The following is a 144179-nucleotide window of genomic DNA, read 5'->3' on the forward strand; positions in this document are numbered from 1 at the left end:
GAACGCACATGTCACCTCAACCTTCGACGGGTGAGGCGACGTGATGCTCGGAATCCGGGCAGTGAGGCTACAGTATGGGCTCCACGTGGGGGGCGCGCGCGGGCGCACCAGCGTGGGTCCGCGTCCGAGAGGGCCGCGAAGGTCCTGCGTTTTAAGTGAAGGTGTGTTATTTGCAATTCATTGGATACACATACATAAAGAAATAGATAAATACAAAAATAAAAACAAAAATAAGGATCAATGGTCTGAGAGAGAAATCCAGAGGAAGAAACTCACAGAAAGTCACAGCAGCGACGCATTGACTCAGTGCGTGTGCGCGTACGCTCGGCTTCCCACTCGTTTCGCTCGCACGCACTCACAGCAGCCTCGCCGGCCTCTCCGCCGTGGCCCCCCGCTGAGCAGCCCCGCCGCTTCGGCCGGACGTGCCTTGCTCAAGGGGCATCTGTTGGCAGGGCAGAGGAGGGCCGGGGCGGGCGCGTTACACAGCACGGCCGTCGGCTGACACCGTCGCTCGTGTTGGCGTCGACACAGGTACGGGAGCTCGTGGGGCGGGAGAAAAAGCCAAAACGCTCGAGCGGGGCGTTTGGCCTACAACTCCTTCAGCCATAGCACCGAGCGGCCGGGTGTTCCCCCAGATATGACCGGAACTACTGTATATGAAGGAGAAAGTTGTTGGATCCGATATTTCCTGGAAAAAAACAAAGGTGAGAAGAAAAAAAATGTGCTGGGTTTAGTGTGGTGGTCACAGAGCAGAAAATCTGCCGCATTTAGGGTCAGATTAGAGGAAAAAACAGTCCTGACCTTTTATCCACCATCACGCTGCAACACCTGCTGCGGGCATCTGGGCGACGGTGGTTTCATCGTGACACTGTGCGCGCACCCCTCGTGTCCCTGCTAAACGGCTGATGTGGGTACGGTGCTCGCATGCGTGTTGCGTGCGTGCGGTTCCTCCATTTGGATGTTTAGTGCGCGCGCCTCGCTGAGGGGGGGGGGGGTGGGGGTGCTTTCCACGCCGACCGGCCCGCTCACCAATGTCACCTTCATGGGTGGCTCCACGGCAGGAGCATCCTTCGGAATGTAACAGATTAGCTTTGCAGGCGGGGATGTTGATGAGGTCATCACTTCCCAAGGTCGCACCTGCACACATCTAGGCCCTCTGGCATTAAAGCTCCCCACCTTTCAGATGCTACGGAGGCTCAATTCTGCCTCCCGCCTGCGTGCAGATCTAAATAAGGCCGAATAAGCCATATCCAAGGAGGATAAGCCCTATTGTAATACGCAGTGACTGTACAGGCTGCTTCGGCCCCTTCAGGCTCCCTTCAACCTGCGAACAGACTTGGAAAAGACTGGATATCTCCCCCTGTTACAAAATACTGTATGTCACCGGCAGCTCTTACAGACTTTTTAATACCCACACGCGCATTTCAGCAGGCTGCGCGGACTCGGGCTCTGCTCTGCAATGATTGATGATCAGTTCATCTCTGTCAGATTCCGTCTCTTCCCCGTGTTCATACATTCGAATATGACCAGCGGGACATAAACTCCGCATAAAACTTCAAGAAATAAAGTGTCCTCAGCTTCTACAGCACCGTCAAGTCCAAGGCCCAATTTTTGCCCTCCCCCAGTCTGTTTTCGTAACTGTACATCCCCATGCACCGAATTAGTGACTCTGTTCGCATCATAAAGTCACTATTTACCAGTCATTATTTTGAGTTTGCGGCCCAACCAAGAATTTTAGAAGGAATTGTTATCCCAGTTCTTCTTGATGGCAGCAGCTTCTCAGATGCCGGAGCTTTTTCTTGCTCTCGGCAGAAGATCCTCTCCTGCGACGGTTCCCCTTGGGAACTGCCGGAGCATTAGTTTAGCAAGTATGCAAAAGATGGACTTGTACATTAGCTACATCTGTATGTGCACTAATTTTCCTCCGCTGATTCTCTATGGAGGGCACTTCTCCCCGTTGTAAAGTGCGACGTCTCTTTCTGTATTCCTCTACCCTCATGAGACAATGAACACATTGACGCAAATCTGTTTGTCACAGCATGTGAAGAGGAGACAGCCAGCTTTGTTTTGCGCGAGTGTGCACATACACATATGCGTGCGTGTTTGTGTGCGCGACGGATAGAGAACAAATGTGTTTGTGTACGGACACACGCGGATTTGTGTAGCCATGTGCAAATGTGAGTGAGATGCCTGCGTCATGCGTTCGCCATGTGAGTCACTTGCTCTTTTGTGGCGCTGTAAGTAGTGAGTAAGAGTCCTCTACTCCCTCGCCCGTCTCCGCTCTCACTCTCTGGGGCCCCCCAACACACAAACGGAGCTTCCTCCTCTGCCTTCGCTTCATCTCCGCTCATCGGCCAACAGGTTGCTTGGTCAGTAATGTACGCTCACAATGCACTGGATGTCCAGGAGTTTGAAATCTGAGATAGATTCAGAGGGAGACAAAGGTGCGGCCACAGTCACCTGCTTCTCTATTATTCCAGAGTAATAAAACAAACATGAACATTTATTCTCTTGCGCTGGTGTCTCTTCTCTGTCAGAAAACTCAACATGATGAGATGACTGAAGCCATATTTGAATAATAGCTCCGTCCAAATTTGTCCTCTTTGGCGGCTGGCTAGGATAATTGCAGGTGAGCCATGGAGGAGATAGAGAACAGCAGTGCAGAGAGAGATAAGTAAACACACAAGTGACGTCTGCGGTTGATGACTAACGCGGTAGTGAGTCCAGTACCCTCTGCCTTTCTTCAGGACTGCTGAAAGGCTGCTGTGAGAACTCTGCTGGTTGGCTGTAATTATTCTCACTGAGCCATAAAACATGGACAAATATTCTTTATCCAAACAGGATATCACTGCTCATATTGTGCACAATCCATATTTAGATTATTTTGGGAATGTGTCATGGTTTGTCAAGATGTAAACAGATGTAGAGCCCTTATTCTTTGGCTGTGTTATTTTTAAGCTGTCACTGTCAAGGGAGTTCTTTGACATGGCAAACCAAAAAAACAGTCAAACCATTTTTGTAGCAGTGAGCAGCTGTTTTTGGACTTATTCCACCATCTAGTGGTCGTGCAACCGTTGTTACATACCAGATACACACACTTTGTGGATGCATCCAAATGAGTGAGATCACAAGAGGTCAGTAAAACACGTTTGTCTTTACTATCAAACCAACATCAGTGCATATGAGAAAATGTGAATTACAAAACTGGGCCAATGGAAATGAGAAATGAGATATTTAGCATTTACACATTTGATTAACTTCATTTTCAGAAACAGAAAAACAAAATATAACAAATGAAAAAAAAAAAAAAAAAATCAATAACAGTTTTTAAAATGTCAGTTTTGGGTGAAACCTCACTGGCACAAAATGAAGAAAAGTGGTCATTTGGACAGAGACACAGATGGAGGTAGAAAATGTATAACACAGAGAGGAATCAGAAATTAGGACACTGAAGGCCATTGAAAGGTCACTTTGTAAATGAAACTGAAAATGAACACTAAAGAGATTAAAAACAGCAAAGGAATAACAATATTCAATTAAATAGTACTATCATTTGAGATCAGACCCGTAGCACTTTATTATTGTGGGGTCACTGTCATGCTACCAGTTTTTCCTGTATCACTCGTTCCCCAGCAGATGTGGAGACACAGTTCCTCCTCAAGGTTTCCATTCAAACTATACCAGCAGTACCCCCACGGTGCAATACAAGTGGGATCCGTGTTTTTATTTAATGCACTTGAAAAGCAGCACCACTCGGAACCGAATTCAACACTTGAGACGTCAACAGACTTCGTCCTCATCCTATGTGGCTCCGTCCTCGTCCTCCTCTTGTTCTGGCAGGCTGCCAGGACAGGGCTCCATGGTAACAGAGACGCCCATGCCACTGCGTCCCAAAGGCATCTCGGTGATGCACGTCCATTCATTTCTTTCTGGACAGTAACACTCGATGCTGGACAGGAAGCCGTGCTGGTTAAAACCTCCTGAAAGGAAACACACACAACGTGTTTAATGAAGCTGTTAATAAAGCAATTAGGCAACTGTTCAACAGTTGTGTCAATGAATAATTAAATTCAATTATTTTACAATTTATTTTTCAGTATATAGATGGATTAGTGAAATTATTTTTTAAAAAGGCTAATTTTACTTCTTGATTTTCCATTTATTTAATTTAGTCATTTGGCTTGTTATTACTCCCTGATCTGACATTTCACTTTGCCTGCTTCATGTCTGTTTACTTTTAACAGTTGAGCCATACTTTCCTCTATTTAATTAAACAACACATTAGAAATTAAAACAGTGCAGCCCACACCGTAGTGACGGAGGAGCTCACTGGTCACTTCCTAACCTGACTGTCTATTAATGAATTATTCAGTTTCTTAACAAGTCTGTATTTTTTTTTCCTTGGGCTCACTAGCAACAGAGTTGCAAATCTCTTGATATAAACTACTGATATTTAAGTATTTTCTAGTATAGACTCATTACAGAATCAAACTTCTTCTAAATCATAAAAATAAAACACAGGTGTCAGTGGTAGTGACTGCCACACCCAGCCCAGAAAAACATATAAAAATAAATGATCACGGACGTTTTATTAAAACTGATAACAGCAGCATGTTTCACTCAGCTGCTTCATCATCAGGCTCATGAAAAGGTCTACTGGGCCTAAATACGCGGAACTGGTCACGCACGAATTGGTGATGGCACGTACAACAGGCTTGACTTTAGACCAACAATAGTAACCAATACAAGGGTCAATACAAGCATCATCCAAAACACATACAAGACAACAATTGGGGAAAAAAGATTAAATAGTTACATAAAAATAATAAAATAAAGTAATAAAATCAAATCTAATAAGAAGAAAATTTAAAATTATTCAAAATAAAATTATAGTAAAACATGTTGCTCTGAATAATGCTAACAAAAGATCATTTCTTTCTTTTTTTTCCCCCATTTAACTCATGTAACTCACCGAGGACAAAGATGCATCTGTGGTGGACCGTCACTCCGTGTGCACTGCGACAGTACTGCATGGAGGCCCTGGGCTCCCAAACATTCCTGGCTATATTGTAACGCTCCACAGAGGACAGCTGGCTCCTCCCATCATACCCTCCTATAGCGTACAGGTAAGAGTTCACACACACCAACCCTGCAAAAACGGACGCAGAGGGAACAGAAAGGAATAGTTTTCTCATTTTGGGGAAAATACTGTAGTCTTATTTGCTTTCATGCTGAGAGTTGGATGGGAAGACTGGTATCACATTTATATTTGTACAGTAAATATTTAGCTGTAACCAGGAGCCAGGTAGCATAGCTTAGCATAAAAACTGAAAATGGAGAGACACCTAGCATGGCCCTGCCTGAAGGTAACATGATCTTCCTACCAGCACCTCTAAAGCTCACTATTTCACCTGTAATGTCTGATTTGTTTCATCTGTAAAAAAAATCAGAACTGTGAAAACGACAAGTTGCGGTTTTGCTGGGGGAATATTTCTTGGCTGGGTGCAGTGGAGAATCCAAGGATAATGGTGTTAATTTGTGAGCTTTAAAAGGTGCTGGTAGGTTGGATTTTTTTTTTTTTTTTAACCTTCGGAGAGTGAAAGAGTAGCCATTTCCCCCCGTTTCCTGTATTTATGCTAAGCTAAGCTAACTAGCCGCTGGCGATGGCTTTATATTGAGAGTTGTATCAATGTTCTCATCCGACTCTAACACCATAGCGTTCTCATTCTGTTTATTTAAATCTCTGACAGGAGGTGCGCACAAACTCACCCAGTCCACTGCGTATAGTGCTCATGGGAGCCAGCTGGTGCCAGGTGTTTGTGTCAGGCTGGTATTTTTCAGCAGTGTTCCAGCGGTTCTCTCCATCATATCCCCCCACCACGTACAAAGCCCCCCCACACGCCGCCACACCGGCCCCAAGACGAGCCACCGACATGGGGCACACAAAGGACCAGCGATTAGACTCTGGATCCCACCTGCAATTCAAAACAGCAGTTGCACAGAGCTTGTAGTCAGCGTACCAACAATCTGTTGACAATTCCTGATGGCATTACCTATTAGTCAATTAAAATAATTAATTAAAACAAGTGTCAGTGCTGCAAAACCTTATTTGATTCAGACGGGGGAGCAGCTTTGAGCAGCAAGCTTCTCAATCTACACGAGCCAGTCAACTTTAAGTGGATTAGGTTAAGCTGGCAACCATGTTTGGCAACTGACGAGCTTTATTTGAAGCCAAAGAGGTTGCAACACCACCATGGGCAGACCGAGACAAGAAAGTTTTTCGCTCATGTGCCCATGGTGTTTTTGAAAAAAGTGGATTTAAAGGTCTAAGGTCAAATTAGTCTCATCATACTGGAAGATACAGGACTTGTTTGACATATTTTTTAAACAAACGGCTTGTCATTTTTTCCAAATGCGCGTATTCGCTTTCTTGCTGAGTATTGAGATTAAACAAACTATAATGTGTTGATTCATGGGGTTTTAAAGGCGCTGACTTTTTGGACAGAGCTAGACTACCTGTTTTGCGCCTCTTTCCGGCGTTTATGCTAAGCTAAGTCAGCCACCTGCTGGCTCCAGCATTGTATTTAATGAACAGATATGAGAGTTGTATTGATCTTCTCATCTAACTCGCAGCATGAAATCAAATACGCGTGTGGCCCAAACGGTCCAACTATTCCTTTAATACTGGAATCTCTGTGAAGGCGAGTAACGCCAGGTATAACAACGACAACAAAGGACTGAATCATGATAAGGCCGGTTGGAATGCACGTTTTCCCGCTGGTTAATGATTAGAAGGGTGTTGGCTAAGTCGTTGGCACTGGGTATATTCCAGCGGTGAACTGCGGAGAGGAGGGTGGCTGATAATTTATCAAACGGCATACAAACATAGGTGAAGTGCCCTTGAGAAAAGGCACTAAAAGCAAATCATATCCTGGGTCAATGTGGTCACAGTGACACATGTGCTCTTAACCCTGAAGTTATTGCATATGCATCTGCTACAAGGCCCCCCCCCCTTGCAGGAAGGTATTACTCCCTGTTGAGTCTCTCGCATGTTGCTTGGAATCCCTTGCTTCGGGAAGCGTCCTCAAGAGCAGAGCCTTTTCTGCCAACTACTGTTACTATAAATGCTCTAATCTCCTTTGATGTGTTTCACATTGAATTTTCATTTCAACAGTTTTAACAGCTTTCATTATATTTAGCAGCTTCTCATGCTTCTCATGAGACGCCTTCCAAGTGGCGTCTGATGAGTTCTAATAATTCTCCAGAGACTGGCATCTTTTAGAAATGTATACCCTTCAATATAAAAAGGTATTAAGGTTACATTTGAGGCACAGTTATTAAGACATGGAAAGGAAAGCTCATAGTATCACTCTCAGACTTGACAGTATTTTTGTTAGTAATTGATTGAAAGTGATTTATTGACAGCATTGGAACTCCTCCCTGCTCGGCGATGGATGTAAAGCATTCCTGATCAGACTGACATTCCTGGGAGGTGTGTCTCAACATGTTTTGAAAGAGCATGTCTTGTTGTCTAATTAGGCTAAGGGGGACACCTGAGAACTTCGTGACTGCTCTTTAGGTTGAATGGCAGCTTTTCATTAGAGCTCTCTCATGCCATACTTACACTGAGGTAGCCGCACTTAATCCGAGAATGTGTGCGTTCAAGGAAGGAAATCCGTGCTCATTACGTGCATCCTACTAAATATGATGTGATTAAAATCAAATTACTCCTTGGGTGCCTTGTTAAATAAATCCTCTCACACACACACACACACACACACACACACACACACACACACACACACACACACACACACACACACACACACACACACACACAGTACAACCCCTGAAAGATGTCTAACCTCTCCACCGTGTTGTGATGGGTCGAGCCCTGGGAACCTCCAACAGCGTAGATGCAGCCGTCCACCACGCCCACCCCGACTCTGTTCCTGGGGATGTTGAGGGAGGCTCGCTGGCTCCACTGGTTGGTCATCGGGTTATAGCAGCACAGGGTGCTGGACTCGGTGTTGTTTTGAAGCGACAAGTTCCTGCCCCCAACCTGGAATTCATGAAAAGAGGGGTTAGAACACAGGTTCTCAGACTTCTCAAAACAAACGTCGGTGCTTTTAGGACAGAGAGGCAGAAGCAGAAAAGTGAGAAAATAGAAGATTATTAGAGTATGAAATATCAAACGTACACAGGAATGAGCCAGTACAGTTTGGTGTGTTTCCCACTTTTGTAAATCTCATATCGTATATAAATGCGTTGTAGTGTCATTTAGAGATTGAAACTCTCTGCAGTGACAATCCATTGCTGGTATGACATAACTGGTGCAACGTACAGTGTAGAGCAGTCCAAACAGCGCGCAGGCTCCCAGACCGCTGCATGGAGTGCCCATGTCAGCCAGCTTTAGCCAGACATTCCTCCTGGGATCATAAGCCTCCATGGAGGCCAGTGAATGCTGCCGGTATCTGGATCAGAGAAAAGCGTGGGTAGTTATTCAGACGAATGCCCAGTGTAAAAGAAGAGTTTTTACTGGCTACATGCCATATGATTCAGAACTTAACTAAGATAATCTCTTGCTTTTAGATGCATTCTGTAAAAAGCATGTGTACTTTTATCATAGTTAGGGAGAAGGGGCCAGTGACTTAAAGTGCTAACACATGGATGCATACATGCCCAAAATTTTGTTTCACACAGTTGTTCATGTGAAAGTAAAAATCAGGGAAATGAAAAAAAGAAAAGAAAAAAAGAAAAAAACACATGACAGACAAAAATTCTGTCTGAGGAAGACGATTAGTGTTGTCATATCCATGTAGAACTAAAGAATAACTATGAACAAGACAGCAGTGTGGGGGGACCTTTTTTGTTTTGTTACACAAAAATAGGTAATTTGCAGAATGCCACTATAAATAAAGGGCTCAAAAAACAGGAGGATTTATACGTGCACCCGGAGAGCACGGCTCCTCTGTAGGGGAGACAGAGTGGATTACATGCTTACAGCCACTGGGTGGCAGCATGAGACACTTTCTGGATCCATGAGGTGTTTTGCACCTAACCAACAAAACACTGCGACCTGCTACTGCCAATTTGTCGAGTGACTTTCAGAAAAACAAGCACACACAAGTTGTGCGTTGTAAATGAGCATCTGATAGTGGTCAAAGTGTTGTCTCATAATCAGATTATCCAGATCAGAAATGGGTTCCAAAATGTTTGTTGTAGCCCACACGGCGTCCTACAGTCGGTTCGCAGCTTTTGCGCATTGCAGAACAAAACAATGCTGCAGAGGAAACTATACGAGTTAACTACCCGCCAGCCACATAGATGAGCTGAGTTCCACGGTTAGGTGCAGGAGGCAGCTTCCTCAACGTCATATCCTGGAAGATTTTAGAAAGGAAATCCTTACAGGAGTTGGCCTGGAGTAAAAGGACAGATAAGAAAAACTTGTAAAGAGTTTCTGACTGAATAATTAATGACTTATGTGATACTATAGCTTATACTATATGGAATTTTTTTTCCACATAAATATGTAATTTGAAAGAATGCAGAAGTACTTATAATGTAACTTTTTTTTAGCTCCTTTGTTTTTGTATATCTATTAGTGGAAGGTGCATGGTTTGTAAAACAGCGGTTACTTCTAATCCACAGACACAGAAATAAAAAATATAACTATAAAGCTAACTACTGAACAAATCGTTTTTTTTGTTTACCTTACTGAGGATGGGACAGGACAGGAGCTGGTTCTTCAGGAACTTGGGAGGCAGAGCGTAGATATGAACTGCATTCAGGAGGGCATGTAGGTACTGGGCCCTACCCTCCATATCCCAGCCGACCCAGTCTGTACAGGCCCTATACACCTGACAAGGACGTATTAAGACATATTGATATGTGGTTTGTTATTTACATCTAGATACACTCTTGTCAGAACTTGAGCTAACATCAGTCATGCTATGTGAATGCACGATTTGAACGCCAATTACTGTAAGTCACGTTTCTGTGACTTTTAGTGTTTTTTATGGGATTGTGGTAAATCGTGTCCATCTGGTGCTTCAAGAAGGTCTGAATTATTGGTCTGGCTGTTGGTCACGCCAGGAGACTTGCACAGTTAAAACATCTTACAACAGACAGCACCGTTCTTTCTGTTTAAACCAATTCATGCTTGCATTTTACTGATACAATCCAACAAACAAAACAAAAAAAAATGATTTAAAAAAAACAAACAAAACAACAACATGCAATACATGCCTGTTGGTCAGATTTTAAGTTGTTCTTGTAATGCTACACACCTCAGATTCACAGAGCACCTTGAGACTCTCCTGACTGATGAGCTCCAGCAGTTGGCAGTGAGAGAGGCTGAAGAACTCGTCTTCTTTAGTCACCTGGGACATGGGGACACAACAGGTCACAAGTGCATAGTCAGATGAGGGGAAACTGACAACTGAATACACACATTCTAGTCCTTTTTCACATGTAATTTTCTTGTTCTGATTACGTTTCCAGGTGAAGTATAATACAGTGATTAATGTGAGTAACGTTACTCAGGTGGGCAGGTGTTACAGTCAGAAATTATAGATGAGACACAGATATAGGGAGTGCAATCACACACTTACAAAAGGTAGTTTCCATCACTTCAAAAAAAGTGACAGGGAAAGAGAGAATACATGCAATGTACTGGCAAGATGTAAATAGAAAGTACTGGTACTGTTATACGACCAAAGTGTCATGTGTGCCCTCAACACAGATCAGTGGTCTTTGATTTTAGGTAACCATCGAATACTGCAGCTACACTGTTCCACAGCTATCATAACAAAGCGCTACAGCTTTGCTGCCGACCATGTGCCTGCCAGGGGCCTTGGTTCGGGCAGGGACGGCCTCGCAGTCTGAGCTCAGTGTCGAGCTCAGGAGAACTCAGTTAAAGATCTAAAAGCGGAGCTGGATGTAACCAAGACTGAGTTACTTCAGTACAAAGAGAAGGCAGAGGAGCTGGCGAACAAAAACAAAACAACTGGGAGGTAGGAACAGGAAATAATATGAAATTACACACTAACAAAAATATTTATGATTTGGTGGAAGAAGAGATGGGTCACTAGCAAATGACCTAAATTAATTTTAGTCTTGAATAAACAAACATTTTTTTCTTATGGGGTCATAAAGTTGCAGGTGATTCTCCTTTGTTTCAGTCAGATCAAACGATCCAGGTGTTGGCCATGACTATGGCCGCTGTGAGCCAGGCGATAAACAAAGAAATTTGTGCAGCAGAAGGTTTGCAGTAGCGAGTTGCCATATGTGATTTTCTCCGACATGGACCCGGAGTGGCCTCCTCCCTGACTTTGACTGGAGCAGAGGTGCCCTTCAATGGTTGAAACTACACTGATCCACCCAAAAATCATCACTAACATCAGCCACTCTTACAGTGTCTACACAGATATGTGTTTGTGTGAATGTGCATTATTTAACACATGCTTAAAAGGTATGACATAAAGGAGAGATTATTATGATAACTATAAAATTTCAAGAACCTCTCTGTCTGTCTCTTTATACTAAAATGCAGGTTTCTTCAAAAGCCCCTGTCGGAGGCATCTGCTTCTTCAGGTTTAATGTCATGGATTACCAGAAAAGGCCACTATATGGGTGCAGCATTGTACAACACTGAACAAACAAAGAGTTCTTCTAATCAATGCCTGGAATCACTGGGACGACCACGAGAATGTTTCCAATGTCGTAGCCCCGGAGCGCTATCGGGGCGGTGTAGTTTACATGCGTCTTCCTGCGTGGTACAGATTTATTGACTCAACTCGTTTTTCAGCGGTTTCCTCCTTTTTTCCCCCATTTGACAATAACATGACAGCAATATTGACTTGACGTATTAAAGGAAAACTAGCAATTGCATGTGTACGTCAGCATGTGTGCCTGTGCTTCCTATATTTGCATCTCACCTCATTGAAGTGTGTATTAATATACTCTCGGCTTCTTTGGTGCAGCTCCGTGCAGCCAATCTCCTCGGCAAAGCGGGCGATGCCTATGACATTAGCTGGCTCCAGGTGCTTAGTCAGGAAATCACAGCATGCCTTGGCCACATCCTCCATCTGATACCTTGTAGAAAATAACACAAAACAAGGGCAAAAAAAACATTATTGCCTATATACTTTCCACCTGTAAGTATAATTTCATTCTTTTTTTAAAATTCATTTAACATGTAAATCCTGAAAGGGTGGTAGAATACAGATACCTAAGTCTGTGTCTGTTTTGAGATTTCAGCTGTTTTCAATGACTCAATTGTCTTTCCAAGACAATGTGCCGGTTTTTAATGTATGTTTACCTCATAGCAGCCAAAAGAACGTGCAACACACATTTCTCTCCCACTGTGATGTGCGAGGTGTAGGCAAAGTCAATGAGCCTTCCCACCACCTGGGGGCAAACATCACGCAAGGTGATCTCCGAGGCGTGGCACTCTTTGAAGCTGCTGGTGAACATGGCTCTGAAGTAGGGGCTACATGAGGCCAGTACCAGCCTGTGCACCTGCGAAGAAAAAAAAAAACAAAAAAACTACAACACTGCATTCACCATATGCGTGTCAATGAATGAAACAGCCCTCTTCTATGAAGGCCCAGAACTGACAAAATGTAGGCTAGGGGAAGGTTATCAGACAAGTCAAACATATAACTGAATATATCATGAATAATTTTGTTAGTAAAATAATTAAAATTGAGATTAAAAATGTATATAAAGCTTAAAACGTTTCCTTTGAACTCCAATTAGTTTGTAAAAAAAAAAAAAAAAAAAAAGCTTTGCAGTTTTTAATTTACCACTCTTCAGTTGATAAAATAAAACCTTTTTCACTGGTTCATTTGATTTTTCAGCTCTTTCCTTTTTTTTTGGACACAAATGTAATCATTGATCTATTCACTATTTTCCCCAAGATGCATTTGAAAATGCCTGACCAAGATCTCCATTAGAATGTAATGTAAATTACAGCTTAAAACTGTAACTGAATTTAAACATAAATACATTTAAATTTAATGCAATTATTATAAATACATGTTTTTAAAACTGATCATTAAATTAACTCACTATCAGTACAGTGTGCAGATCTTTTGTCTTACTTCTCCAATACAACATTTCCCATTTTTCTAATGACATAATATGATGGGCGTGTCCTAGTACGTCCACTGCAACGATTGGTCCAGGGCTTGTGTCTGTGTGTGCAAGTGTGCACAACTTCTGTGGAGTGTGTGGCTTGCCGGCTTAGCTGAAAACACATTTAGCTTAACACACTGACCACCAGATTTTTTTTAGCCTCATCTATTTAGCTGAAGCTGACTTTTAATCATAAAACAGCACCAGCCAGTTCATAAATTTACCACACATATACTGTACTGTACACCGCTGTAGCATGCTGTATTGCTAGGGCTGCAAATGACAATTATTTTCATTATAGATTAATCCCAGGGTGACATCTTTATGTGTCTTGTTTTGTCAGAAGTCTCAAAATCCAAAATATTCCGTACATTATTGCTTAAAAAAATAGGTTTAACGATTAATCAGTTATCAACAAAAGTTGCTGATTAATGTATTGTTGACCGACTAATCATTTTACCTCTACTTTTAAAGTGATTAAAGCATTTTAGCTGGAGAGTCAACATTAACAAAGTTGGGTAGTTAACTCTACTTAACTTTTGAGTTTCAAAGGCACCATGCTTCTACCTTCACAACTTATCTTCATCTCTAAGTGCGTGTCTCATGTCTTGAACTTCCGGGTGCGTAAAGGAAAAGTATAAACCTTTACATTCATTTTTAAACTCATTTTAAACATTTAACAACACAAATATCAAATGTGTGTAACACTTTGGATTACAGTCCGCTGTTTACAGAGTAATGCTTTCCAATTTGCAGTGTGAAGTACAAAGGAACATGATGTGAAGTTGGGAAATAAGGGGTATAATAAGGATTTATACTGTGACTTTTCTAATAGCCGTTTACTGCTTTTAGTCAGTTTCAGGCCTCCACACTGTGCTAGTACTTTGAAACTTGACCCAAAATGTCACAAACTGCTTTTTGATCGTTTCATTTGGAGCACATCTCACCTTGAAGTCCACAGTTTTTTCCTTGTACGTGACATGTAGCACCAGGTCACACAACATCTCCTGCCGTCTGAACTCGTCCATGGCCCTCAGGGACCTGGAGGCGTGTGTCTCGACCGCGTAGTCAAGATACCCAGACCCGTGCATAGAGGGAACTACAATAGCTGAGAAATCAGAATCACGCGTGGGACGTTTCTTCCTCATAGGGCAATGCATTATGGGAGAGAGGAAGATGGGTACTGCAGACTTATTTGAGTTATTGACTCTTCAGTCTTAAAAGTCTTCAACAGTTTAAAGTTCTTATCCCATTGGGGTCAGACTTTCAAGAGAGGTACTTCTTTTGGTCTTTAATTCATCAATGTAAAGTCTCCAGTGAGCAGATGTCTTTAGTTTCTCCATTTTTCTGAAAATTTAACACACAAAATCTGTTCAGTGAGTAGACATTTCCCCAGAAATTAGGGACGTGAATAGTGTAACGGTACTATCCATTGGTGATCCCAGCAACAGCCAGCGGCCGGAGCAAGCAGTTCACAGGAAAAGACGGTTTCTGCGTAAAATAAGTTGAGGTCATACATTTCTCTGCACAAATATGACGGGTAAAGAAACTTGTAGACTGATGCTGAACCACATAATACTCCCTCATCCACAGATCCTGGCTCCAACATGACTGACAGCATTTGTGTAAGGATCTAACGGTTCCCAAAGCACGAGTCAAACCATAATAATTACATTGCTGTTGGTCCAGATTTTCCACGTTTCAGGATTTTAAAAGTAATTCACTCTGGCATTTCAGAGAGTCCTCTGCAATTTGCTTCCAGAGGAGAAGGAGAAGAGGTTGGCAAATGTGTGTAACTGCACAATCAGTTGTATCCTGGCAGGGACCCCATCTGCGATGCTTATCCTGCAAAGAAGAAGGAAAAAAACAAACAAATTCAGTTAAGAAAGATTTGAGACTTTTAGGGGTTTGAAAAGAAGCTAATGAAATCAAAATCTGATTTGAATGTCGCTTTATCCTCGCATATGTGTGGGGAGTGTAAGTCACACACAGAGTTTCACTTCCTTGCAGCTGAAACAGAAATACTTATTCTGTTTAACTGCTTTACGCCACAGGTATTTACTAACGGAAAGGAAATGTTCCCTGTATTTTTAATTCAGGGAAAGGATTTTCCTAAAAAACTTTTACAAAAGTTAAAAAGTCATTTTTTTTATTTTGGTCTGGGGGTCTCAATAAGGAAACAAGATTAAGAGTTTACCCTTACAATATAGGCTGAATTCTGGCAAAATGATAACCTCTTAAGGGTATTTTTAAACCTCAAAATGTAGTGTGACAATCAAAACAGTCATTTGGACACTGTGTGCATTTATGGCATTTTTCTCTGATGTACCAGAAACTTGGGCTGGAACTAACAAATGACTAAGCTGCCTTTTTACAATTGTTTAGTCTAAATGTGAAAACGAAATAGTGAAAAAATGGCATTTACCATTTCTCGGAAGCCACAGTATCGTTTGTTTGTCTGCACGACAGTTGAAAACCTGATATTCAATTTATTGTCATATATGGCGAAGAAAAGAAAGCAAAACCTCACGTTGAGAAGCTGGAACCACAGAATGTCTTGCATGACTGAAATGATTAACTGATGATAAAAATAGCCGCTGACTGTTGCTCAAGTAATTGATTAATCTACTAATCACTGAAGCTCTACGAGAATCCTTTTACCAACGCAAGATCACAGCGACCTCATAGAGGTGGTTCATCCCCTCAAAAGCTTGATAATTTGTCCTTTTAAAGCCCCCCCCCCTTCTCCTCACTTAAAAACTGCTCAGCCAGTTCCTAAGTATTCTCTGGGTATGTAGTAAAATCCCTCCCTACTATCAGAACAGGTTGGTGTCATCCTCGAGCTCATCTCTGTACCGAGTGGAACCTGTTTGACAGTTAACGCACACTAATAACAAATATATCTGCCTCTGACATAAAAAGAGAGAGCGCTGACTGACATGAACAGTTTCATCGAAAGATCTTCAGTCCAGGCAGGTACTGGTGGAAGACTTGCTGTAGGCACTGTATGTCGCTGTAACATAATTGTACGTCTGTATCTGGTTTACCTGTCTCTAATAAAGCTCTAATTAAGAGCCTCATTAGTTATAAACCCTGGTTAGCACAGAGGCAAATGTCAGCTAATGACTAGAGCCTGACTACTTCTGAGGCCGTTACAAATACATATATATATACTACAAAAAAAAAAAAAAAAAAAAAAAAAAAGACGATATCAGCTGCCATTCGCTTTTTAAAAAGGAATAGGTCAATACATCAGGAAATATGTTTCTTTGCTTTCAGAGTTCAATGAGAAGATTTAACCGAAGACTGTAAGCAGGGGGAAGCAGCTACAGCTGGAATTACACTTTTCCAAAGATGCACACAAACTCCTCTGCGAACCTACGGAATGAAGGTTGTTACGGGTAACTGTAGGTTGCAGGGCAGCTGATGCAGAAACCTCCCAAATCTCAGCGACATGTCATGCAGATCACACAAGTTCATTGCTTGGTCTGCGTGTGGTCTCTTTTCACATTAAAAAAAAAAAAAGAGAACTTCTACTGCGACTATTTTGAACGACTCCTGTGCGTGTTTGCCTACGTGTCGCCTCGAAAAGCATAATGCCAGCATATCTTGTCTCTGTACAAGGATACAACAACAACAGTAGGTCAAGACCTTGTATTTGGCCGGACCGCCCTTTATCTGTTTGCTACTCTCCTACTGTCTGTGCTCACATAAACAGTCATTTAATGCAGCCGAATTCCCAAAAAAGCTGTTCTCATTTTTCGTGTTTTTCAATTTCTGTTGTCAGACAATGGAACAAGTATGAAATAGCGACTGAAAGGCGGCCCATTAAAACATGTTAACCAGCAGTCACTTCCAAGCCAACTCCAAGCAGCTGCTCTGCTAAAATCCTGATTTTATAACTGCGACGTAGTCTGACAAAAATCACCACACACAGAAGTTAAAGACAACGGCTGTGCTGCAATTTCGGCTATATTTACTTTTAAAATGTTCACTCAGAGAGAGAGAGTTGGAAGCTTATTCACATCTATGTCAGCTGCCGTGCCGTCCGTTGAATGAGACGCACAGAGAGGTGTGCCTGCTAAAAGGGTGTGAAAAGTCTACAAATCTAACGACAGAGGCCCTAAGTTGGCAAAACTTTCTGTAATCGCCCCGCTGTTGACATGATAGAAAGTGTTTACGCCAACTCATTCCCAAAGAGCAGTGGCCAATGGAGAAACTCCACCACCTGGCCGGCCGACCAATGGTGTAACCTCACCACTTAGTCGTGTGGCATTCAGCTGACCGATGGTGTATCTTCATTACTCAGTCAGTCAGTCAACGACAGACATTTCCCTTTTTAGGGCTCGCCCTGCTGTTGGGGTCCAGCCAGAACCTGAGTGGGGCAGTTTACTATGACTGACTGGATTCAACAGACAGCGGACACACTGATTTTTATGACGGCACTCACACAGAAACAGCGTTTAATGTGGACCGGTCATATCATGACCAATACCCGATCCACTTAATAAAGCCAATAGCACAGCACAGATACCAATCTGGTGTATTGGATTCGTGCAATCAGAGTTGTGAGAGAAAAATACAGTAGGTTTCGCTCACAGATTCCTGATTAGAGTGATGAAAATTTAGAGGCCACTCCCAATAAAACATTACAAACATTCCTCAATTCACTTATAAGCCTATGTACCTAATTCTGATATATATTCACTCTAAGATTAGAGCACTTATGATGGGCTTGCGATACTTGAGAATCATCTTCAAAACGCTAAAATACACGGCGTTGAAATGCTTTTAGTGTCTCTTTACACAACACAGAAAACCCAGAGCAACTGCATATCCAGCGAACATGAAGTCTCCGCATTCCACAGAGTGTCACTTGCTGCCACAGCTTGAAGCAGAACAAATCAGCTCTTGAGTTGGCGAGCAAGAATAAGACTTCTGCTATGCTGCCCGTTAGTTACAGTGCATTCATCTGTGTAAAGACCCTTAGAATCAACAGCAGCGGATCCATTTTTAGCGTGAAAGGGACAAAAACCGATCCTGCAAGAAGCAAAACCACGGTGACTCTCTTGAGAATGAAAGGAATACTTACAGCACCTGCAGTTCGGTGTGAATTTTATAACCACAGTTTGTTTTTCTGTCCCACCAGAATTGATCAGATACTGTTTTTACCCATTTTCTTTGCAAATTGTAATGAGCAAAGCACATAGGAGGTTATTGCCGGTTTGGTCTACAGGGGCCCAGCTTTGCAGTGTTGCACAATCAAATCTGTTCAGCCTCCAGCTCCCTCACCTCTCACCCTACAGTTAGTCAGCCTGTTTTGCTGGTCATATGACCAAAAGTGTGAGACGGGAAGGGAAGAGAGCAATCCAAAGAAAGAGAGAGAGAGAGAGAGAGAGAGAGAGAGAGATTTTGAGGGCAACATACAGCAAGCAAGGGAGAGAGAATGAAAAAGTGGGAGAGGAGAGAGAAGGCAGGAGTAGAAGGACCCTGGATTTAGCGGAAAGAAGACATACGAAGGAGGAATCAGTTCAAGGAGGAAGTACAAGAGGGGAAGTTAGAGACATTAATACAGCGGGCTCCTAAGTTTTCCATAAAGGGTCGTTGTGCTTGGATATAGTGTGCAAAGCTTGTCTACTATATAAAGCATTGCTCAAGCCTGCAGCAGGCTGTGAGAACTGTGAGAACACTGTGACACCAGTTCTGACCAGTTTATTTATTTCAGTGGGGTTTCGTAATCCCTGTTTGACCAACATCCTGACCTGTAACACTGCAGGTGGTGGTACTGTTTGGTTTTGTCAAATTTATTTCTCACATGGCTGTTTGCAAGTGGGGAGAGGAGCATGCAGACTACTGGGTCTTCATTCACAAAGAATGCCTTTGGACTCAGTCTTTGATTCATTTGTTGAACGATTTCAAAGAGGTGGCCCTGGGGTATTTATCAGAAGAAATTTGTGCTTTTAGACACGAAGAAAGAATCGATGTAAGTCACTGACTTTGGGCATCAAGACACTTTTTTTTTTTTTTTAATATACAGATCACAGGTCTAGCTTAGTGCAGAACCAAGAGAGGCAGAGAGAAGGAGTGTTAACCATTTACAGACTGTTACTGATGTTCCCAGATGACAGATAGAGCAGCACAGGAGTCTACGGACTCTGGCTTGTATAATCAACTTTGACCTACACATGTAAGATACTGCAGGACTTCTGATAAGGAACGACGACACTCTTGCTAAACCTTTGAAAATGTGTCGTCCAAATCTGCTGAGCTGTAATGACCACGTTTTCTGAAACGTTTTGTGTAAGCAATGACACAAGCCCTTTTGCCATGTCATCTTTCATCTGCCCTTACAGCTGCCTGGGGGTCAAAGGTTGCCGGTGACTAAAGAGCTTTTTCTTTTGCCCTGAAATGACTCCCTAAGAAGAGGAATAGAGCGTCATAGAAGCACTGCATTATTTATGAATCACAACAGCACACAACCAAACACCTTTTTATGTAATAAAAGTCTGACGTTGTACAGATGCATGAACTAAAACTAAAAGTTATAATATTTTTACAGTGCTACTTTGGGGGCTGCAGTGAGTTTTGCTCAGTGGTGCGTTCATTCTAGGGCTGCCACTGTGAATGATTATTTTCATTATGACTGAATCTGCATCTTATCTTTTCAATTAATCAATTGTGTCACTGTTCTGGCTAATTTCCCAAACCCAGCAACATTTAATGTACTATCGCAGAAAAAGCTGGAACCAATGACTTACTTAAAAGCTATTTAGCCCTCTTCCTGAATGATGAATGATGTTGTATTTTCCAGCAGGGATTCACTGGGTGACTCCTTGGTATCTGAAGCTTAAAATATTAAAATATTATTCAATGAGTTGACTGTCAGGAACTTGATCTGCAGGTGCATTGACAATCATCTAATCAATCAAGTCATTTTTAAAGCAAAAAGGCCAAGTACGTGATGTGATTCCAGCTTCTCAAATGTGAGAGTCTGCTGCATTGGGTTCTCGACTGCTGATGAGACACAACAAGATATTTTAAGAGGTCACCTTGGGTCCCAGGAAATTGTGACGGGCTTTTTCACTATTTTTGGATGTTTTTATAGACTAAACGATTAATCAACCAGCCAGGAAAACCATCGGAAGATGAATCAATATGGAAAATAATCAATTTTTTACAGCTTTGGTTCCAGCTTTTCAAATGTGCAAGGACTTGCTCCTTTTCTCTGTTTTTTTAAATCTCCAAATATCTCTGGGTTTTGGACTGTCTGCTTGACAAATAAGCAATTCAAAGATGTCACTTTGGCTGTGGGAAATTGTCTTTGGCCCCTTTCACTGTATCCTGGCATTTTGCAGACCAAACATCAATTCATTAATTAAGATAATAAACAACAGATTAATCGATAATGAAATTATCTTTGGCTGCATCCTTAGAAGGCTGAAACTAACGACTGTTTTCACTCTCGATTAATTTAACTTTTTTATTTTATTTTAGATTTTTCGATTAACGTTTAGTCTACGAAAATCCAGAAAACAGTGAAAAATACCTTCTACAAGATCCCAAAAACCCAATGTAACGTCTTTGAATTGCTTGTCTTGTCGCCAACTTACATTTAAAAATCCCAAGGTATCTGATTTACGATGACAACCAGAAGGCAGAGGCAGCAAATGCTCACATTGGAGAAGCAGGAGCCAGAGAATGGATGGCTTTTTTTTTGCTTGAAAAGAGTAACTGAACGATTCACTATTAAAATGGTTGAAGATTCATTTTCTGTGACTAACTGATTAATTGACTACTTGTTTCAGCTCTTCATCCAATCATAACAAATGAGCCAACAAAAAAAAACAAACAAAAAAAAGCCTCGAATTGCCAAACAAACACACAGTAGCTCAATTTGTCTCTCGGCCAAAGTTTCAATTCCCTTTTGGGAGTCTGCGCAAAACCGAGGAAACAAACTGAAAGGTCGACGATAAAATCGGCGGCTGGTTCGGTCCACACCGACAATGTTAGTGTAGCGATTTTGTAACAAGTAGTGTCACGAGTGCTGCTGTAAGGTCACATAGGCGCATTGAATGTTACACTGATTTTACAGAAGGGCGCGTCCGCTCAGCGTGTGAACCACTTTTCCACGCTCGAAACAGCTGCCGATTCGCTCACCTGAAGCCACTGGCTCAGCCGCAGCCGCCCAGCTCCATGTCACGCTCGAGAGTCGCCAGACCCCGGGAGGTCCTCGCCGGGTCTCGGTCCCGCCAGGGGAAACCGGCGGATCGGTCGTCCTCGGCGCTAAGGGGGGAACTGTGCGAGGCTGTGCGCGCCGCTGCCGGCGGACGTTCTGAGGCTGTGGAGGAGGAGGAGGAGGAGGAGGTGGAGGTGGAGGGGAGGACTTTCTGCACCAACATGACTCTGCAACTCTCCAGTACACTGCAAAACGCTGTGCGGGTACTACGCATGTACGGAGACCGGCATGGTAGCGAGTCAAGAGCGGCGTCCCCCAAACTGAAACCGAAGTTCGGGAAAGCCCCGGGGATCGGGCTGTGAAACAATTACAGAGCTGGGTAAAAAAATAAATAAATAAATAAATTAAAAAAAGGCCACCGAGGTTAGTCACCGTTCCTGCGAAGTCTGACTAATGAAACACGGGGTACAACGAGCGCTGGATCTGCCCGTTTCATTTCCGTGTGCAAGCCTCTGTGAATCATCTGGGATCGGGGCGAGTCTGGCTCTCGACAAACCGCAGACCCCAGAGTAACACAGCTCGTTTAGAGGACCGCGGTGCGTGAGGGACACCGGAGCCCATCGGCCCCGTGTGAATGTTGTGAAATCACAGGCCGCGGAGGAAAATTACAGCGACACAAAAGACGACACCTTCGAGTTTGACACACGTTTCAGTGCCACTTTTTGGAGTGTATAACCTGTTCCATCCCCTTTTCTCCTTTTATTAACTAATGCAAACACCATAAAGTGACACGTGCAACACGATACAGCAAATTATTAGTGACTGGGCAGATAATAAAAACAAACAGTCATTCTTGGCACATAAAAGTAGCTTATACAGATAAAATAAGACAAATAAACGGAACGAGGGAGACTTAGATTGCCTTATGTCCCGCCATTACCTAAATGGCAAAAGAGCATGGACGCATGTCCAGAGTGCTAGTGATTTAAAGTTTAAAAAGTGAAAAAATAAACAAACAAAAAAAAAATATATATATATCATCAACATGCAGATTTATGCAGCAGGCACACTAAAATGTAATCAGATAGTACCTCTATATGGGGTACCGGTGGTGTAAATATGAAGTTTATACTATGTATGGTTCTTGAGTTATCGTTTTCACAGGAATGCGTCTACAGAGAGACTGAGTCACAGAGTCACAGAGTAACATGGCCAGACATGAGCGCAGTGACATAATGTCACCATGTGTCGTGGTGGCAGGACATAAAAAATACAACTAAGATTCAACGTAAATGCAGCAAAAATGGAGGAGCATATTATCACTATAAAAACTATATTTTTTCCCCGATTATGTTTCTTTGTTTAACAAAAAAAAAAAAAGAACAGAGAGCAAGAGACGGGAGAGACCAAGCTTCATAGAAATTTCCTTTAGGATTTATTTACCTCCTACGATCAGAGCTTTAACTGTTGAGCAAAATCAGGCTTTGTCTGATTCTTCCAATGGCACAGAACAGTTGTAGAAGTACCAATAAAGCCTGCAATTGCAATCCACATTGTTTGGTTATACGTTTTAGGAGAGACATGTTTCCTAATAAAAAAAGCAAGGGAGATTCTGGCAGTGGTTCATGCAAACACTCTCCAATACTTTTGATTACTCTTTTCCAAAAAGGAGAAACAAACATTTTGCAGTTTGAAATTTGTCCACTGCATTTCTAAAAAATAAGAATCAAAATGTCGACAGATCAGTCACAAGACATTCGTCATTTTTAACCAACTTGTCCTGGTCACTGTCCCGGAAGATACTGAACAGCTCCTCCTGCAAGGGGGATCTCCAGGTGTTACAAGACCTGCTCGGAGACATAATCCCTCCAGCGAGTCTCTTCAGGGTCTCCTCCCGCCCGGTCTTGTCCAGAAATCCTCCACAGGGAGGCAGCCAAGATGGGCAGGCTAGATGGAAAAAAACCTCCACTGGCACCCCTTCAAAGCCTTACCTAAAACTTGTGACCATTGGCGAGGTTTGGATTAAAGACTTGTGAATTGTTTGGAAAAAAAAAAAAAAAAAAAAGTGGCTTGCAGGTATGGTGCCGGGACAGGTTGCATCATATTGTGACAGCTAGCCCGTTACTTGGCCATAATAATCTGCAGATTCCTTTTGTTTCTCATTACAGACACAACAACAAATCCATAATGATGTGAGAGACTGTGGTAGTCATGATGGGGAGGATCAACAGCGTACTATCATGAATTAAGATGATAGTCTTCTGGATAATTGCAGAGCGTTGGAATCTTTTTTTATATATATATATATTTGTCTCCTATTATGGCTTTTTCATATTTATTATTTTTTGGAGTCTGGGTTTTCTAGGTAGGTTACATGCAGTGGGTCTTTGTCTTGAATTCTCATTCCCTTGGCTTTGTTGTGTGATCTGCAAAATACTCTTAAAACTAAATCTTTTCCAGGGAAATAAAGGTATACGTTTCTAATCTTATCTCAAATTACTGACAATAGACGCATTCTGATTAACAATAGGATGCCTTTGTTGCCTATAAACACATTATGGAGTGTGATTCACATCTGATGAGTCATTTTGTGACACATCCTAAGCAATTAAAGGTTTGGTAAGTACATGTACAGAAATTCCTGTGTGTGCATTATCGCTCTAGATATTTAACCTTTTTTTTCCTGTCCTGTATGAACTTGAATGGTAAACAAACAGAATACAGAGAGAATACAAAGAATACAGGGCTGTAGTCGTAAAAATACTTGCTCACATCAACACGCAGAGACAATAAATCCACGATTGCTTTAATGTGAACCTGGCATTGCAAGAAGAAACTGACAGTGGTGGTGGAAGTACTCAGATCCTTTACAGAAGTAGAGTTCTGCATTGAAAATGATTCTTGTGCAAACGTGCGGAAATTAAATACACTTAAAGTATAAAAGAATAAAAGTACTCAATGCAAAAAGAAAAAAAACCAAACGTGCGTGTTATGCCATTGTTGATTTTATTAGACCAGTATTGTTGATGCATTAAAGGCCCTGAAAACGTACTTTCTCAATCAGCTTCTTACTAAGAGCGATGGGGTCCTAACATGAACTCAACATTTTCTGCCAAAGTTAAAACAGTTTGGGTTATTTCAGGATGAATGGCTCCTTTTGCACTGTCACACTGTTTTTTACATTGTCATTTGATGAATTATTATCATAAAAATATCACTTATAGCTGCTTAACGTTAGAGACAGATACTTTTGGATTTGAAGCCAAGTTTTTTTCAGGGGCTCTAATGTAGAGGTTCAGGTTCAGGTTTACTTTCATTTTTTGGCATATGCTTAAGGGCAAAAGTGAGCACTCCTACAGTAGCAGCAGCAACTTGGATGTAAACAGCCATGCTTCAGTGAACACAAACATGCAGTAGGTTGTTCATTTCATGCTCAGCAGCCCATTGTCCTCTCCCTACCAATCTCCAGAAGATCCTGGTGTTACGCTGCATAAAAGGTGCTTCTTTTTTTTTTTTTACAGTTGAACACAATGAAAGCACTGAAATTTGTGGTCCGTCAGAGGCCGCTGCGTCCGCACGTACCGCCATGACAACCAAACACAGGCACTGTATCATTTTACGTTTCTAACAATTTTATAGTGTTGGTAACTTCGTGTATGACAGTGCATCATATTTTATGAGCCGATCATATGTTTTGTATCCAAAATCTTATTGTATAAAAACACCTGGAAAGTCTAGCTTTCAAGTAAATGTGGTGGAGTAGAAAGTGCAATATTTCCCTCCGAACTGTAGTAGACGTAGATGTATACAGTGGCATGATATGGGAAGACTAAAGGAAAGTGCAAGTACCAAATTTGCCCTTAGACACAGTGCTTGAGAAAATGTACCTGCTTACATTCCACCACTGGACACCCACTGCAACCACCGATCACTCAGCAAAACAGAGAGACGCAGACAAAAAGCCTCCACAGTCCGGAAAAGAGTAGCGATGTTTTTTATAGGAGTGATGCTCGGATTGACACTAACGATTTTGACTTTGATTTGCGTTTTGAGACGTCACACAAATACTTTCATTTTGCTAGATATTATTTGTCTTTCCCATGTCAAGACGGTGTCTGCTGCCCAGTCATGCTGCTCAAGCCAATTTGCTGCCACAAGGAAGTAATAAAACAAAGTATAATGGCACGATGACACAGCACAATGCCGGCCACATTTCTGTTTTGCCAGTGACTGCGTCTCTTCTTTCCTCTTTTCTATCTACCTCTGTGCAATCTCCTTTCCTCCGTTGCATCCTCTACTGCATCTAACCCGTCCTCCTTTTCTAAAAGTCTTTATTGCTCTTCACACATTTCTGAATCTCTGCTGATTTCTTTCTCCCTCTCCCCTCCTCTCCTCCTGCCAGTACAGGAGTAGTAATGAGAGCGAACCGTAGCTTAGATAATTCCTGGCATCCTATTTTACTTTTCCACATTAAACAACCCATGCATGTCTAACTCTAACAAAAAGACCTTGTTTTTTTTTCTTTTTCTTGTGAATACACATTTTGATTTTAGAGGTGACGTGAAAACGCTGCTGGGTTCTTATCAAGGCTGGTTGTGTTTAGTGGGAGAAAAGCAGGATTTTATTGGCCATTGTATTGTGACAATGAGCAGGGAGGACTCTTGACATCATGCACCGTGAACGTGTTGCCCTCTGCTGTTTGAACTCAGAATCACAAGCAAATGTGAAAACCGTGCAGGACACAGGCCTTTCTGTCGTGATGGGGCACTCCACCGACTTAACAAGTGGAGTTCAGTTCGCTCGTGACGAGAGGTACTACTCAGCCTCTGAAAACTGTTTTATAATGTCCTCGGTGGTTTTTCCAAAGTTTGAAAAAATAAACTTAATCATCAGGGTTATCTAAGCTTGGATCAGAAACTCGTTGAGTTTTTTTTTTTGCAGAAAGCTTGTGTTGCTGGCAGTCTGGAGATGTGGGGTTTGAAAGATATTCTTATTCAGGAGGCAGAGAAGATCTAATGAAAGGTGCTATTTAGTTGCATTATGGGAAATGTAGGATCGAACATTTTAAAAAGCTTGACCCCTACTAAGGGCGTAAAAGTTAAGGTATCTCGGCGTCTGCCGCTTCCGTTTTGGCCATTCTTTTAAAAATCTGTCTCTTGTGAGTCCCCAAACTTTATGGAAATGCAATAATAAATCGCCGGGGCACTCGCTCAAGTTATTTAACCCCACAGTACATGATGGAGAGACAGACTAATCACACCTGAAGAAATGGATTTCAAACTCTGGCTAAGATCCAGAGATTTAAAGATATCAAATATGTCACACCGAATTGCATCAACATGTGATGCAGAAAAATGTTCCGTTTAATTTGAGGTTGCAGACATTAAAAATAGACTGAAATATTAAACTTATTACAAGTGAAAATAAAACAAGCAGCAATAATATATACTGTATGCAATGTTATCATGAGCACTGAGTATCATTTTAAATGTTTCAATACTAATGGAGATAAAATACCTGGGTTTCATTACTGACCGGATTTTATAGATGCTATACTTCAAGGAATATTTATTATTATTATTGCTCTAACAAAACCCCTTTTTTTCATTTTACAAAGAAGTTACATTTCTTAATTGTTAAACATCAGCAGCCATGAAAAACAAAACCACCATTCTCAGTGCCAGGACCGTAAAACTATTGAGGTTCAATTCCCTGCCCTTGTTATCACACAATGCACAAAACTCTTTATTCTAGCATTTTTGTTACTTCAGGGGCATTTATGGGGGAAACATCTGAGCTTAAACCAAATACACACTGCATTTAGGGCTGTAACTGCCTTATATTTTACAGGTCCTTAATCAGCTGAGGAAACGTAGTGATAATTTAGCGATAGTTTGGGAGTTAAAGGTTTACCTATAGTCTAATCAAATGATCAAAGTACTCTGTCAAATATTACACTGCGAGTCCATGTTTCTATTTGCTACTTCGCTACTAAGCCACTTAGTTGTGTCAATACATACACAACGATTATATATACACTGTATATACCTGACCGAAATAACTAATCCTATAAATTTCCACCGGAAATGCATACACGCCAATTTTTGAACCACTGCCGAACAGTTGGGGTAATGACACAAAAACTCAATTTTCTGAAGAAGTGGACTGGAAAAGAAAAAAACAAAACAAAAGATTTTTGAGGAAAAGCATTAAACTCATTTTGCCTCTGTCAAATAAAACTGGCCTTTTCTGTCACCATGGACAATCCAGAGGGGAGCTGACATCGACACCGTGCCACGCCAGCATTCATTATGCCCATCACCAATGACACGGGAGGCGGCAGAGGAAGGAGAGCATAGAGAGGGAGAAACAGAGAGAGAGAGAGAGAGAGAGCGCAGTTGATGTACATCTGTCATGCATTATTGCGGTGAATGCCAGTGCTGTTATCCTGGCTTTAGAAACTATGTGAGGAGGGGGTTGGTGGGTCCTTTTTAAATCACAATCTGATTCCTCCTCCTCCTCTCCGCTGCTCCTTTTTAGTGTCTGTATTAACACAAAAACACACGCTGGCAATCACACTGTCTCTCCTTCACCCACACACACACACACACAAATAAAACATTGTCTCTTTCTCCGACATCAGTACTCTCTCTTTCTGTCTTTTCCAAACACAGACACACACATGCACTGACACACCATGCACTATCCCCCTATGAATTCCTCAGGAAGGAGTCAGCCCTCTTCATTCCTCTGGACACAACTTTTCCTTAACAAGGTACTGATGGTCTTGACCTCCTCTTCAAACAAACCCTTCCCTCCAATCAGCGAGGATTGTGGGGCTGGGGCTCAGCCGGGGCCTGTGGGTATTACAGAGGAAATGTCCTGATTCTCCTTGATTACTCCCTCTCTCTCTCTCCCTCTTTCTGTGTCTATCTGTCTCTCTCTTTATTCGCCCTCTCTCTGCCCCCGCTCTCTTTCTCCAAATATCTCGGTCTCAGTGACTGCTGGCTCTCCGGTTGTCTCTAACCCAGTCTCCAACTTTTCTTTCCCGTGTCTGTCTGTCTCCTCACAGGATATTCTTCCTCGTCTCATCTGTACCCATCCCTCTGATTATTCCCTGGTTTTCCTATTCACAGTTTTCCAGCCTCTTGATGATGAGCTGTTTAACCACTGTGTAAGCAGAACGTTTTTTTTAAACTGGGGATCTCTACACTAACTATAAAAGTATTTGTTTAAATTCTGCACAGTAAAGCACAAGCAAATAATTTATATTCTTTTCAAGACACCATGGGCTATTTGAGTATGTACCATATGATGCAGCAATGTCACATGACATTATAAATAGTTACAAGCAAAAAGAACCAAAAGAAAAAGTAAAGAATATCAGAATTTTTCAAGATTTTACTTATTTTTCAAATCAAAAAACAAAGTGCAATCCCATGATTACTGTCAAGCAACTTGAAATAAGACTCAAGTCTCACAACCTTTGGTTAGAAATAATTTTTTTTGTGTAATTGCTTTAATTTTTGTTACTGTATTTTCTTTTGCTGCCTTAACTATTTTAAGAAACCTTGGAGGAAATCGGAATGAATTCTATGATGCTGTCCTCTTAATTTGAAATATTGAGAAGTGAAAGAAAATGCTTTAAATCAATTCATTTCAACATACACTTTAATAATACATTGCTTACGGGACCGTATTTAAGACTTTCACCTGAAAGACCCCCTTATCAGTTGCTCGGCCACAAGTTTAACAATGTAAATAATGTTGTGACTACAAAATACAGAAGAATCCCAACGTGAGAGAAAAGCAACAGCCCATATACTGTACATATAAGTTTTTGGCCCAAACTGTAAAAATGCATTATTAAAACTCACATTCACAAAAACATTATTGTTTAGACGTCTTTTATGAAATGACCAGAATGATACCTGTTGACAACTTTAACCGCTCATCTCAACTCTCCTTGTCTTTCCCATCTAAAAGACAGAGTGAAAAAACACCCAAAGGACTAGAGACCATCTTGCGACGGCAAACTGGGATACAGTGATTTGTGACTTAAAACGGATGTGGGTCAGTGGGGTAAAGTGGGGGGGGGGCCATTGGCTCCCTCCCTACTCCCAACCCCCCTACTTCCAGCACCCTTTGGTCAGACCACACCCATCTTCGAACGCAGCCTTCATCTTGATCTCAGCTACACACCTGTGATGTTTCCTGACTGTATCTTGCACGGTTGGGATGCCTGTCCACAGACAGACAGACAGACATAAACATGTGCCAAAGTAATCAAGACCTCCTGGGTGTCTCCAGGACCCCCTTTTGAACGCGCGCACACACACACACACACACACACACACACACACACACACACACACACACACACACACACACACACACACACACACACACACACACACACTTGGCAGATTTCCAAACTAGTTGTGAGCTCACCGAATCCTGCTCGTACGTACATACTGTATCTTTAACTCTAGATTTAAGGTGAGCACCAGGAAACATCTCCCCATCAGCAGGTGAAAGTGAAACCAGTCTTCTAGTGTCAAACTTACACTGACACACACATCATTCTGCACCGTGAGGCTCAAACATCCAAGTCAAGTGAGAAAAAGCAAAATACATTTTTCAGTGGAGAGGGACTTTGACATGAGGGGGTAACATTTGAGCTGGAGTCTCGTGAGGTCTCCACACAGAACCATCCGGTCAGACATGGGCCATTGCTTTACACTGGCCCTGTGTTCTCAGTTTGTGGTTCTTGCCATAAATGTAAAGAGAGATATATAAAGATATGTAAAGCCTATAGTTCTCACATGACTGGCATTTTTAAAGAGCAGCCTTTTTCATCTAATTTCAGATTTTCATATAAGGCAATTGCACTGCCTTATATGCTCTCTTGATCTTTCTGACTCTCACTGTCTCACTCTCTGTCACCATCTCTACTCTGCTTCACTGCATCTCAACACCTTGTCTTCTGCTCTCTGTCTGCGGTGTTTTGGATTAAGGACTGTCTGGTTGGAAGTTGTGGTATTTAAATGGCGCTCTGTGTGTGTTTAACTGTATGGCAAGCATTTGTGCAAGTCTATACAAGTATTTGCCTTTGTATGCATGTGTGAGGGGTAGTATGTGTGCGCAAACAAGTGTGAGAGAGAAGAAAGAGAGCTTATGGACATGTGTGTAAATGTGAGAGGTATGTGTGTTGGGGGCATTAAAATGGAAGACAACGGAAGCACAAAACACACGAGCTGAGACAGTGACACAACATTTTCACTGACAGGGGAAGACGATGACAACTGCCCGTCATATATCAACTATTCTAACTATGACACTGTGAATAGGCGTCGGAGCACAATGACCGGAAAGCGACACAACAGACACGACAGTGTCATGAAATTCTTTTTCACACTTCCTGGACGGTAACCGCAGGGCACAAGCGGGAACTGCCCCTCGAACAACAGTGTCCTCTGAGCGAGGAGACAGGGGAACATTGTGGGCCGGGACCCGAAGGTCATCATGGCTGTTAAGCTTGAGCTGTGCCTGGACTCCTACTGACTCACCGCCACCATGGACCAACTTGTGCATGTCTTAGGCCACCATTAGTCAAACATTAATCACATTTAGACGATGACCATGAAGAGAGTTTCTGTTTCTCCACACACCCACTCGAGGGCCCAAACGCAGATTTCTTAATCCCAGCATGACTTGATGTGAATTCCTCTCCCTGCTTATCTCCAGCGTCTGTTAGGTGGCAGACTCGGAGGTCTCCCACTGAGATCCCGACCGGCTAATCCGCTCATCTGATACCAAAACTGTGCGAGAGGGCAACGCTTCCTCTGTGGAAAATAAAGGGGCTCTTCTTTTCTTCTTCTTCTGGAGAATCTTATCTTAAGCTTCATTGAATGCTCGGTGTTGATTGGCTGACACTTTCTCTGATCCTTGTTATTTCTGTGAAAAAAGGGTGTTTTTTTTTCACATGTATTCAATATCATTCCTCAGACAAGAAGTCCTGGCTCTTTTCTTGATTTTTGACCAATCAATCAGTTGGCTAGAAGCAAAGAGGACCTATTTACTCGTAAACCTTTGGTTTAAAACATGAAAGGTTCTGAAAACTTATTCCATGGATGATAAAAAATACATGCATTCATTTAATGATAAATGTTAAAAAATGGTATCTCTGTCATTATTTTCCTGATATTGTCTGATCTTGTTCTTTGACTTTTGGACAGTGTGGCATTGTTAACTAGAACGACACATTATTTGTATCTTGAAATAAGATTCCTATTTAAGATGAATATCGGCATTTTGCTCTCACTTACCCTTTCTCTCTTTCAAAGCTTTTGACAATTTGATGTTTTCAAAATCCTTTAAAGAAAACGTGCCTTTTCACCCAGATCACCTTGACAATTGTTTGGTAGTTTTCTTTAAAATGTTTCATCCTCCGGTAGGAAACTTCTCACAGTAGGAAAAGAACAGGTATGAATAATAAAATTCATCGTGGCTGAATTCCATTTAGCTGCTTCAGTTTCAGGGTCCTAGTATTGCGCATATTGCCTCACTGTCACACTTACATGGCTCACTGGGACACTTGAATAGCACTGAGCCCGTGTTATTGTTATTAGTAACAATTGCGTTAGGCCAGTCTTAATTTTTCTCTTTGATTAGATTTTTACAAAAATAAAGCCTGGCTTATTTCAAGCCCAAAAACCAAGAGCCATGTTTCCACGGTAACAACCAGTGACATCTGCTGACCGGTGGCACCAAATGACGGAAAAGGGAAAACATGGCTCATAAACTGTGGTTTTCAAACAATGTTGTGGAGCGAGTAATGAGAAGGGCAAGATTTTTTGAGACCACAGTATCCTGTTTGTTTTCGTTTGCCCAGTGAAACTACCCGGAGTCTGACTGACCAGTTGGCAGAGGCAACGAGCCCTGCTACGTCAGAGAAGCCATAAAATCTCTGCTCTGCTACAGGTCTGCACTGCATTGAGATTTCATGCTACTAAAATGTTTCCGTATTGTCACAGTCTTGGCTTAATGTTCCCAGCAAAACATCCTCTTAACTGTGAAATTCTTTCAGAAGAAGAAACATTTTTGCTACTGCGTTGAAGGGAGCGGAGCAGCTGGATGCGGTTGCTCGGTCAACCGTGTTTTTTAGTTTGAAAAAAAAAAACAAAAACAAATGAATTTACCCAGAATTCATGGCAAATTTGTCCTACTTATGACCGTCAACTAAACAGCTTCGAACAACAGATTAATTAGTCAGACCTAAGCCAAAGTCAGAGTCTATCTTTGTAAAACCAGCTCCATAAATAAAAAAAATACAACATAATGCTAAAACGTATATTTTAGAAGAAGAAGACAAGTGTCGTGAAATCAGCAAAGTGACTCACTAAAGTCAGTTTGCTGGCCTTGGCTCACGTTTCCCACCATAAGCTACTGGTCACACCAGACCCAGTCAGGCTGTAGCAGCAGAATACCTGAGTGTCCTGAACGGAGCAAGAATGTGGTTTATTGCTTATGTATTCACCTTCCCTTTGTAAGAGGAGCAGTGTGTTATTTAATCTTTTAAAAGTTTCATCGTCTCGCTTTAACATTTGTAAATCATCCCATGGTTGACTGAATCCAAAGTAAACTCGGGTGAATTGTAAAACTCGGAGAAGAGGTCAGAGAAGATATGAGGAAGCACTGTTGTGACTCGTTTTGGAATCACGGATCATTTAATTTGTTGAATCTTCACAGTTATCTGAGGAGAAAAGTGGCATCCATTGCCAACAGAGGGCCATCAGATTCTTTAAATTTCAACATACAATTATTGGACAACGAGAGGTCTTTGGATAATATTTCAGAATAATAGGATATTGGGGTTACAGTATAAGACACGTAATTGAACACATGATAACTTGAATAAGGAGTCAAAACTGAGAAAAAAAATCGTAATTCAAGTGGGTAAAAAGAGGTTTTCTTTACGTGAAAAGAGAAGGTATGTGTCACACTCCTCGCAGACAAAGAGATAAAATAGAGAAAAGGAAAAGGACACTTCAGGATTTGGCAGCCTTTCCTGTAACACTGAGACTCGACAGCCTCCTATGGTGAAAAATTTTAAAGCAGAGACCTGGGGCATGGAAAGTAACAGAGACAGAGTGATTCAGTGAAAGTGAATGGCTCTGACTCTCCTACCCATCACTGAAGGGGGGAGAGGTTGGGGGGGGGGGAAAAAGAGCAGGGAAAGGACGGAAAGGGGGGGAAATGACTGGCGACTGTGTGGGAAGAGAGAGAGAGAGAGAGAGAGAGAGAGGAGGGGCTTAAAAAGTATGAACTTGTGTATGATTTAGCTGCAGGAAGCATTAAGAGGGGAAAAGACTGCAAACAGGACGTGGTTTACTCACTCTTCTAGGCTTTACTGAGGACGAGTCGCCTCATGGCTTCTCAGAGTGTGACTTTTTCCACTGGGTCACACTTTTTCTAGTGCGCTCCTTCACTCCTCATACTGGTCCTGTTAATAAAAAAAATCCGGAGCATTCAGCTTGAACCCGTGCTGTTTTTTTTGTTTTGTTTTGTTTGCTTTTTTTTTTTGCTTTTTTTTTTTTCTGTGCGTAATTTCTATCCAGGGTCGAAAAAAAGGCGACACCACAACAACACGCGGACGAGGAATCAGGACTGAAATCAAACGAACCGGGGGAAAATGAAAGCCGTCCTGGATCTCTGCTTGATTTTCCTCATGCTGCACACTCCCGGCGTGCTGTCCTTGTCCACACGTAAGTTGCACACAGATGTCCACCGATGCGCAGAGTCGTGGTCTTGCTGGGGAAGGGTTTTGGTTTGGGTAGGCTGGGGTTTTTTTTGTTTTGTTTTGTTTTGTTTTGGGTTTTTTTTTGGTCCACTCAGATCAGTTTAATCCATGTGTCACCCAAAGATCTTAGTGTAAACAGAGCCGTGTGACACTGTCCTGTTCGGGCAGGCATGAGTTCAAAGATAAAAAACCTGTGCAAAACTGGATTTCGACAGTAGTGCTACACATTTTGGAAGGTTTTTAGTCTATGCAAACATTACAGAAAAAAACTACAAGCCTTGATAAGGATATTCCAGGAAGATATATCAGTGATCTGTGATATCCTATGGGACAAAAAATAAATAAATACTATTTCATAATGCAAGCATGAATATGGCAGAATATGAAAGGAAAATTGTAGTGATATTAAATGGGATAAAAATGCTAAAGGATCATTTTAACTGCTCTGGAGAGGAACACAGATATAGGGTTTCCATAGGGGGATAAAACTGACAGAAGATTCTGTAAATCCCATCCAGGGACATACATGAATCACGGATATCATTCATTGGGTAATTCTGTATTTATAATATATTTCCAGTCTAAAATAATTTAACAGATTATTTTCTAAACTGGCTTAATTAATAAGGGAACACTTGCTCAGGACATACTGGATCCACTCAGGTTGATTTCTCGACACAGTAAAAAGGACAAATGCCACTTGGTTCAGCTGAAAGCTCCTGTTATTGATGTGCTCCTGCTGAAGTATATTGGTTGTATCCCTGCAGAGAGAACTTATCTCCCAGGAGGCCGAATTTCAACAAGTCAGGCCATAATTCGTTTAACACATGGAGAGCATGGGGGCTTTACGAACCGCAACAAAACAGTGACATCATTTGCTCGGGTTTTGGAGAATGTTAACTGGCAGCTTAATGCACAGTAACATAAATAAATCAAAGTTATGTCCGCTTCCCCTATTAAGTGGCTGGATTAGTTTTTATGGTGAGCCCAATGGCATAGAACAGCTCCTCACAGAGGATCTCCTGTTGTTCATCCTGTTTGAAAGGTGCTAATAAAAGAAAGTATAGTCACACGGGCTTAAAAGAGACAACGAGCCTTGATCGTAAACTGCTCTGCTGTTTATTATAGACCCTAATTGGTCTTTACTGTTTTATTCACTGTAATAATGGATGGTGCTTCCCCTTCCCTCAGTGTGCTGTGGTTTACAGATGCTATTGAAATAAAACAGCTTAAATGTGGAACTTTCTTACTACGGATAATTAGTTTATAGTGCAGCTCGTGATCCCATAAAGTCCAAATTTATATGTCCTGTTAGCATATAACAGGACTCCAAAATACATAAAAGCCCATAAACCTGAAACCAACTTCTCATATCCACATTTCCCATTTCTCCTGCCTGTGCTTCCCCTACTTGACGTCAGACCCGATAAACTCTCCTCTCTCCAGATAAGCGCATCAGTTAAATCCCTAAAATGTAAATCTATAAAAACAAAACGAAAAAAAACATCCGCCGCTTTCCCCTCGATCTCCTTTCAGATGGCATCGCACAGCTCACTGTGACCTAATGTTGCGTGACTTCTTCCACTTGGCTCATCTGCACTTGCCCCTCAAAATGTTCCACATGTACGTCTATTGTACAGCAGACAAAGTATAGACTGTCTCTCAACTGTTGCATGGATGACTGGGGAATAAATAGTTCTTTAGAAACAGGAGGGGATGTCATGTACCTTTGAAGACTGACAGCTTAAACAAGGGGGTGTTCTCAGTCCATCACAGACATTCATGTGAGGCCTCCTGCTCATGCTGAAACAAAGATTAAACCCCTGTCCTTGCTCTCAGTTGAACTCGGCCAGTAACTCCGTCTTCCACTGTCATAGGGTTAAACTTACTCCCTGCCCTGCTCAGCGCTGTGCTGTGCTTCGAGCAGCCTCGGCCTCTCCCAACAAATACAAAATTTTACAAGCCATTTCCTCCAGTGAGCATGTTGAACAGAGACAATAAACAGCAGTAATTGTGCCTATCCCCGTAACGTTTGAACTGCGAAGGCAGGGTTGTGAGAGGGCTTCACACCCCGCTCCAGGGAGATGCCCTGTCCTCAATGCCCGGAACACATAAACACTGATTGTTATTCAGCTGGATCAGCATATTATTGGCTAATCACGTCCCCCTTTGGTCCGCCGTATCTGGTGACAAAGACAACCAGCCTCTTTGCTCGTGTTTGTTTGCATTCCTGTGTGTGCACAAATGTGTGGCAGTGTTGTGTCAAAGCTGGAGATAGGCTTACGATATTAATACCGCTTTGTAGTTACAGTCGAATTAACTTGTTCAAAGGCGGCTCCTCCATGAAGGACCGCGCAGTGTCTGTCAGCGTAAGGTGGCCGGCAGCTGGATAGATGTGGCCCTGGGCGCAGATTGGTGGTGGTCTGACAAAGTCTAGACGTTCTCACTCACTGCTCAGTCATTTCTGCATTGACATCATCTTACATACATGTTTTTCGTGGTTCTGTTTACTTGGGTTGGCAACATTTTTAAACAAACCTGTGATCTGAAGAAAATAAACCTCTTCTTTTCTCTTCTCTCCCTTCTCTTCTTGTCTCGTCTCCTATGTGTTGCTGTATTCATTCCTGCTCATTTTTTGTTTCCTTCTGGCGCTTTGTTCACCTGCAGTGAGAGCAAAAGCTTCTCCGCTGTTTGCTTGTCAGCTTTGTTACGCTTTATTAATTGTTTTGTATTGATTGTGATCCAGATGTTTCCAGAGGCCTGAAAACAAATTACATATAAAACATCTCAGCAAGACAATTCAGCCACACAAAGCTGCCGTCATACACAGACGCAGTAACAGAAACATTCACTAATATCATAAAAAAATAAGTAAAGTAGAAGCCCCCACAGAAATGAATATCTTCAACTAAAATCTGTTTTGCAGTTTGCGACTTGTGTGGTTGCCATGTTTTACTCGATTAAAAACCGAAAACCACAGGAAAATCAGCGCAGAGCCATAAAGAATTACAGTACGACAAGTGAGAGGAACAAATTCAGACAAGAACTGATGAAAAAAAGTGAGGGAAATGAAAAATGGCAAACAAAACTATAAAAATGAAATCGCCAAAATTAAAACCAAAACTTTTAACGGTTAGTCTTTAACAAAGAAGTTTATGTATGTTTTATCCCCAAATAGTGCTTGTTTTACATCTTTGACAACCATGTCATGCCTTTTCTACGGCATGTCGCACATTTCTCAGTTGATTTTGAGCCTTTCTGCACGTTACTTTAGTTCAGCATGAAAATCAACCTGCAGAAACTCTAGGTGATCCACTCTACTGAACATTTCACATCAACTTTACTTTTTGTCAAAAGTGATATTATCATGAAGCAGGAAGTGTTTTGAAACTCTTGCCGGTGCATTCGAGGTCACTCCACCGTCTGAGATTTCAGAGTTACCTTCATGATTCTACAAATGACTAAATTCACATCATCTTTGTCATGACATCCGTGTAAACTTTGTCCTTGCTGTTTGCCTCCTGAATTTGATGACACATTTTAGCTCACGAATGCAGTAGTTTAGATGCCAAATCTTGAATGTGACAGCGAATTCATCCTCCTCAGCTTGGTTTTTCCAAAGTCTAGAGTCTCTGAAAGGGTTACTCCAGTGATTTACTGTTTTATGTCACGTCCATAGAGTGGGGGGAAAAGACTAGATTAAAAAAAGAATTTCCTCACTTCACCTCCTAGTAGGGGTAAAGCTCCAAAAATAACTAGATTCCATGATGCAACGCAGTAGTGTCTTTCATCAGACCCGTGCCTGGTAAATACTTGCATCTTTCCAACGCCACATCTCCAGTTTGTAAAGGCTTTCTGTCCAATATTTCCAAATTATCTGTCCAATAAATGTGAAGCCAAACTGAAGATAACCTGATGATATCACTATGACATCCTCAGTAGACAGCATCTACTCTGCACCAATCGCCATGTGAAGATATTTTTTGTCATTAAGCGTCGCCCTCTATTATCCATCTCCTTCTGCGCTCCTCCAGATGTAGCAATCATCTACCCTCAGGACCCGGTCCTTCGCATGGGGTCTAACCTGACCGCCAGCTGCTGGGTCCACCCCGACCTCGGCGTCCACGCCAGCTCTCTGTTCTGGACGCTGAACGGTCAACAGCTGCCCAGCTCCCTCTACAGAGTGCTGAGCCCGACCAACCTCAGTGTGGCGCTGGCCGGACTCAACGCCTCCAGGCAAACATCTGGAGACAACCTGGTTTGTCACAACCACAAGGGACACATCTTGGCTGGCTCCTGCCTCTACGTTGGGAGTAAGCTGACGTTCATCAGTGGTTGCAGTGCTGTACATGATTTAAAGTCATGTAGAAATGTGTTATTTCCCAAGTATTTTGCTTAGGTGTCCAAGATACCTTTTAACTGTTTTTTTTTTTTTCATTTGCCTCTCTACTTCACTGTGAGGAGGTGTTGAAGTAGCTTATTAACATTTAAAACAAAGTGCAGGAGAGGACTGAAAAGGAAATGGAAATAAAGTGAAACAACAAGGAATTAGTGGGTAGATTTTTAAGTGTCCCTACACAATCGTGGCCATATTTTATGTTTAATATTCCTTCCTTCAGGCCCAGTGAGAGGCCTCCATGAGTGCGCCACTGTGAGACACTCTGACCACCTGTGTGGTCCATTACTTGCACTATCACTCATTGGGCGTGGGTCTGACATTTTACACAGACACACACACACACAGACACACACAGACACACACGCGCGCACACACACGTACGTTTGCACTTCTATACTTATGAGGGCCAGTATTTACAAAATGCATTGCCTGCCCCTGAGGTTTTTTTTTTAATTATTATTTTTACAGGGAACTTTATTGGGTAATCTTGTTCATGTGGTAACTTTATTTTCTTGAGGTGGAATCCTTACCTTGAAGAAATAGCTTGCCATTTGAGGAAATAGGCTAATTTGTTTTCGTGCTGACAGTTAGATGAAAAGATTAATACCCCTCTCATGTCTTATAAGATAAATATAAAGTTATGGCCAGCAGTTGGTTAGCTTAGCTTAGCATAAAGACTAAAAAACTTCCAAGAGTCTTATTTTCACTGTTGGTTTGCCACAGTCCAGCACACATCCCCAGTAAAACCACAACTAGTCATTGTTACACCTTTTTTGTACAGAATAAACAAACAAGATATAATGTGTTACTTGGTGAACTTTGGCGGTGCTGGCAGGCAGATTTTGTTAGCCTTGGACAGAGCCAGGCTAGCTGCTTACTCCTGTTTCCAGTCTTTATGCTAAGCTAAGCTAACGAAGCTTACTGCACAGACATGAAAGTGGTATCATTCTTTATATCTTAAGAAAACAAGAAAACAAATGTGTATATTTTTCAAAATGACAAACTATAAACCTAATAGTGCCCAGAAAGTTAAAACCAAGCCTAAAAAGATAATTGTAGTTGTTTTTTTTTTTTTTTAAATCATATGTTTGTGGTTTTTGACAGCATTTCTATCAGTTATGACACGATTGTACTCACCAAAGTCAATCCTGCAGTCTGGGAACCCAGCATCATTGCTATTACAAAGTCCGACTATCCGGGCAAGAAACACAAGCAATCAGATGATCAGACAGGTTGTAGACAAGATTATCTAAACCTTTTTTTTGGTAAAACCCAAAGTGAGCGCACTGAGTATCTTGGTAACAATCCCTCATTGCACAGGAAAACTCAACTACTGCTACTACGACAAGTACGTTGGGTCAACGTTGAACCAGAAAGTTGTAAAGGTCTGTAAACTGTGATGGGTGCTCACAGAAGACATTTTGGGTAATAATTTTACCATTTGCCCATTTGCTGTTTTCTCATCAAAATAAGTTTGTTTAAAACCTGTTGTCGTGTGAATGCTCGTGTTTCTTGCCCCATCCAACTTTTTTTTGTAATGTCTCCATGTTACCAAATTTCAGCAATTAACTGGATGAATACCATCTTATTATTACCAATAGGAATGATGACTGAAGCTACTCAAATAAGACCCAAGGTAGGATAAACTGGAATTATCCTTTAACCGTCAAACAGCCCTTTGGAGAAATGAGGACCACATAACTCTCCACAACCCACTCTCAAGATCTAAAATTAAAAATGGTCATTACAAAGTAGAAGCGCGCACACACACACACACACGCACACAAACGCGCACAAGCACACACAGACACACACACGCACTGTGTGCTACCTTTGTTCCTCCTTTTCTTGCAGTTCTTACACACAGAAAAATACATGACATTATGTAAGACCCTGAGATGTGAAGAGATGAAAAATGACTTTTGAGGAATCGAAAAAACGTAACCAGAATCACGTTCACAGACACACACCCACGAACACACACACACACACACACACACACACACACACACACACACACACACACACAAGGAGCTGCAGTCGGGATCTTAATCTCTGCGACACTGGTGTTGAGCACCCTGTGTTCTGAGAGAGGAGGAATGTTGGCAGGGATCCCGAGTCTGACCAAATCAGACGGTACACACACACATACACACGCAACCACACACACACAGACACACACAGACACAGACACAGGCACAGGCACACACACACACACACACACACACAGACACACAGACACAGACACAAGCACACACACACAGACCAATTAAGAAAGAAACACCAATTTCTGAGGAACATCACTAGTGGGTGAATTACACTCGAGAGGAAGGGGCTGAAGTAATGGCTGGAGGTAACTTTGTACCCTCACTGACCCTATGTCTCTCCTCCACCTTCTCTGTCTCCCTTCTTCCTTTCTCTTCCTCCTGTTGTTATCTAACTTCTCTTTCTCTCGGTCCTCCTCTCATCCTTCCTCACCCATTTCTCTTCTTACCCCTCTCTCCCTCTCCTTCCATCTCTCCCTCTTTCTGTTCCAGTGCCTCCCGAGAAGCCGGTCAATCTGACCTGCTGGTCCAGGAACACCAAAGACCTGACTTGCAGCTGGGCTCCAGGAGGAAGAGGAGAGACCAACATTAGCACCCGGTACACACTCAAGTACAAACTCAGGTATGTACACACTCTCCAGCTACACTAAGAAAAAATCTTGGCAAGTCATTTAATCCATAATGGAATTTGAAAATCAGCCTTTTTTATAATAAAGTTATAATGCTTAGGATTTCAGGCCTGGTTGATTTTACAACACTCATGGTTACTGATGGTCAAGCAAGTATGATTTAATACTACAGCAAACATTTCTTGAGCGGCTACATCATCAGAAATGCAACAAAAATCACCTGGCGTATCTGTTTACAGTGCAGTAAAACGTCTTTGAATGGAGTTGGCTCAGTCAGTCTATTAACTGCAGTTTTCCATGCAAAGCAGAGCACTTTAAAAGGAGCGTCACCTGAAACTCTAAATCTAATTGTTCACTGTGGCTGCTCCTTCTTTTTTCATTACTCCCTTGCAAAAATTAAAAATGATCCACTGACGAAAAATGCCAAAAATGTCTGTTGTCCCGCTTTGTAACTTTAGACACTTTTCATTGCAGTTGTGCTCAGCACTAACTTCACCGACAATACAATGTGTTTCTTGTGATGGCTTCAAATTAAAATCCCTGGGTTTTGCCACTTAATACAGTTCAGACACAGCGTCAGGAGAGTGAACAGTTAACAGTGGGGCTGAAATCAATGAGATAAAAATTAAAAACAGTAACACTGGATTACATGCATGCATCGTTTTTGGTGAAAACCTTGTGCGCTGAATCTTAATCTTAATAACAATAAAGACTAATATATAGTAACAGAATGTAAATACATTGGATATAAAAAGAAAGCTAACCAGCAACCATCAATTTTTATCAGCTAGAACAATGATTATTGCTAGCAGATTGGAATCAGTGGGATCTAGCTAGCTAATTAAGCTAAAGTTAGCTTCATGAGTTGGCTGAAAAAACTTTGTTTGGCCGACTGAAAAATATAAGATCTCACTGTTCTTTTGTTGTAAACATAACCCTGTTTGGCTGCTTAGCTTACATACCTGTTCTTATTTTCAAACAGTATGTTTTTACTCATAACATTACAAGAAAAAAGACTAACCGATGTGTTTGGCACATGTAACGCTATCTCTGGTAACATGTGTGGCTGGAGTTGCCGGAGTATAAACGTCCTCCAATCCAAAAAAGAGCAGCAGCTGCCATTACCCTGAACTCTGTTAAAGTAGCTTCCACGAAATCCTTCTGCACAGTTGGGGAATATTACACATTGGATGCGCTCGCTGTAAATGAGGATTTCTTTCTGCCACCTGTATCCCACAAAATAATTTGGTTAATGATGTGCTCCTTACGTGGAAGTAATGCTTGGTTACGACTGTGAGTAGTTAGCCATATAGCCGGGCATGCTAACGACTGCAACAGAGCAGATAACCGCACTGTTGAATTAATTTCTTACAATTTTGAACTTGTGTTTAGGCTTTAAGAAGACACCACCCTCCAAACTCTTCAGTATATTTTACTACAGCCCCATGACCACTCCTTCAACATGTGGAGAAATCTTAAGGTTGTGAAGCTGGCCATGCCTAGTTAGGGTTGCTAGGCTAATTGGACAATTGGAGAGAAAGGGTTTAGCAAACGGTCAATTGATAGCATTTCTGAGTAGCCTAACTTATTCCGAAAAGTACAACATGTAAAGACATGTAGTGACTATGCCATAGGCCTGTAAATGAAGGGAGTGAAAACCAAGAAAAAACAACATCCTTGTGTCCAAATGGTTAAACTTCCAACCTGGTGAGTTTCCACAAAAGCAGCATTCAAGAATTTTTTTTAATGATACTGACATGCCTCAAAAAAGCCCCAGAAACAAGTTAGAGTAGAGCTGGAAAAAAGACAAAATACTGTATCTCTTTGACAGACCTCATTTTAAGAAAAATAACATCAGTGTAAGCCAGAGGGTGAGAGCCTTTCATCAGTAAAAACTCAAATTTCATGAGAATTAGGGTTTTCATCTGGGAAAGATACATTTTCGAAAAATGAGCTTCAGATGGGATGTAAGAGATCTGTTTACATTTTTTTTTAAAAAGATAATTAAATCAACAATTTAAAAACACAAAAAAGGAAATGACTGACCAGCAGTGCCCACAGGCATGCCAACTGCAAGGCAATCTCTTACTGGAGTCGAGATGAGTGTAAATAAGGACTTAATAAAACCACTATTGCCAGATAAGCTCTTAACTAGTAAAACATCATCCCAGAAGTTTTGCGTCACATTTGTTATTCAAGGATATTGAATACTGTCCAAAGCTATTTCGGTATTTTCTGTTTTCCTCCCAGGTGGTATGGTAAGGAGAAGGAGTGTGAGGATTACACTCATACGCAGCCTTACTCCTGCAGCATCACCCGGGATCTGCACCTCTTCACACCCTATGAGATCTGGGTGGAGGCCTCCAACCAGCTGGGACAGGCTACTTCTGATGTCATCACCCTTGACATCCTAGACGTGGGTGAGTGTGAGAAGAAGTGAACCTTGACCCTGTTTCTTTTTAGACCTTAGATCCCAGTGTCAATGAGCCCCCAGGCTGTAATCTAGAACAGCGGATACCGACCTTTTAGGCTTGTGAGCCTTAAAAGTGGAGAAATATCTCCCTGCAACCCTGTCATCGCAGATTCTTACAGCTTGTGAGAAATTAATCCAGTGAGGGATTTTGTGGTTTTCCCTTCTCTTTATTTGACTCGCCATTAGCTTTTTTTAAAGTGGTTGCTAGTCTTCCTGGGGTTTGCTTAAAATAATACAAATAAACAGCAGCCTAAAATCAGTATCCAAGGAAAGGCACTGATACACCAAACAGAGCATAAACATCAGAAATTAAAGGATAAACCATATAAATTATACAATTATGACAAAAAACTATAAACACTTAAAAAAAGTAACCAAACCAAAACAAAATCTATTTCAAATTCATCAGTTTTGCTCCTGTATAAATCTAATGTCTGTAGAGAGAAGTGTCCCATTTGTCAACTTTGGCTAAACTAATCCAGACTAACATGATGTTAGGCGGTTAAAATGATCATGTTGATTCTCATCGAGCTAACTGGGCTCTTGGAATGCAGTTGAAGGATTGATTTGTTTATCTTAGTAGTAGTTCATTTAAAGGAATAGTTATACATTTTGGGAAATACACTTATTCACTTTCTTGCAGAGAGTTAGATGAGAAAATCAATACCAATGTCATGTCTCTGTATTAACTTTGGAGCTAAAGCAGGGAGGGATTTAGCTTAACATTAAAACTATAAGCAGGAGTAACTGGCTGGACGGAACATAAAAAGATGTCTTCCAGGACCTCTACATCTTAGTAATTAACAAGTTATAGCTTGTTTTTTTAATCTCTACAAAAACTTTGGTTGTTACATCACTAATTAGTGGTTTTACAGGGGGTTATGTGCCAGATTTTGTCGTGGTAGCAGCAGTGACTTCAAGTTTGCACAGATATGCATTGGTATCAATCTTCTAAACTAACTCCACAGAAATAAAAATGTCAGTTTCTGGTTTCAAGGGATTAACATGCTGCAACCTGCCTGGTGAGCAGCTTTCGTAGGAACGAATGGAGTGCCGTCTTGAAACATTGTATCCCGTTTCTTAATAAACCCATGCAGCTGGGCGCAATGACATCCAGCAGTCGTCACTGTAAAGTTAACAGGCAAACAGCAGAAAGTTTAGATTGCTTGAACGGATAAAACAAAAAAAAATAAAAGAAAATAAAAAGTAAGAAAAGAAAAAAAAGAATCATTTCGTAAAGCTGATTCACTTTTTCTCAACCCTTTAAACCACGTGATGTGAAACATAAAATAAAACCATGGAACTTTATTTTAAATTATAGTGGAAATCCCAATGTTGCACAGGACATCTAAAATATTTACTTCCGATAAATGGTGCCACGCTAAAAAATACACAGTTGAGTCGTTCTTTTGCACATTTCTCCCAGTATAAACATCCTATAGATTTAACAAAGAGCTGGAATAAGCTGATACAGAATATATATGTTGAATAAAATTATTTAATAACAGTAAAACTAATTAAAGGGGAGACGAGGGGGAACACTGTATGTTAAGCAGGTCATTATTACACCTATTTCTCATCTCATGATCCCTCAGATTTATCTTGTGACCCACAGGTTGGGAACCATGAGTGACTTCAGCTTTAGCCCCAAACGGGTATCTTTAAAATGTTGTAGCAGAAGAATATCACTTGGCTTTACAACTTCATCTCTTTTATTCCTACAGACAGGACATTGGCTTGAGTTCTGTGGCTTCTGGCTTTTGGAGAAAGTTCACAAGCTCTCATCCAGCCTCACACTGATGGGAACTGAGCAGTGTTCCCTTTTAAAGCTTTGTTATGTGGTCTGTTGCGTAGCTTAGCTTAGTGCGGTTTAAGCAAACGGAGCATGCAGCGAGACAAAATTCTTCTCTTCTCTCATTATCCCCCAAAAACACACACACTCATACACACATAAATGCCCACACCTTGACAGGCATAGGTGTGTGACGCATGGAAACACCCTCTCTTTTGATGAGCTCGTTTTCTCTTTACTTACGCACACTGGACACACAGACCGAAACACACTCACACTCACACACACACACACACACACACACTCTCACTCACACACACACACACACACACACACACACAGAAAACACTTGCTAACCCCCTTTTATGAAGTGTTGGAATGTTCCACACTGATCCTCGAACCTAATCCCGTCTCCGAGCTGGCTGCAGACCCCAGACGCCTGAGGAGTTTGGGCTTTCAGGCTTTAAGACTTGGACCTGACATAGCACAATCTGATTAGCTTGGAACTCTTCACCTGTCCACTCCTAACATGCTCCTGACAGTGTCGTGGAAATGTAGACGAGTCTAAACCCTATAAATTTCAGCGGTCAACACGTCACTGTCGAGGAAACAAGTGTCCACCAAACTATAGTCCCTTTCCATTCCCTAATGTATGCACGCACGCACACACGCACGCACCTGTTTACACACCCTGAGGGCAGGGCAGGGCAGGGCCTGCTAACAGTATAGAAACCGAGAGGCAGGCAGAGTCTTGGCAGTTTCTGGACTTGTGTGTGCGTTTTTTTACCTCTTAGGTTGCCCTTGTCATTCCTTTCCGTCAAGTCATTTCCACAACAGCAGAAGGACGTCGTAAAACACACCTGCGTGCTCGAGCCGCCGTGAGTCACTGACAACAATGGTCATGTGCAATCAGTTATGAAGGCGAGGCAGAAACACCTACAGTTTTCTCTGCATTCTTAAGTCACGGGGAGCCCGCTGAACCAAGGGACTAGAGGTAACGTGTATTGGTGTCTCACTCTGGAGATGAGGATGTGTTGAGGAATGACGACATATGTTAACAATGATTTATCTGTAATTAGTCATGTCTCATTGACTTTTATTGCTAAATACATATAACATACAGGATTAAAACATTTGCTGTCATCACAATCTTTATTACAAATACCATTTAAAACCATCCCACGGAAGTCAAGAGCAGCTGTGGTTGCAAATGATCTTATATTTAAATTAATTATCTCATTATTGTAGGATATCTTTAGTTTTCTTGTCAACAGGATTATTATCATGAAAAAACAAGAAGGACATGGAAGATCTTGTCATCTCAAAATAAGATTGAAACTGAACACATTATTATGAAACCTGTAGTCTGGCTTTCCCAATTAAATGTAGTCAAATTTAGAAAATGCTATATATGCTGTGAGACCTCATACTTTAAGTTAGTTAAGTTACATAGGTAAAGTAACGTATATGCAGCTTTTCTACAAAAAGCACTGACCTTTAGCGCCTTATCTCAGAGTTCAGATAAAAGACACAAAATCACTACAAAGAAATGCTAAACAAGAGGCAAAACGACCAACAAGATATGCAGAACTATCACAAAGAGATGCAAAATGACCAAAACGGGATGGAAAACCACCACTAACGGTTGTGTCATTTGAAGTTGTTTCGTGTCTCTATCAGTTTGGGGGGGTCCTATACAGATGGCGTGGGGGGCCGTTTTTTTCATAATCTGTCCATGATCTCCACTGTGCTGAGATTTTTTACCAGAGCTTTAAACTGTGATTTTCTCATTTTCTCTCCACTTTTGTGTTAAAAATAACTTTTTAAATCACCCACAAGTACTGTCTAAATTAACACATTATGTGTTATTTTAGAAAGAGTCACTGGTTCCATTTCGTGTCAACTCGCACTTTTTCCCTCCACTGAATCTTTCCCATCTTCTTCTCTCCCCTGGGTCGTCTTGTGTGTTTACTGGTAAGTGATGACATTATGAAAAGGAACAGAGGGTGATACTGAAATGAGCTCAAAAGCCCAAAACAAAATGCGAAGAAAATTAAAATAACTGTCAACACGTTTGTTTGTTGAAAAGATAATCGTTGTCAGATGAAAAAGACTCTTCCAGCTCACACAAGTCAAGTTTTCAGAAACATGACGGCACTCGGAGACCCCAAACCTCCTTCAACGTGCTCTTACACATAAAGATATCAATCCTACCACTTAAAATTTGAATTGAATGGATTTCTTAACCTTGCAAACATAACCTCCAGATGTAGAAAGTAGCATCTAAGCTATGGATTTTTGCAGCCGTGGCTAGAAAATGACAAACTGGGCCACCTGTCCACCAGAAGTTTATCATTACGTTCATAGGATAGAAATAAACTTTTCAATAGATGTATGTTAAATTAAAAATACCCCAGTTTGTGCCTCTCATGAAATCACTGTACATTTGAGATTTTGCGCTAATGATTACATTACATTAGATACAAGCTACTTTTTTTTTTTCTTTGATTTTTTTAAAAATAGATAGAAATACAACAGATTTCCGGGAAGCACTTAATCTTTTTTGAATTGAATGTAATCACGCGACTCTACAGTTCCCCCTAGCTCTGGGAGCTTTTTAGCGTCTTTCAGCTAATTTCGCAGATTTTTGATTTTACAACTTTGCTGTTTTGGTTCACTCTCGCCGCTCTCATCATCCTTGCTCCCAACTGAAGAAGGCAGCCGTTTTCAGCGAGAAAGCTCTGATGAACCGACCATAAGCTATTCTGCCCGGCATCAAAGTACATACAGCCAAAGCTAGCGACTAACTAGTCAACAAAGTGGAGCATTTAGTAGCTAAAGAGGAAGCTATTTCCTTCGGGAGAAACGCAACTCCACTAACTTTTATCTGACCAACTCTGGAAAACCCAAAGATTTTTATTTTAATCTTATAGAAAACAGCAAATACTCACATTCGAAGTAGTTGGTTTGATGTTTTTTTTTTTTTTCCCCCAAGAGTCCTGCTCTTGATGAGATCTTCTTACTTAATTACCCGCTCCATCTCCTCTTCCCCCAGTGACCACGGACCCTCCGTCAGGTGTGACCGTGAGCCGTGTCGGGCAGTTGGAAGACCAGCTGAGTGTTCGATGGGAGGCCCCGCCCGCTCTCAAAGACTTCCTGTTTCAGGCCAAATACCAGATCCGCTACAGACTGGAGGACAGCCAAGACTGGAAGGTAAAGGACAAGGACACACGGTTAAAAGGACAAGTTATAGGGATATATCTGTTCTCTTTGTCTCTCGCGCTCAAACAGATGTACATCACTGTCCCAGCTGTTTCTCATCCTCATGCTGTAATCACCTCTAATCTAGTCTGATTGAAGCCTCCTCTGCCAGATGAGTTAATAGTTGAGCCGGTCAAAAATGTTCATAAGTCATAAATCTAGCAGTCGGGTTCTGATCGGGAGAATAACACAGGCCAGGACCACTGTGTAGACCTCTATTTAAGCTTTTAATGAATGAAAAACACAGTGTATAACCTTCAGCCATGCAGACGGTGCTTTCCAGAAATGACTTGCGTCCTCTGGGTAAGAGTGAAGATTCTCCAGTAATTAAGGGGGAATTACACAGATGTAACATAAGCAAGTCTTTGCTCGCAAAGTGGAAAAAGAAAAGAAGGGGAGTGGAGAGGCAGCGGAGGGATGAGTCCGTTTCGAAGGAGGAGAGAGGAGACTTAAATCCAAGTGGCTTTTAGGGTTTGGTGGTGAAGACAAAATGCAGAACCGGCCTTAATCATGAGGTCATGCTGGGGAATGGAAGGATACATCTCAGCTGTTAATGTCTTCAATATGGCTGTAAAAATGCGCAGCCGTAACTTCCCCACGTCACATCATTAGCCCTCTGATGCCTGAGATATCCATGTTCTGTTTTCTGTTTGGAGTCGCTCTTAACAAGTGTTTACAGACTGACTGCCAGAGAAAGTAGGGACTATTAGACAAGATTATTAACGGCAGTGTATGTGCATGTTTCGTTCCCTGTGTCTGTTTGCCTGCTTTTATTTTTGCTTTCTGTATGTTTGTATGAGTACCTATGCTCCTGTGTGTGTGTGTGTGTGTGTGTGTGTGTGTGTGTGTGTGTGTGTGTGTGTGTGTGTGTGTGTGTGTTCAAGTATATCTGGCTCTGTAAAAAGTGATAGAGAGCAGATTTTACCCTGCAAGCATAATTCCATTAAAATGTACAATGTGGTGTGCATGCATGTTTAGTTGTGTATGTGGTTGTTTTTGTTTTAGTTTATGCCCATTGGTTTTTAATACTGTGGTTAGACCTCCAGTCCTCAACTTTTCTTTGTTTGTGACTTGTTTTGGGTTTTTTTTTTTTTTCGTTTAGGTGATGGATGATGTCGGGAACCAGACTTCATGTAGACTGGCTGGACTGAGACCTGGAACCGTGTATTTTGTTCAGGTATGGTCTAATTGAGCGCATGGATACGTGTGTCCAAGTGTATGATAATGTTCTCCTGAGTTGGCCTGTCTTTCAGAGTTTAAAATGTTTTATTTTCTCCAGGTCCGCTGCAACCCTGTGGGCATTTATGGCTCTCGCAGGGCTGGAATCTGGAGCGAGTGGAGCCATCCCACTGCTGCATCCACGCCCCACAGCGGTGAGCGCACGCACACGCACACACACACACACACAAACACATGCACACACACAGTGCGTGTACGAAATTCATCTCAGTTCTCCGTTTTTTGTTTTTTTTTTGTACAGCCTTTTGGTCCATTTTAAGAAGCAATTTATATCACTAAAATTTGTTTCATATCATATCACCACATATCCCACAGTTCTTTCCCCACTGCTGGAAACTGGCAACCTCACAGAAGAAGAAGAAGCTGGTGCTGTTTTACCCTTCTTGTTCAATCTTGAAGCCTGTTTTGTATAATATCATTTGGAGCAAATACGTGGTCAAATAAAGTCAAATCAAACTAAATCAAAAATTATTGTCCAACCAGACATTTCAAAATAAAACCAGACTTTGATTATGTAATGTTCTAGTTGCACTGGGTGTATACAAAGGGCTTCACAAAAGAATGATGAAAAGACCTATAAAGGAGAGTGAACAAAATTTGATCCGTTGAAAGCCCATTGATTGTCTGACCCACTTGTGCTGTTTGCCCTACTGGATGTTGTAAAGTTGTGGCTGCTCAGACCTTAGCAATGGAACTATTGAGTAAATGTTATCATAACTGATAGGAATTACGGCCACAATAATGAAAACACAGTTTTGAAAAATACACTTGAATTTTCCTTCAAGGGTTTCCCAGATCTTTCCATGAAAGTCAAGAATATTGGCTAAAGTACCAGACCGGATCAGGGTTTGCATCATTCAGCGCCTGAACATTTCCAGGTGGAATGTAACTAGAGTACTGTACTTCAGCATATTTTTAGGTACTTTATTTGAGTACTTCAATACTTAATCCTACTCCTTCGTTACATTTCGGGGGGAAAAATGTTGTTCTCATGACTCCATAAAATGTATCTAACGGCGATAGTTACCAGCTACTTTTTCTTCTGCAGAACAATTACTTTTCATTTTTGTATATCTGACTTAAATTCTGCTGATAATTTTTCTGTACTTTTACTCGAGACCAATGTTCTCACTCAGTCTCGCTCTTTGTCTCCCTCCCTCCCTTCTCTTCTCTTCCTGCAGAGCGGCTGATGTCGGGCTCCTGCGACTCCAAGTCCAGCGGCGACTCCAACTCCACCCTGCGCAGGGAGCTGAAGCAGTTCTTCGGCTGGGTGCGGAAACACGCCTACGGCTGCAGCAGCATGTCCATGAAGCTGTACGACCAGTGGAGAGTGCTGATGCAGAAATCCCACAAAGCTCGCAACCAGGTAGGTAAGCATCGCTAATGCAGGGATGACGCACATGCAGGCACACATACATATTCAAATCTAAACCACAGACACGCACACAGACATGTGCTGCACACACCAAGTAAAAAGAGTCTGTTCTATAAAAGCTGATTTGTAACAGATTTTGTCTTCTAATGTAGGTTCTCCAAGGGGATAAATCCTAGCACATGCTGCTTTTACAAGCAGAAAACAAGTCAAGAAAAGAACTTAGTGAGTGTGATCTGTGCTTTTATCTGTGTGTGTATGAGAAATGAGAAAGAGATTGTATTCGTATATGGGAATTGTAAAGACAATTTGTTGCGGACATTTTGTGCGGATACCAGCGATGGATGTGAGAGGACATCCAAAGGAAAACGACGGGATTTTCTTCCTTCATACATATTTTCCAGTCGCAATGAGCACTGTTTTTGCCTGAAAAGCTGCAGTTGGGAAGGGCTGAGAAGGTGGACTCGTCGCGGACATCCTGGTGTCATGTGGTCTACTCTGCTTTCACCATGGACATTGTAGCATGAATAACTCGGACATCAGTAAAGGTGTTTGACATGTACCTGCTCTAAACGGGCACGGAGGTTGTCAAAGCAGATCCAAACAAAACAGCAATGTTGACGAAGCATCTACAGGTCTTCTGTGACGTTTTTGGGGTTTCTCCTGTGGATTCAAGGCACCACCTAGTGGCTGTTCACCATTTGTAGATACTCCAATCAGAGCTTTCACTGTGCTCCTGATGTAAAAAGAAAATAATAACAAATGATCATTCAGTATTTCTAATCCATTCTTTGTTATATAAGTTGATAATGTACCAAACTGGTTCACCCAGGATTCCTCTGTTTCTGACATGATGGTGTTTGTGTACGGAAACGTTTCACTGCCTTTATTTTTGTACTGAATTGTACCAGCATATTTAAAACTGTGTAAAGTTATGTTTTGTTTCTTAAGTTATGTTTAGTTAGTAAAGAAATATCAGTGACTGAAGTTGTTATCGACCTCTAATTAAAGAGAGAGTTGGGAAATGACTTGTATGCAGTCTGAGCAGCAATTTCTGTGGCTGAATGGATAATATGAATACAAAATAGCATTTTCTCTTCACCCCCCCCGAAATTTGCCGAACGCATGAGAGAACATGTGAAATCTAGACTAATAGTATATGATGGAAAGTCTAGTCAGTATTTTTGCTGTATTCAGATTTCTGTATTAAGTCTTTACTTAGTGTAGTAAGAGTAGTAAAAGATAATACATTTATATTATTTTCCATATTTTGTAGGGAAAGATGTCCTCCCTGAAAAGAGCAGAAACTTCTCATTTTAACCTTTTACATTAGACCTCTTTTTAGGACCACGTGGGTGCCTACAAACTGCGCTGCACTGACATCTCCCTCACGAATGTATTGGTTTTTGTCACCTGTCAAGGGTGGGACAGTTTACACCCTTTATCATTTTTATTAGTTAACTGATTTTGGAGACATCATGTTATTCTCAAAATAGCTCCACTCAACATAAACCTGAGCAGATGTTTGATTAGTAACTGAAAACCCTGCATGGGTGTGCAGGGCCTTTAAAAGTAAATGAGAAGGCACTCTGCTCAGGCCAAAGCCATTTTAGATTACTCTATTTTTTTTGTTTGTTTGTTTGTTTTATTGATCAAAAGCCTGGTAACTTTTTAATCTGCAAATGGATCCAGAACAACGTCAAAATACACACAGTGGTGTCGGGCAATCATGCTCATTGTGCACGCTTGCTGAATTCTGGGGATTGTAGCGTTTAGGGGTAAATTCATCAGATCTTGCACGTGATCGTGCGCATGTCATCTAAGTTTGATTGCAATTACCAAATCCCAAGCCCACAACATTTTAACAACCGTATAAAAATATGGATCTCCATATGGAATGTGAGATTATCCAAAATGTCTAGGTGTGGCAAAAAAGAGCTCAGTAAAAAAAAAACGCTTTCAATGGTGAAGGTTTATGTGCACAAACAGACATAAGATGCCACGTGCCAGCCTTGTGGCGGCGCTATAAATCGCACGTCCTACCTTTCCACTCCTGCTAACAAACTGAAAAACAATCAGGAGTGAGGGCAATAAAAAAGGTGAAATCTCTGAGAAATACTTTCCCCCATGAATCCACGTCGAACACCGCTTCCTGGATTGTCTCACAGTTTATCAGGGAAACTTAAGACACTGGTTGTGTATCTTGTCAGTGCCTGGCCGTGCAGCGAGTTCCTCTCCTGCGGGTGACACGGCAGGAGTCTTGTTACCGAGCCTGCGACCACTCAGAGTCACTGGTGCTTAATATTTAACCAGTGTGAGTTCTTTTTTTCTTGGTCATGGCTCTGCACTAAAGGCTTTAGTTACCTCTGTGCTCAGGGATAAAATTAGGAGAATGAGAGAGCAGGAGGGTGAATGTGTCCCCGAGTTTCTCACACTGGAAAGTAAACAGTGTTGTCTCTGCCAAAAGTTAATCCTCTTCAGGGCTTTTCCGCCACACTTGACACTTTTCAGATGCCATCTGGGAGTTTTCTGGCAGCGAACCCATTATTGAGGTCCCAGAATTTTCACAATCACAGACAAATGAGTGTTTTGAAAATGGGATGAAAACCTTGAGTGTTTTTATCCTATTTTCATGAACACTGACACAACATTTTCAGGCATTAAATAAAATATAGATCTCAAACATATTTATCTTTCCTTATTCACATATATATCAAACAATACTAGTTTATCATCCTTACAAATCTCCTGTCGCCCTGTCTGCTTTCAGGCGTGTGTCTAAAAAGGGGGCCACGCGGTGGCAATGCCCCCCCTTGAAAATTAGGTCGGCCCACCCCTGTCCCCACGCCAAGGCCACCGGGCCACTTTTCATGTAAACCAGTATTAGGGCACAGGGCTCTGCACAGGATCCTGAAAATTGTGCCCAATGTTTTCTAAGCCTGTATTTATTTTTGATAGAATTTTTTGATTTCCCATGTTGTGGATAGGAACCATGAAGTAGCATGGAGAAAAAACAAATACAAAAGTACAAAAAAAAAAGTACCTCATAATTGTGCTTAAGTACAGTACTCGAGTAAATGTACTTACAGCTGTTACTGTCCGCCACTGAGTGCTGTAAATTTGGGCTTTTAACTCTGATGGTTTGACCAGCCAGTAGAAAAAGAAAAATCAGAAAGATCCCTGGAGATTTTAGTGGCAGTATTTAGAGGCTTGGGTTTTTGTTTGCCAAGCATACCTTCCTGGAAGAGGACATTTGGCGTGCTGTCACATCATCTTACTACATTTACCAGCTACTGTGGCAGGTACTGAATCATTTAGAGATCTCACACTGATATAAAAAATATATTTAAGGAAAAGGCTGGTCACACTTAATACTCACCAGTCTGTGGTTTTCACTACAGCGACGTCCACCTGCAACAGAAGATCAGTGTAAGCCCTTTCCTTTTTAACAGCATGTATGCCAAGATGCTGTTAGTTACGGTATACATAGCGCAGTTGAGAGGTTCACCACACATACTGCTAATCATTTGTACTATAGTGACCCAATGCCTTGGCATAGGATGACAAATGAACTACATTACATCTTACTGACATGATTAATGATGCAGTGCTTTAAGGCTTTACTTCAACAGAGCACTTTCCCTCTGAATCCGTGTGTTCAATGCATGGTCAGCTGTATAGAAGCAGCTCCTTTTCTTTCATTTTCAACTTTGAAAGACATCTCTAAGACGTCCCGGTTCCCGACAAACAACGGTTCTCCGCTTTTTAGCCTTGACAGAGTTGACTTTTTGGCCACCGATGTGGAACCCCTTTTGTCCTGAGGGGACCTTAGGGAAAAGGAGGTGGAGAGCCGGTTGGGGTGTACCCAGAGCCTCGGACAATATAGGGTTTCTTCACTTCGTGGTCATGTATAATTCAGCCTGGGAGGCCGCTGATCACCTGGAGAGAGCCACACAAGAAAAGAACGTGTCTAACGTTACTGAGGCCCCAAAGCGGAAGAGAAGAGGACAAAGAAGAAAGAAGAGGTGGGCAGAGCATGGAGGAGGTGATGAAGAAACGGCCGGTAATCTCTGCTAGAGAAAGAGGTCAGTTTAAGAAATCTCTATGCCTGTGTGTGTTCGTGTGTGTGGGTGGGTATACTGTACATGCACATGGACCTTATTATAGCTGAACAGGTTTTGGTCTAAAATCTCTCACAGCATTATGCAGTCATTGCTCCATACTTGTTTCAGATTTCTACTTTGTTTAGAATCCATTCTCAAACAAGCAGATGAAGGACGTTAAAATGCATAACCATAGAAAGGGAAGTCAAAGAGCTCCATATGGAAATCATCAGAGACAACACAGCCTGAGCCAAAGAGTGGTGGGTGTGCTATACTGCTGCTTGGGAGCTGGATCTGTTGCATCATTTTCACCACTGTCCTCCTCCTCCTCCTCCTCCTCTTTCTCATTGTCAGGCCCGGGACCTGGACGCTACGCTCTGCCCCCTACAGTTGGTTACATCAACCATGACTTCACAAAACCCAGCAGCCCCGCATACTCCCTCCATGGCCGCATGAGCTGTGAGTTTTCATGTGTTACACTGGTCCGCAGTGGCCCAGTTTTCAGTCACAGGGATCCCTAATGTTTCATTTAAACCTTTTTCAATGCTAAATACCTGTCTGGAATTCCTCTTTATAAGGTCAAAGGATGTCTTTGGACGATTGTTTGTAATTGTGTGTCCTGTAGTCGTCTCTGTGGATTCCAGCCCAGGACCGAGGTACCACATTGATGCCAAGGTTACCCGGTTTGGCCGGATGGAGACGCCATCCTACTCTATTTTGGGCAGAGGAAGGTGCAGAGGGAGTAAAGGTGATAAAATCTTGCCTATTGCTGGTGTATTTATTAATGATGTTCCGGGCTGCTTGATCTTCATCGGGTATATATGGTCAAGCATCACAACAGCTACATGTATATAGATTCTGGGTAAAACATCCAATCAGAGGACAGCAGAAATGAAACGCCTTTAGCAAACACACACAGTGCCATCAGGGTAATAACGTAAAGAAGGCTAATAACATCCCACTATCAAAAGATAAGAGGCACTATGGACAAAAGTACCTGTATGCATCATAAATCAAACCATTTTATTAAACGGAGAGATAGGTAGGGGCAGAGCACCACTTTGGTAATTCACTGGGTTGATTTACTCACTCTTTGCGGTGGCTGCCTACACACTTAATAAAGGTCAAGCTGACAGAAATGTCAGAAGAAAAAAAAACACCAGCAGTAAGCGAGTAGGCATGCTTTTATCAATTTAATAAAGGTCGTAAAGAAAAGAAAAGAAAAGAAAAGAAGACTTCCTTCACCAGTTTCTGTGTATATGTTCATAGGTGAGCCGTTCAATACTCCCGGACCAGGGGCCTACAGCCAAGAAAAGGCTCCACCTCTCAATGCTCACTGCAGACCTCCATCCTACACCATCGGCACCCGCACCAGATACCGCTCTGTGGATGCTGTACCAGCACCCAACAGGTGACGACTGGAAGACGGGATTACTTTTACAGATTATTTTCCTTATTTTGAACAAATCCAGTGAACAGACCGAAGCCAACAATGAATTGTTCCTACTAACAAGTGTGCTCTGTGTGGCGAAAGCCTGATATATCTCAATTCTCTGTGTCACAGAGCTCCATTGTTCAAAAACTATTAATGATGATAATGATGACACGTTCCTTCATTAGGATGAACATTTGTCACTGTGGTTAAACTTAATGAATCTCATATGCATCCTACTCCCAAAATACTCACTAGCAAACGTGTATTCATCTGCAGCTGAAAATAGTCCCCCGCAGCGCTACTTACTACTGCTTGAGTAACGCTTGCTAAAAACCGCAGTGCCCAGCTGTTTTGGGATCTAACTTGGTTCTTATACAGATGTAAAGAGAGAGAGAGACAATATGTTTGTGAACTGTTTTTAAAAATGTACATCTTCAGTAGGAATGACTGGAGAGTGAAGGACAAGCTGGGAATTTTGGAAAGTATTGAGAAACCAGCTAATACATAAACTATCACCAGGCTTATCCTCTAAATCAGAGAAAGTGTTTCTGAAGCTTGAAAAACTGACATGAAAAGCCGCTGAAGCTCAACCTGAGTATTGCTTTCTTCACGCCACCAGCTACAGTCTTCCCAATCTGCTGGGCTGCCAGGTTCCAAACAAACCCTCCAGTGCCAGCTACAGCTTCTCGGGCCGGAGGAAGGTCGGAGCTCCCTCTGAAGATCTCTCCATGAGCCCTGGACCGGGAAAATACAACAGTACCAACCCAGACGTTTACCGGCAGCGCCAGCCCTCCTTCTCCATGCAGAGCCGGACTAAGAGGCCCATTTATTCTTCCGCTATTCCTGGCCCAGGCACATACAGCCCAGAGAAATTTCACGTGCATCTTCCCAAACCCCCGTCCTTCACTCTGGGTGTCAGACACTCTGAGTTTGTCACCCCACTTGTGGTGGATGTAGTTGACTGACCACTGTGGATTTATTTCAAATGCCTTATTTTATTCAATTTTTCTCACAATGATACTTTAATATCAGTTTCCTCAAAGAAACCATCACAAACCAACAGCATTACAACAAACACTCAAATAATTAAATTTCCAATGGAACTGTATTCCTTTATAAATAAAACAAAATATCAACAGCCCTTGCTTGCATTGTATGTGCGGTTAAAACAATCTTTCTGCAATTCTTCAGTTTGAGGTCACTGGTAGGTAAGAGGTAAATAAGACAGGGTGTGAGAAACGAGTGTCTACGGCTTTGTCCTTGGTATGGTGACATTCACAGGTGAACTCCAGTTGCTGCACTTGCCCAGACCCAGCAGCTCCTTGGCGCACACCTGGAAGATGTATGCCCTCCCTGGGGTCAGCCCCTTCAGTTCCACCCTGGTGCTCTCAAACGGACCCAGCTGGAGGAGAAAATGTATAATATATTCTTCAAAAAAATCATCCGTATCAATTTAACATAAACAGGTTTAAAAATAAACACAACGGGTAAGGTTTGTATATGTTGATTTAAATCAGCTCTACGAGAGGACAAACTGGTTTCCAATTAGCATTTATCAGCGTGGAATACATGTGCTCACAGTTTATAAGGATTTATAAGTTGTAACTAAAGGTTTTATTAATGTTAAATATTTCAATCACAATGCTTTATAGCTCAGATATAAGCTATTAATAAGAGCAACTTTTCGGTTGCCCGGTTTTGGAAAATCCCTTTACCCTTTAATTAGTCACAACCTATAAATCCTTTTTAAGGGTGACTTATTAGAAAATGGTATGATAATTTGACACTTCCAAACAATTTGATTTGGTGTTTTTGAGGCCAATATTTACAATTAGTAGCAAACAGAAAAGTTAATGCCCCACAATTAAATACTTTAATAACTGTAATAAAATATTAGATCAAAAATTTAAAAGGAGACATACAAGAGAGATATAAAAGGAAGAGTTTAGAGATGACGGGACTTTCTGAAACTTCCAACTTGAAAACATTTTAAGGGTGAAAAGTTTAGGTAATTTTGAGCGTCAACGTGTGGTATCGGAGTATGTGTCAAATGTAGAGTTTTTACATCCCACTGCTGTTGTTACCGCCCTTTCACCCGGCAGGTTCTGATGAAAATACTTACAAATTTTTGGGTGCCCCTGTTTTCCCACCGGTACATTATGTGGTACTTAAGGGGGAAGATGTCTAGGTCGGCCCAGGTGGAGGGAGGAGACCATTCCACCAACAAGTTTCTGATATTATGAGGGGAAACCCGGACGTCTACAGGGGGATCTGGTTTCACTGCACAACAAAAGAGAGAGACAGGGAAAGAAAAATGTGTTCTACATTATCATATCAAGCTAAGATGTAAAGCTGTGTTTCTATCAATTCACACCATATATTCATCACTTTCTCTGTAACTTTACATTGGATTATGCATAATTTCAGTTCTCACCAATTTCCTCCAGCATAAAACTTGCTAGATGGGAACTGCTTGCACCAGAATAAACAGCTGTGACATTGATGATGTAGTCGGTAAAAAGCTTCAGGTTGGGCAGTTGACAGTGCCAGAGCTAAAAACAGATAACAGATAATATGTGATGCCAGGTAATATACATATCATTTGTAGTTTGTTATACAGTAAATACTGTATTTTATATATCTTATGTATATTTCATCAAAAAATATTCAGTAAATGAAAATAATTTGCTAATTTCTGCAAACTGTCAGTTTTTTTTTTCCATTTAATAGAATGAAGTATAGATCTACACACGACAGGATGAATGCTGTGTGTGTGTGTGTGGGTGGGGGGATGGTGAATGAATAATTGCTAGAAACCAAGCACAATGCTAAATATTTCTCTGATCTTACTGGCCTACTGTCTGTGGTCTATTACAGCTATAACAAGAAACGTGAGGGGGTTTTCCAGAACTCAGCCAGTACACCCTGATCAGTTTTGTTTGGAAATGGAGTTTTTGGACTAAACTTTGCAGTATAAAACCCTCCCAAATCCAATCATTTTCGGCACAACATTCCCTATAAATGAGTAATGTGTACTTGGTTTCATTTTGGCTAAAAATCGGACTGTGTGCATCCTGGAAAATCCCTCTTCAGCCGGAGATGGTCTATCTGCAGATCACTTCTGCAAAGGTAAATGAACTGGCACCTGTTCAGATGGGGGTGATGACGATGAGGACGAGTTTAGAGCAGAGGATGAAGCGCTGGGTGGGATGAGCTGGCACTGCTTGGTGGCTGGCTGGCTGTGTCTCTCACTGACAAACACACAAGCAAAAATTACACACATAACAAAATGACCTCCTAAGTGACACTCGACAACTGGAGTCTGTTTTACTAAAAAGGGGTCAGCGGTTTGGATTGGCACACAGGAGGAGGGCAGTTGTTTTCCTTGTCAGATTTACCTGTAGGTGGCAATGTAGTGCGTCGGTGGGGAGTGGGACAGCTCAGGCCAGGAGCAAAGAGCCACTTCTGGATAGCTGGAACACCAGCAATGCACTAAAGGAGTTGAGGGAGGATCTGGTGGAAGAAATCACATTTAATCAAATAATGTGCAACATGAGCAGAGCATAAAATACAGAAAATATGGATGAAATGTTAAATGAATATTTCAAAAGAGGAAAAAAATAAAATAATGGGGAAATGCTGACAAAATCCCCAAAGTACAGCTACAGAGGTGTGAATTTCCATGTTTCTGATATAGGGTTATTTTCAAGCGAGACACAAAAGGTCCTTTCCAAAGACAGGAGGATAAACAAAATGCCAGGACATGAGGGGCCTTATAAACAGCAGCCTGATATAAATCAAACATAATAGAAAAAAATAAATGTACAATAAAATAATAATCCTGTCCTCCGTTTTTAGATCCTGGTTAAAACTCATGCACGTTGAAAGCATACACACATACCACAAGCTAGAAACTGTGAGCATATTTTCACAGACTGGTACTCACTCCCTGATGCTGCAGTTGCTCTCAGCAGGTCCAGTGCCTGGCCTCCGAGAACACACACGAGGAGAGTCACAGTGACACACACACTGCCAAACATCGGTGCCATCAGTCTTTGAGAAGAAGTAGTTTGTCTAAATAGTTCTATAAAAACTGTAGTCAGCCCTCACTTGAGCAAATTAAAAGACAAATCCCTTCTATTGAACCTTTGTTCTATGCTCTGTTTCTTTCTATTTACGACCTAGTTCATTACTCGTGCCAAAGTTCAGAGATAACAAACAGCACGGGCTGACAACTCTTCTCTATGTGTGTGAGCAGCAGCTGATCAGCTCTTTAAGAGCAGACGTGGTCAAAATGAAAGAGGAACAGCGAGTTTGGTGTATCACTGGAAAACATCCGTGAGAAAGAACCAGAAAGTCTCTGTTGATGCGTCAAGTTTTCTTACGTCATTAACAAAAACTTAGTGTCATAGTTGCTTTATTATTGTATTGATCACAAATTAAATAATTATATACAGAAAGGCTCACATGGCACGTGGATTAGTTTTACACGTATAGAAAGAACCTCATTGGTGAATGCAGTTCTTGGAAAGCAATGAGGACACATGAGGGTGCTTGTCTGGCAGCACCTTTACGTGCTCTCAGGTACTCTCCTCTGCTCATTTTGCGCTCTAGACTGCCCTCTAGGGCACAAAATGAAGAACAGCAACTATAGTATGGAATACATAGTGTACATAACAGTGTGAATTAATACAGCTCGCACTTAAAGTGGCTTGATCAGTCTATAATGTCCAGTTTTTAGCTGAAACGCCTTCACAGTCCAAGCACATCGCACATTTTCTCAAATGCCTCTTTGAAGCTACGACAGTTTGTTAATGCTCCATGCAGACAGGGAGCAGCTGTGCAGGTTCCAACCCAGTGCTGGAGCCCCATCCCGGGGTATGCTAAATCTATGAAGTCCCCCCGCTGGATGTCCGCAGGGAGGTAAAGGCCTTGCTGATCCAGCTGTTCTTTGTTTCGTGCAGATTGTTGGCCAGGAGTCCCCTCTGGTGCTCCAGCTCCTGTAAGAGGATAAGAAGCGTGTATGTAAGAAATGTAGCTGTAAAAATTTGAACTTTATTCTATAACAAGTTAATTTCAGTCCATATTTGTGCAAATGTATTGTTTATGTTCTTTTATTCCTCTGAAAATCCTTGTAATATTGTAGTAAAAGATATTTTTGAAAGTATAAGAAAAATGAATTTCATAAGGAAGTCCTATAAACACATTTACTAACAGTATAAGAAAATCCACTTTATTGTACTTGAAATTAAACTGAAACAAATGATTACAAAAACCATCAAAAGAGAGGACGTTTTTTCAGTTTGTCACTTTCCCAACTTTTCTTATTTAGGATAAGGGTTGGATTTAGGGGTTCGGGATAAAACTAGGATTCGGATAGATCAGGAACAAAGCTTTGGCAAAAGTTCAATAAAGAAAATCTTTTCTTTCACGTTTTGACTTTGCTTCCTTATAAATGAATTTCTGCTATTTCTTCCCGCTTCCTGCTTCCGTCACTTCTGCTCACCAGTGCTGTCAAATGTTTTACTCCACCCCCACCAGCTTTTAGGCTTTGGGGGACCCTGTCCTATCTTATGCTTTCAAGGGTTTATGCTTAGTAAAAACGCTTTACATCAGTGGGGTCTAATAGCTCTAAATTAAAGGTGGCCAGGTAGTTGAGACAATTTGTTTCTTGAGTTTTATCAAAGGCAACAAATATATGCCCCAGAAAGTGCCAACAAGTACAAGTACAGTTTCATATACATTCTTGTAGTTGTGGTTGTATTAAAGTGACAAGGAATGATTAGCTGCTGTGATTTGACCAGAATACATAATGTACCCAGATGTGTGAGTGTAATGTATGTACCAACATTTACCTGGATTTTGCACTTAGCCTCCACCATCTGGAGCTTGGTCTGGGCCAACTCTTTTTCCAGTTCCCTTATCTGAGCCTTGAGGGACTCCTTCTCCTGGTCTGCCTTTTCAGGACCTTCGCTGTCCCCATCCTGGCCTGGTTTGGTCATCCCGTGGGCTTCTGTCAGAGCTGCTGTTGGAGAGGTTGATGGTTCATCTGTTTCTACAAAGTGCTGACAGCGAGAGCAGGCTTCCACTGCACTCTGCAGACATGGAGGGTGAGAGTAACAGGTACAATGAAGCCTTTTCCGCCCCAAATATGACATCCAGCGATTGAAAACCAGTGACATCTGCTGTAATAATGGATCTTCAATGAGAAAATTAAACCACTGAGGTGTTAACAAATTTTTGAAAGGGCTCAAAAATGATTCCTATGACATGGTGTTCAAGATGAGGAGAAAAAGATTAAAGGAGAGATGAAAGTCTATATTCTCACCTTGAGTGAGTCTAACTCTTCTCTGTGGGCGGCCTGCTGCCTCTCCAGACGGTTTGTCATCTGAGAGCAGATCTGAGAGAAAGAGCATCTGATATTAACATCATTAAGCAAAACATAACTGAATTCTTTATTAATATATCATTTTTGAGGCATAGTTTTCCTTTTTCAGATTCCCACCACATTGAGTCAGATTCTCTGTACCTGTTTGTAATCTGCGATGATGCCAGACGACCTTCTGACTTCCTGCTCAGCTTTCGCCAGCTCTCTTCTGAACACATCCTTGAGCTGTAACAGAAATAACTCCTGCATGCCAACAATCACATTATATGATGTGCTATTAAATCATCAGACACATGAAAATCGTTGTTCTTACCACTGAAGCTTCCTCTTCCTTCCCTCTCTTCACCTCCTCTGTGACCTGCAGTCGATGTCTGGTATGCAAAAGGTCTTTGGTGAGTTCGTCCACTCTGTCCTCCACCTGTCGGCAGAGCACAAAGAGCTCAAGACATTACTCTACTCGGCATTGTGTTCAACAAAAGAGGTCAGTTAAAAATACACATTTTATTTAGTTTTTACCAATTTGTCACCACAGTCAGCTGTGCCCAGTCCGCATGGGGTTACAAGACACCAGAAGTTAATGTAAACCAGATCCGGAGAGCTACATGATTGCCTTGTGATTGGAGTTTTTAAGAGAAGTTCAGGCAGAGACTAGTGGGCATTTTGAGTTCCCGTGTTGAAATGTTAAAGTGGTTTCTCAATAATGACCTTCGGCAGGTGATTCCGCATTTTTAAATCAAACTCTTTCTATCCATTTTGTGAAGGGCTGTAGCCCTGATCGTACCTTGTCCAGAGCATTCCTCAAGGCGACCTTGCTGCTGATCAGTCTATGGGCCAGGTTGTCGTTTTCCTGCTCCAGACGGAGGCTGGCCTGCAGAAGCCGACGGTTTTCTTTCTGAAAAATATAGAAAAATCTATCAGGGTCCGTAGCACACAGCAGAATACAAACTCCAGCATTCAGAAAGCTGAGGAGTGGAAATCAGGTCATTTCAGAAAAAGAAGAAGAGAATGTAGCTTTAATTTCTGCTGATGTGGAAAAGTATTGCGTGTAGAGGCTGAGTTTTAAAGACTGTTTTTATTAGTGGAAGGACATAATTGCATTTATTTCTGGAGAAAGTCAAAGATTTCTGACCAGGTATTTGCCCAAAGGGTCTTCTTCTTCTTCTTCATCATCCATTATTTGAAGTCGGCTTTCCCTCAGTTTAGCTTTCTTTGTCGGAACCTTGATGGAAGAGAGTCAAGTCTAAGTACAGTAATATGGAAAAACTGTCATATTTGACTGAACTGAAGAAAGCCATCTCCTCCAAACAGATCTGGTGCCAGATGTAGTATGAGTGCAACAAATAAAGAACAGGCCCCAAGAAGAGATCCAGATAAAGAGAAGTCTGAGATAAGATAGAGCTGAGCACACGAGGGAATGATAATTTAGAATGTATGAAGGAATAATAGTAGAGTGGAGGATTTTTTAAAAGCCTGTAATGACAATTTCCATATCTCGAATATCTCAAATAAACAATCATAATTTCTTTCTATCTCAAATCTGTCAAGCAGAGGAATGTGTTTTATGTTGCAGTGTGCCGTCTGCTCATGCTTGTAGCTAGCTAGTCAGTAAAGGAAGTATACTGAGGGCACCAAGTTCCATATTATTTAACACTCACGTTTTGTATATGCAACTTTTGGGCGCATTGCATTGATTCTAACGTGAAAATTAGCCAACTTTAGTCTATTCAACCAAATCCACGGTTGCTTCTTAGAAAAAGTAGTAACCTTTTAGTACCCTTACAAATACCTGAATCATGCCATGGTTTTGGTTGGTTAATGTTGTGATCATAGTTTAGTTGCTGATGTCAGTTGCAGTGCTCGAAGCGCATAGTCAAATCTTGTATAATTGAATTAATCCATGCAACTTACTGTGAATTGAGGTCCTGTTTCAGCCACCAGACAGGCCAATATCTCCTCCTCGGTCATCTGTTCCATAACATGGGCATCGTACGCCATCATCATGGACACCTCCTCCATCATCTTGCCCAAATATGCAGCCCCCCGCTAGCTGCTACCCCCTCACAGAGGCACAATGTAAAGCCTCCAATAACAGAAATTGACAAAAATCCACCAGCAGTGGTGTGAGACGTAAAGCGAGTTCAGAAAGATGGAGTCATCTTGTTTTTACTCGCAGTGATGCAGGCGAGCGGTCAATCCAGCATGAGAGTCCAAGTCCAAGTCGTCCCGACGAAACTCAGCCTACTGTCCAAAGGTGAAGAACAGAAAGAGAAACTCCGACAGGTGAAGTGCAGCTACACTTACACACACTATCAGCTAACAAGCAGTCGTCAGAACCACTTACACACAGCTTCGTCTGCTGAAGGTGTTTGTGTTACAGGTGTATTATGGGCAGTAACAGGTTCAACAACGTTTATATGAGACCTGAGAGAGTGTGTGAAAGAGCGAAAGCTTTAGACACACCCACTAAAGTGCTCACCTTTCTTACCACATTGCGTCTTCTCCCTCCCTCTCTCACACACACACACACACACACACACACACACACACACACACACACACACACACACACACACACACACACACACACACACACACACACACACACACACACACACACACACAAGCACTTGATTCTGATTTTTTTGGCTAATCATGATTTTGTTTTGTCACACACTTTACTTTCATCTGTTTTCCTCTATTCCTTCAGTTCACACTCTTAGAGTGTAGAGCTGGTAAAGATGCTGTGGGAACCTGCCAAACTGCTAACTAAACACCGCTGATGAACCTAGGACTGAGTAAATGATGTGGTATTTGTGATATTTCACCCTGGGGTGTTGGTGCGACACAGGCCTGTCGCCCTATTATTGTCATGGGCTGAGCAACCTGGCGGGAGAGCAAACAGGTCCAGCAGGTAAAGTGATAGGATACCAAAGAATGATTGCAGAATAACAAAGAGAATTCAGCATCTCCACCCACTTGCCCCACCCCATATTCACATTTTCAGTTCCACATCATGATGCTGTTTCTCCAAGTTTCTCCCCCCAAATCTCTCATTTAATTTCTCGTCTTCTTTTTCAAGATGATGTATCAGTTTCATTTCTCTTCCAAGTTTCACTTCCCTTTCTTTGAGCTTCTATGTGCAGCTACTTTTGCATCTCTATCTTTGATTTTACTTTTTATTCGTGTCCTTCTGTAGTTTTTCCAGCACTTCCCGCCATATGTCGGCGCTTTTTTTTTTTTTTTTTAACCAGAAACTGTTATTTCCTCATGTTTTAACTACCATCTGAGTCATCGTAAGTGAAGTCAAACCAAAAAAGTCCAGGCAGATGTATAAACATTTATTCCTCCTCAAAAAAAGGAACATTTTGTGAAACATTGTGGATTTTTCTTACTGCATCAGGGTATACCAAAGCTTATTCTAGTTTTGTACAGAAAAATCTGAAAAATACAATTTTTTAACACTCGGAACAAAAAAAAAATGAACCTTAAAATTGAAAGGCGCACAGGTCAGTTCTAGTACAGCTATGGTGCTACACAAACTATGGGGACCATATGTGTTGAGTGAATATATCGGCCAAGTGGTGGTGAACATCATTGCGTAGTGGACATCTAAATTAATAAAAAGTAATTTTACACATATAATTTAGCACATACTTACAAACAACAATGGAATGTGAGGAGAGGAAAGTTAGGAGATGTGATAATTAGGCTCACAGCTCAGTGGAAACATTGCGATGTGAGAATATACTGAATAAATATCTTTAATATGTCTTTTAACTGATAATCTTTAATCTGTTACTCTATGAAGTAAATTTACAGTTCCAAATGTAAATTTCCATTCTCTTTCCATTGTGTTCCTCTGTTGTATTAAAACTGGCAGCAACACACAGGAACACAAATTAAGATGAGGATGGAATAATAATTGAAGAGCATGGAAGAACTCACATTTGGTACAAACTCACTAAAACACACCTAAACCCTGACATCCTTCACAAAAACTACAATACGCCTTAAAAATATATAGATTCAGGCATATGCTGTGGAATACCATTGCATCTTGCTACTGTACTATATAGCAGATATAATGGCTTACAGATAGAAAAACTTCAGCTTCAGGATCAACAAAACATGGTACACGATCCTTAGTGTCTTGTCGCAGCCTAAAACATCTCTAAAATCTTTTCATCCGTCTCAATCTTTTAACTGTGATTAATACATCAATTTAAGGAAGACACTGCAGGGCCAACCTCCTTTTAGTCACCTAGCTCCACTGCTATTAAACAGAAATGAAAACAGAAGCCTTAAAAAAAAAAAAAAAAAAAAAAAATCACTTTTTTTTTTAGTGGACTTTTTTTTTTTTTTTTTTTCTTCTGGCAGACTTAAACTAGCCTCCATTAGATAAGCGCAAGATGCACAAAAAAAAAAAAGGCTTAAAAACCGTAAAATTCTTACTGGCTCTTCACGTCTTTCCGCTGGACAAAAATTCCATTAGTAGTTTCTATAGTTGGCAAACAAGTACACCTAATAGAAAAACTGTTAGCCCTCATGTACAGTGAGCTGGAGAGGGTGGGGGGTTGGGGGATGGGGGGCGGTTTCTAAGGCATTTCAGCCTTTCAGTTAACACTAGCAGGGGGGAGGGAGGGGGGCAAAGCAGGAGGGAATAATAGAAACTAAAGTAGTGGGGGTTGTCCAGGTCCTAGACTCTGTATTCTGTAACCAGATATATTCACAGAGTGAAGATCAAGCTAACACTTTCCGTCACAATGTGTTTCAGGTACGTCTCCTCGCGATCAGGATTCACCCCACAGCTCTCACATAAAGCCCCTTGAGGCAAATTTGTGCCTTGTGATATTGGGCTACAGAACTCAGATTTGGGTCAATTTGACATTTGAGCGTGCAGGAAACTATGACTGGTGCTAAAGAGAAAAAAAACACAGATAGGTCCATACAGTAAGGAAAGGGGATTTCCGTGGCTATTCACAACCTGCCTTGGGTTTGAGACTCCAAAATCTAATCTAAGGTGTCTGACAAATACCAATCAACTTATTCAACTGTGATTTGAAAGTTTGTCACACTAAAACCACTAGTAATTAAACAACGGTTGAGACATTAGCCTGTTGTCAGGAGAACCTGGCAGCCTATTGTATTTTTTGTAGGCTTCAGCCTTTTGACAGACAATGGGCAGACTTTTGTTTTTAAGTGCCTTGCATGTCCAATCTAATCTAACTGAGGTCCTGTAAACTGTGTAGAATTAATGTTTGTTAACTTTTTAAGTTTGTTAGTTTCATTTGTGAACAACGAATTTGTGGAGCAAAGGCACAAAGTTTGCCTTATTTTATGGCTGCGTAAATTTCCAAATAATCTCCTAATACTTTCCCACAAAGTTTCCTAAAAGATCTATGTAATTTGGTGCTAAGTATATTGAAAAGAGACACTGTGTTCAATTAATTTCTAATTAATTGCTAGGATATCCCAGAAAGTTATTTAGTCAGTGCTAGCAGATTAGCTGAAGCAGCAGACAACATGAACAGGAAAGCATACAATTCAACATACTGTAAATCAATAAATATTTACTTGGGTTTAAACACCTTTTATTCTTTAATTTTTTTCTTTCTAAGGAAATTCCTATTTTTCCTATAATTAGTACTAAAATACATTGTTACATCCAGAAAACCTCCTAGGAAATTATTTGGAAATGATCTAGATAATATGAACTCATAACATAAAGCATAACCAAAAAACTTAAGGGGAACTTAAGTTATTTTGTTTTATTTAATTATGACTCAGACAATTTTTTTATACCTCAAGTGTCTAATTCCTTTGGATTTGGTGTAAAAACAGTGCTCATCATTCATGGGAAAAAATATGCCGTTTTTGTATTTTATAATTTATCTGTAGTTGATCATTAACATGGCTTATGAGAATTGCTTGAGATTTGCATCCCTAGCACCTAAACAAGAAAATTGACTTTGCCGTCTTTGAGTATGCACGGGGACTCTTTTGTGTTCAGACTATACAGTGCATGCATGGTCACATGAGTCCCTGACCACCTTCAAATGCGTCTTGAATGTGTGTTCACACATTCAATTTAGACTGGATCACACTTGTGATCCAACTACCAAAGACACATTTTAGTCCGTGTGATTTGGCCCAGTTTGAAACAAACCGAGGCTGTACTAGAGTTATGTACCACATCCCCGCTGATCTAACACTGTTTTACGCTGCTGTCTGCTCCACAAGGGCTGGTCCATGGATTTGTTGCCCACACAGAGGCTTTGTTCAGTTTATGGGTCACTCCCATGAATGAGTGAACGAGTCTGGATAAATCTGTGGCTGGAGTGAGCATGTGCAGTAATGTGGCTATGTGAGTGCGACTGTGCTGTATTGTAATCCATCACCTGAATTTAGTCCCAAACAAAAGGGCATGTGCTAGACGTGTAAATGTCAGGCGAGTGTAAATAAAGTCATCAATATGTTTTTGTGTGTCGTCGTGGTGCAGCAGAGGTCAGACCTGGGTGCTGTAGGGGCGCGGCGGGGGAGGAAACATGTCCGTGGGACTGTAGTAACTCAGAGGGGAGGAGCCCTGCCGGTTGGCAGACAGGGGAAGAGAGACAGACGGGTTCTCGTAGTAGGTATGGAAGCCCAGCCGCTCCCCTCCGTTACGCATGTCGTCTGTGAGTCCAGAACGGAGGGGGAAAGGCGAACAGGTGGGGCAGTGGTTGTGGTGGGAACCCTTGTCCAGCTGATCCAGAGAGACCGGGGTGATGGCTGCGCCGTCCATGGCGAGAGCGTTGCAGGCGTTGCAGGGAAAGTGAGAGAGAGGGTCCGCTTCCACCACGGAGCCCATGTCCACCTCAGAATCATTCTTCTTACAGCAGTAATACTGCAGAGGGAGGACAAGGAAGAGACGAGGGTGAAAGAGTTTGAGCGAGAGGAGTTAGCGCTGACTGTATCTTTAAACATACTGTATAGTGAGCACTGAACAGTAGAGCTTGTGCATAAGCTTTTACAGGTGTACCTAATAAAGTTGCCTCTGAGTGTAAGCTAAATTACATCATAAAAAGAAGTGTAGTGTTACTACGCTTAAACAAAACTAAGGTTGGACTGAAACTGAGATACATACTGAAAACAAACAAGGAAAGATTAAAAAAAAAAAAAGCTTTGCTACATAACAGGATTAGGACCTGCTCAATTTTTTTACTCTCATCTGCATTTCACTCGTTTCAAACTTCTCTTGATATTCACAGATCACTGTGGTCAATTATCTTTTTTTTTTAATAAGTCATCTATCTTAAACAAAAAAAAAAAGAAAAAGAAAAAATTAATGCATACACAGTGACACAGTGATACCTGGAGTCTACAGTAACAGAGCACTGCTACAATGCACAGCAGTATCACTCCGGCGAGAATTCCTCCGGTTATAACAATAGTTCCCGCTGACATTCGACCAGCTCTCCATCAAACCCTTCAGCTTGAGACAGAGAGAGATGAAAAGCAAAAAGAGAGAAGGAAAGATGGAGACCGCCAGAGAAATTTGAAGAAAAAGAAGAAGAGGGAGAAAATAGAAACTCTGAATGAGCTGATTAGACATCTGGATTTTAGTATTGCTAAAAGCTGCTGCAGAATATTCTGCACACTTACGTCCAACAAAGGTTGCTATAACGCCTGCAATGATAACCAGTGTAGGCTAAATTAGTATATTCATGTACCATCATGATGTAACTGCAACTGATGAAACATGCTGTAACCAGCATCATGCAGCTGTTATCAGACAGCTGGGGTTCAGGCCTCACAGATATAGATGGGTGATGAATTAAAAAAACCAACATTAAGTGTGTCAAGGTGCCGGGCCCCACGGGCCTACAGGACAGCTTCAATGGTCCTCGGCATAAATTCTACAAGTCTCTGAGTCTCTGAATCCCACTCATCCACAAATTGGTGTTTTGATGATATGATAGGATTTATTTAGAGATTACACACATAAAAAAACATGTTCACCTGAAAACACTCATTTCCAAAATGATTCCAAGATGTTAAAAGACCCAACACAAGACAATCCAAAATTGGTGGAGAGAGCTGTTTAACACATTGCTCCAAATTCGCCCCAAGGTATTCAGCTGGATTCACATTACTTACATTCTCATCCAACTGTTGAGCCCTCATGCCCTGTGCACTTGTTTTGTTTCTCCACCTATTCACTTTCTTTCTGAGAGTGAGATGAGATGAGATTACTGATACCACTCTTTTGTATGTACACTAATACCACACCATATTGTTCAGACCAAGCAACAGAGACGGAAAACCTGTCGGCTGTCGTTATCTCACACTTTGTAAAAAAAAATAAAAATAAAAAAAAATACAGAAGTGAGAACATACTGTTTTCAACATAATGTTTGCAAAGCCACCATAGCTGGCACTTATATCTACACTAAATAAAGTCCAGTATGAACACCAATATAAAGAACTTAGCTAAATTAAAATTGTGTTCGTATCCGGTTCGACTTGTTAACAACCCAGTTAAAATACGGTATTTAATACAGTTTTTAAAACAAGTTTTTTAAACAGTTTAAAACCACAAATTGGCATTTTTACATTTCGGTTTGTTTACAGATTAAACAAATGTGATACATTGTGTTCATTAATAAGTTTCAGGGGTGCAAGTGGGTTGTATTTTTTAAACTTTGGACAGAGCAAGGCTAGGTGTTTCCCCTTGCTTCCAGTCTTAATGCTAAGCTAAGATAATCGCCTACCAGTTGAACTACATACTTAAAGGTGCTATTTGTAAGTTTTCTCTGCCACTGGACGTGGTTTCTCGCTGGGAGGGGGAAATGGTGATGGTCGCTTGCTAAGAGCTTCAGCCATCATTGCGTTTACAAGAAAAGAGGTTATAATACGCCTTATGAGCAGCGCAACCTCTTCGGGGCAGCCTGGACGTTACAGTGAGTTGCTGTCTGAAAGTGACGATCCTGGCTGGCTGGGCTGGAGCTAGCTTGTTAGCATGTTAACTTCAGTAGAAAAAAAAAAAAGAAATGATAGAAGTAGAAGTAAAACAAGAGTTAACATTGGTGTTGCTTTCCAAGGCTGGAGACAGCTCTTGGCGAGGAAAGAAATGAAGTTTGATGCTGAACTTGCGATGTTTCTTCTGGACTGGTAAGTAAACAGCTGTTAATGATAATGTTGGCTATGTGGCGATAGCAAAAAAGTACATATAGTCCATTTAATGTACGAGAGTGGTATCGATCTTCTCATCTAACTACTGGAAAGAACGAATAAGCCCAGTAAGCGCAGTAACATCTGATAGAGGAGATGGACACCTACATTAGAAGACAGCGGGAGATGCAGAGATGGAGGAGTGCGAGAACGTAGGAAACCATGACAGGCCTGTGGAGTATCACTCTCAAAATGTCCTCTCACTGGAACTCCTGCAGGAAGAGAGATGGTTAGCTGGAGAGAGATACAGGGCTGTAGCTAATGATTATTTCCATTGGTGATTAATCTGCTCTTTTATTAATCAAATAATCGTTTAGCCTATAAAATGTCGAAAATAATGACTGGTGACGGTTAGAAGTCACCAGGGCCTTAAGTGATGTACTTCAAACTACTTATTTAGTTTAAGCAACAGTCCAAAAACCCCAAAGTATTCAATTCACAATGATATGAAACAGAGACAGGTACCAAGTCCTCACATTTCAGAAACTGGAACCATTTAACATGTGGGATTATGACTAAATAAATGACTTAAAACTATTAACTGATATTAATTTGTCTTAGAATCTGATCTTGCAATAAAATCCATAAACATAGGGCCAAAATATATGCAAGAATTATATATAATAAGACTTCCATTAGAATTCCAACAGGACTTCTTTGGATGTGAAAATGACACTCACGATGAAGCTGAATTAGAATGCTGAATGCACCACCACCTACTGTGCACAGTAGCCATATGGCCAGGATGTTGTATGCATATGTGCAGTGTAGTTTCAGCACGCTAAACCTGATGCGTACGTGCACCTCCTGTCATTTTAGTTTTTTTGTGACGGATTCAAAAAGCACCTCTTCAAGTTGCATGGAATATTGTCATCGTGTGGACATTATTCGCTGCATATTGATAGTCATTAAGACACATGAGCACACATGCATTTACCACACCATTCAAAAAACACATGACATTTAACGCCCCGCTGAGAGCATGTAAGACTTGTAAGATATCTGACAGACATACTTTAGTCAAGAAAGTACATATGTACATTCATACACAAACACTCAATGTCAAATTAAAGTCAAGCATTGGGATTTCTAAATTCCTACAGCCTTTTAAATAATCTTTAACAAATAGCTCTGATTCACACAGGTGCAAACATTTTGTAAACGAAAAGGAATCAAAATGTCTGTGCACATAATTATCTCCAATGCACACAGTAAATGTACTGTCTAGTCTCGAACAGACCTTCTTTTAACAGGTCAGTCGGACAGAAAGCAATAAATTAGTTGTGTGGAATAGACATAAAATAAACACGCAATCCAAATATTAACGAACTCAAAGAGAATGACCTATTATATCAGTACGTAAAATGCATGATTTTGACATTAATTTAGACTAATTTAAATGGCTGAGCTCAGGCAGAATTAATCATTTAATGCTGCCATTATAGTAATTACAACACCAGGCGACTTTGTTTATCTACTGTTCAAGCTGATTAACTAAAACATCCAGATATTTCTCAGCGGAAGGACAACATTTAATTATCCCAATTAAACTGATAGAAAAACTCAAGTTTCTTTCTCATTACTGGTGTATTAATGTAATTTTCTAAAAGCTGTGAGCCTCCCAAGGCTGTAATCTGGAGTGAATTTTAGTCTTGTATCCTAATGAAACGGTTTAAATGTTCTGGCACTTGTTGTGATGTCATAACTGGCGAAACTTAGCCAGAACATTAAAACAAATGTTAGTTTAGGGTTGGGTAATTTGGTCTGCTGCCTGGCTGTGAAGCCACATGTTCCCCAGCTCGCCTACGGTCAAATCCATCCAGAGGTTTCTTCCCTGCGTGTCTCTTTTTGCTGCCTGACTGGAAACAAAAATGCGAGGCGACTGGGGTGTACCCCTTAAAAAACTGTGATAAGATAGGGCTAGGATGATAAATCTTATCAGTATCTCTGACAAATTTAACACAATCACAGAGAGGTGTGTATGTGTGTGTGTGTGTGTGTTGAAATGAGCATGTGGGCCCACTCGGTGCAGTATCTTCCATTGCGTCATCGTACTAAATTATATACACCACGGGCCACGGTAATGTTGTTAAAAGCGATGTCAAGTCTCTCTTGCTCCCCATTTCTCCGTCTCTTCCCTCTCTAGCTCACTATCTGTCTCCTCGGTCCTCCTTATGTTTCTCGTTTCTTCCTTACACTCTTTGTTTCCCATTCACTCTTAAACCCCATCCTCCTCTTTCACCACACTGTACATCATTCCCCTCCTGGTCTATAGTATCAATTCAAATTTAAGAGCTGTGTTAGTCCGCTGAAGCTGCTGTAGCTGACTGCATGCAGAAATGACGGCCTTCTCTGACGTATATTAACACAGACAAAGTAATGGAATCTTTCTAGAACCAAAAATAAGTGATTTTGACTAACATGCAACCAAATTATGCTAGAAAGGGAGCGTTGAGGTAAAGCCTCAGATTAGAGAGTTTCCAACAGACTGGAGAGACAAAGACGCCAAGTGACAGAGGTTGGGAGACTCAACTCTAACGCTGTCAGAGTATCTTAACCAACGCAGTTCACGTATGACTCTCCGTGGGTTCAGAGCTGTCAAATGGGAAACACGCAAACACAAATCCAAAGCAAAGGAACACACATAACCATCCTTAGATTTAGAAATGTGGCGTAAAAGCAGTTAGAGGATCTGGCAAAAATCCTGTCAGGTACTGACTTGACAAGTGACAGGGATGATGGGGGATGAGAAAGATCCAGAGGAGCCAACAGGCATCTGATTTCCAGTGCACGAAACCTCCCCTAAGTCATTCAATTTACGAGTCCCTGGTGACCAGTAGACTCCAGTTATACTCTGTGTATCTGTCAAATGGGCTTCAGTGACAGTAACTAAAGGCTCCACTTCCTCGCTGTACAAGAGAAGGGATGAAGAGAAAGTGTATCCCTGAGATTTTCAGGGATTTTGAAGATAGCCAAAAGACAATGGGAAGTGGTTTGTTTGTGAATGTGTATAAGTATATGTGTGTGTGTGTGTGTGTGTGTGTGTGTGTGTGTGTGTGTGTGTGAGTGAGAGAGAGAGTCAGAAACACTGTCACTCAACTCACAACACTGAATGTCCAGCAAGGCCATAATTTAAAATTATTATTTTTTTAAACTGCACGGCAGTGGTATGAGCATATTGTATTATAATGTTTGACAAATCTGTAGTCTTAAATAATGATTTAATGCAAAAAGTTACTGAGCCCTGAGCCTTGTCCAAGGGGTCGACGGTCCATGCCATCTCACTGCTACGTCCCCAGTTTGACTCCTGATGGGGACGGGACTCAGTTCATTTTCTGCACGGATAATGTTAGGTGACTTCCACTTGGAGCATTTCCAAGGCTTTATTGGATGGAAATGAAATAGCCCGTCTTAATTATCAGTACAAAAGATGTCTGCTTCCCTTAGAAAATGCCTGGTTCTTCGATAAAAAAAAAAAAAAAGTTAATGGTGCAAGCTTGTGGACATAAAAACATGAGCAGAGAAGTCAATGTTAGCTTCCAAGCAGGATTTTTTTTTAGGAAATATCCAATCACAGGGCTTGAAACTTGTTCACCAGTGACAGCAAGCTAAAGCTAAAGAGTACATTTTGTTGAAACTGGAAAAAACATGCAGCAGCTGGAATCATTTCACTTTTTCGCATTCTGGGTTAATATTAGATAAATTCAACAGCTACGGATCACTGTTTTGTTCACAAGCAATTTGAATATGCTGCAGCCCTTATTCGAGCCTCTGTCTGGATTCCTCTCCATAGGAATGACAAAAAAATTGGACAAGTCAAAATAACTAAAACTGATACCCATAACTAAATCTGCAGCGGCGTTGACTTATCCAGGAGAGTCTGGTGTTCCAGTGTTGAGGAACACCGAGGACAGTGTTAAAATAACCATTCAAATGAGAAGAAGCTAAAAAGTAGAGAGAAAAGTTTGACGTGTAAAACAGTTTTGTCTGATGTAATGGTGTAATGCATAACATTGGAATGCAGTTCATTGCATTGACTGTTTAATGTGACTTTTCCCTGCCATGATATTTGTCGCTATCAGAATATAGTCTTATTAATATTAATTAGGATATTGTTTTCAACCATATCCCCCTGCTATAATACACAAATCAATATTTCTTTTTCTTGCTCTTCCTCTCTGCTCTGTCTCTCTCTATAACACACAAAAAATACTTATAAACACAACTGTGGAGACGATTAAGCCTTTGTTCAAGCTACCATAGCATCACCTATATACGACCGTCATAATGTCAGATATGTTGAGAGAAGTGGAGAGGTTTCTCACCCCACTCGCAGAACTATATTTAGCAGTTTGCTCATCTCTTGACACATTGAAAAGCAGGAGAGAGGCAGCTGAGAGAGGTGTCATATTTTAATTTGTTTTCTCTGTGGGAAACGAAACAATCCTAGCAGTCAGCTAAATGCGAACCCACAGAAACACACGGTTTTCGCGTGTGCGCGCACACACACACACACACACACACACACGCATGCACGCACGCACTCGGTACACACACACATACACCACCCAACAATCCATCCCTTATCCCTGATCGAAACCCGGAGAAGTAAAAAAAAATCTGCTTCCCTCGGAAGTTTCAAGGGGGATGATGTGGTGATAATTTGTGTTTCGAAATTAAGAGCTTTTTCTCCCATGTGATGTCTGACTGTACCACAAAAACTAGAGAAGCTTTGAAAGGAAATTTAATTAGAAAAACCCAATTTATATACAAGTTAAAATAATAACTTGACATTTGGGGAAATACGCTTATTTGCGTTCTTACTGATAACTAGATGATAACTGTCTATATGAAGCTGGAACCAGTAGCCGATTAGCCCAGCTTAGCAATCAAACTGGAAACAGGGAGGCAGTGTCGTCTGAAACAAAATCTTCCTACCAGCACCTCTAAAGCTTAACATGTCTTGTTTCTTGATTCCTTACAAAAATTCCAAGTTTAAAAACGTGAGGTTGTGGTTTCACAGTTGTTATGTGCCAAACCATTTCTTGGCCGGGATCAGCAATTCCTGGACTCTTATTTTCATACGGCTGCCTGGCAATCGGCAGAGATTCCAGGAAGTTACTGCTCCCAGCCAAGAAATAGTCTGGCACATAAACCCCCTTATAAACCCCAGATTTTCTGAACTTTGAACAGAGCCAACTCACTGTTTCCCATTGTTTCCAGTCTTTATGCTTACCGTCTAAAGCAAAGTTTTTAAGCCATCTCCTGACCGCAGCTATGAAAATGTCTGAAGATAATGAAAAATGCCCATCACAAGTTCCCCAAGCCCAAATTGATGTCTTCAGATAACTTGTCTTGTCTGACCAACAGTTTAAAAGCTTTTCAGTTTACAATGATATAAAGCAGCAAATCTTCATATTTTGAGAACTGGGAACCTGCAAATTGTTGCAGATAAATAGGATGAAACTATGTAACAGAGGCAGTATGTTATTTGTACTTAAAATATCATTTTGAAAGCTTTGAAAGCGTTTCATTTCAAGCTCCCATTCAAGAAGGTTAGATAAAAGATATCGATAAAATAAGTTTTAACTTCTTTTCAAAAGAGGAAATAGAGAAGCTGAGAGATGATTTTACAACAGGAGATAGATGGGAAACAGAGACCTTACACAAAAAGCGAGGGAGAGAGATGGAGCGAGAGGGTGGCAGTCCCTGAGTGGCTCTTTGATATATCCATTCTTAAATAATGATATGAATATTTCGTTGAGGTGGCCTCCAACTTTGCACTGGAAATCACAGCGAGTCCCTGCAATTTTAAAGCCCCGGGGCTTCAATTATTCAAGTATCATTCCTTTAACAATATTTTTCCATCACAGGGCAATTTAGCCAGGTAGTAAAATCGGGACTTTTCTGCCTCGTCCACCTCTGAAAGCACTCATCTCGGCGTGTGAGGAGAGGAACACATTCACATCTAGGACAGAGACATCCACCGCCAGAGCAGGAGGGAACAAGTGCAGCAAAGGAGTGGAGGAAAAAAAAAAAGGTGGGAGCAAAAGTGGATGATTTCATTTTCAAAGAGTCTAAACGGAATTCAGTCATCCGTTTTTTCCATATGACTGACAACGCGTACACTCGCTCTGGTCTCTTTCTGTGTTTGGAGTGGCTAACAGGAGTCCTAATTACCTCAGTGTTATTTATTTTGGATCACTGATGGTTGAATGAGCAAGAATTGGATTGGTGGACTGAGCAGGGCTTAAATTCTGTGCAGAAAATGCCAAATTATAAGATAAGAGCTGAAACACCAGTGACAACAGTTCACCCAGAGCGAGATCGGAGCGGATCAGAGACACCACATTAACAACCTTGCAGCAAAAGGTTTATAGCTGGCTCCCTTTTGACCTGTTGGAAAAAAAAAAATGTGTTTGTGTGGGGGGCATGTCGGAGATATATTGTTCATAAGCGCGCTCCAACACACACCTTACCTGTCGAAGTCACAATCTGGGGGATAGCATCCTCGATAGTGCTGCAAAGCCCCCTGGGAAAGCGAAGAGAAAAAAAAAAAAGAAAAAAAAAAAAAAAGAGACACAACATGAGTAATAACCATGATGTCAAGAGACGCCTCGGGCCCCAGCGGTGATGTGGTCAGCATTGCAGCTACGGCGAATGAGCCTGTTTGTTCAGGGGGGGGCAGAAAGTCAGTCAGATGGATGTCTTTTTTCAAATAATAAATCCATTCATTCATCACTCCTGCATTTATCCACCACCTCTCGTATACATTTACTCTGTCACTGCTCATATTGCCCCGTAAGAAATGTCTTAGTTTGGTATGAAATCTTAAATATACAAACCATATATCATGTTGAAAGAAATCTTTATGAAAGTGGTCATAGTCATGCAAAATTAAATACAGATTTATGTACATTTTTTTTTGCCCACAAATTCTATAAATTAAATGTTGAATGGGATTCTTCTTCTTCTTGGTCTAATGCAAACAGCCTACTGTATATTCAGTTATTATAAGGAGGAACTGGATGGAGGGTAGAATCGATTTCTCAGCTTACTGTCCGGTAGGGCTGTTGTTATTTATTAGGGATCCACATCATTGCAAGTAATGCCAAACTACAGTGTACACGACTTCTTTTAAAGGACAGAAACGTAGATTAATACCTTCCTGAAACAAACAGAGCCGATGTTTAACTGAGGTGGTGTCTGGAGGTCAATTTACCAGCTCCTACATCCCTGATTGGCCTCATTTTTACCCAATTAAGCGGATAAATTGATGCGCAGAGCCGTAAAGTGGCGCACGGATGGTTGTAAATGCATGATTCCTTACCTTTCAGAAATATCAGCAACCTGTTTGAAAGACCGTTTCTTTTCTTCTAACTGCGGTCGGTCCAGTGTCGTACGTGGCTCCACACACACACACACACACACACAGTAGTCCGGTGATTTCCTCCCCAGCACCGGTCGTTAAAGACGCCAAGAGCCCCCCTTTGCTCGCACTACAAGCGGAACCATCACGTCATTATCCGCCGTCGGTTATTGCCTCTCTTCCCCCCGGTTCACTCACAGCCAGGTGCCGTTGAGGGCCTGAGGGAAATCTCACGGCATCTTCCTCCTCTGCGAAGCGCTGGAGACGGATGAGACGAGGCGGCGGTCCGGCGGAGGAGTGTCGTCGCTCGGCATGGCTGCGTCCTCGGCGCGGGTCCCCGGGGGGCGGTTTGGCACCTGCCGCCGCCGGTCCCGGTGGGGCGGGGTGGGAAGAGCAGCCGTGAAGGGGCGAGGTGGGGAGGGGGGGCTTAAACTGTTGCAATAATACACTCTGTAGTTTGAAATATGGTGGGCGAGTTTCACTGACTCTTTCTAGAGGGAAAGCTACCTGTCTCCAGGAGTTTAACGAGTTCTAAAGAACGATGGCAGAAATCTCATGAGCTACCTTTTCACGCATTTGTGAGACATTTGTAAAACAACCTCCATGGTGAAGGTAAAAGCTATATAAGTAAAGGTACAGGTTAATACAGTTTACTAGGTTAATGTTAGATAGAACACTGTTTGAAAGTTAAAGGTTTTGCTTGTTTAAGAGAATACGAAGAAAAATGCAAAGCAAAGTTAAAGCCACAGCAAATTTCTTTTTCAGCATTTAATTACCCGGGGAAGTTTCACTGAGAGCCGAACTGTCTTTACCAGAAATGCCCTGACCACACTCACACACTTTTCACAGATTCAAACCTTAATCAGCCCAGTCCAACTACAGTCCGATCTTTAAAGTGCCTTGTTCAACGGACCCTTGGCTCTTTGGCTTTCTGTGCCAAGATTTATCATGTTGGGCTAGGGATCGACCTTGCGACCTTCTAGTTTCAAACCTCCTCTCTAACCTTCAGGCCCCCACTGCCTGTTGCCTGGTGGTGTGATTCATTGTTTACTGCAATGCCCTCACAGCCGTACTCTGTGATGTACAGACGGGTGACAAATCCAAGGGAAAAACCTGAATAAACGAGTGGAGAAACATAACCAACGCAGATGCTTCCACACAGGTGCACTGCATGGTACAATTAAGCAATTAATATCCAATCGTGCTCTGTGACGTAGCCTCGGTCACAAAGTCTGTTCAACTCGTGTTTCAATAAGATCAGTGACTAAATTGACATCTGCATTTAGATCTATGGAAGAGACCTCAGTCAATAGGGTTGGAAATTGTGGTCGACGGTGCACATTTGATGACCGTGATGCTTGCGCATTAGTGCGATATGTGAGGAAAAAACAGAAGAGTAACTCTTTCTCAGGTGACTGAGAATGTCGATGCAAGATGTGATCAGACTGTGTCGGCAAGAACAGTCCGTCGACAATTACACAGAGAGGGATCTTATAGTAGGGTTGAAGTGCATAAACCCCTCATTACAAAGGTGATTGCACATTTGGGTTCAGTGGTACAGAAACCGTGGGCACTGGTCTACAGAGATGTGAAAAAAAAGTGATGTGGTCAGATGAGTCTCCCTCATCATATTCTCGACAAATGGGCGAGTGCACGTGTGGCGTACACCAAGGGAACAGTAAAGGCCTGAGTACAGTGAGGGGATCCGGGGGGGGTCTGTTATGCGGCGGGGGGCATTTTGCTGGCATGGTATGGATCCACTTGTACCCTAAAGACACAAGGGTCACTGCAAATCAATACAAAGTTTTTCTGAGTGATCACCTTTGTCCTATGATGAAACGTTTCTATCCTGATGGGAGTCGTCGTTTCCAGGATGACAATGCCCCCCCTCCCCCATCCATAGGGCACGAGGGGGTCACTGAATGGTTTGATGAATATGAAAATGATATGAATCATATGCTATGGCTTTCGCAGTCACCATATCTCAACCCAGTTGAACACCTATGGGAGATTTTGGACCGACGTGTTGGACAGCGCTCTCCACCACCATCATCACAACACCAAATTAGACAATATCTTTTGGAAAAATGGTGTTCATCCCTCCAGTAGGGTTCCAGAGACTAGTAAAAATCAATGCCAAGGCGCACTGAAGCTGATCTGGCGGCTCGTGGTGGCTCAACAACTTACTAAGTCACTTTATGTTGGTTTTTCCTTTGTCACCTGTCTGTGTGTAATTACAACTTCAGTGAGAGAACTATCTCAGAAAAAAGTAAGAGTTACTGACCAAAAAAATATCCAAAAGTATACATAACTAGACTACACAAAAACAACAACAGCATCAGAAATTCCTGGGCATAGTTACTTCCACCATTGAGTATAAGTACATGTATACTTGGGTAGAGGCATTTATATATTTTGTCTTAAATGTCCTTTAAGGCAGCGTGATCATTGCAATCTCAAGGTGTCCACTGACAAAGTAGTTCTGTACAACAAATTGGTCTTTATAAATGGTTTATAGGTTGTAACTAATGGTTTTACTAATGGTTAATATTATCGTTTTCATTTATCTTCTGCCAACAGGCCACCTGCTCAGACCTTCTGGAAAAGGGCTGTAGGGCATTTAATTAATTGTTATTAGAGCAGCCCCATTATCAATGAATAATTAAGATTTAAAATTGTACATAACTTACTAAATTTTGCTAAATAAAAGTTGTGATTTTATTTACTACTGAGAAATTGATTGAGAGTAAACACAGTTCCAAAAAACAACACTCAAAAGATGTTTCAAGCTCCTCTCCTGCTGTTTTGACAAGAAACTGAAATCTCAGGTAAGAGCACCTCAGACCACATTCAGGTCTGTGTCTCTTTAATATAACTTAGGGGGTCACTGACCTCACACAAAAGGTGTAGAGCCTCCAGTCCAACAGGACAAGCGCAGAAAAAGTCTCAGAGGAAAACAGACTGGGCGACTGCAAGCTGCTCTCCATGGTGCTGAAGTTCCCTGTGAGGAAAAAACCGCCGCAGCAAACAGGGTCCATCTTGACCATGATACCTATATAATGAAGAGATTTAGCCTGGCTGCACTTGTTTAAGTGTAATCTCGATCCAGAGAAAAATGGCTCATCTCTTTAGCATTCCTCTGCCTCTGTGTGTCTCTGTGGCTAAGTTAAGCTAGCTTTGTAGTAGGGGGCTGAGGAAGGGAGGCCAGTGGGGAGTTCTAAGATTACTGCTCAAATTGAATAAAGGAGTCGACACATTACAGCGGCTTAGATGATTCACCCCACTGCGCTGATTAATTTAAAACCAGCACAATATTATACACAGCTCACAAGAACCACACGCACACACAAAGCACACAAACAAGACACGTAAATCTGGGCAGTCCGCCTCTTTAATGCCGTCTTTTCCTCCATTTACCTTCCCTCTCATTTTCTCTCTGCCACACACAAACAAACACACACACACACACACACACAGACAGAATGGCTCACAACCACTCAGCATGGCCACTGCCTCAGGACTTGAGTTCATTATTGCCTTGGCAGGGTTCCTCAGATGAAATTATAATGACAACAAGAATGACACAGAGTGTAGCAGTGGAAAGTTTACAAAAGGTGAAGCCGAGAGAATGTGTATGTGTGTGTGTGTGTGTGTGTGTGTGTGTGTACGCGCTGAACAAATCTAATCTCCCCTGATTCATGGGCAAGCTTGTCTGCATGCATTTATGATACACTTCCTCTCTGCGTATGTGCTCAGTCTAAGAGATGGAGACCAAGAGCAAAGAGATAGAATGGCTTCTGACAGTAGAACACAGCATGAGCGCAACTCTCTGGGACAAAGTCACAAAGCCTTTCTTAGCAGGACCACCAGTTAATGTTGACAGTGCGGGCTGAGTTCATTTACTGACAATGCTACTTGTGACACAGTTACATACCCCAAAGGCTGAATTATGACTTCCTGATCCAAAGAAGTGCTGAGACACTGCTGCTCTCTGTTGCGCAGGCAGACAACAGGGAAAAGCAAATTTTCAATTTTCCTCAAAAGCACAGATAACAGCAGAGGATGTATGGACGAGCAGCTTCATGTATCCTTTTTTTTTTTTTTTTTTTTTTTTTTAAATTGCACATTGTTTTCCCCAGTTGCATGATTTGTTTTTAAAATAAGTTGCTTGAAAGTTGATCCTCTTTATATTTAGTATTTGGAGATTAAGGATGTTAAGGTTTTTTTTTTAGCAATGCTAGCAGCATGGCTCTACAGGTTGCAATGTTGATTGGTCCACCACTTTGGTCAGGACTATGATATCTCAGCAACTACTGGATGGTCTGGTGTGAAATCTGGTTCGGCCATTCATGGTTCCCAGATGATGTGTCCTGCTGATTTTGATCCTCTAGCGTCACCATGAGGTTCACCTTTGTGGCTCTGAGTGAAATTTCTCGACAACTACTGAATATTGAACATTCATGCTCCCCTCAGGATGAACTGGGATAGCTTTTTACAATATAGCACCAACATCTGGTCAAACTTATAACTTTGGTTTATTACTAAAAACTTGCAAAACTAATGACATTCCCACCATGCTAACATGCCAATCTAAGATAACGAGCATGGTAAACCATATACACGCTAAGCTTTAGCATGCCTAGCATTATTACTGTGAGCATGTCAGCATGCTGACATTAGCTTTTAGCTCACACCACCACTGTGGCTAAGTACAGACTCACAGAGCAGCTGACATGGGTGTAGACTGTTAGACCAGTGTCTTTATAAATGCAGTGAGGTCAATAAAATGTCACCCGTGAGTAATAAATTATTCTAAAGGAGACCTCTCTACTGGAAATCTGAAATTGAACCTTTTCTGAAAAGCGAAGGTATATCACAATGTCTGACTGCAAGCTGAACATGAACTATGAAATACTTTATTGCCAGTGACAGGCAAAAATGGTCTGCTGCACTATAGTGAGGTCTGATGACAAGGAGTATATAGCTACAGTAAATCTTGTTATACTAGTAAAAACATGAACCGAGCTATTTCTCAATAAACCCTTATATACACAGCACCTACTTCTACAGCAGAGAAAGAAACTAATGGAAATATTACACCAAAAAACTCAACACTCAAAATCTGAGATATCAAAGTGCAGATAATAGGCTGAATGCCTGGTAGCAATGCGCCAGTCATCACTCTTCCAAAGGAAAAATAGTTTTTAAAAGTGTTTTCATAAACCCGTTTTCATAAAGTCAAGTTATTTCTAAGGCCTCTGAGCTCACCACATAGAGACATCACTAAACCTTTATGTGAGATCCTAGAGTGTAGAGTGTGAAAATAGATTTTCAAGTTCTTCAACCTTCAGAAGAACTGCAGGCTTTTTCTTTTTTAAGCACGGGTTCTAGTACACACCGTTTGGGAGTTGTATGGTAGCAGTACAAGCAGGGCCGAGGCTTTTCTGAACCTAAAAAGTGCCTCTATTCATTGCTAGGAGTTCACATTCACAGAATCAATTTTGTCCATCAAAGCTACGGTACCTGTGGTTTAGTGTAAAGTAGGACAAGCGGCCTTATTGGTAATATGCTGTACTCCCCACAGAAGAGATTAAAGCAGCTGATCAACCAGGGAGGCACAGTTCAGATCGCCATAAACTGAGAGCTTATTGGATCTGTTTGTCATCACCAAGAATGCTCTGTGGGAGTGTACAGTACTGCATGTTGCTACCCAGACCCTGTCAAGTGAATTCCACATTGTATCATCAAAAGGAGTGTAACAACACCATCTTTCCCACAGGTAGAATTTTACTTCTTTTTTGCTGGGCTTCCTTTTGTGTTTCCTTTAAAGTTGTACTGTGTTAATGCAAAAAAGCCCATTGTAAGTCCAGTTGTCTACTACTACTTTCCTACAGTACACCAACAACATTATTTCCAGGCTTTACACCCTGAAGCAGACTTCTTTACTAAAAATATGAAATTGTAGCATTTCAGATTATTACTCAAAATCTCCCAACAAAACAAAATGAATTGAATTATGTACATTATGACCCCCCCCCCAATTGTGAGATTCCATGTGAGATACAATGACAATATGTGGCTGAAAGTATATGGACACCCCTAACCACATACTTTTGAGTAGCTTTTGTTTTGGGCTGTTTGGGCAAGACTCCTTACTTCCAATAGACCTCTCACACAGCAGACAGTTTGGTATAGCAGAAAAAGCACAGGTGGAACTGCTAACAATGCCATTGTTCCATTATCGTCCCAGGAAGCCTCTCCAGTGAAAATTCATGTACAATATCAGAAACCTGGGACCAGCTAACATAAATTAAATACAGCCTTAATGCTATCAATTACACCTGTGCTGTACCTGCTTTTCCATGTCAAAATGTCTGCCGTAAACAAGGTCTATTAAAATAGCCATAAAAAAGGGTTCCTTGTAGTGACTTTCCAAGGGTATCATTATCTCCGATGTCCATCTCAAATAAAAGTCCAAACGTTCCTTGGAACTCCAGAACTTGCCTGAGAATCATCACGTTTTTAAGTTTTCTCTTCAAGGTAGCCAATTCATTGATAAGTGCCAGCAAATCCAAAATTCAATAGTAATTAAAAATGTAAACTGATTTTGGCATGTTTAATTTTCCAAAATGTAACTTTATACGTCCTCTTTCTTGTAAAAGTTTAAATCTGTATCAGTATGTGAGTACTTTCGACGTTCAACATAACATTATCCAAAAGACTTTGTAGAAAAAAAAAAAACAGTTAACCGTACTAACACTCAAGCTCATACCCAGACCTTTACTAAAGCTTTCCTGTTGGTTCACTGTGACCACTATCAAGTTTTCAAAGTAAAAGCTCTAAAAACCCAGTGAATATAGTTAGCTAGTGAACATAGTGTAGCATTTAGCTAAATAGCCAGTATTCATCTCAGGGATTGGTGGTGACCAAAACAGAGCTAAAAGAGTAGGTATTGGACTTACATTCACCAGGTGGACAGAAACAGGACTCCAAATGAAGGATAATGTTGCTATGTAACTGCACGGTGTGTAAAGACGCAACTGTTCGCTAACATGTTCACCATAGATGAACTTGTAAGGAGTTCTGTTTAACCTGCAGTTTGTATCCACTGCCCCCAAGTGGCCAAATATAGTTTGTGCAGGTTTTAGGGCTCTATTATTGATGGTGCTTATAATGATATTTTAGACAATAGTGTGCTTCCAGCAGCGAGGCAACAGTTACAAAGCCCTTTCTTTATTGATTTAACTAAACTAAAAATAACCCTCTGAAGAAAAGAAAGAACTCGACTGTCTTGCAGAGCCCCAAACTTAACCTCACTCAATATCTTGACTGCAAGGCGGCCAACCTCATCAATGCTCTTGTCACTCAATGGGAGAAAACCCCTGCAGCCAGGTTCAGAAATCTTGTGGGTGGCATTCCCAAAAGAGCAGAGGCTGTTACAGCAGAATATTAACTGTCATGGTTTTGAATAGGATGTTGAACTAGCACTTTGGACGTGCAGCACACACAAATCTTGTCCTTTTTTTTTTGTGGACAAGATGTTTTGCCATTCGTCGTACAGGTAATGCAATAATTGTAATACAGTGTTTGTGGCGACTGCAGGTGAAGAGTTTGCTAAAGTATGAGACCTTCCTGTTGGCATATTAGTCAATTCTGTTAACCTGCTCAGCTGTGCTGGGCTCTGGTTTGGTTTTTAATTATATCCAATAGTGCAGAGTATCACCAGCCCACCAAGCTCACACACTATCGTCTGCAACAACCTTTTCCTCAGTGAGAGAGAGAGAGAGTCTAAGTAATGTAAAAATTCAACAATACATTAAAGCTGCACAAGTTTAAACAGCTGACGCCACACTAGGTCATCAGCATGCAGAAAGCTTCTGACTTTAAACAGACCTCGCTGTTTGTCAGACAGTCGATTCTAGCAATACTCAGTCATCTGTGGTGTTTGTGTTGTTTAACGTGATCTGCATGCCAGAAAAAATTGGTGTGTCTCAGTTAAGTTGGCATTTACAGAAGAGAAAAATACACAAAATGTCACAGTTGTGTAAACGTAAATTCCTTCCAGCTTTAGTATGAGCAGATAGAGAAAATGCACAAACCCCCCCAAAAAACTAAATAAATAAATTAATAAATAAACTGAATTTCAGTCTTAAAATTTCAATAGTTTGTTATACTACTTCTACTGTAAAGACAACTTAATAGAAACCAGTGTTTTCTGTAGGCTCCATTCATTCACTCATCACTCACGGATTTATTTCTTGGCACAGTTTCAAAATATGGCACGATCCAGGTTAGCTAGTAACAGTAGTGCACTGCAGAGCTTTGAATCCAGCACGCAATCACTCAAACACATACATCTGGAGTTCAAAAGGACTCAGCAATTTCCTCAGTTTTTCACAGTTGATTTGTGTTTTTAAATGGTATTAAACTCAGTCTGGGCTCCAACACAAACAGTGGAAAAGACAGGGATTCAGTGTTGTAATAGCAGCAGAGCTCAGAGAACCAAATAAATGAGAATTTGATTAAAAGATTTTCGGTCAATGTGGGATATAGAGAAAGAAATAGAGTGCTCCCACACCCTCGGTGTCTGAGGATATAAAACAATTGACTGTGAGAAAACAGAATAGATTATCACTTAGCTAAAAGAAAACCCTATCATCACTTCAAGGCTTTTGGCTTATGCACACAGTGTAAGTAAAATCTACAGCTGGGCCCCAGAGACAGAATCCTTGTCCAGAGAGGAGCTGAAGCTGTTTCAACCTTCACTTCACCTCAACATATTAGGTGCCTGCATCTCTAATGAGGCATTGTCCCCAAACATGGCTCAGTAAGTAAATAAGTAAAAGCTGAGCCATCTCTCTGTCTCATAGTCTGAGCACAAGTTTATTCGAGTATCTTGTGGTAGGGGAAGAGGGGCAGGCCTTCAGTGAAAGAAGGAATGTCCATGATGGTGACTGCACCTGCCATCTTGGGTGAGGCAGGAAGGAAGGTGAGCTTAGACACTTCGCCGTAGGTGGAGCTAATTAAATCCTCCTCTTTGCTTTCTTCTCCTCCTTGTTTTTTACAACCACCCTCCTCATCATTCTCTTCAGCACCAAATCCCACCACCTTGAGGAGACAGGGATACATTTAGTGTGTTGCCACATGCACAAAAGTAAAAGGGAAAAGAAAAATACCCTTCTTTTTCTCTGTCAAACGTGCACTTACACGCATGGAGGCAACCACGCACACACAGAAAACATACATAAAGGCGTTGCTTACATGCACGCTGAGTTTTCGGCTGTTCTGTCCTCGGTGTTCTTGGAACCAGGAGACCAGCTCATCCCTGGTCATCTGCTTCAGAGCCTCGATCTAAACACACACAAACACTGATGGTAAGAACCACGCTGGTGGGGCTGAAGGTCACATGACATTCATAGACAGTTTAAACCTCTATTTATCAATAATCTTACATTAGCACTGAATCAAATGACTACATGGTATGTGAAAGGGGTGGTTGATAGAGACATTCCACAGAATTATCACCCATTTTTAAGCCTCTTTTAGCTCATTATTGTTGTTTTTTTTCAGTCTCACCATTGTTGTTAAACCAGTTAATTTACTAACTGTACACAACGTGCCCAGCACCAGCGGGCTAAAAAGCCAGATATTTCCCTCAGGAGTTGGTGGAGACCAAACCAAAGCTAAAAGGAGGGTGAATATATTGGACTTACATTTGACAGGTGGTCAGAAACACGACTCCAATGGGATAAAAATGCTGCTATGCACCTGCCAGATTTGTAAATGGGCAATTGTTTGCTAACACATTAGCCATACACTTTTCAAAAAGGTGATGTGTCTGGGCTGTTTTTCTGTCAGTTTGTTTTCATGTACTTGTTGCCCCTAGAGGTCTAGACCAATTAATGGAGCTTTAAAATTAGTTAGAATTGAAGTGAAATGAAGAGTCAATACATGGTCCCCAAAAGCACAAGGCGGATGTATGTTTTTGTTTGTCTATTTGGCTGAGAATGTGTGTGTGTGTGTGTGTGTGTGTGTGTGTGTTGTCCTCACCTCTCTGTTGAGCCTGTTAAACACATACTGCTGTGTAACCACCTCGGCCCAGTTCCTGTCCACTTCCTCCCCAAGGTGTGTGTCCTCACATTCCTTCAGCTTCACTAAAGCAGTCACCTGTACAATACACACACATGCAGTACAGACTGTTCCTCTTCTACTTATACAGTAGGGTCTCACGTGGTTAGAAAATGTGTTACTAATCCACGAAAGTAACTTGAAGAAAAACTTTTGGACATTTCTAAAACTTTCTGGATATGTATAATTTGCTGTAACTTTTTTACTTTTCCATAACCATAGGAAGCTCACAAACATGCAAAACAGTACACACACAGACACAAACCTGAGTACTAAAGGCTTCCTCAGTCAGAGCACTGAGCTTCTCCCCAAATGAAGCCAAGAACTCTTCAATCTTCAACTCCACCTGCTCGGTACTGAGAGAGAAAAAGTTCACGAGGGAAGATAGATATGTTATAGGCTATGGGGTGTATTTGATTCCTTTAGTCATTCATCAGTTCTACTCGCTTCTCTTTCCAGGGCCACACCAATTATACCTTGGTTTTGGGAAAGCGGTTGAGATAAATTGTATCTTACTTTTGGGCAAATAAAATTTTAGGTCTGTGTTGCAGACTCACTTGAACTTAGTGGCCTGTGTTTCCACGGTGACAGAGAAACCCAGTACACCCGAGGTGTTTCTGCAGGTGGGGTAGACATGGTACCTGCAGCAGGAGATATGAAAAAAAAAAAAAAGACCACTAGAACCAGAGATGTTGAGAAGCCGGTAAACAGAGACAAAGCAAAATAACTAGATGACAAAGTTCATTACATTTTCCAAAATTTAATGTCCCACCCGTTCTGACTTTCTCTACTACGCACTCTGAATAAACCCTGTCTGGAAAGCAATGTGTTGGAATTTAATCATGTAGTAGTTAAAAGAAGAGACAGTCTCAAGTGTGGACAAATGTGAAAAGCGTTGTTTCAATGTAACTGGAGCAGTTATGTACAGACTTGCACAATGCAAATCCTCCAGTGTCTTAACAAGATCGACAACGGCTTGTTCTTACGGAAAACATAATAAACCACATCTATAACTTGAGTGGAAATGGCAACAAAAAGGAAAAAGATTTCAAAAACATAAAAAAATAAAGGAAAAAAAGGGATGAGGGGGTGCATATTGAGCAACAATAACGTGTGCCAAAATTACTGCTAATATATTAATTATTCACCCTTGTCTTATATTAAGGTAGGTAATAATTTAAATTGTATTAAAGATTTAATAATTTTGTATATTTCATACAAAAAGAAGCAAACCCATGTGCTTCAAAGCTGAAAAATACATACAAAAAGAAAGATCCAAGAAATATGCACATTTTAAATGTAACAAAAGAGATTTTTTTAATATAAATATAAGACAGAAAACGTTGACAAGACATAAAAATTAACAGTAAATAAATTCCAATTGATATGGTGGGAAAGTATCTAGGTAAAAGCAAGTTTGAAAAGCCGAGTTTTAAAATTTGTAAGTGAGAGATTAAAGGAAACATTACCTGGTTCAGTAACCCTTTACTGTAATTTCCCCTGTTTAGAGTTTATAAGCAGTATACAATCACTTAATACATGATTTATAAAAACAGAATAATGCAGTTGTAGGTATAGGTGTCTATTACGGTATTTGTAAACAACTACAACTCATCCTGTGGTCATTCATAAGGGGAGGCTGCTGTATAATTCGATAATGAATGACACTGTGGTAAAACACAGTTGTAATAATGTAAAATGTCTTCATAGGACACTATAATTTTTGATACCTGTTCATTACTTAATACTTAAACGTCCTTATAGTTGCGTATAACTGCATTATAGTATGTTATGAACCACTTTTTAAATGTTTGTATACTGCTTATTAATACTAAATAGGGGATATTAAAGTTTTACCACCTTTTGATTTTCCAAGATGTCAGAAATGCTTTTAACTAAAGCTACAAATTCTAATGGAGACATAACTAAATAAACTCACCCCAGAGTCTCTTTGGTCCTGAGGAAGTCAAAGCAGGGTTCCTCCATGTGCATCTGAAAACCCACAAGAACAACTCAGTCAAAGGTGGAGGGATGACCTGATGGGCTGACAGAATGAATGTAGAAATGGGTGGAGAAAAGGAAGTGAAACACCTCAATACTCACCACTAACAGCTCCATCAGTGTGTGCTCCCTTAAGGCCTTGGGGCCAGACTAGATAAAAAGTAGAGGGAAAGTAAAAATGGAGGTAAGGATGCTAAAATTGGTAGGTATTAAAGTTCTGATGTCAAAAATATGAAAGGTTTGATGTACCGCAGATGTGTGCACGTGTGTACCTGGTAGTAAACAGTGACCTCAGAGTTGGCGTCTCCCTTGTTGAGTGATTTGACTTTACAGATGTGGTGCTTCAGAGGAAGCTCCACCACTCTGAACATCACCGGCACCTCTGCTGGCAACTTGGAGAACTGCAACTTACTGCCAGAGGGAGAGAAAAGGAGGATAAAAGGGGAGGTAAGGAGGAGAGGAAGAAAGAAAATAGGAAGAACGTTTGAAAGGAGGGAATGAAGGAAAAATCATGAGTGAAGAAAGTGAAGGGGAAGCATGGATTTAACAACCAAAGCTAATGCAAATAACTGTGTATGGCAGCAAACATCTATTTGATTGTATAGTATTAGTGTTCTCATCAGGGAGTGCATTTAGTGTAAGAGCTGACTTACTCCGTGACATACTGCAGGAACTGCACAGACTCCTGAGGAGGAAATACAATAAAAGGATAATGAACAGGGAGATAAGAGAGAAAGAGAGTGAGGATAGGAAATCAGCAAAACATGAGAACAATGTCAAGTACACTCAGAATCCGCTGACACAAGGGCTAATTTCATCGTTAATCAATCTACTTGTCTGTGTACTGACTGCTGTCCACTTACAGTGCTGCTGAAGTTGCCCTGCACCAGTCCCTCTGCGTACAGCTCGGCCCTGAAGCTCCGGCTGAACTCCATCAGCTCATCGCTGGTCAAATCGGCCGTCAGAGCCTGATACTTCTCCACCATGGACCAGCGAGAGTGCTCCAGGATCAGCAAACGAACGTCCCTGAGAAAGAGGAAAGGAGGACGTGGAGAGGGAGGAGGAGCGAGAGAGAGAGAGAGAGAGAGAGAGAGAGGGAAAAAAAAAAAAAAGGACGGCAAGAGGCGCAGGCTTTTGTGTTTAAGGTTGTCACCACTGTCACCACTAGAAGGCATCACAGACTTGGTGCTGAGTCAGAAAGTAAGATGGAAATGCCAGAGAAAGAGAAAACAGACAGAATAGAAGGCAACTCACTTGCCAAGTTTTTCCGGTTTAATGAGGATGTTGAAGTAAGTTTTTTTGAGCTGCTCTGAGAACATGCTGAAGACGTCAGGGGAGGCAGAGAAATTAGCCAGGTGGTCAATGATCAGGTGGAACAGCAACTAAAAAGAGAAATGACAGAAGGACAGATCAACCATCACTATGATGAATGTGAACAATAGAAACACATTTGTGTGGTTGTCTAGAATAAATATGTGACTATGCACCTATGACATTATGTCTAACCGAGCAATTTTTACAGTGATCATCTGTTTAAAAGTGGTTTTAAAAATTATTCGCTTTATAAATGTAATGCATGAAATCGTATCCAGGTCTGTCTGTATGTGCAGTATCTCCTGGTACATTCACTCACAGAGAGTTTGTGGTTGAATCCTTTGACCTTGATGACCAGGCCGTGCTCACCGGCCACCAGTTTATACTCCAGCTGGGCCACTTCAGCCTCGTAGGCCGGCTCTGCCAGGTTGTGGCCCAGGATGTTGACCAGAAGGTCGAACAAGACCACACTGAAAGGGGAGGGAGGGACAGGAGTGAGAATGGAGAGATAAGATGGGGGAGATGTTTAGGGAGGAAGGGGAGAAGGAGGGAGAAAGGTGAAAAGGAAAAAAAAAAAGGAGGGAAGTGAAGGAGGGAGGAAAGGAGGTGAGAGAGATGAGGTGGAAGGGCAAGAGGGGGATAGAGAAAAAAAAAAAACAAGGCAGAAAAGAAGCAAAACAGAGAGGAAGACAAGTAAGATCAAGAATGAAGAGTAGGAATAGAGGAAAGAAAGTGAAAGAAAAAAGGAGGGTTAAAAGGAAGATCAAAGTGATTAAAGGGACACGGTGATGAAATTGAAAGCAGAGGGAGCAGGGCAATAAAGAGGGTGAAGGGTGGCAGAAAAGTAGCAGATGTTAATGAGTATTAGAACGAAAAAAATAAATACTATTTTCACAAGAATGTATCTGAACCTGTACTTACTTCTTAGCAGATTGTTGGATTACAGGAGAGATTAAGTGGAATCTGATGTAGGCTGCAGCATGAGAGAGGACAAACAGATATCAACACCTCTGTTATGATATTAAATGCAATAACGGAAACATCTTGCATGCTAAAGGATGCACAGTACTAGCACAATGACACACATTTCACCTTTTGGGATTTTGAATTTGTTGTCCTTCTTGTACCACAGGCAGCCCCTGTCGCTGTCGGCTATCCGCACAGGGAACTCTGTGTCTGGGCAGTCAGAGGGCTTCAGGGTGAAGTCAGTGGCTGAAAAAAAATGCACGTAAACAATAAATCATCATTATTCCACTTGGTACATTCTCATAAATAATGCGTGAGTTTCAACAGTTTGTCCAGTTTAGGGATAAACATTAAGCTACTTGTCAACAGAGAGAAAAATGTCGCCCCCTAATAAATGATTCAGGAACCCTTGGGCCCATAAGTGAAGACGCATCATCTCTCCACATTTTGTCAGAATTGGAAATGAGGTTCTGTGGCCCTTCCAAAATGTAGAAACAGAACACTATGCCAAAATGTATCAGCCCTTAAAGTTTGGTCAGAATTGTACCAGAGCTGCCTTGTTTGCCATGTAAGAGGTTAAAAGTCTTGACTTTTAATTAATATACTCCAATTGGGTCCATGAATGCTGCGTACGGAGTTGGCAGGAGGTGATCTTACCACACCTCTGTAGTACACTCTGCATTTCTGCTTGAGTCCAGTGGCTGTAGGCTGCATTAGCCACTACGAGCATAACACACCCAAACCTTGGACCGAACTGTTGGCAGTCAAGTTGTATTGTGGGTAATGCAGGCACCAGGAATGCGGAGAATAAAAACTGATGATGATATCTGGTCCTGCTTCATTGATTTTGAAACTCTCTTAATAAACTATAAAACAATGGTATAGAAGTGAAATGCTAAATCTGTGGAGTACTAATATTAGTATTATTTACCAGTAATTATATAGCTATAATAAGTATTAACAGAGATATATTTCAGCTTTTTAAATGTGTCTTTCTCAATGTCGATTAGTCAACAGTAATGAAGTGACTGGTATCTGAAACGGTGCTGAACGGGGTTAGAATCACTGACAGGTAACGGTGAAATCACCCAACCTCTTCTAGAGAAATAAATCCTGTTCAAATGAGGCTTAAGATACAGAGGGTGAGTTCACAAGTTTGAGCTTGTATTATAACACCTTAATTATATCAGCGACTAACAAGGGAGTGTTACACATGACAGAATACATTGACAAAAATGCACTGTTTCACCAGGTTTGGTCAATATATCTTGACAGATGAATTTTGAGCAAAAGTACAAATTGCTCAGCCACGTCTTGTTTATGATCGTCTTCTCGGACACTCGCAGCTTTTGTGCCTCAAGAAACACACTTTTTTTTTTTAGCACATGCTGCACAAAGAATTTTATTCACCCACCAATGAACTTGTTCTCAGCGGGAAGGTGGAGGTCGTTGTTCAGCTGCCGGTGCCCTGCCCACCGCTCAATCCACTCCTGCTGGATGTCTGTGAGAAGGGAAAACATCTATTAGCACACAAGATATATTTTATTATAGCTATAGATTGGTGTTTTGAGTTGAGTGACTTTAATCCTTTATGCAACTAAAGTGAAAAATTGGTTTTGTACATTTTCTTATTTAAAGGCTGTTCCAACACCATTGTTCACCATCTAACAAAACAGAGATAAATACTGGCATATCTACTGCCTCTCTGCATTATATCAGGCTGAATATCACAACACAAGGGGAATAAAGGCAATGTATTCACCGAATCCCTACATTGTGGGAGCTGTCTTGATGACAGTAAACAAGCATACACACATATATATATACAGAAACTCAAGAACACACCCTCCACGCTGTATTGTGTGCCGAACCACTTCTCCCTGAGGGGACACTGGCCCTCATGTTCGGGTGACAACAGCATCAGGTTGGCTTTTTCAGGGGTGAGGAGGGACAGAGCTGCACTGATCACCTACACACAGAAAAAGACACGCAGGCAAAATAAAATAAATAAATACATTTTAAAAAGCAGCAAAGAGAGGAGAGTAAAATGTTTTTTTCCCCCCCTTTGTTTCTAAATTGCTTGTTTGTGTGAGAACTATTTCAGCTGTCAGTCACAATAAGAAGCAGAAAAACTGAAAAGAAGTTACTGTCATCACAGAAAATATGCAAAGCCACAATTAGACTGTAGCTTTTGATGCAAAATAATATCCACCAATCAAATAAAGCGCCAACAACTCTGGCAAATATATTTCTGGGATATAAGCTACAAAATCATTAACATATCACAGAGGAAAAACATTTTTCCACTTTTCATAACATCTTTATCAAAAAAAAAGAAAAAAGAAAAAAGAAAAAGAAATATAGGATTTCAGAAAAACCCTGAAATGGTTCACTCCTTGAACTACTGAATGACTTACTTCTGGGTCAAACTCAAACATCAGCTGATCTCCTGTTAGGAAATCTTCTTTAGGGAACAGCTGCATGTTCTCACAGATGTCCTCAACATACTCTATTGGGTCAATCTAACAAGAAGAAATTCAGCCTCAGTGGTCATGACGCAATTTTAACGTACTGTTTGTCCAAACGCATCCGACACAGCAGCACATGGATATTTGGATTCTTACCTGCTCCTGATAGTGAAACTCATTTGCTTCGATCTTCTGAATCTCTTCATATATTCTGAATGCATGAGCAAACAGACAGAATTATTACCTTCATTCATCCCAGACAAAAGCTCAAATGTCACAACATCAATATTCCTTAAGACAGATTAAGGATCATAACGCGAAAAAAAATTGAGGGCATAAATATACAAATGAACACACAGCCAACCAAACACATTAACCTGTCAGTGTGCAATATAATGCAGTATCTACTGCCTCCGACCCTACAGTGTACCAAAAAGCCAGACAGACAGAATAAATAAGTTGTGTTTAAGTTTTAAGGCAGTTGTTTGTACATCTGTGTCGTGTTGTTTTTAGTTTTGTATGACTCTATGCATGTGTGTGTGTGTGTGTGTGTGTGTGTGTGTGTGTGTGTGTGTGTGTGTGTGTGTGTGTGAGTGAGTGAGTGAGTGAGTGAGTGAGTGAGTGAGTGAGTGAGTGAGTGAGTGAGTGAGTGAGAGAGACAGTACCTTTGCTGTGGCCCAAGTGTCTGCAGCATCTTCAGGTACTGGAACACCAGGTGTGTCACCTGTAAAAGACCACAGACAAGAAGTAGATGTCATAACTTGAAGTGTTTCAGTATTAATAAACCACATTACCACATTCATTTGTTGGTAAAAATAAATTGAACTGGTAAAAATCTCTTTTTGTCACCATTAACGATGGGGCTTAAGTGAAATGCATTAACCATAACAGTTACACTGATGCAAGAAAGAGGCTGCCAGTCACGTTGACTATGGTTTTATGATTAGTCATTAGAACAAACTATGACAACCATTTGAAAAAGGTGACTACATTTAGACACTAAAACAGAAAGTAATGTGTGTATTTATTCGCCACCTTTTAGCGATTCAAACGTGAAGGAAAATGTCAGCCCTGTCTTGAGAGTAATAATTATTAACTGCGAACAAAAGGATTCTCAGTCCTGACCAATCTGATTGTAAGAGGAGAATACAGGAAGTATGACTTTCATAATTTCTATGGATGCAAAGGCTGCATTCAACAGGCAATTGCGTTTTAAACCTGAGCGATTTAAAACAAGCACATTTCTTTAGCACTTTTAGTACTTTCTTTTTTAAGCTCATGGTTTTCTTTGTAAGTATTTGTAGTATTTTGTGTATTTTAGTATGTTTAAGATGGTCAACTTTTGAAATGCAAAATCTTAGCACTTTAAAGGAACTTGGACGTTTTGGGAACTATGCTTTTTCTGTGCCAAGACCGGTCAAGAAATAGTCCATTTCTCTCTCCAGGTCTCATCTTTTATATTTATGGTATTTTGTGTACTTAAATATGTTAATGTGATTTATTTGTATGATGTGTTGAATTTTGCCCTGTCTGTCCTGCACAATGAGCCCACCAAGGCAAGTTCCTAATAAAGTCAACTCAGCTCATTGTACAACTGTAGCCTTGCATCTGTGAACGAGCATTTCCCGGAGATGCAGTGAGTTTTTTGTTTTTTGGTTGTTGCTTGCACCAGTTTCATATGTTGGTTACTTGCTGCACGTCTAATGGGAACAGAAGTGCAGTATAAAGCTTGACACTGATCCAGCAGCAAAACTGCAACTGTGGTGTCGAGATTGACAGAGTTTAGTGCGGTCCACAGAACCTTCCACCTTCTGGTCCCTCTACTCTACTCAAATCAAGTGAATTTATTTAAAAAGCACATTAAAAAAAACAATAAATGTTGACTCAATTGATCAAGACAACCCTGAACTGAAGCTAATATGATTGTCAGCTGTCCTTAACACAACCGCAGGTACAGTGCGCTGATGCATCCTCCTAACCTCACACTCTTACCTAGTGAGCCTCGCGTGTGCCACATAGCATACAAGAGAGTTTTCATTACCTGGTAGAAGTTTTGGAAACCTTCGTCAGTGAGAGTGATGGAGATGGAGAAGATGGAGTAGGTGGTGTTTTGGTCAAAGCCAGTTTCACTGTTTCCTCCAAACAAAGCCAGGGCCCAGCACCTAAACACACAAACACACACAGAGACAGGAAGACACACACACAGAGACACACACACACAGACACAGACACAGACACACAGACACAGAGTTTTAAAAACTGCTGGTAAAGATGCACTCCCTGCCATAAACTGGAAAGAGAATGCACAAGGGCAAAGAGTAAAAAAAAAAGTATCACTCCATGTTTCTCAAGTCCAGTTTTGTGGTCTTGTTTAAAAAAACAAACAAAAAAAGAAAACAACAATAAAACAAAAAAAAACTCTGAATGAAGAAAATACATGTATCATTCTATTATGCGTTCATTAGTGTAAACATGAAAAAAATCTTCCAGAAACTTGAAACTTACCTGAGTTGGATAATCCTTCAAAGTGAACATAATTACTGCTTTTATCTGTATAAAGACATGTTCTAAATGTTTGATGATGGACTTAAAAAAAAAGATGATTTTTTTTTAAGTCCGCACTGCATTACCACACAAGTAGAAAAGATGTTCACTGTGAAGAATCACACCAAGCGAGTTTTAAATCTCTGAAGGTTTCATACTGCTACTACTTTCATACTGGAATGAACTGAAACCAGTGGTGGGAGAAGTAAATGAAAAAAAGTATGATGTACTTTTGAAACTGGCCTGCAGTGATGTAGAGAGCACATTTTTATTCATCTGCTGTACAGTAAATGTACTAACACCTGCAAAAATGCTAGTATGGCCCTTTAAACGTCAAGGCATCTGATCAGCATCCCGAACAGTGTGTGTGATGGTCAGACCACTCCCCACTTTCAATGAGGGGGACAACAATGGCCCAATTTCAAACCAGCCTCTCGGGCCTTGACGCTGTGATTGTCTGAACTCAATAAAAACAACCACTCTACTGCCTCAGCAGTTTGTTTCGACTGGGAATTGAGACCGAGTACACTCAAATTTCGACGTTGTCTTTTAACAACAATTGAAAACACCATAAACAGGAATATTCTAACCCTCCAAGTGGTGCCGATTGTAAAAGGACTAATGGATGGGCTCGTGGTATTGTGGAACTACAGAGAGTTTGGTGAATCACTTTGCCCCTTAGCAACAAGAAGCTAAAATGCTCTTGTACAACCACATCCAGGGATGAGAATGTATGAATCACATCGTCAAGTGGGCTGGCAAAGTGTATAGTTTGAAGACTGGGCTCCAAAACTCCGGGTTCGCTCAGAGCATGAAAAAAACTCATGTATACCCGGCAAATCCAAGACTTTTTAACTGGGTTCTGGAGTGCCCTCAAATCACCAAAACAAACAGACAGAGGCAATAACACTCACTTCCTCCTGAGCACTGAGAGGATGCTTCCTGTGCCTTCATGGCCAATCAGCCAAGAGATGTAGTGGAGAGGCTTCACTCTGAAAAAGAAGAATAAAAATGAAAAGGAGAAACAAAAAACATTGATGCAATCCCTTTACAATCAGAGCAAAGCATGGTATCTTTTGGCTTGTCTAATTCTGTGTTTATATGAAGAGCTAATACTCTGCAGAGAGGAGACAAGGACATGAAAAAAAGATAAACACGTTTGATGCAATTTCTCTCAAGTTAGGGGAAAGCATGGTCTGTTATAATGTTGTCTAATTCTGCAATTATGTACCCGGCACCATGTACTGTATATCTACTGTATGCACCTCACCTGTAATGTTTTTCCTGAGGAGGAAGAGCCCAGGTGATGTTCAAAGCATGTACTTTCCGAACAGGAACAACTGCATACACACAAACGCAGTAAAAGAAACACCGTGATAGAAAGGTAACCAACTGCTGGTTTGTATTTCCTCTACAGCGCTGGTCCCCAACCTTTTTCGGCTTGTGATTCATTGAAACAAAGATACGCGACCTTGCAGAATTTTATCTGTTTGCATATATTCACAGGTTGTGAGCGGCTTAACGAAAGTCAATTTTTCTTCTCGGATTCTTTTATTATAACTGAAAAGGTAAAACCATCCAGTAAATAATAAGAAAAAACAAAGATCAGCAGTAAGCCTGAGAGGAGAGAAAAAAAAAAAAATCTGCCTCATTCTGTGAGGCAGAAACATTTCTTTCTCTATTACTATCTTTTAAACCATCTCTTGACCCCCTCAGTCTTATTTAAAGGTTGGGAACCACTGCTCCTCAGGACCAGACTACTCCAGATATTTTCAGACATAACGCAGTAAGATGGATCAGTACCTCTGTAGAGCTTGTTGAAAGCTGGTGTCTCAAAGGGATCCAGCATATCAGAGAAATCTGGCTTGGGCAGACCACTTTAGACACAAAAACAGAATTATGAGCAGCAACAACGCTGAATGCATTAACACCAATTAAACAATGTCAGTATGTCACCACGTGTCACTAAATGTGTCTTAAACCCCCCATAATGCTTTTATAAAAATCTGATTTCTAAGGTTTTTAGGAAAACAAGAGAGAAAGCATGTATTATACTGGAATTGCACTGGATATTTTTTAAAAAGAGAGAACTGAAAAAGTTTCTAGAACAAGTTTGGGGACGTCGTTATTGTTTACATATCACAAAAATAACACCTTGTTTCTGCCAGACGTCAATGTCAACTTTTCATATGTTTTTAGCTTGCCGATAATGAATTTAGCTCATCTTAAAAGGAGCTAAAGTCGCTCAAGAAGATTTTATAAACTCGTAGAGGTGCATGTAATCCTTTAACTGAAATAAAAGCCTTAAAAACTGGTGGTTATGTGGTTTGCACTTAACAGTGATGTGCATGTTGATCCTCTAGAAAAACCTACTGCAGTGACTCATAAAGCAAACAGAAGTGCAGCTCTGTAAGAAAACACTAACTAAGCACGACTTTAGGGAGAAATTATCGCTTTCAGGTGTACGTTGTTGAAAAACAACATCTGAGATCAAGAGAGTTAAAAAAAAAAAAAAAGCCAAGGAGGAGACGGAGGAAGGCTTGACATTTACATTTGAGCAAAGTCTCAAAAGGATATTCAGACTCAATCTATATCACACCAGCACCTCATCACAGTGACTGAGAGCCTCCTTCAATACTCACTTGTTAGGCACCTTGCTGAAGATCTCTCTCACCCACTCCTCCAAAGTGTCCAGCTTCTCTAAAAGGACCGACCGAGTGAAGGAGGATAAATTAGATTTTAAGTGTGTCTAAATAATTCTGGCTGAAAACTCATAATTCTGGGTTCTGGGGAGAATTCAGTGCAATGCAGAGGGTTCGTTTTAAAGCAGCTGTAGTGTTGGCAACAGGCTTTGACTGCATTTTGCCCTTAAAAGGCCCGATCTATAAACTGTTTTACCCTATACAGTAGATTACAGGTATATTCACATGTATCATTATGATGTTAAAATATTGATAAGATGTCACTTTTTCTCTTTCTAACCAAATAATAGTTGAAAATATACATCTGTTATAGAATTTCTATACATTACTGATATAAACAAAACATAAAACAGCATCAAAAACCAACTGCAAATATAATATATATATTTAAAAAAAAACAACAACAAACAAAGTGAATAGAGGCTCCAGTCTTGTCACCTCTGTCAAGAAGGTTATGTGATCACCCGTGTCTGTCTGTTTTGTTGGTTTGTTGGTTTATCTGTCAGTGGGATTACACAAAAAGCACTGAACCGATTTGCACCGAACGTGGTGGAGGGCTGGGGCAGGGAAGAACCAATTAAATTTTTGGTGGCGGATCTAGTTCATTTACTATGAATTAGAATTTTTTTCCTGAAGTCTGGTTTATGTTGTTTGACATTGGCCTCGGCGGAGGTCTGGGATCTACGGAGCGCATTTTCTAGTTTGTACGTTGGTGGTGGGGAACCCATTTTTGTTTACACACATTTGGCTTTTGCATTTACATTTGTGATACTATTTTTGTTTTATGCACTTTTTCTACAACAATCATGCAATGTATTACACGCATAATCTTAAATCACTGATAAAAACCTCCCTGTTTACTGAGCGCTCTCCTACAGTGTGGGTCCACTCCTGCCCTGCTTTAAACTCGTTTTACCTCTGGCCACGCTGATGCGTGTGTGCAGAGGTGTGCTCTGTTGCACCTGTAACCACAACGTAAAGTGATGCCACAGTGTCCTAGAGTACACATGGAAATCACTGCAGCAAGGTGACAAGCCGAAGCACTAGAGGTCAGAGGACGCCTTTCTGGGTCATTTTCTTGCAGATTCAGAATTAAGGCTCATGTTTTAAGAATAATTTAAACTTTTTCATTTTTCCTTAAGCATTAGTGTTTCAATGCCTTATTTTGCCACTTAAATGCTGGTTATATATAGATTTTTTGTTGTTTTAATGCAATCAGTGATCACTGTTGCAGGTTGATCACCTTTGCATCACTTTACACTGGTAGATATTTTCTTTATGTGCAGACAGGTTTATCAAGCATTAGAGATTGTAACATGAAAGAATCTGACTTTTACGGAACAAAAATTAATAATAATTCAGCTGTTTCATGAGGATGATTTTTCTCAGCACAAATGTCAAAATTAGTCATCATTTTACTTGTATGCAGTAGTTAATTAGCTGTCTGATATTTTCTGTGAAGCCCTGAAAAAATGTGTTAGATATTTTGTATCCCACTTTGTTTTGAGAAAAAAAGCAATTTGAGTTGATTCAGGATTGATTATCTACAGCTGGCTGAACAGGGATGAACTGAATCGTTATTAAGAGTTGTGACTAATGATTATTTTAAATTGTTGATTAATCTACCGATTTCTTCATTTGAATCGATTCATTTAGAGTATGAAATTAATGAAACCAATCACAATTCTAACAATCTACTTATTGATTAGTTCCCGATGTACATGAATGGGACAGATTTTCCTAACCTTTTGACTGCACAGCCAGAGTCATGTAGTGAGCCGAGTAGTGTTTCTTCCAGAAGCCACGCAGCCGCTTATAGACATTGATCTTCTTCTTCTTTGGCTCCTGCTTTAGTGTCTGGGCATTCCCTAGTGTTGTCACAAGTGAGAAATCAATTCAACAGAACTATAACAGTTTACAAATGTAGGGATACCAGCAACAAAGGCAACTTGGCGTTGGTCTCAGTTCTGCTGTTTGTTATTGCAGAACATATCCCAAGGAGGCCCTTGTGTGTATTATGTGTCCCAGCGGATGTGTTTGCCAACTCACCCCAGCAGAACTTGCCCATAGGGTGTCCAGGTTTGGCCAGACTGCCAAACAGCATCTCCTTCCTGTGGGAGTCCGACGGCTTAGCCAGCTGGTACTCTGACAGACAGAAGGAGAGACAGAAAACTCAAGACGGCAGAGAAAGAGGGCGATCGATGGTGTGCAAAAGAGCTGCGTGATGAGGCACAGGGCAACGCGATTGATGAAAAGTTCAACTCCAAGCACAAAAGCTGAAATTTAACCTCTCAGTACGGAGGAGTAATGCACAGAGGCACCGGGACTCACCACTGTCAACGGCCTCCACCTCCCTATCAATGGCGTCTCGGATCATTAGGGGGCAGATGAAGAATTGAGCCCACCTAAAAGGGTGACAGGGACAGAGAGGCCATAATCAGGGGCTACATACCAGCCAGAGGGAGAGGACACAGGGCAGACAGACACAATCAGATGTAGACTGATACACACCACAGACAGCAGCAGAGGGGATACTGACTGAGCCTGTAATGTTTGTCCCAATCTGCTGGTACACATTATAAGCCAGTGTTAAACCGTATTCTGAGACCTGAATATGAATTGCAGCTTTTTTGCCATTGTTAACATTTTGATCATGCTTTATGACATACTTTATTTTGACAGGTACTAGCAAAAATTATGCCCACATTTTAACAACATTTAGACATGGTCAAAAATTCCAGTACACTGAAATCACAGCTTTCAAAAATTGGACCCCTATCTAAATACTACGGGGTTTGGTAACCGCTGTCAAAATAAATCATGAAATAAAGTACAATAATTGCAGTGACGATACAACTGAAATTCCAAATCAGGTCACAGAGTACGGTGTAACACCGGTTGTACCCGCAGTTTGAGAGTTCAAACATAAAAACCTATCTATGTCCCACAGAGTAACATTTAAGGACATGACAGTGCGTTTTCTGTGTATGTACAACAATCCCAGGATACGGCTTTAAGTGTCACAGGGTGTCCAAAGAACGATCACCTTGTCATTGATACGTAATAACTGTCTATCCTATTCTTATTCCTGCATTTTGTGTGTATCCATAAATCATCTGATGGTTCTCTAGAGGCCCACTTCTTAAGAGCAACTTGCTCCAAAAACAAGTAAAACTTCAAATGCTTCCTCACCTGTCAAGAGCCTCTTTGAAGCTTTTCCTCTGGACATCAAATTGGAAGATGGTCCTCTCACAGTCGGTGGAGGCATTGTCGCTCCCTCCGTGCTTTTTGAGGAAAGCATCAAAGCCGTTTTCTGAGGGGTACTTCTCACTGCCCATGAACACCACTGGGACACAGCGTAAAAACAGTAGGTGGGAGAAGAGAAGAGAAGAGAAGAGAAGCGAGGAGAGGCCCACTATTAACTTAAATGTTGAGGGCATTATGGCGAGGCCTGCATTAGAAACTAATCCCAACGCTCTCTCTCATACAGGAGCTCTTAAGACAAAATCTGGATCTATAAGAAATTGATTTTCAGGCAATATTGTGGTTACAAAGTGCATATTTATAAAAATAAGAACAGATTTCTAAATGACCTAAAGTTACTTAATGCAAATTTTCTTCAGTTACTGCTAATTGTGCAGTCTTCTGTGTGATCTACATGGGTATTTGGAGGTGATTGGTTAGATACCCAGAGAGCAGAAGGAATTGCGGGTCAAAAGGAGCCCAAAAGCTCATTTTTGTCCTGCAGCTGCATAGTGGTTTAATCTGGCCCTAAGAGAACGGTATTCTGGGAAATGTTGGATATTATTAAGTAAGTAAAAATAGAAAAAAAAAAAAAAAAAAAAAAAACAGGAAAGAGGGCACACTTAATAACTAAAACAATAAAGGACACCTGGTATCCATTTGAAATTGTGATTACTGATAGGAAACAATATCTCTGAGGATGAATAAACAGTTGAGTCAAACAAAAACAGCACTTGAAACACTTCTCCAAACAAATTACTTGAATCTCTCCGGTTAATTACTTACTGTGTTCCAGAAAGTGGGCGAGCCCAGGGAGGTCACCAGGGTCACTGAAGCTGCCCACTCCAACACACAGTGCAGCTGCAGACTGAAACACACAGGATATCAAGTCATTTTTGGGTCCGGCGATGCACTTAAAAGGATAAGTCTAGAGATATTTTTCTTATTGTGGAAAAAACCCCATTGAAAGACCAAAACCAGCAAATGAATTGATTATAGTAACATGTGCTGCCTTTGTAGCCAAAACCTGATAAGCTTATTTATGTGTGAGAAAGAGATCAATTTTTGTCCAAAAACTACTAAAAACATACGAATGAACCACACTGTTGTACTGGATGACATGTTCCCTCATTCTAGGTTGTTCCATCCTGCTGCTGTAAATTTTACTAAAGCACCAAGTCCATGGCTGAAAACTATCCCTAAAAATCACACTGTTTACTCTTACTACTTGTGTTTAAAGGTGTGTGTATTTAAAATTACTAAAATTGTTTCCAGTTTGTGCTGACTATTTGATTCATTAATTGTCATGTTACTGATTCAATATATATAGGATTTCAGCACATATTTCTTTACTTGCTAAAAAAAAAAAAATAATAAAAAAAATGAATGGAGCTCTACATTAAAACTTTCAAGTGGTACCTGTTTCTCTGCATTTCCTCTCTTCTTTTTCCCCTCCTTGTCATCATCTTCATCATCATAGCAGCCCTTCTCGTCGTCATCGTCTTCCTCAGACTCGTCCTCCATTTCGTCTCCAGATTCATCCTCCTCCTCCTCCTCTTCTTCTTCTTCTTCACTTTCATCTTCTCCATCTGTGTCCTCGTCTTCCGATGCTGCTGGTCCACTGTAGTCTGAAATGAGCAAAGCTCGCAGTCCGTTCTCCAACACAATGTACCTGAAGGGAGTACAGTCAAGGGTGAAACAGCACAGAGACCTTTGAGAAACAGTTTTGTAACATCATGTTTTACAGCTTTCATTGTTTTGTCCTTATTTTGAGCAGGCTGTTAAATCAAATGTTTCTTTGTAGACTGCATCTTATACCCTTTGAGACGCACTTGCTCTGTGCTTTTTCACATCAAATTTTCTGTGTATGCCCCACACAGGCCTCAGGCACTGGTGTGTGCTTATAGCATGAAATCGTCCCATCAAACTACGATAATACTGTACTGATCCAGCTGGAAGAGAGGCTCGATATCATTTTTGGATCTGGGTTAGTGGATCTAGGTCATTTTCTCAGCACTTTCACATTCGCAAATACAGAAAATAGTATCCTCTGATGTATATCATTGCATATGAGATCATATTAATAACAATGACTGAGAATAAACGTAATAGAGGAGATTAATCATGTAACAGGACTAAAGTACATTGTGTAATTTAAATACTCAGGAGAATGGCAACATCTAGTATGAAAGCTTTAGAGAGCAGTAGATGTTCCTTTACCTGTACTGTTTGGGGTCACTGGGGGACTTGATGATCTCGCTGTCTCCAACATTGTCCTCTCCTCCTCCACTTGCGTCCCCCGCAGCCAGGCTCACCTCCCGGGACACCGGCTCTGGGTCCTGTGCTGAGGCCCCTACTTGGACCGAGCCCGAAGAGTCGGACGCCGCGGCGTTTCTGGACTTGTTTGTCTGCGGCATCCTCGGCAGAGATGATGAGACTTTGGCACTGGGGGCTGACAGCAAGGCGCGACCATAAACAACAGGACAGCTCGCTGTCACCGGTAATTTACTCTTCAGCACGTCAACGCACCGTGTTCAGCCTAAACAGAGCTATGATGAAGACCCTACCTGACAGACGAGTACGGAGGAAATGAAAACCCAGAAACCAGTGGAACCAAGACAGCGCAGAGAAACTCTCCCTATGGCTGAGGCCTGTAGGTCTGAATCTGAGCTGTCACACACACCAGCCAGCGCCCACAATACAGCTATTCACACACGCTTGTCTGGTGGTTTCGCCCTATTCAGCTGGATGTCAGCTAAAATACGACCCGGGCAGACCACCCCAACCAAAACCAGAGCCTCGCATCTGCGCAGGCACAGCAACACAGACCACCAAGAACCACCAAAAACACAACTATGTAGAAATGACTGCAGTATCCTTTACATACAGAGAAAGGCAAAAAAGAAATGGGTGTTACAGGCTAGTAGAAGGTCATGTCAACATATGACAAATATATTTTTAAAATAATCTTTGGCTGGCTCAGGTAGGAATTTGTTTCAAGGCAAAGCCAAAACGAAAAAAACTTTTAGTAGTAGTTCATGAAGCCGGTGAGACAACAATGTATCCATACCTTCCTCCCAGCTCACAGCAAAGGGCCTCCGCATATGTGACGCGAGTGTCTCCCCAACATGAAGCGCTGTGATTCGCTGAGAGGAACCGGCCCTTCCTCAAGGCGACCTCCGATTGGCTCTAGCGGCGCAGGGGCGTGGCCGGCGCCTTCACACGTGTGAGCCACGCAGTCTGGAACGGTTACATGGCAATAAGCCCCAGGGACGGGACGGCGGCGCCGACAGGCAGCCACCTGGATGTAACCTGCAGCTGTGCGCCATCTGTTTATGATTATGACTGCTAGCTTGAGAGTGTTCAACCGACCACTTGTCATAACAGGTAGGTCGGGTTTTTTTTTTTTTTGAAAACCCCCTTTGACCGGTCAGAGTTGAAATGGATGTGAACTGTCTTATCAGCTATAGCCAATTAACAGCCTATGTGCTCCAAGGAAATTTTGCCCCCCCCCCTTCATCTTTAAATGCACTTGCACCGGGCTTCAAACTGGGATGATTGGTTCAAGGGCCGCTAGGTGGCAGGCATAGGCCACGAGGGATGTTGGGCAAATTTTACACCTGATTCTTGAGGATGGTCCAAGACTTAGATGCTTCCTAGACTCCGATTAAAAGGCTACCAATCTGTATCTTTCTTTTTTTTCCTACGGAATTTAAAGGGCTTCAAAAATGTTCAATGATGCACTCGAAGTTTGAAGCAGGGATTTGCTTAATTACACTGATTATTATCAGCAATAATAGTCCAATGGTTAAAAACAAAAACCTTATCATGAATAAGACACATTGACATTTGTCCAGTGCCCATCCTCAGCCCCCACTCTGCAGCGTGTTGGCATTTCACCCCTCTGCTATGCCAATACGTCCTCCCCCTCACTCACCAACTCTCTCTCTCCCTCTGTGCCACTCTATCTGAAGCCAATCTGATGTGCCCCTGGGCTTCTGTCGGCAGAAAGAGGTGATAAACACCGCAACCATGACAACCGGCGAGCCAGACACACGCCCGAGTTCCTGTATCCTAATGGCGTAACTTGGCATCTTCTCCTCCTTTAATTCATCAGGTCCACCCTCCACCTGAGCTGATATTAATGCAATCGGGAGAGATGAAGGCGGCGCGGTTCCACTACAGTTTGAGCTTTTTCATCCTCATCTTAAGAGATAAGGATGTCTATCGGCATGTGAGATGGAACTGTATTAACACTAAATCCTCCACAATGCTTAAAATAGAGCTCAGATATTAGTCATTGTATAAATATTTCCCAAGTCTGATTGAAAGTAAGAGAAATGTTAGCATATCGATTCGTCGAACTTGCTTTAAAGCAGTCAGGCAGAAAGGGAAAGTACTGAGCTGGTACTCTCAAACACATCCTATTGATCACTAATGGAGCCTTTTTGAAAACACCATGAATGATGTTTTCAGAGCAAAAGTTCTGGCACCAGGCACACCGTAGCGAGCAGAGAGCCATTGCCGGGCTGAAATTGCTGGGCTGTGGTAATGGCGAGGATAAGCAGCCTGTGTGAAAGTGTTTTTAGGCGACTCACCACATAAAAACTTTCAGTGCAAAAGTGGCAGGCTCGTGTTCGTGATTGATTGGATAGGCCTCCTCAAACTGTGAACCTCCGCTTCAATGCCAACACATATGGCCTTTTCATGGTAAGGTATATTGTGTTTAGTGCGGCTGCAATGTAAGCCGTCGTAATTTCCCATTTTTCCGTCCTCCGCGCCCCTCTCTACGACTGAGCCCAAATTGAAGCTCAGTTCGGGCACCTCAGGCCTCCTCATAAAAATGTGTCTGTGTGAAAACGCAATGTAGAATGCAGCCAGCTGAATCATTGTAGGTATTATGAATTTCTCCCCTTCGGTCAGCTTCCTGTAGAGTCATCGGAGGCTGGAGCAGCAGCAACGAGAGTCTTTAACATAAGATTCCAAGGGGGCAAGGTTCCCATAGCAACTGATCTGAGTCCTAATTAAAACAGGGGATTTGATTAATTAGTTCAACTGTGTGTGTGTGTGTGTGTGTGTGTGTGTGTGTGTTTGTGTGTTTGTGTGTGTGTGTGTGTGTGTGTGTGTGGCATGGCTCCTTGTATGTGGCATGTGTGTGGGAGTCATGTTCTCGTTAGTCACGGTGTATCTTGTGTGTAGTTATGCTAAATGATGGGGGGGGGGGGTATTATATGCCTACATGTGTGTACGTGTGAGTATGTGTGTGTTCATGAGCCTCTGGGTAATCCTGTGAATCACTTCTGTGTTTTCAGCATGTCCTCTTGTGTGTTTGTGTGTGTGTGTGCGTGCGTGTGTTTCATGTCTCCCGGGAGGCTTGTCCTTGCCTGCAGTACTACTGTGTGAATCAGAGGTGAGTCCTCTGGAGTTGCCCTCTGCTTTAATCTGGAGCTAATGACAGAACCACCTGCCCTCCCGGCCATCGTCCTCCCCTCTTCCCACATATCTATCCCCTCTATCTGTTTGCCTCTATCCACTCTCCCTCCCCTCCTCTCCCTTTTAACACGCATCTCAGCCAGCCCTCACGAACCCCCAAAATCCCACTGCTCATTGTCTCCCTTTCTATCTGTCTCCCACAACCAGCCTGTTTTTTTTTTTTTCCTTTTGCTCCTTCCCTCCCTCTCTTCCCTGCTCTCTTTCTACTCCTTCCCACAGTGTACAGGGTGCCCTTGCCTGCCTCTCTGATTGCCTCATCCCACTGAGTAACAAGAGACTGGGGGAAGTGTGGGCTGCAAAGAAACCAAAACACATGTTAAGGGACAGCGCAACAGTATGTGAACAACGTGTCGCTTTAAGGAGATTTTCTGACCCATGGATTGGCAGGGGAGAGGAATAAACCATGTTCTTACTCTTGTCAGTGTGTCTGCTTGTCCTTGAGTCTTGAGTGTGTGTTCAGCCATGCATGCAAGCCAGTCCCAGTGGATATCTTGTGGGGAAAAAAAAAGCATAATTGGAGAGAGCTGCAAAAATGGGATGACCACTTCCTGCAATGGAAGAGAGGAAAGAGTGAGCAGGGAGAGGAAAACAAAAGAGAAGATATCAAAGAAGTAATGGCATGTAAACCAGTCTGAATTGACAAGAGCCCACAGGAGAATCAGAGTAAGAAAATAAAGAAGGAAGAAAGAGAGACGGGAAGGAAGGAAGGCAGGAAAAAAGGGGAGTGAAATAGAAGGAATGTAAGTACGATCTGACAGAAATAATTCAGATGAGAGAAAGGAAAAGGCTTTGGAGAATGAGAAAGCGGAGGAGGAAGAAAGGAGAAGTGGCTGAAATGAAACAGCATGAATCCCCATCCATTTCAGCACCGGACAGCTCCACAGACAGCACTAGGCCAGTATAAATAGATCCCCTACTTTAGAGGCCCCGTCAACGCTCCAGAAAAGTGCTTTATGTGCTCAGAGCGGTTCCTGCCCCTAGAGAACAGACACACAGGTATCTGATGATGCCTGATAACCATCTTCTCTCAGTTCCTCTCCGTTTGTTTTCTTAATTTAGGGAGCCTCCACGGTTCAGCGACAACACCGCAGTGAGGAAAGTGGGTGTTTTTCTCCCAGATTCTCCGTCACGGGCATCGTTAAACGGTAGACGATATAGCCTTAGGTCTGGGATCACATTACCCCTGCCACAGCTCTGGCATCACCAACCATAAAACTGGAAAAAAAAATATCTCCGGACCAGAGCCTATGCATCACTGAAGCTTATTTATATATATCAGCTGCAGCCCTGCATGTTATAGGTGACTTAAATGTGTGGGTGTGTCTGTAAGCAATCTCCACAAATGCATGTGACTGTGCATACATGCCCCGCGCCTGCCTGCCTGTTTCCATTGCAAGCGAGCGTTAAGTAGCCTTGTGGGGAAGCTGTAATACAGCCTAATGCACCTGAGAGCCCTGAAATCTATAACCATCATCTACATCTCACTGATATTACTGGAAGCGTCTCTGTTACTGTTTCTGATAGGAATCTCCAGGGAGAGCTCTCCCTTCCACTGCTGTAGGGAGAGGAAGGAGAGAGTGTGTGTGTGTGTGTGTGTGTGTGTGTGTGTGTGTGTGAGGGAGAGATGCAGCTCTCCATTTCCTCAAGGTGATTCACCTTAATGCACGCTGAAATCAATGTGAAATTGAACTGAAAATTGAACTTTCAGGTCAGTAATGTGGAAGGCATGTTGTTATTAAATCTTTTCCTATATCCATGAAACCGGCTTACTGATATTTGAACGCTTTTGAATGCTTGTTTTCAAAACCGTAACACCATAGCACCATGGTGTCCTTGATGGAGACCCCGCCACTGGTCCACTTGGTACCCCGGGCCTCTCTAGGGGCCTATACCTGTCGCTTGAAAGGAAGGACTGATAGAGCAGCAGCCACCGAACAAGCTATGATCACCCGGTGTAGGAAGCTCAGTTCAGTGTGTGTGTGTGTGTGTGTGTGTGGGGAGGGGGGGCGTCGTTGCTCTGTGCGCGTCTGTTGCGCCCACAACCTCCATTTGGTAAGACAGGTGTTTCGATGTAGGCCGTGCAGACTTCCAGGCCTCCCTGTAATCCCCCCCCCCAATGAAAGTCACCATAGTTTTCCCGAACGATGCTTTGTGCGTGCTCGCTCTCTCTCTCTCTAACGCGCGCGTGTGTGTGTGTATGTGCGCGACGGAGCCAGCTGGCACGAGTCGCCATGGTAACACACACCGGTTTCACGAAATCCGTCGGTGCTTAAGGGCAAGAGGAGAGATGAATAAACTAATGAGATTATAAATTATTGTCGGTATAGCTGAACAGTCGGGGCATTTTTACCAGACTGCACACGCGGGCAACGTGAGGAGAAAGTTTATGGGGCCCATTGTCTGTGACTCTTGTGTGTCTTCTGTAATCTGTTTATGATGAGGAACTGAACCGGCTCCTTTGGTGAGGAGGAACCCACCCTGCGCGCGTTGTGCCTTATATACAAACTAGCAGTTGCGCGCCGCCTTATTGCATGATTAATTCCGGCGCCTCCGTTCCCCCTTTTCTCTTCTATGAATTACCCGGTTGTGTTTGAGATGAAGAGAGGATTCTCCATCATTACGCAGGCTACAACTCCGCGCATTGCACGCCCGTCCAGCGGTCCAGTGCCGCAGCTCCCACGGGCTGCACTGTGGAGAAGCGGACCTGCATCCTAAAGCCACTCGGGGTTTTTTTTTTTTTTTCCTCTTTCTCTCTCTCTCTCTCTCTCTCTCTCTCTCTCTCTCCTGGTTTTTATCCTCCACCTCATTGCAGTCTTATCACGTCCCCCCTCTTGCTCTGCCCCCCCCTTCCCTCCCTCCCCCCCATCCGCCTCAGCCGCTACAGGAGAGAGAGAGAGAGGGAGAAGAGTGCGGCTGAATGTGAACGACATGTCGACAGTCAGCCTCTAAAGTGTTTTCTCGGTCGTTCCCTAATTCTTTGGCGGCGGACTGAGTGAGTATTACCCGCATCCCTGCTCTGCTAAGCGTCGGTGTGTGGATCAGAGAGGCTGGTGGGGAGAGACAGACAATGGGGAAATGCAATAGGACTGCGTTACTCTGCCAAGGATTTTCATACATAGCCTGGTAAATGTCTTAATAGGTTCTTTTAATGACTAGGCTGTTTAATTGGTCAGGCTTTAATTCTGCTAACTATTCCATTTTCTTGTGCTGTAATGTTAGGGGCTAATTGATTTTCTTGGAGGGCTATCCAGGCTGATAGCCCCATACATTTGATCAGTGATGCTGCTGCTCGCCTGATAGTGCGGGTTCTGTGCTGGGAGCAGGGGCCCATGTAAAAGCCAGTGTGCGGCTCGGCGAGGCTCTGTGTGTTCTGACGGACAGAGAGGACAGAGAGGTAGACACTGGAATTATGTGACATGAATAATACGGCGAGGAATAAGCGGTGGCCGTCATCCCTGACTCGCTTGCGTCAGTGTGCAGGTCTAGAGGAGAGGGGACTTTAAAAAGAAATTAGATACAAAATTTGGAGTCAGAGAGACTCAAGAAAGACGGGGAGGCAAGCCACACCTGTGTCGGGCCTGTTTTCAGATGGACATGAAGACAGAGACAGACAGATAGCTAGATAGATAGATAGATAGAGTTTGAAATGCTGCTGTGCTGTCACCAGTCAACACACAAGTCCTCTCCATTCTCGTTAACATAATGATGCAGAGCTATGCCACTGCTGACTAGTCCACTGGGCTGATTGGAGAAAGAGGCTTGAGTGTTGACTGTGTTTCTTCCTGTTAAGGAGAGATGGCCGTCCGACAAAGCAGAATCTAACAGGAGGGATCCCAGTGGTCTATCTGGACTCAGTATTGATCTCCTCTATACAAGGGGCTTCGGGCCCAGCGATAAACAGTGCATTTCTCGGATGAAAACGAGGACCTACTTGGACTCTGAGTGGGTTGTATTTCGTATTGTATTCCAATTTTTCAAACACTATTGAGCATGTTGGCCTAGATTGTCCTGTATTCCGTGTGTGAATCATACATGCTCCAGGCACTTTGATAAATGGTTGTATTTCCCTCTTTTTACAGGGAAGTGACATGTTTTTCCCTCTGCCCATGTTTTTACAAGTATTGTGGGATTGTCCAACAAGTATTGCGGCATTACACTGGTTTGTTATGAAATCACACACTCATCTACACGTGTCCCGCTACCTGTTTCTGTACTTGGCAGGCTATAAAAGCGTACTTTTTGGATATGGTTTGACCTTTCTCACATTGTTTTGACACACACGCACGCACACACATATGGATGCAACTTGGCTCCAGCGCCGTTTCTCTGTGAGGCGGGCGTACATTGTGTGCAGGGCGAGAGGAAGGCTTTGATGTAATCAATATCAGATTTCAGCAGTTTCACTGTGAGCTCTCCTCCTGAGTGGCAGCCTTGACTGACTCCTTACTGCTTATGCAATCCCACTCCTCTCTCCCACCTCACCCATTTCCTCTTCCTTTCTACCTACTCTCTGCCCATTACTCTTCCTTTATCTGTCTGTATCTCCTTTACTCCATTCCTTCGCCTTGTTCCCATTTTTCCTGCTTCTCCTCCTCCTCCTCTCGTTTCCACCTCTCCCTTCATCTTTCCCTGTCACAATCATCTCTGTGATTGCTCTTCCTTTCCCGGGTGGTGATGTTTTCACTGCTGCCTCCTTGTCTAACTTGCTGATGCTAGATTATTGCTGTATGATTACAGCTACCATGCCATCATGACCATCATTGCATTTTGCATGGCAATGTTCAACACTCTATGAGCAGATTGAGATGCTTTATCCAATTTAGATCTCATTAAGCTCCTTGCATCCCCATGCAAGGCTCACATCTCAGCTGTTTTTTCTTTTTTTTCGTTTTTATTTCCTGGACTACTGCAACTCTGTTCCTATTCTGTGGTTATTGCACTGCCACTTTCATGATAACCATCATCATCATCATCATCATCATGACCTCCACCATCACTATCAGTTCATGTTCCTGCTAATCACTGCACTGCCTTCACATCAGCCCTTTTAGAAAATTTTGAAGAGTTTAGATTCCAGTGTCATTATCACAATAATGAGTATGACAGGACTCAACGGCTGTTGATAACCTAACATATTCTGCTGATTGATAATATGGGGTATTTTGTGCCTGATCCTTCTGTTCTCTGATTGCCATTCATCTTATTAAATGGAGCAGTTCATTAGACAGAAGCATTATGAATCTGATTTGCATTTACCCATATTCATATTGCATACATTAAAGCAACACATGCGTGACATTTCAGCTTCAACAGGCAATTGAGAATACAGATGAATTTATTCATCGCAAGTTTCCTCCCCCCACTTGTCCAGAAAGCCAATCTGAAAATGATAAAATGCGATTCACAGGTGAACTAGCCCATGTGTTTGCCTTTGTTTTTCATTTTCAATGTCAGTATTTGAATTTTTAATTCAAAAGCAACATTGTAGCAGCTGAGAGATGGTTCAGCTTGTTGTTTTTAAATCAATATTTCCTGCTTCTGTGAACCCTGTAAATCCAAAGCCTTGTTTTCCTTTGCTAAATACATCTTTACAATTTTTTTTCTTCATATCAATGCATGCTGTGGCCTCCAGTTGGCCTGTACATCATTATTCCAATGTAATGTAATTCTTTCCCCATGGCACTCGAGTCTGTGTGATATAAGTTTTGTTTTCTGACTGTTTTAGTGTGCTTGTGATGTATCATCAATCTGATTCATCCTGACCTGACTTTTGCTGTTTGCCCTCTTTTAACCATATGTGTGTGCGTGTGTCTGTATGTGTCGCGTATTGCCGCGCAGTGCGGTGAAGGGCCGATGTCGGGCTGTAGCCCCAGGCTGCTGAGCTGAGAGGGAGAAGCAGGAGGATGCAGTGGGTCACTCTGGCAGTGGCCCTGGGGTGTGCGTTTCTGTCCCGGGCGACGCACGCCCCCACCCCTACCCCCACCTCCACACACACCCCTCTAGTGGACAACTCTGAGGAGGAAGTGGACGAGCCATGCTTCGAGCCATGCACGTGCGAGGTCAAAGAAGGTGTGCTGCACGTGCACTGTGATGGGCGGGGCTTCACTAATGTCAGCCAGGTATCACTCTTGTTCATTTATCTGCACGTGGAACTGCACTGCACTTTATTACGCTGTCATTTACTTCATTAACATACAGTAGCTCCAAGTCTAATATCCTGTCTCTAATGTGGCTTTTGGGTGTTTTTAACTGTTATGTAATTAATAAAATAACTCATTAGACCTCTAATTAATCACTCAGGTGTCACAGTCATGGGTCCGCCCTTTCAAGCTCAACCTCCAGAGGAACTCTCTGAGGCGTCTCTATAGCAACGGGTTTCATCACCTGGGCAACGCAGTATCAATAAACCTTGGCAACAATGCACTCCAGGACATCCGTGTGGGAGCTTTCCATGGGCTGGCCAAACTGAGACGCCTGTACCTCCATGAGAACAAGCTGGAGGTTTTCAGAAATGACACCTTTGCTGGCTTAGAGGCTCTGGAATACCTCCAGGTGGGTTTGAGACGATATTCCACGTTGATTATCCATGATTGACGGGATTATTGACAAAATTGCATAAGATTACAATAAGTAGCTTCAATAGAAATAGTCAGTGGTTAGCAGGTGGTCTGAGTGAAAGAATCTTCTCAAGATCTCTGTGCATTTTCACAAGGAGAGAGCTGCAGCTTTCAGTTCAGTCTATTTTTCATCTGCAGCAATTATATGTTCATCACATTTTCTCTTTCCTACCTGCAGGCTGACTACAACGTGATCAAACGAATCGACAGCGGTGCTCTGAGGTTCCTCTACAAGCTCCGGGTTCTCATCCTCAATGACAACCTGATCCCTGTCTTGCCTGCTCATCTGTTCAGGTTACATTCTGATTTTTTTTTTTTTTTACAGGAAAGCTTTTGAATTATGCCTGGAGTGATCTGTAGAAATAACAGACACAATTAGCTGGCCTGCACTGTTGTTGAATTAATGTTGCTGTGATTTCTTATTTCATATCATAAAAGACGGATTAATCATCCGATAAAAAAGCAGATTTCTCAGAGATGGAATGTATGAACCTATGTTTTCTCTTACTATCACATTATCCTTTCATCTAACCTAGCTAACTATCCCCCTCCTCATCCTCTTACTGCACCAGATCTGTGTCTCTGACTCATCTGGACCTGCGGGGAAACCGTCTGAAGAGCCTGGCATATGCTGGGACCCTGGAGTACGTTGGTCGCTCCCTGATGGAGCTACAGCTGGAGGAGAATCCTTGGAACTGTGGCTGCGAGGCAGTGCAGCTACAGCAGTGGCTGGGTCAGATCCCCTACACAGCTGTAGTTGGAGACGTTACCTGCGAATATCCCTTCCACCTTCATGGCAAGGACCTGAGGGAAATCCCCCGGAAGGAGCTGTGTGCTGACCTGCCGGATAAAGAATTACAAGGAGAGGGGGGTGGTCCAGCAGGATCGCAGCCCCAACATTTGCCCCCTAACTCTAAACCCAACTCCCATCCTGGGCGAGTCAGGCCGACTAAGCCCTCCTCTATGGTGCATGGCTCGCGCCAGAACACTCATACCTCTTCCACTTCATCATCCTCTTCTTCAGCGGAGCGTAAAGACAGGGAGCGGCACCCAAGGCCGACTAAAAGGCCTCGACCATCCAGAACATCCCCCACATCTCGCAGTCTGATGCCCAACCAGAATCCCCCTGTGGCTGGCTACCAAACACGACCCCCCATCCCTATCATCTGTCCCCTGGGCTGCACTTGCAACCTGCACATCACAGACCTAGGGCTGACCGTGAACTGCAAGGAGAACGGCTTCCTCAACGTGTCCCAGCTCACACCCCGCCCCCTCAATGGCCGCAAGCTCTACCTGAGTGGAAATTTAATCCAGAGGATCTACCGCACAGACTTCTGGAATTTCTCCAGTCTTGACCTGCTTCACCTGGGGAACAACCGCATCTCCTACCTCCAGGAGGGGGCCTTCTCCAGCCTAACAAGCCTGAGGAGCCTCTACCTGAATGGGAATAACCTGGAGAGGCTCAGCCCACACGTGTTCCTGGGGCTGCAGAATCTAAGGTAGGAAATTTTTTTATTTTTATTTTTTGTGTGTTTTCACATTTATTTTTCAAACAAATTAATAAATTGAAACCACAAGTCATCTTAGGTATTTCGACATTTGTTTATAAGTATGTGGAAATTAATTTCACTGTAGTACTGGCATAGCACAGAGCAGAACATTTTGATTACCATTATGGCGGAGTTTGATTGAAATGAAAAGTGCCCATTCTCTTCCGGGATTGTCAGTTGTTAGTCTCACTACCTTATGGCATGCTTCAGTTGAAGTGTGAGCCCTGTATGAGTGACAACATGTATGTTGAAATGTTTTTTTGTATTTGCATACAGAGGTGTTGATAAGGCAGTGAGACGTCTGGATGATGCCAGGAATTAGCTTTTTGGAAAAAAGGCTTATTATAAGAACGAGTCATCAGAATGTTGCATATGTATCATTGTCAGATTAAGCTTACAAAGATAATTCCTCTGCAAATAATGTATACAGCTAATATGTACAGTCAGTAGTTTTATTGTGGAGTTTTATTAAGACAACAGGTCAACTTTCATGCTCCACTGTACAAAGAATGAGGGGGTTTGTGCAATAATGCCTTTATATTCAGAACATCATTCAGCGTTGAGTTTTCAGCCCCGTTCTTTCTGTATTTCAAGACAAGGGTCAGGAAATCTATAGACCTGTTCATTTCCACTATTAATCAATAATAAAGATCCTCTCAAGACATTCAAGAATGTTTTCCTCTTAACCTCTTGTTAGCCTTTCTTAGTGACTCTAGGGTGACTGAGCGCTATAAGTGATTTAAACGAGATCTATTACTTATTTAAGCAGCGGAAGTATATTGGACGGCTAGCATGCAAGGAGAAGTCTCCACTGATTTCTATTATTGAAGAAAAACTTTAAAAATTCAAAGTTTCCTAAATTTAACATGATGATCAGGCCATGCCGAGACAAGTGTAAGTAGTCATCAGTGTAAAATTACACAATATCATTTGATACTGATCAGCTAATCAGCTGTGAACAAGGAAGGTGTAGATTAAATCAAATTTCTGTTATGACTTCTTTACATAAATATTCATCAATGTAATTATTATGCCGTGGTGCAGGAGAGGGTACTTCAAAACAGAGTACTTCAAAATAAATTGCTTTAAAAATTCATACTGTGCTCTAATCAAGAATCAAAAATAATGTTTTTGTACCAAGGTAAGGCGAAGACAGACAAACAGATGACCTTGTTGGCTTGTTGTAATGTTATTATATTTCATGTATCTTTACTGTCAAATATAATTTCTTTTAACATAACCATGTCCCTTTTATCCTCCTATTTTCATAGTTTTCAGTTCCTATCTTTCCCGTCTTCGTTTCCCGTCTTCAGTTTCTATACACGTAAACCCTGTAACACTGTCCTCTCCTTTATTTTAGGTACCTTTATTTTGAGTACAACGAGATCCATGAGGTAGATCCCGGGACATTCAACTCCATGCCGTCCCTCCAGCTTTTGTTCCTCAACGCCAACCTGCTGCGGAGCCTCCCTCTCGGTGTGTTTTCAGGAGTTAATCTGGCTCGCCTCAATCTAAGAAACAACCACCTTCTGCAGCTTCCTATGGAGGGTGTGCTTGAGCACCTCACCGGACTGGTACAGGTTGGTGCAAGCCTAAAACTGAGCATTTACTCAATGGCTGAGGTGGTTTCAGTGCAGGTGGATGCTTGAAAAAAAAAAAAAAGACTGATCTCCTAGCCAGTGTGTGTGTGTCAGTGTAAATGAGTCAGATACCTGGCATGAGGCTTTTAGCAAATTTAGGCCAAATAACATGCATTTTGTTGAGTGACAGTGGCAGTCTGAAAAATGGAGATTATTGAACTGGATCACCCCCGCTGATTGACTAAACGAAAATGAGTGTAATTATACAGAGTATATTTATTTCAAATGTCATTGCCAAGACACTTTATATTATCACAGCTTGATGAAATAAACAAAACAAGCTGAAATCTTGGACCTAGCCAAACCCGCATTTAAAACTTCTGGCAGCCCCTGATCTCCTGGCCTCTGGCACAGCTGCAGTTTTCTCCATCATCTGCGTCGTCTGTTGTTTTGAGAGCTCTGCTGTGGCATGTGGGACTATGGTTGTGCCTCAGGTATTCTAATTGGAAAATTGCAGTTGACTTGATTTGCATAAGTGGTGTTAATAAATCAGCATCTAAACTGGAGAAAGCTGAACCCCTCAAGTTTTTGAGTATGCTTGTAATTAAGCCACCTCTTGGTAAATAGACTGTATAAACTACAGTATGTGTTAAATTCACTGTTTGTGTTTGGCCTTACCTCGCACATTTGACCGTGCACAATGCGCCGATAAGGACCGAACTTAAGGTATTACATTTTTTTCATCCTGCCTCCTCTCACTTCAGCAAATTTAGTGTACCAGGCTTTTTTCAGACAGCCAGAGTAGAATGAGGTACGGTGGGTGTGGATTAGCCTGAATGTCATTGTGAATTTCTGCCTTACTTCGCTCGATGAAAAATTCCTGATCTGTAATTGTGGGTGAGGCCGGCAGTTCAGAGGCTGTTTCTAAATGTTTGCTCAAGGGAAGGACGACAGTGGTTTACGGAGCTGGAGGAACCATGTAGAAGTGTATTATGTTTTTGTGCTGTTATACACCTCTGAGGTCCAAGAGCATCAAAGCATTCACCAAATGGAAGTACACTGCAGGCCATATTCATAAAGCCCATGAATGAACTCATTCATTTACCGGGGTTGTTATTACTCTGACAAAGCCACATTAGCGCTGCCCATGGACTGCAGAAAATAATGTGACAATGATATCACCTGTTGACTTACTGCTGGCCTGTTTGAAGGTTGGGAAGTGGGATTTCTGGGCGCTGGCGTGTGTTTTTGGAGCCAGATATTGCACAGTAAAATCAAAGGGTAACACAGATGGAAGCAGGGTGAAGCTCACAGCTGCTGTAAAAAGCAGTCCATTTTGTTAATGATAAAGCACCAGCATGTATATCTTAGAGTCACTGTCACCATCAAGGACAGGATTATACAGTTAAACCCACTTACTGATATTTTTGAAAAATGCCTCCTTGATGTCTCTGTTATTTAAAAAACATAACCATTGGTGTCTCATTAGAGAGAAAATTAAAATTGCTACGGTGTCTATAAATTCTCAACTAGAGATTTAAGAGCAACCTGAGAGATTATTATAAAATTAAGTTAGGTGAATCAGCATCTGAGTGGATGCCAGAAATATGTAGTTCAGGGATACATGTACCTTTCCCAGTAAATACAAAAAAAAAAACGTCGTACAGTTGGGCAGCACTCACTCATCATCGCCAACTGCAGTGAAGAAGTTTGCCCATAGGAACGTTTCACCTTGAGTGATGTCAGATAGAAAAACAATGCACACTCAGGAAAGATTGATGAAAACAATACAGTATTCACCAGGGACTTGTTTAACAGAACGCCATTACATTTAACGCCCAACATAGCTATGCCTGATTATCAGTTTTTACGTGACTCGGTGTAAGTACACCAGCAACCTATGTGCACTACAGTTTGATACAATCAGTGATAATATTTCTTAAGGGTGTTGAGCACATGTACGAATAAGTATTTCAAGGGACGGTTCAACATCCTAGGAAATATGCTATTTATGCTATAAGAAGACCGATACCCTCACAATATCTGTATGCTACACTGTATGAAGTTAGAGTAAGCACTCGGTTAGCTTAGCTTAGCGGAAAGACTGGGAACAGGGAAACAGCTAGCCTAGCTCTGTCCAAAGATAACAAAATCCACCAACCAACTCCTTTAAAGCTCACTAATTAACACGTTATATCTTGTTGGTTGCAAAAAAAAGCTTAAAGCAACATGTTTTATGTGTGGTGAATACAGTGAATTACCATTGCCACTGACTTAGTCGTTAGCTTTTTTAGCTCGCCATTGATGCACAGTACGTTGTGTCCTAGCTAAGAGCTTATTGAAAGACAAGGAAAGTTGCAGAAACAGCCATGTGATAATTCTGTTGCAAGTATTTAGCTTGGCTGCTGAGCTATTAAACTTGTAAACAGTGCTTCAATAGGCCTAGTTTTTTACTTTTAACGAAATAGTTCCGAACCAGCAACTGACTCTACTTATTACAATCAGTACTGTAATGCGGTCGCTTAGCTTGTAAAAAAATGAACAAATTACATAGTCAGTGATATGAAACTTTGACAAAACTGAACAAACCAATCATTCATCATTTAATGAACTTACCACGTTATTACATACTGAATATTAAAACTCAACTTTCTGTTGTCAGACTGGCCACATGAAATGCAATAACATTGATTCAATTCAAAAACTCAGCTGAGAGTCAGGTAGTAGAGTTGATTATGACCACGTCTTACCAGAGAAAATCTAATTCAATAAAACTCTTACTTCTGGCCATTATTTTCAGTTGGTTGTTTTACATCCTATGTAGTAAGTTTCTTCTTAACACAATACAAACTGTGGGATATATTTATGCATTGAAAACCAGTAAGATTTTCTTGAAGTATAATCCAATATTTCACTTGATATTTCACAGCATAGCAAAAACACTACCACTACGGGTGCTTTAAACAAAAATTCAGTATCTATAGCAGCGCTGAAAAGTAGATTTTATTTGAATGTTCTTTCCAGTTGTGTGTGATTTACAAATATGGCCAAACTGTTTAAAAAGACGATACAAAACCTCAATTCCTGGTTGTATTTTGTTGTTTAGTGTTGTATTCTTCTGCATGTAACATGCCAAACATACTCATCATGTCATGTCTACGTAGGTCCATAGCAGTTTGGGGCACATATTAAAAACAGAAAAAATCCAAATATTTAATACAGCAGCGATAAAAGTTAGTGTTTTCCCTCAGCAAAAAGGGCTTATTTCTAGACTCACCATGTTGCACTGATGTTCAGCAATCGCACAGAGGCGGAGATGCCAGTTTCTCCACTGAAGGTAGCCTCAATGGACCAGAAACTCTTGCTCTTTGCTCCTTGCCATTACAACCGCTCTGTCTCCACGCACATGAAACACAAACTGCAGGATAGAACAGGTTCATGCCCCTTTCTCAAGAGGTTGTTGTTGTTGTTGGGAAATATGGGAACTCACTATCTGACTAGCTGAGGCAGGCAAAGGGAGTGTGAGTACTCTATGAAGTAAATTACAACACTTCAGAAACAAACATTAAAAAAAACTCCTGGAATTCGCTCAACATCACAGACTGATAAAATATAACAGTGTAACAGAATCCATGAGTGAATTTGCTTTGACACATTTCTCTGGCTTTGCATGTAGCCATGAAGTTATCCAACATACACATTTTTCAGAAGAACTGAATCGTGCGCAGACAGCAGATTCCTCTTCAAATGCACTGTTTTCATTTTCACTCTGTGTATTATTCAAAAGACAATGGAACACATTCATCAGTATGGAAAAGGTTAGGCAGGCTGGAGCTCAGGGGCGTCTCATCACCAGAGACTACAGCAAAATCCCTGCACCAGAACTTCCAAAAACCTGCTTAAATTGACTATATTTCTATGAACTAACCGGAACAATTCTAATGACTGACAGGATATTTCTGTTTGGGCAAAGTGATCAATTATAAGACACATGACTCGCTGAGTACATCCTGAATTTCTCCCTTGATGTGATTTTCTTTATAGCTCCCGAGTAAATTTTGGACAATTATTGCTTGATCTTTGATCTCTGTCGTAATGATAAAAACCCCCAAGAGCAAATTTTCTCTTCTGTGGCTGAGCCGTGGCAGTTTCTATCAAAAAATTGAAGTCATTAATTAAGTCCGGCTAAATATATTTTCTGACAAAAGAGGGTTTTTTTTTTTTCATGAATTTCTTTGTGAATATGCAACATCAAAACAGTGAATGTTGCACTCACATCTGTAACATTTAAAGAGTGCTAGAATGTGGAATGAGTTTACTAAAAGCCTCATTATAAAAAAAAAATATAAGGGTTTCATTCACTTGCATTTCCGCTGCTACTACCACCTGTCGGGCTAACTGATGGTCTTTAATTTCCCTTCACAACAGAGCTTTGATTGACAAGTTGACAGCAAATCACACACTAGGTGATCGGGCGTATAAATTGTAAACTGTGTTGGACATGTGGGACAGATGCTTGCGAAAGGGAAGGGGATTGAGCCCTTGGGATCTGTGTGAAAGCAAACAACACCTGGGAATAAAATGCTTCAAGAATTCCAACCAGATGTAAGATTGTAGTTGTGGAATTTATGAAACTGCAAAAAAAAGCTGACACTTTAGTCATACAGTGTTTATTTAAAATGCCACCTTGTTATTTAATGTTAATTCATGCTACTTTACAGGCCAGATGTGTCCCAATAATACAGAAACTTGCAAAGCTGCACTTGTCAGTGGACCTTTTTAATATAGTGGAAGTGTTCAAACTGAGTTAAAACTGCGGCTGAGTGTTGTTTCTGCTTACCCTCCAGTCGCAATTATGTCATTATCAAAGCCACACTAAAGCCCACCGTGGGATAACTTCAATAAAGTGAAGGAGCCTCCTGTTGTTCAGTGTGAGGCATGGGGAAGTACTCATACCATGGCTCCCACAGCAGCAATGCTGAATCATCTTGAAAAGCATCCACCTATTTCTGCAAGCCAGGGAGATGGTCTAACCAAATTAGCGCGACAACATTTGTGCAAGATCCTTGGAAGTGTGACAGCGAGTATATCAGCTTTCATTGCCAATGTCATTGCTTAAGATACAGAATAGATCAGTTCAGCAGACAATACGACATGATGTAAGTGATTCCCTTTGTGCATAATCTGCTTTAGCCTTTTTCAAAGTGTGGCAAAGTGAATATTCAAGATTGTTTTAGGACACGCAATCAATAGGTGGCAATGAAAAAATGGTTTTACGCACATACCTAGTGGAGTAGAGCAGAAGGGAGAGTTGCATCACATCCCATCTATTGTTAAAAACAAAGTGCTGTGAGACTCTCGCATGCTTGTCGCACAAAACCTGCCGGTTAGTGAATAAGTGTGAATAAGCACTTATGTTAACTCTGAGTGTTTTTTATTGTAAACTAAAATTTTCCTATAACCTGCTTTAGTACATGTGTGAACAGCTTTTTAAGTGAGCACTTGTGGGTGGTACGAGTTGAATTGGTCACTGCTCAGATCGTTGTCTATTACTGAGAATATATCATGCCTGTGCACGGCCATTCAGGAAATGTAAGCACTTCAATTATTTGATGACCCTATAATGACACTATTTACATTAATCTGGGCTGCTCCACGCCTGCATATTTCAAAAAATCATTTAGAGACACTGGCCATCATGGAGAGCTGTATTCTATTATGCAAATGCTGAAAAACTCCATTTTTTTCATTTTCCATATATTCTTGCTGGTGAGAGACAAAGAAAGCAGAAAAAACATAATTTTTCTTGTTGTCATCTTATTAGAGTGCTAGCTACTGGCTTATTCTTCAACACAACAGAGATTTACCAAGTTCCTAATATATATCCCAAGGATATCAGCAATATTACCCATTTTTTTTGTTTGCATTCCACAAAGTGATTCATGAATTCGCATTGCATGGCAGACCAGTAATTAGTGTACCATTACACAATGACAAGGCGCTTTGATTTTATGTGTGTCTCCAGGTGGACCTGCAGCAGAACCCATGGGAGTGCAACTGTGAAGCAGCTCCACTGAAGCGTTGGCTGGAGGGGCTCAGCGCGGTGGTGGTGGTGGGAGAGGTGGTCTGCCATTCCCCAGAAAAGACCAAAGGTGTAGACCTGCGCTCCCTCTCCATGGAGCTGCTCTGCCCCGAGCTGGAGCCCGAGAAAGACCAGGGGCAGGAGGAGCAGATAGCCACCTCCACAGCTCCAGGCAGAGGTGTATCGGTTGGCTACCCCGGCTCAGGGCTGGGCCCTCTGGTCCCTCCGGGGAAGGATTCAATCCCTCTGTCGGTGTTAGTGCTCAGCCTGCTGGTGTTGTTTGTCTCAGCATTCTTCGCGGCAGCGGCACTAATCGCCTACGCCCTGAGGAGGAGGGACAAGCTGCCGTTCCGTCGCCAGGGAGAGGTAGACTTGGCCGGCATCCAGATGGAGTGTGGAATCTTCACCGAGCAGACACACCACCACCACCACCATCACCACGGCCTCCCGGAGACGCCGCCTCTAAATCCTCCGGAACACAATCACGTCTATGACACCATCTTGCCCCCAGAGGCTGCATCAAAAGGTCCCGACCCCGCTGCAGCCTCGCACATGTGTAGCAACCCCATCTACAAAGAGGAGCAGGATACTGCAGTGAAACAGCGACCACGGCAGCAGCAGACGTTTGCAGCTTCCAAAGAGAGCGAGGAAGGATACTGCTCTGCAGCAGAGAAGGAGAGGGAGTGGACTCTGGAGGTGTCCTCGTCACCCATCAACACTGTTACAGGAGCGATGGGGCCGCTCGCCGGCCTTCACGGGAATGGCATCCTTTGCCCCACAGTGATCGACAGCCAGGGCCCCACCCCTAAAGTCGAACTGGTGGACTGCCTCTTCAGACTCCCCGCCCCAGAGTTCAGAGACCTGCCAGACAGGTACGCGAGGCCACCGCCCCGCTATCCCCACCCCCAAGACTCCAAACAGGACACCAGACCCGACCAAACGCTCGTGGTCACCACCGTCAGCTCCACAGCAGGTGGTAGTAACAGCAGCCAGAGCGAGCAGGGAGCGGGAGAGCAGAGAGCCCGACTGAGGACCACACCAGACTACATGGAGGTGCTGGACCGCTCTTACCAGTTCTAACACTCCTCCTCCTCCTCCTCCTCCTCCTCGTCCTCCTCCTCCTCCTGTTACCCCTCTTCTCTTGTCTCCTCTTCATCTTCCTCTCTGGTGATGAATCATCCAGTAACAATGACTTCTGTACAGAGGCTGGCGTGGCTTTTAGAGGAGCCTGTGGGGGAGCAGGACTACACTACATACTATGTTTATTCCTGGATAACGAGCTGAGGTCAGTTTTTGTATTTTCCCCACTACTGGCATATAGGTTTGGCAAGGATTAGCTGATCCCCGATCTCTGCCTGGAGGCGAAACTTCAGCTGCAGCTACTACAGTATTTTTTCCTCCGTTACACCTCACAATCAGAAGAACCGAGGCTCTATGTTTCTACTCAGCGCCAAAACGAGCGGGAGACAGTGTGGTGGTGGTGGTGGTGGTGGTGGTGTACGTTAATGTTCATATTATCACTCTCAAAAGACCCGCGTGGAGGTGAAACGCACCAGCTCTGTGCAACATCAAACACAGTCATAAACTTTGACAGCCGGAAGGTGTGGAGCGGGCTGGGCGGACGCGTAAGATGGAGAAACGACGGAGACAAAGCGAGAGGGAGAGAAATTACTGAAAACAGCCAAGTGCCTTAGCAATGAACAGCCAGCAGTGTGGTCAATGCTTATTTTTCTATGAATACAGATCTATTTATCTAAACAAAGAGGTTTGACTACCAACGGATGAGATGCTGATGGACAACTGAGACTAAAACCAATCAAAGCCGCCGAATAATTGCATTCCCTGGATGAGCCAAAAATAATAATATACCCCGTCAATATTGGAGTTGTTTGTATGCAGTTCAGTTCATTTTCATCTCATCCAGTTAACTTAATTTGCTTATCCAGTAGAATTTTTACAGGGCTAGATGACGGACTTATCCATGAATAGTTGGTTGCTTTGTGAAGTTATAAAAAAGCTTCTGTTTTTAAGGGGGAAAGGATAGAGAAATTATTATTTTTTGGGTGCAAGACAAAATAAAGGAACGCCGACATACAGAGGGACATTGTGGCAATGGATGCTTTTTGGATTTCTTAATCAACTAGACTTAATGGGGCCACAAGGACCTCTGCCTCACATTTTCTTTCATCGGACAAAGGCACCGACGTTATTGTATTGATTTTCAAGTATTTCTCAGAGGAAATTGAATGGCAAAAAAAGGACAAAAAACCAGGACGTGAGGGCATTTTTTTCATTTTGTGAAAAAAAAAAAAAAGACAGACACTTCTATCAACTATCAATTATTATCTTTTATGGAGGTACCTTTTTATGCTTTTATCTCCTACCAATAGTAGAGGCAGTTGTGAATATATTTATTCTTAGTTTTTGCGTGTTGAAGCTCTCCTGTAAGGGATCATGTTATATTAATGTATAGGATGATTCTGCATCTGGTTCAGCCTTCTTACCGCCGACCCACGAAATACAATAAAGGGTGCTACGTCAAAACCTTGCGATGGCAGCTACTATATGACGCGCGCACACACACACACACACACACACACACACACACACACACACACGCCCTGAACCCCCATAAATGCACATTCACTCTCTCTGTCTCTGTTGCCTTAATGGTGCATGAAAGAAGCAGCTCGAGGTATGCTAAGCCTGTAAGCTCGTCCACGCAGCATGTTAGAGCGATCAGATGAGAGTTGAGCAAAGCTGAGGGCCTGCAGCGTTCCTCACACACTAAAGGGTGGACATAGAAGCTAATAGTGTGAAATCTACCACATTAACAGTATAAAATCAATAGAGTCTATTTGTGAAATAAGGACATGTAAGCCTGGTGGCCCCAGGGGCCAAGGTTGTGAATTGCTCCATCTCTTTCCAGCCCTGTTTCTTTTTTAATGATTTTCTCCATCTTCCTTCTCTCCTCTACTTTCATCTCACCATCTGATTTGTTCTCTCTTTTCCTCGGTTCCTTATTTCTCTCCATTCCTTCTCACCTTTCTCTTTTGTTCTTTCTTCCATCCCCTATTTCCTCTTCCCTTTCATTGCTCTGGCTGTCAGCTCAGCCTCACAGGATGGACACGGAGAGATGCTGTTCTATATGCTGCTCAACACACAGGTAGCTCACACTGAGGTGTGTCTGAGTGTGTGTGTGTGTGTGTGTGTGTGTGTGTGTGTGTGTGTGTGTGTGTGTGTGTGTGTGTGTGTGTGTGTGTGTGTGTGTGTGTGTGTGTGTGTGTGTTTTTGTTTCTTTCTGCTGTGCTCTTTCCATCCTTTGGTGATGAGTGCAGTTCTTCAGACGCCTCCTCACTCTCAGTGTTCAGAACTCTGTTACACAGATAATCCCCCGGTGGGTGCGTCTGTGCGTGCGCACACGCAGGACTCTGTGTGTGTGTGTGTGTGTGTGTGTGTGTGTGTGTGTGTGTGTGTGTGTGTGTGTGTGTGTGTGTGTGTGTGTGTGTGTGTATGCAGAGGGGTGTGCCTTTGTTTGTAGGTGTGTGTGTGTTTAAGAAAGTGTGTAAAGCTGGGTGTTTGTGCAGCTAGTTGAGTGTCTGTTTGTTTTGCGTGACGGAGAGAGTGAGTGCGGCGCCACAGCCTCAGTCCAGCCTTAATCCTCTATGCTGTGTAGTTCACTCATGCCACATCAGCCCCATTGTGTCTACAGACAAAGAAGCCCAGTCCAAACTAAATGCCAGTTAAAGAAACAAACGACTAATTATAGAATCATTCTCTCCATCCTGTTCTCTCTCTGTCTCTCTGTTTTAACGCTTACTTCTCACTTCCTCATGCATGAATGCATAGTTCCTGATTTTTCCAACACTTTCTCCTATGGCCTCGTTCCAGCTGTGTGTTTGTGTGTGATTGTGTGTTTGTGTGTTTGTGTGTTTGTGTGTTTGTGTGTGTGTGTGTGTGTTTGTGAGAGAGTGTATATGTATTTTGCACTTGTGTTTCCATGTATGCATGCGTAGGCATCCATGTATGTGTGTTTGACTATCTGACAGCTTTGCCATGGTTCATGTGTTTGGGTCCTGTCAGAGCTGTCCTGTCACTGTGTGAAAAAAATCATTCATTTCCCAGAGTCGAGGATGAAAGAGTCTTTAGACTTCAAACGCCTGTGGGCCTCTGTGGCTTAGATTGCCTCACGCTCTTCCTCCACCGCTGTGTCATTTATTCCTTTAAAAAAAAAAAAAAGAAAAAAAAAACATTGCGGCTGTGGCATCGGTTAAGTAGAGATGGCAGAGACATGGTGAGGAGCTGGACAATTAGCCTGATTAAAACACTGTCATTTTGCATAATAGATTTAGCCTGAGCTGCAATAGGCAGTTCCTTTCTGAGTGGGCTTGTGTGTGTGTGTGTGTGTGTGTGTGTGTGTGTGTGTGTGTGTGTGTGTGTGTGTGTGTGTGTGTGTGTGTGTGTGTGTGTGTGTGTGTGTGTGTGTGTGTGTGTGTGTGTGTGTGTGTGTGTGTTAAGGCATGAAACCATACTCTTCTCTGCATAAACATGCGGGGTATTAAAAATGCACAGTTGGGCATGGTTTGATGTCAGTGAAAAGAGATCTATTTAAAAGTCATGGTGCATAGCTGCAGAAGCTTTGGTGTTTGGGCATGACAAATAGTTGTGGTTGAGCTGGTCATCGCTCACACACACACACACATAAACATTCACATCATTGTATCAGTGCTGCAAATGTGTGTACACTTCTCTACATACCAATACAAATGCACAAGTAAACAAAGTCCATTTAAATATGTACACAAACTGTACATACAAGCGCACATACAAACACAGTGTCTGCTGCAGCGCCGTGGTGTTGTTTGGTTGCTCTGCATTGCAGTAATCGGCTCCACTCTTCTCTTCTCTGCTCTCACCCACAGACAATCACTGGCTCTCAATGGACAACATCAGCAAGGGAAATACCTACAGAGAGGGGGAAGGACAGAGAGAGGGAGAGACAGAGAGAGGGGGTGGTGCAGAGGGGAGGGTAAGGAGGATGCTGGAAGGAAGAGGATGATGAGAAGGTAGGGAGCGAAAGAGGGACTAAAGAGGACAGAGGGAGATTTGAGGGAGGATGGTAGGAGATGAAAAGAAGGGGAGAAAGATCAGCAAGCGGGTGTTTCCAGGCTTAAGGCTGCTGGAAGACTTGGTAATTTGTGTGCGAGTGGAGAGTTACAGTAGGCACTGAGACACTGAGACAGAAGAAAAAAGTCCCTACAGTACATGTGTGAAACAGACAGAGATACTGTATTTGCCATTTTGAATCCACACATTTCTGGCCGCCTTTGCTTTGTGTCTGCTCTCTGGAACACGACACCACCCACATGATCTCTGTAAAGACCTGGAGCTCAATTACGTGTCTGCCAAACAGTTACGGTCAGAAGATTAAGATTTCCATGCCTCCCAGTGTAACATGACAATACTTATTTACAGTGTTGTGAAGCAAAATGGCGAATTACTCGGCATGTTAGCTAGGTGTTATTATAGTAAGCTGATATGTGTCTGTAACTGTGTCATTCTGCTGTTTCAGTAAGCTGGTGTGGAGACACTAAGATGGCAGGGACCGTACCCGAATGACATTGACGACATCATGAGTTTGACAACCCCTGTGCTGCAGTTCTCAAAGGGTGTGTTTGTGTAGTTTTATAGCTTTGTTGATGTTTATGTGAGTTTTAAGGGTTTTTTTGCGAAAGATCAGAAACAGACAGAATAAGGAGAATAAGGATGAGAGGATGGAACAACCACGGAGGTTTTTATCAGTTTTTTTTTTCTGTTTTTCACAGAAAAAGTTGCTCTTTTGAAATAAGTAGATCACTTTGAACATATTTTCACAAAGATACTAAGCCCTCACACAACTGAGAGGTGTTGAGTTTCCTGCTGCAAGAAGACACTGTTCACCTCAGGTTTTTTTGCAGCATTCAGAAAATACTTCCACTAATGGAAGGTGAATAGAAAATTTTTAGGGAAAATGTGGATGACCTCCTGATCATGCATCCCTAAAAGTAATAAAAAAAACAATAAATGGTAACATGACACAGATTTATCCTAGAAGTAGCATCTTGAAATCTGATTTCACTCAGACATTGGTATTATGGATTTTTTTTTTTTTAAATCCAATTTTCCATATTTTTAATAGTCACAATATACCAATTATACGCTGAATTGAGAGCTACAGCAAAAACTGAAAAGCCTCGGGATCATTGTCTTTCTGAAACAGCTATAAGACAGTGTTGATCACTCCATAAATTCTGATTTGTGAACGTGTCTCCCTGCTGTTTCGACTTGTTTCCCCCCGTCAGGAGCGAGCCAGGAGCAGAGGATTAGAGCCTACCTCAGCACTGGAATGCCTGGTGGCGGCTATTGCACAGCTCCCATCACCTCCTAAATATCCCAGCTGGTGGTTTTAGTATTGAGAGGCAGTGGGCCACAGAACTGTCGACTTTGCACTTCATTTATGATAAACTTAAGTCGGCCTTAATCTCTGCCCGTCGCCGTGTGTTGAACCAGTGTGTGGAACAACATGTTTATCTGGCAAGGAAGGCGAGTGGAGTGGGAGCCAGGGGAAGGCACCCGTTCAAAGAGATAAACCAGAATATCTTCTCTCCCTCCAAGTGCCGCTCTGAAACTGCGAGTGTGATTGTGTTTATGTGTCTGGATGCAGGGGCGTAACAGTGATTTATGGGTTCTGTGCACAGAGGGGAATTCTCAAACATCTAAATTCACCCAGCTGTCACGCAAAGTTCACACATTTTGACTTCCTGATCAGTTGCAAGAAAATTTTGGGTGTAGCACTACCCTGATGACAGTTGAGATTATACTGGTGGTTTCAAACACATGAGTAAACCTGCAATGAATAAGCATAAAAAATATAAACCCAGGTGAAACTTATAATGTTTTTGTCAAAGGGGTGCCCTAAATTTCAACGTGAACCCGACCCACATTGGTTCATTTAGGCTGAAAAGTCCGTTTTTGTCAAGATTTTCAAGATTTCTTTGTGGGGCTTTCTGCCTTTTCCACAAACACTAGTTAGACTGGTGACAGACTAAAAATACATTCAGTGCGACAGTGCAATATGGATACGGTCTAGTCTGGTGCTTCTTAATCAACCTATTAATCATAACGTAGTAACAAGTGAATTGACTGCAAATATTGGCATCAACAAGAGTTAATAAGCTCACACCGAGCAGTTTTAAAGTTGCACTGATCAATATTTTTATATTAACAATACTATGTGTAATATGAAAAGGCAGAATTATCACATGACTCGTTTTTCAAGTAGTATGTTGAGCATGTTTCAGCTTTAGTGTCATGACTCTAAAAACCCACAGTGCACTACCTGCCCAGCACCGCACGGCAAGGAGGGAAAATGAGCGACTAGTTCGTGAACGTAGTGGAGCATTTAGCAGCTAAAAAGCCAGACATTTCCTACAGGAGTTCATAGGGATCAGAAGAGAGCAAAACGTAGACTGAATATTGGAGTTACTTTCATCAGGTGGCCAGAAACACTTCAAATGAATGCTAATGTTGCTTTGTGTCTGCTGGATGTTTAAATATAGAAAAGCATTATCCACTTTCTACGGTTGAACGGCTTGTTCTGCTGCCCCCAAATGGCCAAAAAAACTATTCAGACTGCTTTAATCCGTGGAAGTACACCTTAAAACGATCAGAACAAAAAACCGGCAAGCAATTGTTTAATAAATCAAGACTAACACGAGTTAGCCTTGACTTGACCAGACTATGATGATAAAATGCAAGGTTAGAGGCATTATCCAAGTCTTCAACAAAAAAATAATTACAGAAAGAACAGAATATCCAGAACATGTCCTCCCTCTTCTATTTTGGTCAACAGAGTAGAGAGAGTGTGTGTGTGATGAGGCGAAACAGGAACAAAATCATCAGTATGCTTGTACACACTGTATCATTGCAATTTTAATACAATTTTATAGTCATAATTAATAGTTACATTTTATGTTTAATAGTAATATTTATATGTTACACCTGTACTGGGCCTGAACCTGCAGGATGCAGCAAATTCATTTCTATGGTAATTTCTGAAGCCATTGTTTGTGATGTTGCACTCAATAGCATGAAATTGTACAGGTGTAATTGCGTCCACCTTTTTGTACCTTCAACAGTTAGTCTTCAAAATCTGTCTAGGGTAGACCATTTTAAGGCTGTTTACAAAAAACATTTTGTTCGATTTTATTCCTGGTGGTTCTCTTTTGTCTCACATAACATGACACTTGCTGTTTCGTGCGTTTTATTTGTTTGCGGTTTCGATGATTCCCACCTATCCCCGTTTCAAAAAAACCAGAGCAGTGTGAAATAGAAGTGTAAAATCTGCATAACTTGTGGATGACACAAGTCATATTAGTTCAGACAGTTCAGGAGCCATGGCTCATCCCAAGGAGCTGCTGTCTATAGGAATGTGGGCATAAGGAAAGTTGTGCACGTGTCTTTTTAACTGAATGAGAGCCGGCTGGTACGTGCACGTGCCAGTTCTCCAGCCAGGGAATGAATCAGATCTGCTCTCAAGACTGCCTACCTCTCTCCAACGGGGGACTCGTAAAAGAAAGCCCTACATGAAATCCATTATGCTTAATTCCCTAAATCCATAATACCCACAGAGGTCTTAATCTCCATCCCATTCTTATATAAATTAGCTTCCTCCTCTCTGGCAGACAGAGCTTTCTGAGTCGACACCAAATGCCCAGACCTCTGCGCTCTAAGTTGGGTGGATTCACAGCAACTACAAGAAACACCCAAGATCTTTTCCTTGGCTGCTGTTTAAAGGAATAGTTAGATATTCGGGGATATGCATTTATTCGCTTTCTGGTGAAGATTTAGATGAAAAGATTGATACCACTCTCATATCTGTTTGTTAAATATAATGCTAGCGACAGTAGCTGGTTAGTTTAGCTTAGCACAAAGGCTGGAAACGGGGGGAAACCGCTAGCCTGGCTCTGTCCAACATTAACAAAATAGGCTTAACAACTCCCTTGACTCTTAAACTCCCTTGTTAATATGTTGCATGTTGTTCGATCTCTACAAAAACACAAGTGTAAAAATGACAGTTCATCTGGGTTTTATGGGTCATTATGTGCCAGACTTTTTCTTGGCCAGGCACAGTAACTTCTTGGAATTTTGCTGCTCACTTCTCATAGCCAAGAAAAATCTTCTGGCACATAACCCCCATAAAAGTGCAAATTGACGTTTTTACTCATATTATGCATGGTTTTTGTACCGATTAGACCAGTGGTTTTCAAGCCGGCATGATGCAACTATTAAATACAATTTCAGCGCCATTTTTTTTCGTTTATATTTGTTTACATTTGGGCAAACTGGCCCCATTAAAAGTATGCTGAATTAGCTATTAGCCGTTGCTGTTTTCAGTGTACCCATGGACGTACAGACAGCGATCCCTGGATTACTTTGATACTGAGGAGAACTTCAAAAACACTATGATTCTCCATCAAGTTCTGGAGCTATAGGGAATGCCTTTTTTTTATGATTACTAAACAGATTTATGGATGTTTATTTGTGATTGTCATGTCTGTGCGTTCAGATTTCAGTCTGAGTTACAATTCTGAGAAGTTTCTGAGAAATTTTTACGCATATTGTGGCAATCAGGCGCTAAGAAAGCGGGTTATAAAGTACCTCAACTGCCTCCATTAGATATGTGTCACAGACACTGCTGCGGCTCCGACTGCTTGTTGATAACAGGGCCATATCGGTGGACCAGACTACAAAAAGTAACTTTGCGTTGTTTTTAGAATATCTTTTAACTCCTGCAGTATCTTTGTCTCACTCACTCTTAGTCTCTGTATTATATATACCATACAGATATGAGAGTGGTATCAATGTTGTCATCTCTTTCCCAAAATCTCAAACTTTTGCTATAACCCCAAAGGGACGGCAACATCTCCAGGGGCCACTGTCCACCAAGAAACAGAATGAACTTTTTATTTTGAGGGCACGCACAGGGAGGAAAGAAAAAGGGACGCTTTTTGTCAGGCTCAGATGTTTTTTTGGCCTCCAGTTTCTCTTTTTGTTTGGGGGCATCTGTCAGAGGCTGTTTTCTCAAAAGTGGTTATGGGACGAGGTTGAGTGAAATGCTCCTGTGTGCGTGTGTGTGTGTGTGTGTGTGTGTGTGTGTGTGTGTGTGTGTGTGTGTGTGTGTGTGTGTGAGAGTGTGTGTGTGTGTGTGTGTGTGTGTGTGTGTGTGTGTGTGTGAGAGAGAGAGAATGAGACAGTGATGGTGGATAACCAGGGGCGATGCACCAGAGTTTCGAACCAGGAAATAAAAACAACATTCCAAAGAGAATAATGCAGCAGGAGGAGGAACCTACTTCTACCGAGGTCCCCTGGCATTGCTCGCTAGCTAGTGTGTGTTGATGTGTGCCCGTGTGCCTCTACCAGCGTTTGTGCATCTCTGTGTGTGCTGGTTATGTACACATGCTTTTCCTCCAGCACTAGAATGAATCTCACACACACACACATACACACACATACACAGAGTCACATAATTAGTGCTGGGTCCCCACAGCGGCATATTGCAAAGATTCTTCTGCACATTTCCAAAGAACACAATGTTTTGCTTCTCTCTTGCGCGACATTAATCAGGGGGAAAGACTTTTACTGTTTTTCAGCACATTTTTTAACCCCTCTTCCTCCCTCTTTACTTTTTTCTCCCTCACTCTCTTACCCCTCCCTCTCCTCTTAATCGTTCCTACTTTCAAACACCTCCCTCAGTAATTATTTCCTTCCCCTCTCTCCCCCAATCTCCCTCCCCCTCTTTTTGTTATTTCTGCCTCCCTCGCTGTCCTCCCCCACTTCCTTACTTCTTATTTAATCTCACTTTATTTTTACTACCCCCCACGCCCCCTTCATCCCTTCATCTTTTCCTTTCTCTCTCCTCTTTCTGTCTCTGTTAAATGGGAGCAGTGACCCCATTACGAAGCATTGGTGCCACGGAGTGGAGGAGGGAGAGGAGGAGAGGGAAGGAGGAGCAGGAGGAGGAGAGGATGGGAGGATGGATTGCGTTCAGTGTGTTTGAATGGGATGATTAATGAGTGTCGCCTCCAGAGGGTGTTATCCCTGCTCTGAACCAGCGGCGACACCACTGGGTCACCTCTGGTCTCTCACACACACACACACACACACACACACACACACACACACACACACACACACACACACACACACACACACACAGTCACACACTCACTGCTCTGATACACACTGACACAGTGCAAACCAAAGCTAGCACGCTCTGCAAACACACTGTAAAGCGTACACACACACACACACACGCCTAACGCACCCAACGCACCCGTCACCGCTTACATTATCATTAACAATGGTGGGACAATGGGATCGGGGGCCACAATAGCAAACACAACCCAGAAGCTAGGAGTATTCACAGTTCATGAGCCAGGTGCTACACGACTCGCTGCTGCTGCTGCTGCTGCTGCTGCTTTGGCAGATTACCTTCTCAGGCTACTAACTCTTTCCTGCCGATTCACTTGCAAATATGTGATTGATTCAAACTGATTTAATCTGAATATTGAAATCTTGATATTGAGCACACTCTTTGTTGGTTTCCTTATGATCGAGCATAGCACTGCAACAAACGCTTATTTGATGAATGGATTATTCTGTTAATTATTTTTTCAATCAATACAGTCATTGTTTAGTGGATGTTAATCGGTTTCTGTCATGCCTCTCTTTGGAGGATGAAAAACGATTTTCATAAAATGAAACCCCATTTTGATACAATTTATGATTGGCATTTCTCTGCATTAGCCATTCAGTGTATTTACATTCAATAAGCAGCTCTCTATATAGTGCCTACCTAAGCACAAGGGATTCACAGGAAAACAACACAGGATGTAATCCATCCATTTTATCTCATCAATGACAGCCTCACTGTATACTGTTGGCTTTCTTTGCTTTGTGTCAGAGCTGTATTAAGTCACTGCTTATTTAAATCAAACATCCTACTGCTGGTGCTTCACATAAAAAAACATTCAAGTGGCGAAACACGAGGTGGCTTTTATGTGAAGCAGCCACAGGTAACGCGACGTGTTTGTCCCTGAGTTCGGCTAGATTTTGTTTTGGCTGCATTATCTGTAAACAGAAAATACCTGTTTTTCTGAAAAAGTAGCTGCTCAAGCATTGTTTGCTGTAGTATTAATACTGCACGTGCTTGTACCATGGTAACCACTGCTTTTCTGAATGACACTTGCTAGCCCCAATACTGATTGTTTTGCTATCGTGGAAGCACTCTTGTTTATTTCTCCCCAGGTGAAACTGATTCATTCAACTTAAGTTCCACTCCACGTTTTTCTGTCTAGTCATGCCCCATGCCGCAAAGTTTGAGAGCCGCAGGTTTAGTCTATGAAATGTCGAAAAGTGGTGTCACAATTTTCCAGGGTCCAAAGTGATGTCTTCAAATAACTTGTTTCTTTCCAACGAATTCTCAAAAACTCCAAAATATTCAATTTACAATGATATGAAAAGAAAGAGAAAATCCGCAAATTCTCAGGTTTGAGAAGCTGAAACCAGCCAACGTCATTTAAAAATTAATTGATTATCCAAATTGTTAGCAATTCATGTTCTTTTGATCGACTGATTTATTGACTACTTCTTTCAGCCCTCCAAAGCACTTAAGGATGTGATAGTTTACATAAGTCTTGATTATGGTGTTGTTTTGATGAGAAAAGAGGAATTAGAGTGACGCCGTAGGTACTTTTGGAAGGTGAAAAACCTCTGTTTGAAAATGCTTTGTGGAGTCTCATGTCTTTGCCCTCAATTTTATTTTCCTTTTTCATTCCGTCACTCCACAGGACATTCTCCTTCTGCCTCTCCCCCACTGTTTCTGCCTTTATAGAAACAGCTCTTGTATACTTCAGCCACATGTGGACAGTTGATGGCAAAATGAATTTCACTCATTCCCACAAAGATGTGAGGCGATGGGAGACCGGGGCACTGCTGATGTTGACTGCTGAACATGCTGCAGTAGTCATTTCAAAATATATTAAGCCATCCAGATCCAAGCCAAATGCTGCACTGGTCTCTATTCGGCATTTTCATCTCAGGACAGTGAATTTGCAATTTATAAGTAAGATTACCCTGCGACTTTGCAAGAGGTTAGAGGGCTGCAGATACCCAATTGTTGAACGAATAAATACGCAGCAAACTGCCCAAAAACTGCACAGCTGAGCAGACTCAGCAGAGGAGAATGTGCTGCTCTGTTCAACTCATTCCAAACCAGAAGGGCTTTTTAAATGTTGCAATGTAAATGCAGCATTAGCACGTCCACAGCTCTGCATGTAGACCGGGGCTGTGCCCTCTGTTATTGAAATAATGGGCTGGTTATACAACAGCACACACATACACACTCATGACATGCAGGTTTTACCAGTTGTCATGTAATAATTACACTTAAATTCAGAAGATTCTTTTTGCTCCGCTCCCAAGATCTCACATTTTTCCCTGTTAAACCTGTATTCCTCTTCACTTGATTATTGCTTTATTACACCTGACTGCCTCCGAGCTCTCCCTCTTCTTCTCTCATTTCAGCCTCATAGAAACATTGAACCGTATACTCTCTCCTTCTCCCCTTTTCCATCTGCCTCACTCTATTTACCTCACTCTCTTTTACAGCCCATATTTGAAGTCATTCTCTTCTCTCTTTTGCTAAAGATCAAACAGTGTGTTTAAAAAAAAAAAAAAAAAGCTGAATTGGACATTGAGCACCTGTTTAAATTTGATCTTAGGGGTGAGCTCGGTCCATCCTCACTGAACTGGGCTTTCATTTTCTTTAACTGACTGGGTTAATTGACTTAGCAGCACAGCCCTAGGCTCAGTTTCCAGAAAGCATCTTTGCATTTAATATCATCTCTCATTCCTCTGTTTACAAATTTTTATGCACACAAATGATGCTCATGCCAGTATGCTTTTTGATAGCCCTGAATGAGTAGAAAAAAATAATGTGATATTTTACTTCAAGCAACATTTTCATTTGACAGCGTTCTCTGTTTTGTCAAGTTGTTGACTTCTGACATTCGCTGTCGCTGGAAAGTGTTAATGTCCTTGTAGGTATGCACTGTGTCTCTCAAACAGGCAGTTACCTCTTCAGAGGAATCATAGTACGTGGGAGAATGTATAGTGGGCGTCTTGGTTTGGTTCATTTATAGCATGTGTACAAAGCAGAGATGCGAGTCAGGTTTCTTATATGGTTCAGGCTTAACAACAATATGACGATTAAAATTCCCTGCAGGAGAAGATATCATGTTAAAAATTGATTAGGGCCTTTGAGAACCACAATTATAACATCTTGAAATGAAACAAAAAGATATTAAACAACCTTAATATTTTAAAACTGTGGGAAATGTTTTATGAGTTTCTAGTTGGTCCAGATTTTAGTTTATGGTGTGCACTTTACTTTAAAACACAATAATTAACATTAATAATTCTATTTCTATTTCTTTCTTTTTATTTTAGTTTATTCCTTTAGGACCAACAAAGATTGCATTTAAGGGTTTATAAGTTGTAACTAGTTTCTTTACTAATACTTAAATTATTTACTATTGCCTTATAGATCATTTTTGAAGAACATTATGAAAAACAACTTCAGGGTTGCTAAGTTAAAAAAATCCTTTTTTTTGCTATAATTCATCAGTGTTACTTTTGTAAAACCCTTTATTAATGAATCATCAATGAACATTTTGAGTTAAAGTGTTGGCATGGCTCCAGGGATGGAAACGTCGGTCTGTTAGTCTTGTTGCCTCTTCACTACTTTGGCCCAGACTGAAATATCTCAACAGCTGTTGGATGGATTGCCACGAAATTTATCATTCGTGGTTCCCTGACAATAAATCTTAATTGACTTTGGTGATCCCCTAACGTTTCCCCCAGCGCCACCAATCAGTTGACATTTTTAGTCCATAGTGAAATATCTCAATAAATATTGGATGTGTTGCCATGAAATTTGGTACAGACATTCACATTCCCCAACTGAAGGAATCGTAATAACTGTGGTGATCCTTAACTTTTCATCTAGCACAACCATCTGGTCAAAATTTCCAGTTCGTCCACTGCTTTAGTTTATTACCAAATACCTACAAACCAACCACAGGACATTCCCATCAGCCTCAGTTATACCTTTTTTTTAGTGCTAATTAGCAAATATTAGAAGGCAAACACACTAAACTAAGATGATGAACATCTATAAAGAATCAGTAAATGATTTATTAACTTTTACCAATAAAGCCATTACTTACTACTTAAAATCTACTTTATAAAGTGTGCCTTATTAGAAACTGGTATCCAAATATTAGAGGTTCTGGTAATGATAAGCAGCAGCTGTTGGGTATGTATGTTCTTGCTGTCGTCAGTCTCATTATATCTTTAGAAGATTACTGCACAAAATACACGCTCACTTGGCACAATAAAATAGTAGCAGTACTGCTTCATATGACTAATATTGCAAGCTAATCTGTTTTATAACCTCTTAGCAACTTAACAAATCACTACCTGTCAAATTTACAAAATCTAAACAACGTCAACAAGCTGCTATATGTGTGACATAACAGGAGGAACTGCAGTGGGAGCAGCTCAAGGTTAGCTGGGCCAAACAGCTGAAAGCTGAATGTGTTTTTTCAGAAGCCTTTTAAAGTTGAATGGGGTCTGAGTCTTTTGTCCCACATTCTGTACATAACACATTTTTTTCTGTGTAGCCTGAGGTCTTTGAACTCCCTGAATGCAAAGGTTAGAACTTATACGTATCCAGTGGTGTTATTTACAAGTTGTAACCCACACTGTTTGTTAGGTTTTGATTGAGTGTCAGACACCTGTGGCTTGAAGCCCCAAAATGTGATGCACTACTTGGCCGGGGAGGGCTGTAAAAAAAATTCACCTGTCTCTGGTGGAAGCCAAACCAATCTTTGAAATTTATTGAAATTTATTTCTCAAAAGTCATTAATAATGGGTCAAGTTTGAAGACAGTGGAAACAAGATAAAAAATTAAGTGTAAAGTCAATGTATTTGCTACTCAAATACGACTTGAGTCCAACCCAAGTTTTCATGTCTGGTACAACACGTGAAGAATTTAATTCCCAACTGAGATATCCACCTTTAAACAATCTGCTCTCATACACTACACTAAATTGTCATTGCGAACCTGGGTCAATGGGTCACTGTGAAGTTATGAATCACCTGCATTATCTTATTATCTAGTTTTTTAATAGAATAATCTTTTTCTTACCTCCACAAAGGCAGCTATCTTTAAAAATATATGAGAGGATTTTCACTAAGTCTAGAAGATAGGCCTTGGGTAAAGAACAACCAATTGGTTTTTGGTGGTAATCCAAATCGAGGATGTCCACAATAAAATGATTATCGTTTCTTAGAACAGTAAGACCATTGGAGACAGGAGATTGAATCCAAATCCTACGGCTGTTTGATAAGGAGACAATTTAAGTGTAATACTGAAGTGATATGATTGATGTCTTTGTATTTAAAAGTAAGCTAATCGGTCATTGTTGGCTGAGGTCTGTGGTCTACAAGTGCCCGACTAGTCTTCAATTTTAAGATGCTTATTTTTAGATACTCAAGCATTGTGGCTTTAGGGATTGTGATATCTGTCCACCGTTTTGGTTCCATGCTTATATCTCAGCAACTTGGCTAGATTATCGTAAAATGTTGTAAAGACATTCGTGGCCCCTTGAGGGTAAAGCTATACTGGCCCACAACACACTAGCATTATCATTAAACACAAAGCCCCGCTATGCTCTTGTCCAGCCCCACAGAGGCGCTAGTGTGATTGTGATGTGCTAGATTGAAACCTAAAAGAGAACAATGTTCTTAAATGCTCCTGGGGAACAGAACCATCTACTGTCAGACTGGACTGCACTGTACTAAATTTGACCGCAGGGAGTGATGTGATTATGTGTTGGTGTTGAGGTGGATGCAGCAGGCAGGGGTGGGCTGGGGCAGTGGTTGGGAAGTGGAGAGAGACGAGGAGCGGCAGCTACAACTCATTAACCCTCTGTTGTTGTTTTTTTGGGGGGTTTTTTTGGTTTGTTTTGTTTGTTTTTTTTATATTCCCTCGGTCAGTGTCAGCAGTTAGAAGAGCCTGGTAAGTGAGAACACTATGAGCTGTGGGAACAACACCTACTGGAAAAACAAAAGTGTGTGTTGATATTACAGCCAAAGTGTCTGTTTATATTATGTCTTACTCGTTCCCAAAAGGCAAAGAGAAGTCTGTCCCCGAATGCACTCTGCATTACTAAAGAGAACAAGCACCATTGTAATAAATGTAAATATTATATTATCATACCTTTCAGAATTCTGTGAGTTCATTTTTTATTGAAAACGTGGGTTGCTTGCAGCTTACATTAAGCTGATCCTCATTACAGTGTGTAGTAAAAATTCATAAATGTCATAAATATTTGGAATGGAACAAATGAAATTCACAGAATATAACCTAATTCTTTTGTGACTTACCTGAATTCATACCATACCATTAAAACACAGGTATGGATGTTCCCCTCTAAGAGGATGTTTTTGATCCCTTTTGAAGCCAAAGGTGAATTATGTTTTATTTATTTG

General features: G+C 41.7%; 7 protein-coding genes and 1 pseudogene across 9 annotated transcripts; 3 read left to right on the forward strand and 5 right to left on the reverse strand.

Moving 5' to 3' along the window:
- Positions 1-3321: 3321 nt before the first annotated feature.
- Positions 3322-22022, reverse strand: keap1a (kelch-like ECH-associated protein 1a). Of its 2 annotated transcripts, XM_040137730.1 has the most exons (13): positions 21298-22022; positions 19899-19986; positions 14088-14985; positions 12323-12522; positions 11940-12096; positions 10290-10382; positions 9714-9860; positions 9313-9419; positions 8345-8474; positions 7866-8062; positions 5770-5975; positions 4973-5149; positions 3322-3980 (listed from the first exon to the last, which is right to left on the reverse strand). In XM_040137730.1, the coding sequence occupies exons 3-13, from the start codon at positions 14298-14300 to the stop codon at positions 3802-3804; spliced, it is 1806 nt and encodes a 601-aa protein (XP_039993664.1). In that variant the 5' UTR covers positions 14301-14985; positions 19899-19986; positions 21298-22022; the 3' UTR covers positions 3322-3801. The 2 variants fall into 2 exon arrangements, with proteins under 2 accessions (XP_039993664.1, XP_039993663.1); XM_040137729.1 differs by lacking the exon at positions 19899-19986.
- An 11607-nt stretch (positions 22023-33629) lies between these two features.
- On the forward strand, positions 33630-52356 carry crlf1a (cytokine receptor-like factor 1a). Of its 2 annotated transcripts, none has more exons than XM_040138159.1 (9): positions 33630-34083; positions 38153-38431; positions 41055-41184; positions 43442-43611; positions 48512-48669; positions 49820-49894; positions 49997-50090; positions 51138-51326; positions 51484-52356. In XM_040138159.1, exons 1-9 carry the CDS (start codon positions 34011-34013, stop codon positions 51498-51500), a joined length of 1185 nt encoding a protein of 394 aa, XP_039994093.1. In that variant the 5' UTR covers positions 33630-34010; the 3' UTR covers positions 51501-52356. The 2 variants fall into 2 exon arrangements, with proteins under 2 accessions (XP_039994093.1, XP_039994092.1); XM_040138158.1 differs by having other exon boundaries at positions 51138-51322.
- A 3008-nt stretch (positions 52357-55364) lies between these two features.
- Positions 55365-57831, forward strand: odf3l2a (outer dense fiber of sperm tails 3-like 2a). The gene is made up of 5 exons (XM_040138161.1): positions 55365-55413; positions 55786-55890; positions 56057-56179; positions 56701-56842; positions 57486-57831. The coding sequence occupies exons 1-5, from the start codon at positions 55365-55367 to the stop codon at positions 57829-57831; spliced, it is 765 nt and encodes a 254-aa protein (XP_039994095.1).
- A 40-nt stretch (positions 57832-57871) lies between these two features.
- ebi3 (Epstein-Barr virus induced 3) lies at positions 57872-61084 on the reverse strand. The gene is made up of 6 exons (XM_040138160.1): positions 60813-61084; positions 60265-60379; positions 60012-60117; positions 59301-59418; positions 58989-59146; positions 57872-58268 (listed from the first exon to the last, which is right to left on the reverse strand). Exons 1-6 carry the CDS (start codon positions 60913-60915, stop codon positions 58113-58115), a joined length of 756 nt encoding a protein of 251 aa, XP_039994094.1. The 5' UTR covers positions 60916-61084; the 3' UTR covers positions 57872-58112.
- Positions 61085-61664: 580 nt separating this feature from the next.
- On the reverse strand, positions 61665-65273 carry LOC120795746 (annotated as a pseudogene).
- Positions 65274-69759: 4486 nt separating this feature from the next.
- Positions 69760-70697, reverse strand: LOC120795820 (protein FAM163A-like). The gene is made up of 2 exons (XM_040138002.1): positions 70605-70697; positions 69760-70137 (listed from the first exon to the last, which is right to left on the reverse strand). Exons 1-2 carry the CDS (start codon positions 70695-70697, stop codon positions 69760-69762), a joined length of 471 nt encoding a protein of 156 aa, XP_039993936.1.
- Positions 70698-87533: 16836 nt separating this feature from the next.
- On the reverse strand, positions 87534-108334 carry LOC120795466 (nardilysin-like). The gene is made up of 32 exons (XM_040137408.1): positions 108270-108334; positions 107420-107651; positions 106619-106871; positions 105986-106067; positions 105149-105302; positions 104288-104361; positions 104006-104101; positions 103702-103824; positions 101897-101954; positions 101058-101131; positions 100525-100594; positions 100169-100246; positions 98752-98872; positions 97376-97434; positions 96867-96921; positions 96660-96764; positions 96088-96211; positions 95657-95743; positions 94369-94488; positions 94198-94249; positions 93596-93746; positions 93217-93344; positions 92826-92988; positions 92616-92647; positions 92235-92373; positions 92065-92112; positions 91901-91953; positions 90519-90602; positions 90227-90317; positions 89884-90000; positions 89095-89184; positions 87534-88941 (listed from the first exon to the last, which is right to left on the reverse strand). The coding sequence occupies exons 1-32, from the start codon at positions 108301-108303 to the stop codon at positions 88717-88719; spliced, it is 3372 nt and encodes a 1123-aa protein (XP_039993342.1). The 5' UTR covers positions 108304-108334; the 3' UTR covers positions 87534-88716.
- Positions 108335-108465: 131 nt separating this feature from the next.
- Positions 108466-129045, forward strand: LOC120795956 (SLIT and NTRK-like protein 3). Its single transcript, XM_040138274.1, has 7 exons — positions 108466-108586; positions 116531-116811; positions 116993-117244; positions 117488-117603; positions 117882-118808; positions 120220-120439; positions 126465-129045. The coding sequence occupies exons 2-7, from the start codon at positions 116596-116598 to the stop codon at positions 127599-127601; spliced, it is 2868 nt and encodes a 955-aa protein (XP_039994208.1). The 5' UTR covers positions 108466-108586; positions 116531-116595; the 3' UTR covers positions 127602-129045.
- The last annotated feature ends 15134 nt before the right edge of the window (positions 129046-144179 follow it).

The sequence above is a fragment of the Xiphias gladius genome, chromosome 10 (genome assembly GCF_016859285.1).
Source record: "Xiphias gladius isolate SHS-SW01 ecotype Sanya breed wild chromosome 10, ASM1685928v1, whole genome shotgun sequence".
Classification (NCBI taxonomy): Eukaryota; Metazoa; Chordata; class Actinopteri; order Istiophoriformes; family Xiphiidae; genus Xiphias; species Xiphias gladius.

Coding starts and splice junctions, on each gene's coding strand:
- LOC120795820 (XM_040138002.1), bottom strand. CDS start 70,697: ATGTCAGCGGGAACTATTGTTATAACCGGAGGAATTCTCGCCGGAGTG. Junction 70,138..70,604: donor TCTGTTACTGTAGACTCCAG/GTATCACTGTGT, acceptor CTCCCTCTGCAG/TATTACTGCTGTAAGAAGAA.
- odf3l2a (XM_040138161.1), top strand. CDS start 55,365: ATGGAGGAGGTGATGAAGAAACGGCCGGTAATCTCTGCTAGAGAAAGA. Junction 55,414..55,785: donor AATCTCTGCTAGAGAAAGAG/GTCAGTTTAAGA, acceptor TCTCATTGTCAG/GCCCGGGACCTGGACGCTAC. Junction 56,180..56,700: donor AAGGTGCAGAGGGAGTAAAG/GTGATAAAATCT, acceptor ATATGTTCATAG/GTGAGCCGTTCAATACTCCC.
- crlf1a (XM_040138158.1), top strand. CDS start 34,011: ATGAAAGCCGTCCTGGATCTCTGCTTGATTTTCCTCATGCTGCACACT. Junction 34,084..38,152: donor CGTGCTGTCCTTGTCCACAC/GTAAGTTGCACA, acceptor GCGCTCCTCCAG/ATGTAGCAATCATCTACCCT. Junction 41,185..43,441: donor ACACTCAAGTACAAACTCAG/GTATGTACACAC, acceptor TTTTCCTCCCAG/GTGGTATGGTAAGGAGAAGG.
- keap1a (XM_040137729.1), bottom strand. CDS start 14,300: ATGCATTGCCCTATGAGGAAGAAACGTCCCACGCGTGATTCTGATTTC. Junction 12,523..14,087: donor AAAAAACTGTGGACTTCAAG/GTGAGATGTGCT, acceptor TTTTCTTCGCAG/GTGCACAGGCTGGTACTGGC. Junction 3,981..4,972: donor CAGATGCATCTTTGTCCTCG/GTGAGTTACATG, acceptor GTTTCCTTTCAG/GAGGTTTTAACCAGCACGGC.
- LOC120795466 (XM_040137408.1), bottom strand. CDS start 108,303: ATGCGGAGGCCCTTTGCTGTGAGCTGGGAGGAAG. Junction 95,744..96,087: donor CACACAATACAGCGTGGAGG/GTGTGTTCTTGA, acceptor CCCTTCTCACAG/ACATCCAGCAGGAGTGGATT. Junction 88,942..89,094: donor GCCGAAAACTCAGCGTGCAT/GTAAGCAACGCC, acceptor TGTCTCCTCAAG/GTGGTGGGATTTGGTGCTGA.
- ebi3 (XM_040138160.1), bottom strand. CDS start 60,915: ATGGCACCGATGTTTGGCAGTGTGTGTGTCACTGTGACTCTCCTCGTG. Junction 60,380..60,812: donor AGCAACTGCAGCATCAGGGA/GTGAGTACCAGT, acceptor TTCTTCCACCAG/ATCCTCCCTCAACTCCTTTA. Junction 60,118..60,264: donor CACTACATTGCCACCTACAG/GTAAATCTGACA, acceptor TGTGTTTGTCAG/TGAGAGACACAGCCAGCCAG.
- LOC120795956 (XM_040138274.1), top strand. CDS start 116,596: ATGCAGTGGGTCACTCTGGCAGTGGCCCTGGGGTGTGCGTTTCTGTCC. Junction 118,809..120,219: donor CTGGGGCTGCAGAATCTAAG/GTAGGAAATTTT, acceptor CCTTTATTTTAG/GTACCTTTATTTTGAGTACA. Junction 120,440..126,464: donor ACCTCACCGGACTGGTACAG/GTTGGTGCAAGC, acceptor GTGTGTCTCCAG/GTGGACCTGCAGCAGAACCC.